Genomic DNA, 121,896 nt, shown 5'->3' with positions numbered 1-121,896 from the left:
AAGGAAACCAGGGCACAGCTGAGAGAGGATGCAGGACTATCTCTTTGGAGCAGCAAGGGCTCTACTTCTTTGAGGCTCTGTGAGAGGATTATGTGGTAAGGAAGAAGGCATTTCCATTCTTACTTTGCCTCCACACTTCAAAAAATCACCACCTGTGCTTTGTGTCTGAGTCCTTGGATCCTGAATTTGCCCAGTGTTTCCAATTTTTCCCTGTTGAAAGGATTACTGGGATTGACAACCATGAAGTACAACTTCCTGCATTTGTACTATTTCCTCAGCACACATTGCTCGAAGCATAATTTCAGTTCAGAAGTATGTACATTTAAATTACTCCTGATACACGTTGCCAGACAAGTTTCTTGGTCATGAGGCCTGTCTAAGGATAAATCAAATATCTTACTCTCTAGTCAATGTCCTTCTGATCTACTTGGACTGTAATATGATCCTCTGGGGAATATGGGTGTCAACTGGGGCAGGAGGAGGTAGAGTGTTAGAGACTACGTCAGAGAAACGAATCTGCTGGCACCTGGTCAGGGCAGTGAAAACAGACTTTACTATGATGATGAACCTGCTCTCTCCCGCTTCACTTGCCAAACTGTTCTCGGAGGACTCCTGAGCATCCGGATGCTAAGTGGCTGTTTGTCGAAGATCTCTAAAGGAGGGGGGTGAAGCACATGGGGATTGGGAGTACGCTTCATTCCTGAAAAGGCATTTGCCCAGTGAAAACCGCAAGAACCATTGGTAACAAAGCAAGGCAATATGAAACCACGCATTATAGTATAAATCTGCTTTATTTAGCAATCCAAGTGAGCAAAGAGCAGAGGAAGCATCACAGGGATAGAGACCCCCGTACATCATAGAACTAGTCACTGGTGCTTTCATGATCACTGCAAGGGAGGAACACAACACCTGTGAGATGGGACATACTGGGCCAGTGGAAAGCTAGGGGCATTGCCCTGTTCTGGAGTAGGACCCAGACAGTGACCTTCCGATGGTGAGCAATGGAAGCTCAGATGCGGCAGGTGTTGGCGGACAGGACATGAGGGCACTCAGCAACTTCAGTTCGAACTCAAGGAGTAAGAGAAGAAAGAAGCAGGAGAGAGGAAGCAACTGGAGGAAAGGGCAGTGAAGCTGGAGAGGGAGCCTGAGACACTGTGGGACCCCGAGCCCATGGCAGGTGTTCAATGCCTGTAGCCCTTCCTGCTGGAGGAGGAGGTGGTGGTGTATTTGATGGCGGAACTGCTGCCCCCGGAGGAGCTGAGGCCACCCCCTGTGGCTCTGCCACTGCCGGAACTGAAGCCACCTCCAATGCCGTGACCACTGCTGTAGGAGTAGCCACTGCCTCCGCCCAGCCCTACGCCGCCGCTGACACCGCCGGCACCGCCATAGCCACTGGAGACGGTGGACTGTACCACGGCTGGAGAGGCAAGGGGACAAGGCCATGACAAGACATGGTGAGCTCACTCTGCCACACAGAGTCCAGTCAGAAGGGCACAAGGGCAAGGGAGGGAGGCAAGTGAAGGTACTTACAGATGTTGACTTGTCCAACGCCTTCCCCATTCAGCCTAGGAGAGAGGAGACACAACCATCATGAGACCTCAGAGCCAGAGCTGGACCAGCGTGGGAAGCTTGGGCGTGAGGAGAGCCCATGGGGAACGTGCCTTCTAAGTGCTTTTCTGGGAGTGGCATTATGGCCACGACTAGAGCGCCTTCCACTGGTGCTCACTGGCTGGACACCTTGGACATGGACCCAGATGTTTGAGGAGGTTGTGTGAGTTACTCACCTGCACTCCTCGCCTTCCAGCAGCTTCCTGTAGGTGGCGATCTCCACGTCCAGAGACAGCTTGACATTCATGAGCTCCTGGTAGTCCTTCACTAGCTGCGCCATATCCTGCTTGGCCTTCTGCAGGGCGTTCTCCAGCTCGGCCAGCTTGTTCTTGGCGTCCCTGAGGGCCAGCTCCCCACGCTGCTCAGCATCGGCGATGGCGGATTGCAGGTTGGCGCACTAGAGGGGAAGATGGGCAGATGAACCTGCAATCTGGACTCCTGAGGAGACGAAGCATGGTTCTTCTTTCCCAGTGAGGAAGAGCTCTAGAGCCCAGATTCCATGGAAGAGGACGTTTGATTCTTTTTGTCCAGTCTTTTTCCATTCTGCAAACCTGAACTAGTCTAGGAGCTCCCTATGCACTTCTGTGTTAACCACCCTAAAGAGGATGGAGGTGGTGACTGCTGGAAGATACTACAGCAGACCCAAGACCAGGGGACATTGGAAGAAATGGACCCACTGGCTTCTTCTGAATGTGGACAGTTTGGGTAAGTTCATGTGGATGCACACGAACTCACACAGAACCACAGACACCCACAGTGAGGAGATGATTTCACTTTAAACTGTTGCGACCTTGCCTTCCTTCCACTTCACATGTTTGGAAAGCCCTCATTTGTCCTGTGTCTTTTCTCAGCTTCTTTTTCACATCGAATCTGAGCATATTTGCAGCAATCTTCCTCACACTTTCTGGCCTGACCTTCTCTTTGCCAACTTGTGTCTTGCATTCCCAAACCAATCATTCCTCTTATGGAATCTCATTTCAGTGCCTCAAGACTGTATCTTTGTACCGCTGACCAGTTGGGATTGGTCCTGTCATGCAATTGTTTCCTGCTCTTGGGTTGGGATCCATCTCTCTAACCTGTGGGAACTCACTAAGGGAGGAATTACATGTCCTCCTCTCCCTGCTGTTCCCTCAGTGCCCAGGAATTCCCTACATGGTGGTAGATGATCCCTGGTGGCCTAGGAAGGAAAGGATGCTTTTCTCCTCCATGGTCCCCACCATACCTGCTTCTTGACGTGGTCGATCTCAGATCGCAGCCTCTGGATCATGCGGTTGATCTCAGTGATCTCCTGCTTGGTGTTGCGCAGGTCGTCCCCGTGTCTGCCCGCCGTCAACTGCAGCTCCTCGTACTGTAAACCAGAGGGAGAGAGGGTGGTGTCCATGGGCTTCACAGGACACTAAACAAGGTTTTCACAAATCGAAACGAATGGTTTGTCCACAAGGCGTTTTAAGAAAATTGGTGTTACAAGGTCATGGACACTGTACACCCATCACACACCATCCTTGGTAGGACCACTGACTGCCTGGTTCTCTTCAGGACCAGAACATCCTCTGTAGTGTTTCTGAGAACCAGCATTGGGGTGAAGCTAAAGCAAAGATCCCTTGGTCTTTATCTACGGTAGCTTTTGTCCTACATTTAGGTTCTTTGACTTACTAGACGTGGACATAAATACTGTAAAGATCTACTCTGTTGGTTCAGGGTACACGTCCATTGAGAGGACCCCCGCTTCCTAGATGGAGATTTCCTGAGTGGAGTCTCGGGAAGCCTTGCTGGTCTCCAGCGGGGAGGCACAGGGATTCTTCTCCAGCTTCCCCCTCACTGCTCACCTTGCACTTGTACCAGCACTCAGCCTCTTCCCGGCTCCTGCAAGCGATCACCTCATATTGCGCTTTGACTTCAGCGATGATGCTGTCCAGGTCCAGGGTGCGGTTGTTGTCCATGGAGAGGACCACAGACGTGTCTGAGATGTGGGTTTGCATCTGAGCCAGTTCCTGCACAACAAGAGATCGTCAGATCCCCTTTTCCCATGACGTTTACAGAGGCACCCAAGCCTAAGATTTTCCATTTTTGCAAATCTCTTTAGAGTCAATAAAACAGAGTGTGGAAAGATGCTTACTGCTTCATAGAGGGCTCTGAGGAAGTTGATCTCATCTATGAGAGCGTCTGCCTTGGTTTCTAGTTCAACCTTATTCATGTAAGCAGTGTCCACATCCTGGGGAAGAAGCCAACAACTTGGGATCAGATGAGCCGAGCCCTCCTTCCCAGTCTGCTCCTCCTTTAATCTCCCCGATTATTCTTTTCCCAGAGTCCTCTCCTTCGGCAAAGAAACATGAACCCCTGATCTTACTCATCTCACCTTCTTCAGATTCACAAATTCATGCTCTGCTGACATGCGCCTGTTGATTTCATCTTCATATCTGGAATTAGAAAGGGTAAAACCTAATTGAGTCAGTGGTGAAGGTTATACAGAAAAGGCAGCCTGGGATCCCAACTTCCCACAATGGATATATCCAAATGGAGCTTTCCTGCCAGTAAGCCTAAAAGACGAATTCTGTGGTCCCTCAATTGTTTACATCTTTACTCTCCCCATCCACCTGTATGGCCCTTTTGTTCTTCGGGGTTTGTGTTTAGGCAAGAATTGTGGTTTCATTTCCATGGACATGTTTTACTAAGAACCATGCCCTCATTTGGACCTGGTCATCTAATAGACTTGAAGCGTGGGCTTCAGGAAACTGAGCCCTTTTCTCTCCTGTAACTCACTTCTTCTTGAAGTCCTCTACCGTGTCCTGCATCCCCCTGAACTCGGAGTCCAGGCGGCTTCTCTCCGTGACAAGGCTGTCCAGCTGTCTCCTGAGATTGTAGATGTACTGCTCGAACAAAGGCTCCAGGTTGTGACTCACGGTGTTGGTGCCCTGCTCCTGCAGCAGGGCCCACTTGGTTTCCAGGACCTTGTTTTGCTGCTCCAGGAATCGGACCTGGAGGAAGACAAGATGGTTATCTGTGCAACAAAGGAAAGAAGGAAGGAAGGAAGGAAGGAAGGTAGGAAGGCAGGAAGGCAGAAAGAGAGGTGGGTTGACTGTGCCCAAGCAGGTCTGGTGGTCCCCGTGGTGCTGGGCTACTCCAGAGCGTGCACAGCGGCTCAGGCTGACGGTGCTGCGCCCCTGACTGTTTGCCTTCACACCACACAGATCTCACTGGCCACGTTGCCCCAGGGAGCTAGCAGACAGTCCCTCTTCTCCATTACGGAGCCTGTCAGTCAGTGACTTTCAACATTTCTTTTCTTCCTCTTGATAAGCACAATCACAAATGTACTTTAAAATAGTATTTCTCTCGTATATTGCACAGAGTTATTTTATAGAGTGTATCTCAGCTAAAGGGATGTCAAATGTTTAGAATCTAATGGTTAAATTCCAACCCTATTGATGATTGGATTTAACCTTCTTTCCCATCTAGTGCATGAGTCCCTCTAAAACAAGCTCCCTTAATGCTCATGATCTGGTTCTACAAGTTAAGTATTTTTATGCACATATACGTGTTTCTGAGTCTTTTTTTCCTGACATTTCCTTTGGGTTTTTGTCTTCTTTCCTTCCCCGCCACCACCCCAACTAAGGCTCAAGTGCAGTTTCCACTGTAATTCCCTTTTTAATTTCTTAGACCCTTCAGAAGATCAAGCTAACTCATTCCATTCTCTCAGTTCCTTTCCTTTGCTTGAGGGTTATCAAGAGTGGAGAATGCTTCCCAGGCAGGAATGAAGACATTCAAGGGATCAGTAGCTGTAAATGATTTCCATCACCTTCTGCCTGTGGTCCACATGGAGCCTATCCTGCATCCCAGTGGACAGCTGGCCCGAGTCCCCTCCTCCCTCTCTGCCGAGGCTCCCCCTGGTAGGACGTTGGTTGCGTCACTCCACTGGGGACTCTGAAATCCCAGTGGAGGGCAGGTGCTCCCGGCTCACCTTGTCGATGAAGGAGGCGAACCTGTTGTTGAGGGTCTTGATCTGTTCCCGCTCCTCAGTCTTGATTCGCTGGATGGTGGGGTCAATTTGCAGGTTGAGGGGAGTCAGGAGACTCTGGTTGATGGTGACCTCTTGGATGCCTCCAGGGGGACAGATGGGGAAGCCAGGGCCCAAATAGCCAATACCAAAGCCAGCTCCACCACCGAGCCCATAACCACCACTAGCTCCACTGCCAAAACCAAATCCACTCCCAGCTCCACCTCCAACGCCATAGCCGCCTCCAGCGCTGCCGCCATATCCACCACGGTAGCCACAGCCGACCTCTCCGAGGGAGATCCTCTTGGAGCCCCCCACGCCATAGAGGCTGCGGCTGCCAAAGCCAGCTCCTCCACCCACTCCAGTGAGCCCACCACTGCCCCTGGTGTGGGACACGGGCACGCTGCTGAAGCCAGAGCGGCTGACCCCAGGGACTCTGGCTGAGCCGGCACTGAAGACACGGCGGCTGCTGCTTTGGCTCTTCACGGTGGATTTGGAAGTCATGGTTCCTGAAGTCGAAGAGGCTGAGGAGGGCGTGAGAGGTGGAGGGTAGAGCTGAGAGGAGCAGACTGGTGAGACGAGGTTGCCAGCAGTGGCTTATATATGGAGAAAATGGGCTGGGCTCAGTGCCGGAAGGTGAGCCTGCAGGTTGGGAAGGCTGGGCTTTACCAACAGTGAGATCACATGGGCTTTATTAGAAAAGTTATGAAATCTGAAGATCGCATTTGAGGTTTCCTTTAGTCAGGGAAAAGTTCTCCTGCCTTCCAGCTTTGAGTGCTCTCAGTACAATAAGACTAGTGTGAATTCACTTAGCTGGGAGTTAGTCACTGACTCACACAAAGGTTCTCCATGTTACGCTCGTGTATGAAATGCACTGAGGCTCCTCTCGCCTGGTGTTTCACCCACAAGGCAGAAATACTGGAGGTCAAAATAACCTATTGCTTATCCCTTACCTATAATTAGTAGCGTTTTCACTGATTGCAGAAGTTAAACATGACTTATTTTTGCTTTCATTACAAATTTCCCACAGCTAGATACGTAGATTTACAATATAATGGGCCTCTGTATATCTGCCACTGGATTTTATACAAATTATTAACTCATGGTCAGCCTTATTTCTTCTATACTCCCACCCAATTCCCTATCAATCTTAAAATATTCAAAAGCAAATCCCACAGATCATATCATTTCTTTAGTATATAATTCAACATTTATTTTGTAAATGAGGTACTCTTTAAATACATAACCAAATACCATTTATATATCCTTAATATTTATGCATTCATTAACATTAAGGAGTGTCTCTTCAATCTTGAACTAAATCCGTTTGTGTTATTTATATTTTAAGTTTTGGTTGTCCAAATCAGGATCCTAATAAGTTCCATACATTTTGTATTTCGGTGATATGTCTTTAAAGTAGTATGTCTGTAAAATCATTTAATTCATTAAATCCCCCTCCGCTTTACCACTTGCAGTCTATTTGTGAAAAAAAATTAAAAACAGGTTATTTGTCCTGTGCATTTGCATAGTCATGTTATCTTACTTAGCATGATCTCGTGTCCTTTGTGTATCCTGTAAACTGACAGTTCAAACTAGAAGCTTAATAAGCTAGCTATTTAAACATTACAGATACAGATGTCATAGAATGCCTATTTATATACTGAATATTGATATTTACACACCTACTTATTAACTGAAAAATTAAACAAGTAATACATGGTTAAGGAAACAATTACATGCTCAAGATCATTCCCCACTCCTGTCTAGGAAGACAAAGCAGTGTTGCCACTTCCCTGTGTATCCTTGTAGTCACGTCACTTCGATATGTTTCTGTGTTTTTCCTGGGGCATGTGTGATGCATGCGAGCATATACATTGAATATATACATACAGATATATATGAAACACACATATATATTCCCTTTTGCAGTTGCACTCACGCTTTACTTTGTACTTTGTCTCCCATATCTATGTTTTCACTCGATTCTCATGCTATTTCCTACAGGCTGTTTTCTCCACCTTTACCTGTGGTCCATTGCTGTGCATCAGCAACGTCTTATGCTGCTTTCAGCTTGGCCTTCCTTTCTATTGTGGCTTTATCTTTCTTCTCTGCTCCTTTTCTGAGCTCTATCAACTAATATTATCATCTTTTATTTCTCACTCTATTGCCCCTTTGTTCTCTTATTTCACCGTGCTGTTTATTTCATTGCCTTTCGGTAATAATGTTTGTCACTTTTTTCTGTTGAGTGTTTTCTAAGTGCCTCTTGTTTTTCTCTTTCAATGTAAAGTGTCCTTCGTGGGGCCTGGAATGGTTCCTTTCTAACGAGGGCTCATCTTTGAAAGAGGCGAGCTCCTTCTGGACCTGTCTTTTGCAGACAGTATTCTGGGAGGAGGGGCCAGGCTGCAACCAGGCTAACAGGAATTCTCATTATGGCACAGGCTGTGTGAATAATTCTTTTAATTTTAATTAGACGAAGCCAAGGAAGATGGCTGCGGCGTGGCTCGCAGTTCAGTCTCCGTCTTCTTTGCTTCCCCGACAACCTGTTGCCAATAGGCCTTGCCTCTGATCCCTTACTCAACCCTGCCTTCACTGGGTCTTGAAACTTCATGGCAAATGGGTCCTCCCTGGAACACACACACCCACTTCCGACTGTTGCAAACCAGCGATTCTTGGATTTGCACCTGAGGATGTGTTCTTCACATTCACACAGTAGGAGTTACATGAGTCAGCAGTGCCTGGCAGTAGGAAAACCTCAGGGTTAACTTTGTGTGCTGTGCCTCTGTGGTCACCACATTGTTTAGTTTTGATTTGTTTGTTCTCAAGAGTGTTCTTCACTGGATTTTCTGAGATCTGCCCTGAGGGCATCTTCTCTCTCAGTTTCCCAACAACTGTGTTTGATTTCTTTCTTTCTGTGAGAAGAGTTTTCTGTTTTTTTTTTTTTGACTGAAGGACTTTACGATGTTTTCCTTTTGGGGGTTGAGGGTGGAGATTACTTTTACGTTTCTTGTTCTCCTTGTTTCTTTTAAGATAATATCTGAGAAGGGGAAATGCCTCCCTTTCCTCCATTAGGCTACATTCAGAAGTCTCCCATTCATATATTTATATTTAAAATACATATAGCATTTAAACTATTAAGCAATAATTGAAATTCAAAATATTAATTTTCCTTTCTCGCGCTGCATGGAAACGATTGGCTTCAATGAAGACATCATTGTGCTCAGGGCCTCTCCCTTCCCTGAGCCATGATAAGAGTCACCTGAAAGTTTTCTACAAGCCATCATATTTACCATCATCAGAAATTTAATCCCAAAATGTATTTGTGCTCTCCTCAGTGGAAGAACCTCCTTTATTGCTTAATCACAGTTTGCAGCATTGAAAGCCCAACAGATACAATGAAAGAGAATAGTATGTAAACCACCATGTACCAATCCCCCAGATTAAACACTTATCCATATTTCTCAGCTTGTCTCATCGAATTCCACTACTTCTCATATTGAAATCTTCTACTTTAGTGGATGTATCTTCAAGGAGATTAAGACATGAAGTCATTTCACTTGTCAATATTTGCATGCATGTCTAAGTTCTTGAGAAGGACTTTTAAATCTAACTGTACAACAGTTTTATATCGATCATGAGCAACAGTCACTTCTTAATGAAACCTAATACTCATTTATGTTCATACTTCTCTGATTATCTCAAAGATGTCTTTTTATGCTGGTTTGCTTGAAGCAACATCCTAACTAGATTCACATATTGCATTGGACTGGTGGTCCTCTTAAGCTTCTTTCATTCTGTAAGAGATTCCATTGTTTTCTTTTATATACCACTGATTTGTGGAGAAATTGTTCTTTTCTCTAGAACGGCTACATTCTGGATTTGGCTCGTTGTTTCTTTTGGTGCCACGTAACTTCTAACGCCGGTTTTTCCTCGTTACTAGTTATATTAGAGTTGATTAGATTTAGTTCCATTGTTTCAGGCAAGATTATGTCCCAGCTGGTGCTGTGTGCCCCGTATTGCATCAGATCATGAGGCATATAATACAAGTTGTTCAATTTAGTGATGTTAAGACTGATCCAGGTATATCCATAGTTCCAGCCTTAACCCTCCATTAAAAAGTGTCCAATAAATTTGTCATCTAATATTTTAATATTCATTGATCAATTCTCAGATTGACTATTTCATGAGGGGTTGCAAACTGGTAACTTATTAATTTAACATCCTGCCTCTGCATTTATCACCTGGCAGTCATCTGTAAGGAAGGCATTGTCATGGTTTCCTTTGTAGGTAACCTAATATGTATTTAATTGATACAGGAAAGGCAGAAGAAGTGCTTCTTTCTCTTTATTTTGCAATTTTAGAAGAGTGGGTTGGGAGACCAGCAATTTCCAAATGTAATAAAGAAAGTTATTTTTTGACTTTTCAATGGATAGAGCTAAGAAAAATGTAAAAATATAATTGACAAGTACTCAAATCAGAAGTTGATACTGATATTTCCAATTCAAATAGAATACAGGATGATTTTCTACCTGTATTTCTTTTACTCACTCTGAAAAGCTGAGCTCTGAATGATATATTACTTATTTGCTTTATCCTAAAACAAACCTATGATAGTGTCAATCTAACAGTACCAATATTATTACGAAAAAGAGGGCTATTAAATCCAGTTTCTGATTTCTTTGTGGCTACACCCTGCAAGTGCTATGAAGAAACTCAGATTAGGCAAGAGGAATGGAGAGATAGAAACGCGGGATGAAGGAAAACCTTCATAAGAATCCAGATAAATTCTAGCCTTGCAGTTTCAAACAGAAGCAGGAAGGAAAGGTCTTCCATTACTACATTTGATGGAGAGGAGTTTCTTAAGGGAGGGAGGACAGATACAGATGGCAGTGGGGTTAAAGAAGGGGGTTCTATAGGTGCATGAGGAGGTTGGGGACAGTAAGAGTGTTGGGGAAAATGGCACATCTGAGTGGACCGGCCTCCGAGACCTCAAGAGGATGGTTTTCCTCTGCCACTCACTTTCTAGTGCTAAAGGGACACCCCTGGAGTCCAGGAAGTAAGAGCATTGAGGAGAAGGCACTGCCCAGCAAAACTCATGGTTAAAGGAATCCAGCTGCTGTTCGAGAAGAACTCCTCAAGCCCTTTCTCCTCCCATCCTGGGATCTACTGTCAGCTTTTCTCAAGGCCAAGTACAATGAAGAGTTAGCTAGCAAGGGATTCTGTAGGGATGACTCTGGGAGCACGGAGCAGCGCAGAGAAGAGCAGCCTGCTCTCAGCACCTGTAGAAACGCTCCCTCCTCTGGCTCTTCTGCACCCCATGCCCCCACCGTGAGCTGGGATCCCATGCACTGGGCTGTACTGGCCATTCTAGCCCATGCAGCTAGAATCCACGTGGTATGGCTCACAAGTGATCATTCTGAATCACAGAGGATTCAGGTAAGGTGAACTTTGGATACAGCCTCTAACTGGAAAATGTTTTTCTATTGGAGGTTGTTATTTTTAAAATGTATGTCCTATACTTTCCAGGTACATGGACTCCATACAGGAGGAGGCAATTGGCTAGCCTCCTTAGGAGTCAAATCCAGTATCTAAGGACCGTCAGTACTGCCGAGTCCTTCCTTGACTCAAAAACACGTCTTTGCTCTTGCGAAAGAAATACGTTTCCTCTTATTCAGTCCTCAGTGGGCAAAGGAAATCAATCGGAATGGTTTAATCTCAGGGAGCTTAACCTAGAGACTGAATCTTTCCTTCCTTAGTACCAAAAAGGGTAACCGCCTTTAATCTCAGATGTCATACAATGAGGACATCGTGGGGAACACACTTTCTCTTTTGAAATGACACATGTTCAACACCAAAAAATGAAGAAAGTACACAACGTAAAAGAAAGACAGTTTACTAGAGTTAACGCCAGCTTGAGATGATGAACCTTATTGTTGTAGCATTAGTTCTTCAGTGATTTCTCTGTATCTCTGGCCCTGCAACCGTCTTTGTGTTCCTTTGTGATTCTGTCTCTTTCTCTCCCTTACTTGTTTCATAATTTTGTGTACAAAATTCGTTTAGTGAAAAATACAGATGTTACTTTGAGCCCCACACTTTAAGTGTTTTTCGTAATAAACTTTTAATTTCAGAATAGTTGTAGATTTACAAAAAATTGTGAAGATAGTCCAAAGAGGTCTGTACACAATACACATTCATTCCCCCTATTATTAATACCTCACTTTAGTTATATTTCTCACAATGAAGGAAACAATATAAATATATTACTATTAACTAGTCTATACTTCATTTGGATTTCCTTACCTTTTGCCCAATATTCTTTTTTCTGTTCTAGGGTATCATCCATGGTACCACTTTCCATTTAGTCATTGTGTCTCCTTCTTGGCTAACACGGTTTGTCAGGTTTTCCTTGTCTTAATGACCTTGAAAGTTTTGGGGAACTCTGCCCAGGTGTTCTGTAGATGTCCACAATTGGGCTTTGTCTGATGTTGCCTCATGAATCGACTGGAGTTATGGTGTTTGGGAGGAAGACCACAGAGATGACGTGTGCCCTTCTCATCACATCATATCCAGGATACTTGCTATGAACCAGACTTACTACTGTCGGTGTTACCCTTGATCACCTGGCTGCGGAAGTGTTTGATTGATTTCTTGACGGTAAAGTTACTCTTTTCCCCCATTTTTAGTCTGTGCTCTTTGCAAGGAAGTCATTGTGCACAGCCCACCCTTAGGGGGGAGCAGTTCTTCACTCCTTCCTTGATTGGGGAGCAGCTATGTAACTAAATGAAATTCTTCTGCCTAAGAGTTGTCAGTCATCCCTTATTGATCAATTTAGTCAATCCCTTATTCACGTCAGTGGGGACCATGAATAATTATTTCATAATTTGGGTTATAATCCAGTACATTATTTATTTGTCTATCTATTTATTTATGGCTCAAGTTGTTCCAATTTGTCTATCAGGAGCTCTTACAGGGTCTTTCTGATTATTTCTTTACTTCTTGGCACTGAAAGATGCTGCAGGATCATCTTATGTATATATTCCACCCCATTCCTAGACTCAGTCATTTCTCCTGGATTCCTAACAAGGGAACTTTCATTCCTAATGGTATAAGGCAGAATTCTCCAGAGAAAAAACCTGGGATTAGGAACATGGACAGAACAGAGACTGGCAAAAGTGACTGGCCCTCAGGAAGATGTTGACAGACCAAACTTGCACTGTATCCTGAGTTTTCCATTACCCATTTGTAGAAGTCAAAGGAAGCCAGGGCACAGCTGAGAGAGGATGCAGGGCTATCTCTTTGGAGCAGCAAGGGCTCTACTTCTTTGAGGCTCTGTGAGAGGATTATGTGGTAAGGAAGAAGGCATTTCCATTCTTACTTTGCCTCCACACTTCAAAACATCACCACCTGTGCTTTGTGTCTGAGTCCTTGGATCCTGAATTTGCCCAGTGTTTCCAATTTTTCCCTGTTGAAAGGATTACTGGGATTGACAACCATGAAGTACAACTTCCTGCATTTGTACTATTTCCTCAGCACACATTGCTCGAAGCATAATTTCAGTTCAGAAGTATGTACATTTAAATTACTCCTGATACACGTTGCCAGACAAGTTTCTTGGTCATGAGGCCTGTCTAAGGATAAATCAAATATCTTACTCTCTAGTCAATGTCCTTCTGATCTACTTGGACTGCAATATGATCCTCTGGGGAATATGGGTGTCAACTGGGGCAGGAGGAGGTAGAGTGTTAGAGACCAAGTCAGAGAAACGAATCTGTTGGCACCTGGTCAGGGCAGTGAAAACAGACTTTACTATGATGATGAACCTGCTCCCTCCCGCTTCACTTGCCAAACTGTTCTCGGAGGACTCCTGAGCATCCGGATGCTAAGTGGCTGTTTGTCGAAGATCTCTAAAGGAGGGGGGTGAAGCACATGGGGATTGGGAGTACGCTTCATTCCTGAAAAGGCATTTGCCCAGTGAAAACCGCAAGAACCATTGGTAACAAAGCAAGGCAATATGAAACCACGCATTATAGTATAAATCTGCTTTATTTAGCAATCCAAGTGAGCAAAGAGCAGAGGAAGCATCACAGGGATAGAGACCCCCGTACATCATAGAACTAGTCACTGGTGCTTTCATGATCACTGCAAGGAAGGAACACAACACCTGTGAGATGGGACATACTGGGTCAGTGGAAAGCTAGCGGCATTGCCCTGTTCTGGAGTAGGACCCAGACAGTGACCTTCCGATGGTGAGCAATGGAAGCTCAGATGCGGCAGGTGTTGGCGGACAGGACATGAGGGCACTCAGCAACTTCAGTTCGAACTCAAGGAGTAAGAGAAGAAAGAAGCAGGAGAGAGGAAGCAACTGGAGGAAAGGGCAGTGAAGCTGGAGAGGGAGCCTGAGACACTGTGGGACCCCGAGCCCATGGCAGGTGTTCAATGCCTGTAGCCCTTCCTGCTGGAGGAGGAGGTGGTGGTGTATTTGATGGCGGAACTGCTGCCCCCGGAGGAGCTGAGGCCACCCCCTGTGGCTCTGCCACTGCCGGAACTGAAGCCACCTCCAATGCCGTGACCACTGCTGTAGGAGTAGCCACTGCCTCCGCCCAGGCCTAAGCCGCCGCTGACACCGCCGGCACCGCCATAGCCACTGGAGACGGTGGACTGTACCACGGCTGGAGAGGCAAGGGGACAAGGCCATGACAAGACATGGTGAGCTCACTCTGCCACACAGAGTCCAGTCAGAAGGGCACAAGGGCAAGGGAGGGAGGCAAGTGAAGGTACTTACAGATGTTGACTTGTCCAACGCCTTCCCCATTCAGCCTAGGAGAGAGGAGACACAACCATCATGAGACCTCAGAGCCAGAGCTGGACCAGCGTGGGAAGCTTGGGCGTGAGGAGAGCCCATGGGGAACGTGCCTTCTAAGTGCTTTTCTGGGAGTGGCATTATGGCCACGACTAGAGCGCCTTCCACTGGTGCTCACTGGCTGGACACCTTGGACATGGACCCAGATGTTTGAGGAGGTTGTGTGAGTTACTCACCTGCACTCTTCGCCTTCCAGCAGCTTCCTGTAGGTGGCGATCTCCACGTCCAGAGACAGCTTGACATTCATGAGCTCCTGGTAGTCCTTCACTAGCTGCGCCATATCCTGCTTGGCCTTCTGCAGGGCGTTCTCCAGCTCGGCCAGCTTGTTCTTGGCGTCCCTGAGGGCCAGCTCCCCACGCTGCTCAGCATCGGCGATGGCGGATTGCAGGTTGGCGCACTAGAGGGGAAGATGGGCAGATGAACCTGCAATCTGGACTCCTGAGGAGACGAAGCATGGTTCTTCTTTCCCAGTGAGGAAGAGCTCTAGAGCCCAGATTCCATGGAAAAGGACGTTTGATTCTTTTTGTCCAGTCTTTTTCCATTCTGCAAACCTGAACTAGTCTAGGAGCTCCCTATGCACTTCTGTGTTAACCACCCTAAAGAGGATGGAGGTGGTGACTGCTGGAAGATACTACAGCAGACCCAAGACCAGGGGACATTGGAAGTAATGGACCCACTGGCTTCTTCTGAATGTGGACAGTTTGGGTAAGTTCATGTGGATGCACACGAACTCACACAGAACCACAGACACCCACAGTGAGGAGATGATTTCACTTTAAACTGTTGCGACCTTGCCTTCCTTCCACTTCACATGTTTGGAAAGCCCTCATTTGTCCTGTGTCTTTTCTCAGCTTCTTTTTCACATCGAATCTGAGCATATTTGCAGCAATCTTCCTCACACTTTCTGGCCTGACCTTCTCTTTGCCAACTTGTGTCTTGCATTCCCAAACCAATCATTCCTCTTATGGAATCTCATTTCAGTGCCTCAAGACTGTATCTTTGTACCGCTGACCAGTTGGGATTGGTCCTGTCATGCAATTGTTTCCTGCTCTTGGGTTGGGATCCATCTCTCTAACCTGTGGGAACTCACTAAGGGAGGAAGTACATGTCCTCCTCTCCCTGCTGTTCCCTCAGTGCCCAGGAATTCCCTACATGGTGGTAGATGATCCCTGGTGGCCTAGGAAGGAAAGGATGCTTTTCTCCTCCATGGTCCCCACCATACCTGCTTCTTGACGTGGTCGATCTCAGATCGCAGCCTCTGGATCATGCGGTTGATCTCAGTGATCTCCTGCTTGGTGTTGCGCAGGTCGTCCCCGTGTCTGCCCGCCGTCAACTGCAGCTCCTCGTACTGTAAACCAGAGGGAGAGAGGGTGGTGTCCATGGGCTTCACAGGACACTAATCAAGGTTTTCACAAATCGAAACGAATGGTTTGTCCACAAGGCGTTTTAAGAAAATTGGTGTTACAAGGTCATGGACACTGTACACCCATCACACACCATCCTTGGTAGGACCACTGACTGCCTGGTTCTCTTCAGGACCAGAACATCCTCTGTAGTGTTTCTGAGAACCAGCATTGGGGTGAAGCTAAAGCAAAGATCCCTTGGTCTTTATCTACGGTAGCTTTTGTCCTACATTTAGGTTCTTTGACTTACTAGACGTGGACATAAATACTATAAAGATCTACTCTGTTGGTTCAGGGTACACGTCCATTGAGAGGACCCCCGCTTCCTAGATGGAGATTTCCTGAGTGAAGTCTCGGGAAGCCTTGCTGGTCTCCAGCGGGGAGGCACAGGGATTCTTCTCCAGCTTCCCCCTCACTGCTCACCTTGCACTTGTACCAGCACTCAGCCTCTTCCCGGCTCCTGCAAGCGATCACCTCATATTGCGCTTTGACTTCAGCGATGATGCTGTCCAGGTCCAGGGTGCGGTTGTTGTCCATGGAGAGGACCACAGACGTGTCTGAGATGTGGGTTTGCATCTGAGCCAGTTCCTGCACAACAAGAGATCGTCAGATCCCCTTTTCCCATGACATTTACAGAGGCACCCAAGCCTAAGATTTTCCATTTTTGCAAATCTCTTTAGAGTCAATAAAACAGAGTGTGGAAAGATGCTTACTGCTTCATAGAGGGCTCTGAGGAAGTTGATCTCATCTATGAGAGCGTCTGCCTTGGTTTCTAGTTCAACCTTATTCATGTAAGCAGTGTCCACATCCTGGGGAAGAAGCCAACAACTTGGGATCAGATGAGCCGAGCCCTCCTTCCCAGTCTGCTCCTCCTTTAATCTCCCCGATTATTCTTTTCCCAGAGTCCTCTCCTTCGGCAAAGAAACATGAACCCCTGATCTTACTCATCTCACCTTCTTCAGATTCACAAATTCATGCTCTGCTGACATGCGCCTGTTGATTTCATCTTCATATCTGGAATTAGAAAGGGTAAAACCTAATTGAGTCAGTGGTGAAGGTTATACAGAAAAGGCAGCCTGGGATCCCAACTTCCCACAATGGATATATCCAAATGGAGCTTTCCTGCCAGTAAGCCTAAAAGACGAATTCTGTGGTCCCTCAATTGTTTACATCTTTACTCTCCCCATCCACCTGTATGGCCCTTTTGTTCTTCGGGGTTTGTGTTTAGGCAAGAATTGTGGTTTCATTTCCATGGACATGTTTTACTAAGAACCATGCCCTCATTTGGACCTGGTCATCTAATAGACTTGAAGCGTGGGCTTCAGGAAACTGAGCCCTTTTCTCTCCTGTAACTCACTTCTTCTTGAAGTCCTCTACCGTGTCCTGCATCCCCCTGAACTCGGAGTCCAGGCGGCTTCTCTCCGTGACAAGGCTGTCCAGCTGTCTCCTGAGATTGTAGATGTACTGCTCGAACAAAGGCTCCAGGTTGTGACTCACGGTGTTGGTGCCCTGCTCCTGCAGCAGGGCCCACTTGGTTTCCAGGACCTTGTTTTGCTGCTCCAGGAATCGGACCTGGAGGAAGACAAGATGGTTATCTGTGCAACAAAGGAAAGAAGGAAGGAAGGAAGGAAGGAAGGTAGGAAGGCAGGAAGGCAGAAAGAGAGGTGGGTTGACTGTGCCCAAGCAGGTCTGGTGGTCCCCGTGGTGCTGGGCTACTCCAGAGCGTGCACAGCGGCTCAGGCTGACGGTGCTGCGCCCCTGACTGTTTGCCTTCACACCACACAGATCTCACTGGCCACGTTGCCCCAGGGAGCTAGCAGACAGTCCCTCTTCTCCATTACGGAGCCTGTCAGTCAGTGACTTTCAACATTTCTTTTCTTCCTCTTGATAAGCACAATCACAAATGTACTTTAAAATAGTATTTCTCTCGTATATTGCACAGAGTTATTTTATAGAGTGTATCTCAGCTAAAGGGATGTCAAATGTTTAGAATCTAATGGTTAAATTCCAACCCTATTGATGATTGGATTTAACCTTCTTTCCCATCTAGTGCATGAGTCCCTCTAAAACAAGCTCCCTTAATGCTCATGATCTGGTTCTACAAGTTAAGTATTTTTATGCACATATACGTGTTTCTGAGTCTTTTTTTCCTGACATTTCCTTTGGGTTTTTGTCTTCTTTCCTTCCCCGCCACCACCCCAACTAAGGCTCAAGTGCAGTTTCCACTGTAATTCCCTTTTTAATTTCTTAGACCCTTCAGAAGATCAAGCTAACTCATTCCATTCTCTCAGTTCCTTTCCTTTGCTTGAGGGTTATCAAGAGTGGAGAATGCTTCCCAGGCAGGAATGAAGACATTCAAGGGATCAGTAGCTGTAAATGATTTCCATCACCTTCTGCCTGTGGTCCACATGGAGCCTATCCTGCATCCCAGTGGACAGCTGGCCCGAGTCCCCTCCTCCCTCTCTGCCGAGGCTCCCCCTGGTAGGACGTTGGTTGCGTCCCTCCACTGGGGACTCTGAAATCCCAGTGGAGGGCAGGTGCTCCCGGCTCACCTTGTCGATGAAGGAGGCGAACCTGTTGTTGAGGGTCTTGATCTGTTCCCGCTCCTCAGTCTTGATTCGCTGGATGGTGGGGTCAATTTGCAGGTTGAGGGGAGTCAGGAGACTCTGGTTGATGGTGACCTCTTGGATGCCTCCAGGGGGACAGATGGGGAAGCCAGGGCCCAAATAGCCAATACCAAAGCCAGCTCCACCACCGAGCCCATAACCACCACTAGCTCCACTGCCAAAACCAAATCCACTCCCAGCTCCACCTCCAACGCCATAGCCGCCTCCAGCGCTGCCGCCATATCCACCACGGTAGCCACAGCCGACCTCTCCGAGGGAGATCCTCTTGGAGCCCCCCACGCCATAGAGGCTGCGGCTGCCAAAGCCAGCTCCTCCACCCACTCCAGTGAGCCCACCACTGCCCCTGGTGTGGGACACGGGCACGCTGCTGAAGCCAGAGCGGCTGACCCCAGGGACTCTGGCTGAGCCGGCACTGAAGACACGGCGGCTGCTGCTTTGGCTCTTCACGGTGGATTTGGAAGTCATGGTTCCTGAAGTCGAAGAGGCTGAGGAGGGCGTGAGAGGTGGAGGGTAGAGCTGAGAGGAGCAGACTGGTGAGACGAGGTTGCCAGCAGTGGCTTATATATGGAGAAAATGGGCTGGGCTCAGTGCCGGAAGGTGAGCCTGCAGGTTGGGAAGGCTGGGCTTTACCAACAGTGAGATCACATGGGCTTTATTAGAAAAGTTATGAAATCTGAAGATCGCATTTGAGGTTTCCTTTAGTCAGGGAAAAGTTCTCCTGCCTTCCAGCTTTGAGTGCTCTCAGTACAATAAGACTAGTGTGAATTCACTTAGCTGGGAGTTAGTCACTGACTCACACAAAGGTTCTCCATGTTACGCTCGTGTATGAAATGCACTGAGGCTCCTCTCGCCTGGTGTTTCACCCACAAGGCAGAAATACTGGAGGTCAAAATAACCTATTGCTTATCCCTTACCTATAATTAGTAGCGTTTTCACTGATTGCAGAAGTTAAACATGACTTATTTTTGCTTTCATTACAAATTTCCCACAGCTAGATACGTAGATTTACAATATAATGGGCCTCTGTATATCTGCCACTGGATTTTATACAAATTATTAACTCATGGTCAGCCTTATTTCTTCTATACTCCCACCCAATTCCCTATCAATCTTAAAATATTCAAAAGCAAATCCCACAGATCATATCATTTCTTTAGTATATAATTCAACATTTATTTTGTAAATGAGGTACTCTTTAAATACATAACCAAATACCATTTATATATCCTTAATATTTATGCATTCATTAACATTAAGGAGTGTCTCTTCAATCTTGAACTAAATCCGTTTGTGTTATTTATATTTTAAGTTTTGGTTGTCCAAATCAGGATCCTAATAAGTTCCATACATTTTGTATTTTGGTGATATGTCTTTAAAGTAGTATGTCTGTAAAATCATTTAATTCATTAAATCCCCCTCCGCTTTACCACTTGCAGTCTATTTGTGAAAAAAAATTAAAAACAGGTTATTTGTCCTGTGCATTTGCATAGTCATGTTATCTTACTTAGCATGATCTCGTGTCCTTTGTGTATCCTGTAAACTGACAGTTCAAACTAGAAGCTTAATAAGCTAGCTATTTAAACATTACAGATACAGATGTCATAGAATGCCTATTTATATACTGAATATTGATATTTACACACCTACTTATTAACTGAAAAATTAAACAAGTAATACATGGTTAAGGAAACAATTACATGCTCAAGATCATTCCCCACTCCTGTCTAGGAAGACAAAGCAGTGTTGCCACTTCCCTGTGTATCCTTGTAGTCACGTCACTTCGATATGTTTCTGTGTTTTTCCTGGGGCATGTGTGATGCATGCGAGCATATACATTGAATATATACATACAGATATATATGAAACACACATATATATTCCCTTTTGCAGTTGCACTCACGCTTTACTTTGTACTTTGTCTCCCATATCTATGTTTTCACTCGATTCTCATGCTATTTCCTACAGGCTGTTTTCTCCACCTTTACCTGTGGTCCATTGCTGTGCATCAGCAACGTCTTATGCTGCTTTCAGCTTGGCCTTCCTTTCTATTGTGGCTTTATCTTTCTTCTCTGCTCCTTTTCTGAGCTCTATCAACTAATATTATCATCTTTTATTTCTCACTCTATTGCCCCTTTGTTCTCTTATTTCACCGTGCTGTTTATTTCATTGCCTTTCGGTAATAATGTTTGTCACTTTTTTCTGTTGAGTGTTTTCTAAGTGCCTCTTGTTTTTCTCTTTCAATGTAAAGTGTCCTTCGTGGGGCCTGGAATGGTTCCTTTCTAACGAGGGCTCATCTTTGAAAGAGGCGAGCTCCTTCTGGACCTGTCTTTTGCAGACAGTATTCTGGGAGGAGGGGCCAGGCTGCAACCAGGCTAACAGGAATTCTCATTATGGCACAGGCTGTGTGAATAATTCTTTTAATTTTAATTAGACGAAGCCAAGGAAGATGGCTGCGGCGTGGCTCGCAGTTCAGTCTCCGTCTTCTTTGCTTCCCCGACAACCTGTTGCCAATAGGCCTTGCCTCTGATCCCTTACTCAACCCTGCCTTCACTGGGTCTTGAAACTTCATGGCAAATGGGTCCTCCCTGGAACACACACACCCACTTCCGACTGTTGCAAACCAGCGATTCTTGGATTTGCACCTGAGGATGTGTTCTTCACATTCACACAGTAGGAGTTACATGAGTCAGCAGTGCCTGGCAGTAGGAAAACCTCAGGGTTAACTTTGTGCGCTGTGCCTCTGTGGTCACCACATTGTTTAGTTTTGATTTGTTTGTTCTCAAGAGTGTTCTTCACTGGATTTTCTGAGATCTGCCCTGAGGGCATCTTCTCTCTCAGTTTCCCAACAACTGTGTTTGATTTCTTTCTTTCTGTGAGAAGAGTTTTCTGTTTTTTTTTTTTTTGACTGAAGGACTTTACGATGTTTTCCTTTTGGGGGTTGAGGGTGGAGATTACTTTTACGTTTCTTGTTCTCCTTGTTTCTTTTAAGATAATATCTGAGAAGGGGAAATGCCTCCCTTTCCTCCATTAGGCTACATTCAGAAGTCTCCCATTCATATATTTATATTTAAAATACATATAGCATTTAAACTATTAAGCAATAATTGAAATTCAAAATATTAATTTTCCTTTCTCGCGCTGCATGGAAACGATTGGCTTCAATGAAGACATCATTGTGCTCAGGGCCTCTCCCTTCCCTGAGCCATGATAAGAGTCACCTGAAAGTTTTCTACAAGCCATCATATTTACCATCATCAGAAATTTAATCCCAAAATGTATTTGTGCTCTCCTCAGTGGAAGAACCTCCTTTATTGCTTAATCACAGTTTGCAGCATTGAAAGCCCAACAGATACAATGAAAGAGAATAGTATGTAAACCACCATGTACCAATCCCCCAGATTAAACACTTATCCATATTTCTCAGCTTGTCTCATCGAATTCCACTAGTTCTCATATTGAAATCTTCTACTTTAGTGGATGTATCTTCAAGGAGATTAAGACATGAAGTCATTTCACTTGTCAATATTTGCATGCATGTCTAAGTTCTTGAGAAGGACTTTTAAATCTAACTGTACAACAGTTTTATATCGATCATGAGCAACAGTCACTTCTTAATGAAACCTAATACTCATTTATGTTCATACTTCTCTGATTATCTCAAAGATGTCTTTTTATGCTGGTTTGCTTGAAGCAACATCCTAACTAGATTCACATATTGCATTGGACTGGTGGTCCTCTTAAGCTTCTTTCATTCTGTAAGAGATTCCATTGTTTTCTTTTATATACCACTGATTTGTGGAGAAATTGTTCTTTTCTCTAGAACGGCTACATTCTGGATTTGGCTCATTGTTTCTGTTGGTGCCACGTAACTTCTAACGCCGGTTTTTCCTCGTTACTAGTTATATTAGAGTTGATTAGATTTAGTTCCATTGTTTCAGGCAAGATTATGTCCCAGCTGGTGCTGTGTGCCCCGTATTGCATCAGATCATGAGGCATATAATACAAGTTGTTCAATTTAGTGATGTTAAGACTGATCCAGGTATATCCATAGTTCCAGCCTTAACCCTCCATTAAAAAGTGTCCAATAAATTTGTCATCTAATATTTTAATATTCATTGATCAATTCTCAGATTGACTATTTCATGAGGGGTTGCAAACTGGTAACTTATTAATTTAACATCCTGCCTCTGCATTTATCACCTGGCAGTCATCTGTAAGGAAGGCATTGTCATGGTTTCCTTTGTAGGTAACCTAATATGTATTTAATTGATACAGGAAAGGCAGAAGAAGTGCTTCTTTCTCTTTATTTTGCAATTTTAGAAGAGTGGGTTGGGAGACCAGCAATTTCCAAATGTAATAAAGAAAGTTATTTTTTGACTTTTCAATGGATAGAGCTAAGAAAAATGTAAAAATATAATTGAAAAGTACTCAAATCAGAAGTTGATACTGATATTTCCAATTCAAATAGAATACAGGATGATTTTCTACCTGTATTTCTTTTACTCACTCTGAAAAGCTGAGCTCTGAATGACATATTACTTATTTGCTTTATCCTAAAACAAACCTATGATAGTGTCAATCTAACAGTACCAATATTATTACGAAAAAGAGGGCTATTAAATGCAGTTTCTGATTTCTTTGTGGCTACACCCTGCAAGTGCTATGAAGAAACTCAGATTAGGCAAGAGGAATGGAGAGATAGAAACGCGGGATGAAGGAAAACCTTCATAAGAATCCAGATAAATTCTAGCCTTGCAGTTTCAAACAGAAGCAGGAAGGAAAGGTCTTCCATTACTACATTTGATGGAGAGGAGTTTCTTAAGGGAGGGAGGACAGATACAGATGGCAGTGGGGTTAAAGAAGGGGGTTCTATAGGTGCATGAGGAGGTTGGGGACAGTAAGAGTGTTGGGGAAAATGGCACATCTGAGTGGACCGGCCTCCGAGACCTCAAGAGGATGGTTTTCCTCTGCCACTCACTTTCTAGTGCTAAAGGGACACCCCTGGAGTCCAGGAAGTAAGAGCATTGAGGAGAAGGCACTGCCCAGCAAAACTCATGGTTAAAGGAATCCAGCTGCTGTTCGAGAAGAACTCCTCAAGCCCTTTCTCCTCCCATCCTGGGATCTACTGTCAGCTTTTCTCAAGGCCAAGTACAATGAAGAGTTAGCTAGCAAGGGATTCTGTAGGGATGACTCTGGGAGCACGGAGCAGCGCAGAGAAGAGCAGCCTGCTCTCAGCACCTGTAGAAACGCTCCCTCCTCTGGCTCTTCTGCACCCCATGCCCCCACCGTGAGCTGGGATCCCATGCACTGGGCTGTACTGGCCATTCTAGCCCATGCAGCTAGAATCCACGTGGTATGGCTCACAAGTGATCATTCTGAATCACAGAGGATTCAGGTAAGGTGAACTTTGGATACAGCCTCTAACTGGAAAATGTTTTTCTATTGGAGGTTGTTATTTTTAAAATGTATGTCCTATACTTTCCAGGTATATGGACTCCATACAGGAGGAGGCAATTGGCTAGCCTCCTTAGGAGTCAAATCCAGTATCTAAGGACCGTCAGTACTGCCGAGTCCTTCCTTGACTCAAAAACACGTCTTTGCTCTTGCGAAAGAAATACGTTTCCTCTTATTCAGTCCTCAGTGGGCAAAGGAAATCAATCGGAATGGTTTAATCTCAGGGAGCTTAACCTAGAGACTGAATCTTTCCTTCCTTAGTACCAAAAAGGGTAACCGCCTTTAATCTCAGATGTCATACAATGAGGACATCGTGGGGAACACACTTTCTCTTTTGAAATGACACATGTTCAACACCAAAAAATGAAGAAAGTACACAACGTAAAAGAAAGACAGTTTACTAGAGTTAACGCCAGCTTCAGATGATGAACCTTATTGTTGTAGCATTAGTTCTTCAGTGATTTCTCTGTATCTCTGGCCCTGCAACCGTCTTTGTGTTCCTTTGTGATTCTGTCTCTTTCTCTCCCTTACTTGTTTCATAATTTTGTGTACAAAATTCGTTTAGTGAAAAATACAGATGTTACTTTGAGCCCCACACTTTAAGTGTTTTTCGTAATAAACTTTTAATTTCAGAATAGTTGTAGATTTACAAAAAATTGTGAAGATAGTCCAAACAGGTCTGTATACAATACACATTCATTCCCCCTATTATTAATACCTCACTTTAGTTATATTTCTCACAATGAAGGAAACAGTATAAATATATTACTATTAACTAGTCTATACTTCATTTGGATTTCCTTACCTTTTGCCCAATATTCTTTTTTCTCTTCTAGGGTATCATCCCTGGTACCACTTTCCATTTAGTCATTGTGTCTCCTTCTTGGCTAACACGGTTTGTCAGGTTTTCCTTGTCTTAATGACCTTGAAAGTTTTGGGGAACTCTGCCCAGGTGTTCTGTAGATGTCCACAATTGGGCTTTGGCTGATGTTGCCTCATGAATAGACTGGAGTTATGGTGTTTGGGAGGAAGACCACAGAGATGACGTGTGCCCTTCTCATCACATCATATCCAGGGTACTTGCTATGAACCAGACTTAACTACTGTCGGTGTTACCCTTGATCACCTGGCTGAGGAAGTGTTTGATTGACTTCTTGAAGGCAAAGTTACTCTTTTCCCCCATTTTTAGTCTGTGCTCTTTGCAAGGAAGTCATTGTGCACAGCCCACACTTAGGGGGGAGCAGTTCTTCACTCCTTCCTTGATTGGGGAGCAGCTATGTAACTAAATGAAATTCTTCTGCCTAAGAGTTGTCAGTCATCCCTTATTGATCAATTTAGTCAATCCCTTATTCACGTCAGTGGGGACCATGAATAATTATTTCATAATTTGGGTTATAATCCAGTACATTATTTATTTGTCTATCTATTTATTTATGGCTCAAGTTGTTCCAATTTGTCTATCAGGAGCTCTTACAGGGTCTTTCTGATTATTTCTTTACTTCTTGGCACTGAAAGATGCTGCAGGATCATCTTATGTATATATTCCACCCCATTCCTAGACTCAGTCATTTCTCCTGGATTCCTAACAAGGGAACTTTCATTCCTAATGGTATAAGGCAGAATTCTCCAGAGAAAAAACCTGGGATTAGGAACATGGACAGAACAGAGACTGGCAAAAGTGACTGGCCCTCAGGAAGATGTTGACAGACCAAACTTGCACTGTATCCTGAGTTTTCCATTACCCATTTGTAGAAGTCAAAGGAAGCCAGGGCACAGCTGAGAGAGGATGCAGGACTATCTCTTTGGAGCAGCAAGGGCTCTACTTCTTTGAGGCTCTGTGAGAGGATTATGTGCTAAGGAAGAAGGCATTTCCATTCTTACTTTGCCTCCACACTTCAAAACATCACCACCTGTGCTTTGTGTCTGAGTCCTTGGATCCTGAATTTGCCCAGTGTTTCCAATTTTTCCCTGTTGAAAGGATTACTGGGATTGACAACCATGAAGTACAACTTCCTGCATTTGTACTATTTCCTCAGCACACATTGCTCGAAGCATAATTTCAGTTCAGAAGTATGTACATTTAAATTACTCCTGATACACGTTGCCAGACAAGTTTCTTGGTCATGAGGCCTGTCTAAGGATAAATCAAATATCTTACTCTCTAGTCAATGTCCTTCTGATCTACTTGGACTGCAATATGATCCTCTGGGGAATATGGGTGTCAACTGGGGCAGGAGGAGGTAGAGTGTTAGAGACCAAGTCAGAGAAACGAATCTGCTGGCACCTGGTCAGGGCAGTGAAAACAGACTTTACTATGATGATGAACCTGCTCCCTCCCGCTTCACTTGCCAAACTGTTCTCGGAGGACTCCTGAGCATCCGGATGCTAAGTGGCTGTTTGTCGAAGATCTCTAAAGGAGGGGGGTGAAGCACATGGGGATTGGGAGTACGCTTCATTCCTGAAAAGGCATTTGCCCAGTGAAAACCGCAAGAACCATTGGTAACAAAGCAAGGCAATATGAAACCACGCATTATAGTATAAATCTGCTTTATTTAGCAATCCAAGTGAGCAAAGAGCAGAGGAAGCATCACAGGGATAGAGACCCCTGTACATCATAGAACTAGTCACTGGTGCTTTCATGATCACTGCAAGGAAGGAACACAACACCTGTGAGATGGGACATACTGGGTCAGTGGAAAGCTAGCGGCATTGCCCTGTTCTGGAGTAGGACCCAGACAGTGACCTTCCGATGGTGAGCAATGGAAGCTCAGATGCGGCAGGTGTTGGCGGACAGGACATGAGGGCACTCAGCAACTTCAGTTCGAACTCAAGGAGTAAGAGAAGAAAGAAGCAGGAGAGAGGAAGCAACTGGAGGAAAGGGCAGTGAAGCTGGAGAGGGAGCCTGAGACACTGTGGGACCCCGAGCCCATGGCAGGTGTTCAATGCCTGTAGCCCTTCCTGCTGGAGGAGGAGGTGGTGGTGTATTTGATGGCGGAACTGCTGCCCCCGGAGGAGCTGAGGCCACCCCCTGTGGCTCTGCCACTGCCGGAACTGAAGCCACCTCCAATGCCGTGACCACTGCTGTAGGAGTAGCCACTGCCTCCGCCCAGGCCTAAGCCGCCGCTGACACCGCCGGCACCGCCATAGCCACTGGAGACGGTGGACTGTACCACGGCTGGAGAGGCAAGGGGACAAGGCCATGACAAGACATGGTGAGCTCACTCTGCCACACAGAGTCCAGTCAGAAGGGCACAAGGGCAAGGGAGGGAGGCAAGTGAAGGTACTTACAGATGTTGACTTGTCCAACGCCTTCCCCATTCAGCCTAGGAGAGAGGAGACACAACCATCATGAGACCTCAGAGCCAGAGCTGGACCAGCGTGGGAAGCTTGGGCGTGAGGAGAGCCCATGGGGAACGTGCCTTCTAAGTGCTTTTCTGGGAGTGGCATTATGGCCACGACTAGAGCGCCTTCCACTGGTGCTCACTGGCTGGACACCTTGGACATGGACCCAGATGTTTGAGGAGGTTGTGTGAGTTACTCACCTGCACTCTTCGCCTTCCAGCAGCTTCCTGTAGGTGGCGATCTCCACGTCCAGAGACAGCTTGACATTCATGAGCTCCTGGTAGTCCTTCACTAGCTGCGCCATATCCTGCTTGGCCTTCTGCAGGGCGTTCTCCAGCTCGGCCAGCTTGTTCTTGGCGTCCCTGAGGGCCAGCTCCCCACGCTGCTCAGCATCGGCGATGGCGGATTGCAGGTTGGCGCACTAGAGGGGAAGATGGGCAGATGAACCTGCAATCTGGACTCCTGAGGAGACGAAGCATGGTTCTTCTTTCCCAGTGAGGAAGAGCTCTAGAGCCCAGATTCCATGGAAAAGGACGTTTGATTCTTTTTGTCCAGTCTTTTTCCATTCTGCAAACCTGAACTAGTCTAGGAGCTCCCTATGCACTTCTGTGTTAACCACCCTAAAGAGGATGGAGGTGGTGACTGCTGGAAGATACTACAGCAGACCCAAGACCAGGGGACATTGGAAGAAATGGACCCACTGGCTTCTTCTGAATGTGGACAGTTTGGGTAAGTTCATGTGGATGCACACGAACTCACACAGAACCACAGACACCCACAGTGAGGAGATGATTTCACTTTAAACTGTTGCGACCTTGCCTTCCTTCCACTTCACATGTTTGGAAAGCCCTCATTTGTCCTGTGTCTTTTCTCAGCTTCTTTTTCACATGGAATCTGAGCATATTTGCAGCAATCTTCCTCACACTTTCTGGCCTGACCTTTTCGTTGCCAACTTGTGTCTTGCATTCCCAAATCAATCATTCCTCTTATGGAATCTCATTTCAGTGCCTCAAGACTGTATCTTTGTACCGCTGACCAGTTGGGATTGGTCCTGTCATGCAATTGTTTCCTGCTCTTGGGTTGGGATCCATCTCTCTAACCTGTGGGAACTCACTAAGGGAGGAAGTACATGTCCTCCTCTCCCTGCTGTTCCCTCAGTGCCCAGGAATTCCCTACATGGTGGTAGATGATCCCTGGTGGCCTAGGAAGGAAAGGATGCTTTTCTCCTCCATGGTCCCCACCATACCTGCTTCTTGACGTGGTCGATCTCAGATCGCAGCCTCTGGATCATGCGGTTGATCTCAGTGATCTCCTGCTTGGTGTTGCGCAGGTCGTCCCCGTGTCTGCCCGCCGTCAACTGCAGCTCCTCGTACTGTAAACCAGAGGGAGAGAGGGTGGTGTCCATGGGCTTCACAGGACACTAATCAAGGTTTTCACAAATCGAAACGAATGGTTTGTCCACAAGGCGTTTTAAGAAAATTGGTGTTACAAGGTCATGGACACTGTACACCCATCACACACCATCCTTGGTAGGACCACTGACTGCCTGGTTCTCTTCAGGACCAGAACATCCTCTGTAGTGTTTCTGAGAACCAGCACTGGGGTGAAGCTAAAGCAAAGATCCCTTGGTCTTTATCTACGGTAGCTTTTGTCCTACATTTAGGTTCTTTGACTTACTAGACGTGGACATAAATACTGTAAAGATCTACTCTGTTGGTTCAGGGTACACGTCCATTGAGAGGACCCCCGCTTCCTAGATGGAGATTTCCTGAGTGAAGTCTCGGGAAGCCTTGCTGGTCTCCAGCGGGGAGGCACAGGGATTCTTCTCCAGCTTCCCCCTCACTGCTCACCTTGCACTTGTACCAGCACTCAGCCTCTTCCCGGCTCCTGCAAGCGATCACCTCATATTGCGCTTTGACTTCAGCGATGATGCTGTCCAGGTCCAGGGTGCGGTTGTTGTCCATGGAGAGGACCACAGACGTGTCTGAGATGTGGGTTTGCATCTGAGCCAGTTCCTGCACAACAAGAGATCGTCAGATCCCCTTTTCCCATGACATTTACAGAGGCACCCAAGCCTAAGATTTTCCATTTTTGCAAATCTCTTTAGAGTCAATAAAACAGAGTGTGGAAAGATGCTTACTGCTTCATAGAGGGCTCTGAGGAAGTTGATCTCATCTATGAGAGCGTCTACCTTGGTTTCTAGTTCAACCTTATTCATGTAAGCAGTGTCCACATCCTGGGGAAGAAGCCAACAACTTGGGATCAGATGAGCCGAGCCCTCCTTCCCAGTCTGCTCCTCCTTTAATCTCCCCGATTATTCTTTTCTCAGAGTCCTCTCCTTCGGCAAAGAAACATGAACCCCTGATCTTACTCATCTCACCTTCTTCAGATTCACAAATTCATGCTCTGCTGACATGCGCCTGTTGATTTCATCTTCATATCTGGAATTAGAAAGGGTAAAACCTAATTGAGTCAGTGGTGAAGGTTATACAGAAAAGGCAGCCTGGGATCCCAACTTCCCACAATGGATATATCCAAATGGAGCTTTCCTGCCAGTAAGCCTAAAAGACGAATTCTGTGGTCCCTCAATTGTTTACATCTTTACTCTCCCCATCCACCTGTATGGCCCTTTTGTTCTTCGGGGTTTGTGTTTAGGCAAGAATTGTGGTTTCATTTCCATGGACATGTTTTACTAAGAACCATGCCCTCATTTGGACCTGGTCATCTAATAGACTTGAAGCGTGGGCTTCAGGAAACTGAGCCCTTTTCTCTCCTGTAACTCACTTCTTCTTGAAGTCCTCTACCGTGTCCTGCATCCCCCTGAACTCGGAGTCCAGGCGGCTTCTCTCCGTGACAAGGCTGTCCAGCTGTCTCCTGAGATTGTAGATGTACTGCTCGAACAAAGGCTCCAGGTTGTGACTCACGGTGTTGGTGCCCTGCTCCTGCAGCAGGGCCCACTTGGTTTCCAGGACCTTGTTTTGCTGCTCCAGGAATCGGACCTGGAGGAAGACAAGATGGTTATCTGTGCAACAAAGGAAAGAAGGAAGGAAGGAAGGAAGGAAGGTAGGAAGGCAGGAAGGCAGAAAGAGAGGTGGGTTGACTGTGCCCAAGCAGGTCTGGTGGTCCCCGTGGTGCTGGGCTACTCCAGAGCGTGCACAGCGGCTCAGGCTGACGGTGCTGCGCCCCTGACTGTTTGCCTTCACACCACACAGATCTCACTGGCCACGTTGCCCCAGGGAGCTAGCAGACAGTCCCTCTTCTCCATTACGGAGCCTGTCAGTCAGTGACTTTCAACATTTCTTTTCTTCCTCTTGATAAGCACAATCACAAATGTACTTTAAAATAGTATTTCTCTCGTATATTGCACAGAGTTATTTTATAGAGTGTATCTCAGCTAAAGGGATGTCAAATGTTTAGAATCTAATGGTTAAATTCCAACCCTATTGATGATTGGATTTAACCTTCTTTCCCATCTAGTGCATGAGTCCCTCTAAAACAAGCTCCCTTAATGCTCATGATCTGGTTCTACAAGTTAAGTATTTTTATGCACATATACCTGTTTCTGAGTCTTTTTTTCCTGACATTTCCTTTGGGTTTTTGTCTTCTTTCCTTCCCCGCCACCACCCCAACTAAGGCTCAAGTGCAGTTTCCACTGTAATTCCCTTTTTAATTTCTTAGACCCTTCAGAAGATCAAGCTAACTCATTCCATTCAATCAGTTCCTTTCCTTTGCTTGAGGGTTATCAAGAGTGGAGAATGCTTCCCAGGCAGGAATGAAGACATTCAAGGGATCAGTAGCTGTAAATGATTTCCATCACCTTCTGCCTGTGGTCCACATGGAGCCTATCCTGCATCCCAGTGGACAGCTGGCCCGAGTCCCCTCCTCCCTCTCTGCCGAGGCTCCCCCTGGTAGGACGTTGGTTGCGTCCCTCCACTGGGGACTCTGAAATCCCAGTGGAGGGCAGGTGCTCCCGGCTCACCTTGTCGATGAAGGAGGCGAACCTGTTGTTGAGGGTCTTGATCTGTTCCCGCTCCTCAGTCTTGATTCGCTGGATGGTGGGGTCAATTTGCAGGTTGAGGGGAGTCAGGAGACTCTGGTTGATGGTGACCTCTTGGATGCCTCCAGGGGGACAGATGGGGAAGCCAGGGCCCAAATAGCCAATACCAAAGCCAGCTCCACCACCGAGCCCATAACCACCACTAGCTCCACTGCCAAAACCAAATCCACTCCCAGCTCCACCTCCAACGCCATAGCCGCCTCCAGCGCTGCCGCCATATCCACCACGGTAGCCACAGCCGACCTCTCCGAGGGAGATCCTCTTGGAGCCCCCCACGCCATAGAGGCTGCGGCTGCCAAAGCCAGCTCCTCCACCCACTCCAGTGAGCCCACCACTGCCCCTGGTGTGGGACACGGGCACGCTGCTGAAGCCAGAGCGGCTGACCCCAGGGACTCTGGCTGAGCCGGCACTGAAGACACGGCGGCTGCTGCTTTGGCTCTTCACGGTGGATTTGGAAGTCATGGTTCCTGAAGTCGAAGAGGCTGAGGAGGGCGTGAGAGGTGGAGGGTAGAGCTGAGAGGAGCAGACTGGTGAGACGAGGTTGCCAGCAGTGGCTTATATATGGAGAAAATGGGCTGGGCTCAGTGCCGGAAGGTGAGCCTGCAGGTTGGGAAGGCTGGGCTTTACCAACAGTGAGATCACATGGGCTTTATTAGAAAAGTTATGAAATCTGAAGATCGCATTTGAGGTTTCCTTTAGTCAGGGAAAAGTTCTCCTGCCTTCCAGCTTTGAGTGCTCTCAGTACAATAAGACTAGTGTGAATTCACTTAGCTGGGAGTTAGTCACTGACTCACACAAAGGTTCTCCATGTTACGCTCGTGTATGAAATGCACTGAGGCTCCTCTCGCCTGGTGTTTCACCCACAAGGCAGAAATACTGGAGGTCAAAATAACCTATTGCTTATCCCTTACCTATAATTAGTAGCGTTTTCACTGATTGCAGAAGTTAAACATGACTTATTTTTGCTTTCATTACAAATTTCCCACAGCTAGATACGTAGATTTACAATATAATGGGCCTCTGTATATCTGTCACTGGATTTTATACAAATTATTAACTCATGGTCAGCCTTATTTCTTCTATACTCCCACCCAATTCCCTATCAATCTTAAAATATTCAAAAGCAAATCCCACAGATCATATCATTTCTTTAGTATATAATTCAACATTTATTTTGTAAATGAGGTACTCTTTTAAATACATAACCAAATACCATTTATATATCCTTAATATTTATGCATTCATTAACATTAAGGAGTGTCTCTTCAATCTTGAACTAAATCCGTTTGTGTTATTTATATTTTAAGTTTTGGTTGTCCAAATCAGGATCCTAATAAGTTCCATACATTTTGTATTTCGGTGATATGTCTTTAAAGTAGTATGTCTGTAAAATCATTTAATTCATTAAATCCCCCTCCGCTTTACCACTTGCAGTCTATTTGTGAAAAAAAAATAAAAAACAGGTTATTTGTCCTGTGCATTTGCATAGTCATGTTATCTTACTGAGCATGATCTCGTGTCCTTTGTGTATCCTGTAAACTGACAGTTCAAACTAGAAGCTTAATAAGCTAGCTATTTAAACATTACAGATACAGATGTCATAGAATGCCTATTTATATACTGAATATTGATATTTACACACCTACTTATTAACTGAAAAATTAAACAAGTAATACATGGTTAAGGAAACAATTACATGCTCAAGATCATTCCCCACTCCTGTCTAGGAAGACAAAGCAGTGTTGCCACTTCCCTGTGTATCCTTGTAGTCACGTCACTTCGATATGTTTCTGTGTTTTTCCTGGGGCATGTGTGATGCATGCGAGCATATACATTGAATATATACATACAGATATATATGAAACACACATATATATTCCCTTTTGCAGTTGCACTCACGCTGTATGTACTTTGTCTCCCATATCTATGTTTTCACTCGATTCTCATGCTATTTCCTACAGGCTGTTTTCTCCACCTTTACCTGTGGTCCATTGCTGTGCATCAGCAACGTCTTATGCTGCTTTCAGCTTGGCCTTCCTTTCTATTGTGGCTTTATCTTTCTTCTCTGCTCCTTTTCTGAGCTCTATCAACTAATATTATCATCTTTTATTTCTCACTCTATTGCCCCTTTGTTCTCTTATTTCACCGTGCTGTTTATTTCATTGCCTTTCGGTAATAATGTTTGTCACTTTTTTCTGTTGAGTGTTTTCTAAGTGCCTCTTGTTTTTCTCTTTCAATGTAAAGTGTCCTTCGTGGGGCCTGGAATGGTTCCTTTCTAACGAGGGCTCATCTTTGAAAGAGGCGAGCTCCTTCTGGACCTGTCTTTTGCAGACAGTATTCTGGGAGGAGGGGCCAGGCTGCAACCAGGCTAACAGGAATTCTCATTATGGCACAGGCTGTGTGAATAATTCTTTTAATTTTAATTAGACGAAGCCAAGGAAGATGGCTGCGGCGTGGCTCGCAGTTCAGTCTCCGTCTTCTTTGCTTCCCCGACAACCTGTTGCCAATAGGCCTTGCCTCTGATCCCTTACTCAACCCTGCCTTCACTGGGTCTTGAAACTTCATGGCAAATGGGTCCTCCCTGGAACACACACACCCACTTCCGACTGTTGCAAACCAGCGATTCTTGGATTTGCACCTGAGGATGTGTTCTTCACATTCACACAGTAGGAGTTACATGAGTCAGCAGTGCCTGGCAGTAGGAAAACCTCAGGGTTAACTTTGTGTGCTGTGCCTCTGTGGTCACCACATTGTTTAGTTTTGATTTGTTTGTTCTCAAGAGTGTTCTTCACTGGATTTTCTGAGATCTGCCCTGAGGGCATCTTCTCTCTCAGTTTCCCAACTACTGTGTTTGATTTCTTTCTTTCTGTGAGAAGAGTTTTCTTTTTTTTTTTTTTTGACTGAAGGACTTTACGATGTTTTCCTTTTGGGGGTTGAGGGTGGAGATTACTTTTACGTTTCTTGTTCTCCTTGTTTCTTTTAAGATAATATCTGAGAAGGGGAAATGCCTCCCTTTCCTCCATTAGGCTACATTCAGAAGTCTCCCATTCATATATTTATATTTAAAATACATATAGCATTTAAACTATTAAGCAATAATTGAAATTCAAAATATTAATTTTCCTTTCTCGCGCTGCATGGAAACGATTGGCTTCAATGAAGACATCATTGTGCTCAGGGCCTCTCCCTTCCCTGAGCCATGATAAGAGTCACCTGAAAGTTTTCTACAAGCCATCATATTTACCATCATCAGAAATTTAATCCCAAAATGTATTTGTGCTCTCCTCAGTGGAAGAACCTCCTTTATTGCTTAATCACAGTTTGCAGCATTGAAAGCCCAACAGATACAATGAAAGAGAATAGTATGTAAACCACCATGTACCAATCCCCCAGATTAAACACTTATCCATATTTCTCAGCTTGTCTCATCGAATTCCACTACTTCTCATATTGAAATCTTCTACTTTAGTGGATGTATCTTCAAGGAGATTAAGACATGAAGTCATTTCACTTGTCAATATTTGCATGCATGTCTAAGTTCTTGAGAAGGACTTTTAAATCTAACTGTACAACAGTTTTATATCGATCATGAGCAACAGTCACTTCTTAATGAAACCTAATACTCATTTATGTTCATACTTCTCTGATTATCTCAAAGATGTCTTTTTATGCTGGTTTGCTTGAAGCAACATCCTAACTAGATTCACATATTGCATTGGACTGGTGGTCCTCTTAAGCTTCTTTCATTCTGTAAGAGATTCCATTGTTTTCTTTTATATACCACTGATTTGTGGAGAAATTGTTCTTTTCTCTAGAACGGCTACATTCTGGATTTGGCTCGTTGTTTCTTTTGGTGCCACGTAACTTCTAATGCCGGTTTTTCCTCGTTACTAGTTATATTAGAGTTGATTAGATTTAGTTCCATTGTTTCAGGCAAGATTATGTCCCAGCTGGTGCTGTGTGCCCCGTATTGCATCAGATCATGAGGCATATAATACAAGTTGTTCAATTTAGTGATGTTAAGACTGATCCAGGTATATCCATAGTTCCAGCCTTAACCCTCCATTAAAAAGTGTCCAATAAATTTGTCATCTAATATTTTAATATTCATTGATCAATTCTCAGATTGACTATTTCATGAGGGGTTGCAAACTGGTAACTTATTAATTTAACATCCTGCCTCTGCATTTATCACCTGGCAGTCATCTGTAAGGAAGGCATTGTCATGGTTTCCTTTGTAGGTAACCTAATATGTATTTAATTGATACAGGAAAGGCAGAAGAAGTGCTTCTTTCTCTTTATTTTGCAATTTTAGAATAGTGGGTTGGGAGACCAGCAATTTCCAAATGTAATAAAGAAAGTTATTTTTTGACTTTTCAATGGATAGAGCTAAGAAAAATGTAAAAATATAATTGACAAGTACTCAAATCAGAAGTTGATACTGATATTTCCAATTCAAATAGAATACAGGATGATTTTCTACCTGTATTTCTTTTACTCACTCTGAAAAGCTGAGCTCTGAATGACATATTACTTATTTGCTTTATCCTAAAACAAACCTATGATAGTGTCAATCTAACAGTACCAATATTATTACGAAAAAGAGGGCTATTAAATCCAGTTTCTGATTTCTTTGTGGCTACACCCTGCAAGTGCTATGAAGAAACTCAGATTAGGCAAGAGGAATGGAGAGATAGAAACGCGGGATGAAGGAAAACCTTCATAAGAATCCAGATAAATTCTAGCCTTGCAGTTTCAAACAGAAGCAGGAAGGAAAGGTCTTCCATTACTACATTTGATGGAGAGGAGTTTCTTAAGGGAGCGAGGACAGATACAGATGGCAGTGGGGTTAAAGAAGGGGGTTCTATAGGTGCATGAGGAGGTTGGGGACAGTAAGAGTGTTGGGGAAAATGGCACATCTGAGTGGACCGGCCTCCGAGACCTCAAGAGGATGGTTTTCCTCTGCCACTCACTTTCTAGTGCTAAAGGGACACCCCTGGAGTCCAGGAAGTAAGAGCATTGAGGAGAAGGCACTGCCCAGCAAAACTCATGGTTAAAGGAATCCAGCTGCTGTTCGAGAAGAACTCCTCAAGCCCTTTCTCCTCCCATCCTGGGATCTACTGTCAGCTTTTCTCAAGGCCAAGTACAATGAAGAATTAGCTAGCAAGGGATTCTGTAGGGATGACTCTGGGAGCACGGAGCAGCGCAGAGAAGAGCAGCCTGCTCTCAGCACCTGTAGAAACGCTCCCTCCTCTGGCTCTTCTGCACCCCATGCCCCCACCGTGAGCTGGGATCCCATGCACTGGGCTGTACTGGCCATTCTAGCCCATGCAGCTAGAATCCACGTGGTATGGCTCACAAGTGATCATTCTGAATCACAGAGGATTCAGGTAAGGTGAACTTTGGATACAGCCTCTAACTGGAAAATGTTTTTCTATTGGAGGTTGTTATTTTTAAAATGTATGTCCTATATTTTCCAGGTACATGGACTCCATACGGGAGGAGGCAATTGGCTAGCCTCCTTAGGAGTCAAATCCAGTATCTAAGGACCGTCAGTACTGCCGAGTCCTTCCTTGACTCAAAAACACGTCTTTGCTCTTGCGAAAGAAATACGTTTCCTCTTATTCAGTCCTCAGTGGGCAAAGGAAATCAATCGGAATGGTTTAATCTCAGGGAGCTTAACCTAGAGACTGAATCTTTCCTTCCTTAGTACCAAAAAGGGTAACCGCCTTTAATCTCAGATGTCATACAATGAGGACATCGTGGGGAACACACTTTCTCTTTTGAAATGACACATGTTCAACACCAAAAAATGAAGAAAGTACACAACGTAAAAGAAAGACAGTTTACTAGAGTTAACGCCAGCTTGAGATGATGAACCTTATTGTTGTAGCATTAGTTCTTCAGTGATTTCTCTGTATCTCTGGCCCTGCAACCGTCTTTGTGTTCCTTTGTGATTCTGTCTCTTTCTCTCCCTTACTTGTTTCATAATTTTGTGTACAAAATTCGTTTAGTGAAAAATACAGATGTTACTTTGAGCCCCACACTTTAAGTGTTTTTCGTAATAAACTTTTAATTTCAGAATAGTTGTAGATTTACAAAAAATTGTGAAGATAGTCCAAACAGGTCTGTATACAATACACATTCATTCCCCCTATTATTAATACCTCACTTTAGTTATATTTCTCACAATGAAGGAAACAATATAAATATATTACTATTAACTAGTCTATACTTCATTTGGATTTCCTTACCTTTTGCCCAATATTCTTTTTTCTGTTCTAGGGTATCATCCATGGTACCACTTTCCATTTAGTCATTGTGTCTCCTTCTTGGCTAACACGGTTTGTCAGGTTTTCCTTGTCTTAATGACCTTGAAAGTTTTGGGGAACTCTGCCCAGGTGTTCTGCAGATGTCCATAATTGGGCTTTGTCTGATGTTGCCTCATGAATCGACTGGAGTTATGGTGTTTGGGAGGAAGACCACAGAGATGACGTGTGCCCTTCTCATCACGTCATATCCAGGATACTTGCTATGAACCAGACTTACTACTGTCGGTGTTACCCTTGATCACCTGGCTGAGGAAGTGTTTGATTGATTTCTTGACGGTAAAGTTACTCTTTTCCCCCATTTTTAGTCTGTGCTCTTTGCAAGGAAGTCATTGTGCACAGGCCACCCTTAGGGGGGAGCAGTTCTTCACTCCTTCCTTGATTGGGGAGCAGCTATGTAACTAAATGAAATTCTTCTGCCTAAGAGTTGTCAGTCATCCCTTATTGATCAATTTAGTCAATCCCTTATTCACGTCAGTGGGGACCATGAATAATTATTTCATAATTTGGGTTATAATCCAGTACATTATTTATTTGTCTATCTATTTATTTATGGCTCAAGTTGTTCCAATTTGTCTATCAGGAGCTCTTACAGGGTCTTTCTGATTATTTCTTTACTTCTTGGCACTGAAAGATGCTGCAGGATCATCTTATGTATATATTCCACCCCATTCCTAGACTCAGTCATTTCTCCTGGATTCCTAACAAGGGAACTTTCATTCCTAATGGTATAAGGCAGAATTCTCCAGAGAAAAAACCTGGGATTAGGAACATGGACAGAACAGAGACTGGCAAAAGTGACTGGCCCTCAGGAAGATGTTGACAGACCAAACTTGCACTGTATCCTGAGTTTTCCATTACCCATTTGTAGAAGTCAAAGGAAGCCAGGGCACAGCTGAGAGAGGATGCAGGGCTATCTCTTTGGAGCAGCAAGGGCTCTACTTCTTTGAGGCTCTGTGAGAGGATTATGTGCTAAGGAAGAAGGCATTTCCATTCTTACTTTGCCTCCACACTTCAAAAAATCACCACCTGTGTTTTCTGTCTGAGGCCTTGGATCCTGAATTTGCCCAGTGTTTCCAATTTTTCCCTGTCGAAAGGATTACTGGGATTGACAACCATGAAGTACAACTTCCTGCATTTGTACTATTTCCTCAGCACACATTGCTCGAAGCATAATTTCAGTTCAGAAGTATGTACATTTAAATTACTCCTGATACACGTTGCCAGGCAAGTTTCTTGGTCATGAGGCCTGTCTAAGGATAAATCAAATATCTTACTCTCTAGTCAATGTCCTTCTGATCTACTTGGACTGTAATATGATCCTCTGGGGAGTATGGGTGTCAACTGGGGCAGGAGGAGGTAGAGTGTTAGAGACCACATCAGAGAAACGAATCTGCTGGCACCTGGTCAGGGCAGTGAAAACAGACTTTACTATGATGATGAACCTGCTCCCTCCCGCTTCACTTGCCAAACTGTTCTCGGAGGACTCCTGAGCATCCGGATGCTAAGTGGCTGTTTGTCGAAGTTCTCTAAAGGAGGGGGGTGAAGCACATGGGGATTGGGAGTACGCTTCATTCCTGAAAAGGCATTTGCCCAGTGAATACCGCAAGAACCATTGGTAACAAAGCAAGGCAATATGAAACCACGCATTATAGTATAAATCTGCTTTATTTAGCAATCCAAGTGAGCAAAGAGCAGAGGAAGCCTCACAGGGATAGAGACCCCCGTACATCATAGAACTAGTCACTTGTGCTTTCATGATCACTGCAAGGGAGGAACACAACACCTGTGAGATGGGACATACTGGGTCAGTGGAAAGCTAGCGGCATTGCCCTGTTCTGGAGTAGGACCCAGACAGTGACCTTCCGATGGTGAGCAATGGAAGCTCAGATGCGGCAGGTGTTGGCGGACAGGACATGAGGGCACTCAGCAACTTCAGTTCGAACTCAAGGAGTAAGAGAAGAAAGAAGCAGGAGAGAGGAAGCAACTGGAGGAAAGGGCAGTGAAGCTGGAGAGGGAGCCTGAGACACTGTGGGACCCCGAGCCCATGGCAGGTGTTCAATGCCTGTAGCCCTTCCTGCTGGAGGAGGAGGTGGTGGTGTATTTGATGGCGGAACTGCTGCCCCCGGAGGAGCTGAGGCCACCCCCTGTGGCTCTGCCACTGCCGGAACTGAAGCCACCTCCAATGCCGTGACCACTGCTGTAGGAGTAGCCACTGCCTCCGCCCAGGCCTAAGCCGCCGCTGACACCGCCGGCACCGCCATAGCCACTGGAGACGGTGGACTGTACCACGGCTGGAGAGGCAAGGGGACAAGGCCATGACAAGACATGGTGAGCTCACTCTGCCACACAGAGTCCAGTCAGAAGGGCACAAGGGCAAGGGAGGGAGGCAAGTGAAGGTACTTACAGATGTTGACTTGTCCAACGCCTTCCCCATTCAGCCTAGGAGAGAGGAGACACAACCATCATGAGACCTCAGAGCCAGAGCTGGACCAGCGTGGGAAGCTTGGGCGTGAGGAGAGCCCATGGGGAACGTGCCTTCTAAGTGCTTTTCTGGGAGTGGCATTATGGCCACGACTAGAGCGCCTTCCACTGGTGCTCACTGGCTGGACACCTTGGACATGGACCCAGATGTTTGAGGAGGTTGTGTGAGTTACTCACCTGCACTCCTCGCCTTCCAGCAGCTTCCTGTAGGTGGCGATCTCCACGTCCAGAGACAGCTTGACATTCATGAGCTCCTGGTAGTCCTTCACTAGCTGCGCCATATCCTGCTTGGCCTTCTGCAGGGCGTTCTCCAGCTCGGCCAGCTTGTTCTTGGCGTCCCTGAGGGCCAGCTCCCCACGCTGCTCAGCATCGGTGATGGCGGATTGCAGGTTGGCGCACTAGAGGGGAAGATGGGCAGATGAACCTGCAATCTGGACTCCTGAGGAGACGAAGCATGGTTCTTCTTTCCCAGTGAGGAAGAGCTCTAGAGCCCAGATTCCATGGAAGAGGACGTTTGATTCTTTTTGTCCAGTCTTTTTCCATTCTGCAAACCTGAACTAGTCTAGGAGCTCCCTATGCACTTCTGTGTTAACCACCCTAAAGAGGATGGAGGTGGTGACTGCTGGAAGATACTACAGCAGACCCAAGACCAGGGGACATTGGAAGAAATGGACCCACTGGCTTCTTCTGAATGTGGACAGTTTGGGTAAGTTCATGTGGATGCACACGAACTCACACAGAACCACAGACACCCACAGTGAGGAGATGATTTCACTTTAAACTGTTGCGACCTTGCCTTCCTTCCACTTCACATGTTTGGAAAGCCCTCATTTGTCCTGTGTCTTTTCTCAGCTTCTTTTTCACATCGAATCTGAGCATATTTGCAGCAATCTTCCTCACACTTTCTGGCCTGACCTTCTCTTTGCCAACTTGTGTCTTGCATTCCCAAACCAATCATTCCTCTTATGGAATCTCATTTCAGTGCCTCAAGACTGTATCTTTGTACCGCTGACCAGTTGGGATTGGTCCTGTCATGCAATTGTTTCCTGCTCTTGGGTTGGGATCCATCTCTCTAACCTGTGGGAACTCACTAAGGGAGGAAGTACATGTCCTCCTCTCCCTGCTGTTCCCTCAGTGCCCAGGAATTCCCTACATGGTGGTAGATGATCCCTGGTGGCCTAGGAAGGAAAGGATGCTTTTCTCCTCCATGGTCCCCACCATACCTGCTTCTTGACGTGGTCGATCTCAGATCGCAGCCTCTGGATCATGCGGTTGATCTCAGTGATCTCCTGCTTGGTGTTGCGCAGGTCGTCCCCGTGTCTGCCCGCCGTCAACTGCAGCTCCTCGTACTGTAAACCAGAGGGAGAGAGGGTGGTGTCCATGGGCTTCACAGGACACTAATCAAGGTTTTCACAAATCGAAACGAATGGTTTGTCCACAAGGCGTTTTAAGAAAATTGGTGTTACAAGGTCATGGACACTGTACACCCATCACACACCATCCTTGGTAGGACCACTGACTGCCTGGTTCTCTTCAGGACCAGAACATCCTCTGTAGTGTTTCTGAGAACCAGCATTGGGGTGAAGCTAAAGCAAAGATCCCTTGGTCTTTATCTACGGTAGCTTTTGTCCTACATTTAGGTTCTTTGACTTACTAGACGTGGACATAAATACTGTAAAGATCTACTCTGTTGGTTCAGGGTACACGTCCATTGAGAGGACCCCCGCTTCCTAGATGGAGATTTCCTGAGTGGAGTCTCGGGAAGCCTTGCTGGTCTCCAGCGGGGAGGCACAGGGATTCTTCTCCAGCTTCCCCCTCACTGCTCACCTTGCACTTGTACCAGCACTCAGCCTCTTCCCGGCTCCTGCAAGCGATCACCTCATATTGCGCTTTGACTTCAGCGATGATGCTGTCCAGGTCCAGGGTGCGGTTGTTGTCCATGGAGAGGACCACAGACGTGTCTGAGATGTGGGTTTGCATCTGAGCCAGTTCCTGCACAACAAGAGATCGTCAGATCCCCTTTTCCCATGACATTTACAGAGGCACCCAAGCCTAAGATTTTCCATTTTTGCAAATCTCTTTAGAGTCAATAAAACAGAGTGTGGAAAGATGCTTACTGCTTCATAGAGGGCTCTGAGGAAGTTGATCTCATCTATGAGAGCGTCTGCCTTGGTTTCTAGTTCAACCTTATTCATGTAAGCAGTGTCCACATCCTGGGGAAGAAGCCAACAACTTGGGATCAGATGAGCCGAGCCCTCCTTCCCAGTCTGCTCCTCCTTTAATCTCCCCGATTATTCTTTTCCCAGAGTCCTCTCCTTCGGCAAAGAAACATGAACCCCTGATCTTACTCATCTCACCTTCTTCAGATTCACAAATTCATGCTCTGCTGACATGCGCCTGTTGATTTCATCTTCATATCTGGAATTAGAAAGGGTAAAACCTAATTGAGTCAGTGGTGAAGGTTATACAGAAAAGGCAGCCTGGGATCCCAACTTCCCACAATGGATATATCCAAATGGAGCTTTCCTGCCAGTAAGCCTAAAAGACGAATTCTGTGGTCCCTCAATTGTTTACATCTTTACTCTCCCCATCCACCTGTATGGCCCTTTTGTTCTTCGGGGTTTGTGTTTAGGCAAGAATTGTGGTTTCATTTCCATGGACATGTTTTACTAAGAACCATGCCCTCATTTGGACCTGGTCATCTAATAGACTTGAAGCGTGGGCTTCAGGAAACTGAGCCCTTTTCTCTCCTGTAACTCACTTCTTCTTGAAGTCCTCTACCGTGTCCTGCATCCCCCTGAACTCGGAGTCCAGGCGGCTTCTCTCCGTGACAAGGCTGTCCAGCTGTCTCCTGAGATTGTAGATGTACTGCTCGAACAAAGGCTCCAGGTTGTGACTCACGGTGTTGGTGCCCTGCTCCTGCAGCAGGGCCCACTTGGTTTCCAGGACCTTGTTTTGCTGCTCCAGGAATCGGACCTGGAGGAAGACAAGATGGTTATCTGTGCAACAAAGGAAAGAAGGAAGGAAGGAAGGAAGGAAGGTAGGAAGGCAGGAAGGCAGAAAGAGAGGTGGGTTGACTGTGCCCAAGCAGGTCTGGTGGTCCCCGTGGTGCTGGGCTACTCCAGAGCGTGCACAGCGGCTCAGGCTGACGGTGCTGCGCCCCTGACTGTTTGCCTTCACACCACACAGATCTCACTGGCCACGTTGCCCCAGGGAGCTAGCAGACAGTCCCTCTTCTCCATTACGGAGCCTGTCAGTCAGTGACTTTCAACATTTCTTTTCTTCCTCTTGATAAGCACAATCACAAATGTACTTTAAAATAGTATTTCTCTCGTATATTGCACAGAGTTATTTTATAGAGTGTATCTCAGCTAAAGGGATGTCAAATGTTTAGAATCTAATGGTTAAATTCCAACCCTATTGATGATTGGATTTAACCTTCTTTCCCATCTAGTGCATGAGTCCCTCTAAAACAAGCTCCCTTAATGCTCATGATCTGGTTCTACAAGTTAAGTATTTTTATGCACATATACCTGTTTCTGAGTCTTTTTTTCCTGACATTTCCTTTGGGTTTTTGTCTTCTTTCCTTCCCCGCCACCACCCCAACTAAGGCTCAAGTGCAGTTTCCACTGTAATTCCCTTTTTAATTTCTTAGACCCTTCAGAAGATCAAGCTAACTCATTCCATTCTCTCAGTTCCTTTCCTTTGCTTGAGGGTTATCAAGAGTGGAGAATGCTTCCCAGGCAGGAATGAAGACATTCAAGGGATCAGTAGCTGTAAATGATTTCCATCACCTTCTGCCTGTGGTCCACATGGAGCCTATCCTGCATCCCAGTGGACAGCTGGCCCGAGTCCCCTCCTCCCTCTCTGCCGAGGCTCCCCCTGGTAGGACGTTGGTTGCGTCCCTCCACTGGGGACTCTGAAATCCCAGTGGAGGGCAGGTGCTCCCGGCTCACCTTGTCGATGAAGGAGGCGAACCTGTTGTTGAGGGTCTTGATCTGTTCCCGCTCCTCAGTCTTGATTCGCTGGATGGTGGGGTCAATTTGCAGGTTGAGGGGAGTCAGGAGACTCTGGTTGATGGTGACCTCTTGGATGCCTCCAGGGGGACAGATGGGGAAGCCAGGGCCCAAATAGCCAATACCAAAGCCAGCTCCACCACCGAGCCCATAACCACCACTAGCTCCACTGCCAAAACCAAATCCACTCCCAGCTCCACCTCCAACGCCATAGCCGCCTCCAGCGCTGCCGCCATATCCACCACGGTAGCCACAGCCGACCTCTCCGAGGGAGATCCTCTTGGAGCCCCCCACGCCATAGAGGCTGCGGCTGCCAAAGCCAGCTCCTCCACCCACTCCAGCGAGCCCACCACTGCCCCTGGTGTGGGACACGGGCACGCTGCTGAAGCCAGAGCGGCTGACCCCAGGGACTCTGGCTGAGCCGGCACTGAAGACACGGCGGCTGCTGCTTTGGCTCTTCACGGTGGATTTGGAAGTCATGGCTCCTGAAGTCGAAGAGGCTGAGGAGGGCGTGAGAGGTGGAGGGTAGAGCTGAGAGGAGCAGACTGGTGAGACGAGGTTGCCAGCAGTGGCTTATATATGGAGAAAATGGGCTGGGCTCAGTGCCGGAAGGTGAGCCTGCAGGTTGGGAAGGCTGGGCTTTACCAACAGTGAGATCACATGGGCTTTATTAGAAAAGTTATGAAATCTGAAGATCGCATTTGAGGTTTCCTTTAGTCAGGGAAAAGTTCTCCTGCCTTCCAGCTTTGAGTGCTCTCAGTACAATAAGACTAGTGTGAATTCACTTAGCTGGGAGTTAGTCACTGACTCACACAAAGGTTCTCCATGTTACGCTCGTGTATGAAATGCACTGAGGCTCCTCTCGCCTGGTGTTTCACCCACAAGGCAGAAATACTGGAGGTCAAAATAACCTATTGCTTATCCCTTACCTATAATTAGTAGCGTTTTCACTGATTGCAGAAGTTAAACATGACTTATTTTTGCTTTCATTACAAATTTCCCACAGCTAGATACGTAGATTTACAATATAATGGGCCTCTGTATATCTGTCACTGGATTTTATACAAATTATTAACTCATGGTCAGCCTTATTTCTTCTATACTCCCACCCAATTCCCTATCAATCTTAAAATATTCAAAAGCAAATCCCACAGATCATATCATTTCTTTAGTATATAATTCAACATTTATTTTGTAAATGAGGTACTCTTTTAAATACATAACCAAATACCATTTATATATCCTTAATATTTATGCATTCATTAACATTAAGGAGTGTCTCTTCAATCTTGAACTAAATCCGTTTGTGTTATTTATATTTTAAGTTTTGGTTGTCCAAATCAGGATCCTAATAAGTTCCATACATTTTGTATTTCGGTGATATGTCTTTAAAGTAGTATGTCTGTAAAATCATTTAATTCATTAAATCCCCCTCCGCTTTACCACTTGCAGTCTATTTGTGAAAAAAAAATAAAAAACAGGTTATTTGTCCTGTGCATTTGCATAGTCATGTTATCTTACTGAGCATGATCTCGTGTCCTTTGTGTATCCTGTAAACTGACAGTTCAAACTAGAAGCTTAATAAGCTAGCTATTTAAACATTACAGATACAGATGTCATAGAATGCCTATTTATATACTGAATATTGATATTTACACACCTACTTATTAACTGAAAAATTAAACAAGTAATACATGGTTAAGGAAACAATTACATGCTCAAGATCATTCCCCACTCCTGTCTAGGAAGACAAAGCAGTGTTGCCACTTCCCTGTGTATCCTTGTAGTCACGTCACTTCGATATGTTTCTGTGTTTTTCCTGGGGCATGTGTGATGCATGCGAGCATATACATTGAATATATACATACAGATATATATGAAACACACATATATATTCCCTTTTGCAGTTGCACTCACGCTGTATGTACTTTGTCTCCCATATCTATGTTTTCACTCGATTCTCATGCTATTTCCTACAGGCTGTTTTCTCCACCTTTACCTGTGGTCCATTGCTGTGCATCAGCAACGTCTTATGCTGCTTTCAGCTTGGCCTTCCTTTCTATTGTGGCTTTATCTTTCTTCTCTGCTCCTTTTCTGAGCTCTATCAACTAATATTATCATCTTTTATTTCTCACTCTATTGCCCCTTTGTTCTCTTATTTCACCGTGCTGTTTATTTCATTGCCTTTCGGTAATAATGTTTGTCACTTTTTTCTGTTGAGTGTTTTCTAAGTGCCTCTTGTTTTTCTCTTTCAATGTAAAGTGTCCTTCGTGGGGCCTGGAATGGTTCCTTTCTAACGAGGGCTCATCTTTGAAAGAGGCGAGCTCCTTCTGGACCTGTCTTTTGCAGACAGTATTCTGGGAGGAGGGGCCAGGCTGCAACCAGGCTAACAGGAATTCTCATTATGGCACAGGCTGTGTGAATAATTCTTTTAATTTTAATTAGACGAAGCCAAGGAAGATGGCTGCGGCGTGGCTCGCAGTTCAGTCTCCGTCTTCTTTGCTTCCCCGACAACCTGTTGCCAATAGGCCTTGCCTCTGATCCCTTACTCAACCCTGCCTTCACTGGGTCTTGAAACTTCATGGCAAATGGGTCCTCCCTGGAACACACACACCCACTTCCGACTGTTGCAAACCAGCGATTCTTGGATTTGCACCTGAGGATGTGTTCTTCACATTCACACAGTAGGAGTTACATGAGTCAGCAGTGCCTGGCAGTAGGAAAACCTCAGGGTTAACTTTGTGCGCTGTGCCTCTGTGGTCACCACATTGTTTAGTTTTGATTTGTTTGTTCTCAAGAGTGTTCTTCACTGGATTTTCTGAGATCTGCCCTGAGGGCATCTTCTCTCTCAGTTTCCCAACTACTGTGTTTGATTTCTTTCTTTCTGTGAGAAGAGTTTTCTGTTTTTTTTTTTTGACTGAAGGACTTTACGATGTTTTCCTTTTGGGGGTTGAGGGTGGAGATTACTTTTACGTTTCTTGTTCTCCTTGTTTCTTTTAAGATAATATCTGAGAAGGGGAAATGCCTCCCTTTCCTCCATTAGGCTACATTCAGAAGTCTCCCATTCATATATTTATATTTAAAATACATATAGCATTTAAACTATTAAGCAATAATTGAAATTCAAAATATTAATTTTCCTTTCTCGCGCTGCATGGAAACGATTGGCTTCAATGAAGACATCATTGTGCTCAGGGCCTCTCCCTTCCCTGAGCCATGATAAGAGTCACCTGAAAGTTTTCTACAAGCCATCATATTTACCATCATCAGAAATTTAATCCCAAAATGTATTTGTGCTCTCCTCAGTGGAAGAACCTCCTTTATTGCTTAATCACAGTTTGCAGCATTGAAAGCCCAACAGATACAATGAAAGAGAATAGTATGTAAACCACCATGTACCAATCCCCCAGATTAAACACTTATCCATATTTCTCAGCTTGTCTCATCGAATTCCACTAGTTCTCATATTGAAATCTTCTACTTTAGTGGATGTATCTTCAAGGAGATTAAGACATGAAGTCATTTCACTTGTCAATATTTGCATGCATGTCTAAGTTCTTGAGAAGGACTTTTAAATCTAACTGTACAACAGTTTTATATCGATCATGAGCAACAGTCACTTCTTAATGAAACCTAATACTCATTTATGTTCATACTTCTCTGATTATCTCAAAGATGTCTTTTTATGCTGGTTTGCTTGAAGCAACATCCTAACTAGATTCACATATTGCATTGGACTGGTGGTCCTCTTAAGCTTCTTTCATTCTGTAAGAGATTCCATTGTTTTCTTTTATATACCACTGATTTGTGGAGAAATTGTTCTTTTCTCTAGAACGGCTACATTCTGGATTTGGCTCATTGTTTCTGTTGGTGCCACGTAACTTCTAACGCCGGTTTTTCCTCGTTACTAGTTATATTAGAGTTGATTAGATTTAGTTCCATTGTTTCAGGCAAGATTATGTCCCAGCTGGTGCTGTGTGCCCCGTATTGCATCAGATCATGAGGCATATAATACAAGTTGTTCAATTTAGTGATGTTAAGACTGATCCAGGTATATCCATAGTTCCAGCCTTAACCCTCCATTAAAGAGTGTCCAATAAATTTGTCATCTAATATTTTAATATTCATTGATCAATTCTCAGATTGACTATTTCATGAGGGGTTGCAAACTGGTAACTTATTAATTTAACATCCTGCCTCTGCATTTATCACCTGGCAGTCATCTGTAAGGAAGGCATTGCCATGGTTTCCTTTGTAGGTAACCTAATATGTATTTAATTGATACAGGAAAGGCAGAAGAAGTGCTTCTTTCTCTTTATTTTGCAATTTTAGAAGAGTGGGTTGGGAGACCAGCAATTTCCAAATGTAATAAAGAAAGTTATTTTTTGACTTTTCAATGGATAGAGCTAAGAAAAATGTAAAAATGTAATTGACAAGTACTCAAATCAGAAGTTGATACTGATATTTCCAATTCAAATAGAATACAGGATGATTTTCTACCTGTATTTCTTTTACTCACTCTGAAAAGCTGAGCTCTGAATGATATATTACTTATTTGCTTTATCCTAAAACAAACCTATGATAGTGTCAATCTAACAGTACCAATATTATTACGAAAAAGAGGGCTATTAAATGCAGTTTCTGATTTCTTTGTGGCTACACCCTGCAAGTGCTATGAAGAAACTCAGATTAGGCAAGAGGAATGGAGAGATAGAAACGCGGGATGAAGGAAAACCTTCATAAGAATCCAGATAAATTCTAGCCTTGCAGTTTCAAACAGAAGCAGGAAGGAAAGGTCTTCCATTACTACATTTGATGGAGAGGAGTTTCTTAAGGGAGGGAGGACAGATACAGATGGCAGTGGGGTTAAAGAAGGGGGTTCTATAGGTGCATGAGGAGGTTGGGGACAGTAAGAGTGTTGGGGAAAATGGCACATCTGAGTGGACCGGCCTCCGAGACCTCAAGAGGATGGTTTTCCTCTGCCACTCACTTTCTAGTGCTAAAGGGACACCCCTGGAGTCCAGGAAGTAAGAGCATTGAGGAGAAGGCACTGCCCAGCAAAACTCATGGTTAAAGGAATCCAGCTGCTGTTCGAGAAGAACTCCTCAAGCCCTTTCTCCTCCCATCCTGGGATCTACTGTCAGCTTTTCTCAAGGCCAAGTACAATGAAGAGTTAGCTAGCAAGGGATTCTGTAGGGATGACTCTGGGAGCACGGAGCAGCGCAGAGAAGAGCAGCCTGCTCTCAGCACCTGTAGAAACGCTCCCTCCTCTGGCTCTTCTGCACCCCATGCCCCCACCGTGAGCTGGGATCCCATGCACTGGGCTGTACTGGCCATTCTAGCCCATGCAGCTAGAATCCACGTGGTATGGCTCACAAGTGATCGTTCTGAATCACAGAGGATTCAGGTAAGGTGAACTTTGGATACAGCCTCTAACTGGAAAATGTTTTTCTATTGGAGGTTGTTATTTTTAAAATGTATGTCCTATACTTTCCAGGTACATGGACTCCATACAGGAGGAGGCAATTGGCTAGCCTCCTTAGGAGTCAAATCCAGTATCTAAGGACCGTCAGTACTGCCGAGTCCTTCCTTGACTCAAAAACACGTCTTTGCTCTTGCGAAAGAAATACGTTTCCTCTTATTCAGTCCTCAGTGGGCAAAGGAAATCAATCGGAATGGTTTAATCTCAGGGAGCTTAATCTAGAGACTGAATCTTTCCTTCCTTAGTACCAAAAAGGGTAACCGCCTTTAATCTCAGATGTCATACAATGAGGACATCGTGGGGAACACACTTTCTCTTTTGAAATGACACATGTTCAACACCAAAAAATTTAGAAAGTACACAACGTAAAAGAAAGACAGTTTACTAGAGTTAACGCCAGCTTCAGATGATGAAATTTATTGTTGTAGCATTAGTTCTTCAATGATTTCTCTGTATCTCTGGCCCTGCCACTGTTTTTGTGTTCCTTTGTGATTCTGTCTCTTTCTCTCCCTTACTTGTTTCATAATTTTGTGTACAAAATTCGTTTAGTGACAAATACAGATGTTACTTTGAGCCCCACACTTTAAGTGTTTTTCGTAATAAACTTTTAATTTCAGAATAGTTGTAGATTTACAAAAAATTGTGAAGATAGTCCAAACAGGTCTGTATACAATACACATTCATTCCCCCTATTATTAATACCTCACTTTAGTTATATTTCTCACAATGAAGGAAACAATATAAATATATTACTATTAACTAGTCTATACTTCATTTGGATTTCCTTACCTTTTGCCCAATATTCTTTTTTCTGTTCTAGGGTATCATCCATGGTACCACTTTCCATTTAGTCATTGTGTCTCCTTCTTGGCTAACACGGTTTGTCAGGTTTTCCTTGTCTTAATGACCTTGAAAGTTTTGGGGAACTCTGCCCAGGTGTTCTGTAGATGTCCACAATTGGGCTTTGTCTGATGTTGCCTCATGAATCGACTGGAGTTATGGTGTTTGGGAGGAAGACCACAGAGATGACGTGTGCCCTTCTCATCACGTCATATCCAGGGTACTTGCTATGAACCAGACTTACTACTGTCGGTGTTACCCTTGATCACCTGGCTGCGGAAGTGTTTGATTGATTTCTTGACGGTAAAGTTACTCTTTTCCCCCATTTTTAGTCTGTGCTCTTTGCAAGGAAGTCATTGTGCACAGGCCACCCTTAGGGGGGAGCAGTTCTTCACTCCTTCCTTGATTGGGGAGCACCTATGTAACTAAATGAAATTCTTCTGCCTAAGAGTTGTCAGTCATCCCTTATTGATCAATTTAGTCAATCCCTTATTCACGTCAGTGGGGACCATGAATAATTATTTCATAATTTGGGTTATAATCCAGTACATTATTTATTTGTCTATCTATTTATTTATGGCTCAAGTTGTTCCAATTTGTCTATCAGGAGCTCTTACAGGGTCTTTCTGATTATTTCTTTACTTCTTGGCACTGAAAGATGCTGCAGGATCATCTTATGTATATATTCCACCCCATTCCTAGACTCAGTCATTTCTCCTGGATTCCTAACAAGGGAACTTTCATTCCTAATGGTATAAGGCAGAATTCTCCAGAGAAAAAACCTGGGATTAGGAACATGGACAGAACAGAGACTGGCAAAAGTGACTGGCCCTCAGGAAGATGTTGACAGACCAACCTTGCACTGTATCCTGAGTTTTCCATTACCCATTTGTAGAAGTCAAAGGAAGCCAGGGCACAGCTGAGAGAGGATGCAGGGCTATCTCTTTGGAGCAGCAAGGGCTCTACTTCTTTGAGGCTCTGTGAGAGGATTATGTGCTAAGGAAGAAGGCATTTCCATTCTTACTTTGCCTCCACACTTCAAAAAATCACCACCTGTGCTTTCTGTCTGAGTCCTTGGATCCTGAATTTGCCCAGTGTTTCCAATTTTTCCCTGTCGAAAGGATTACTGGGATTGACAACCATGAAGTACAACTTCCTGCATTTGTACTATTTCCTCAGCACACATTGCTCGAAGCATAATTTCAGTTCAGAAGTATGTACATTTAAATTACTCCTGATACACGTTGCCAGGCAAGTTTCTTGGTCATGAGGCCTGTCTAAGGATAAATCAAATATCTTACTCTCTAGTCAATGTCCTTCTGATCTACTTGGACTGTAATATGATCCTCTGGGGAGTATGGGTGTCAACTGGGGCAGGAGGAGGTAGAGTGTTAGAGACCACATCAGAGAAACGAATCTGCTGGCACCTGGTCAGGGCAGTGAAAACAGACTTTACTATGATGATGAACCTGCTCCCTCCCGCTTCACTTGCCAAACTGTTCTCGGAGGACTCCTGAGCATCCGGATGCTAAGTGGCTGTTTGTCGAAGTTCTCTAAAGGAGGGGGGTGAAGCACATGGGGATTGGGAGTACGCTTCATTCCTGAAAAGGCATTTGCCCAGTGAATACCGCAAGAACCATTGGTAACAAAGCAAGGCAATATGAAACCACGCATTATAGTATAAATCTGCTTTATTTAGCAATCCAAGTGAGCAAAGAGCAGAGGAAGCATCACAGGGATAGAGACCCCCGTACATCATAGAACTAGTCACTTGTGCTTTCATGATCACTGCAAGGGAGGAACACAACACCTGTGAGATGGGACATACTGGGCCAGTGGAAAGCTAGGGGCATTGCCCTATTCTGGAGTAGGACCCAGACAGTGACCTTCCGATGGTGAGCAATGGAAGCTCAGATGCGGCAGGTGTTGGCGGACAGGACATGAGGGCACTCAGCAACTTCAGTTCGAACTCAAGGAGTAAGAGAAGAAAGAAGCAGGAGAGAGGAAGCAACTGGAGGAAAGGGCAGTGAAGCTGGAGAGGGAGCCTGAGACACTGTGGGACCCCGAGCCCATGGCAGGTGTTCAATGCCTGTAGCCCTTCCTGCTGGAGGAGGAGGTGGTGGTGTATTTGATGGCGGAACTGCTGCCCCCGGAGGAGCTGAGGCCACCCCCTGTGGCTCTGCCACTGCCGGAACTGAAGCCACCTCCAATGCCGTGACCACTGCTGTAGGAGTAGCCACTGCCTCCGCCCAGGCCTAAGCCGCCGCTGACACCGCCGGCACCGCCATAGCCACTGGAGACAGTGGACTGTACCACGGCTGGAGAGGCAAGGGGACAAGACCATGACAAGACATGGTGAGCTCACTCTGCCACACAGAGTCCAGTCAGAAGGGCACAAGGGCAAGGGAGGGAGGCAAGTGAAGGTACTTACAGATGTTGACTTGTCCAACGCCTTCCCCATTCAGCCTAGGAGAGAGGAGACACAGCCATCATGAGACCTCAGAGCCAGAGCTGGACCAGCGTGGGAAGCTTGGGCGTGAGGAGAGCCCATGGGGAACGTGCCTTCTAAGTGCTTTTCTGGGAGTGGCATTATGGCCACGACTAGAGCGCCTTCCACTGGTGCTCACTGGCTGGACACCTTGGACATGGACCCAGATGTTTGAGGAGGTTGTGTGAGTTACTCACCTGCACTCTTCGCCTTCCAGCAGCTTCCTGTAGGTGGCGATCTCCACGTCCAGAGACAGCTTGACATTCATGAGCTCCTGGTAGTCCTTCACTAGCTGCGCCATATCCTGCTTGGCCTTCTGCAGGGCGTTCTCCAGCTCGGCCAGCTTGTTCTTGGCGTCCCTGAGGGCCAGCTCCCCACGCTGCTCAGCATCGGTGATGGCGGATTGCAGGTTGGCGCACTAGAGGGGAAGATGGGCAGATGAACCTGCAATCTGGACTCCTGAGGAGACGAAGCATGGTTCTTCTTTCCCAGTGAGGAAGAGCTCTAGAGCCCCGATTCCATGGAAAAGGACGTTTGATTCTTTTTGTCCAGTCTTTTTCCATTCTGCAAACCTGAACTAGTCTAGGAGCTCCCTATGCACTTCTGTGTTAACCACCCTAAAGAGGATGGAGGTGGTGACTGCTGGAAGATACTACAGCAGACCCAAGACCAGGGGACATTGGAAGAAATGGACCCACTGGCTTCTTCTGAATGTGGACAGTTTGGGTAAGTTCATGTGGATGCACACGAACTCACACAGAACCACAGACACCCACAGTGAGGAGATGATTTCACTTTAAACTGTTGCGACCTTGCCTTCCTTCCACTTCACATGTTTGGAAAGCCCTCATTTGTCCTGTGTCTTTTCTCAGCTTCTTTTTCACATCGAATCTGAGCATATTTGCAGCAATCTTCCTCACACTTTCTGGCCTGACCTTCTCTTTGCCAACTTGTGTCTTGCATTCCCAAACCAATCATTCCTCTTATGGAATCTCATTTCAGTGCCTCAAGACTGTATCTTTGTACCGCTGACCAGTTGGGATTGGTCCTGTCATGCAATTGTTTCCTGCTCTTGGGTTGGGATCCATCTCTCTAACCTGTGGGAACTCACTAAGGGAGGAAGTACATGTCCTCCTCTCCCTGCTGTTCCCTCAGTGCCCAGGAATTCCCTACATGGTGGTAGATGATCCCTGGTGGCCTAGGAAGGAAAGGATGCTTTTCTCCTCCATGGTCCCCACCATACCTGCTTCTTGACGTGGTCGATCTCAGATCGCAGCCTCTGGATCATGCGGTTGATCTCAGTGATCTCCTGCTTGGTGTTGCGCAGGTCGTCCCCGTGTCTGCCCGCCGTCAACTGCAGCTCCTCGTACTGTAAACCAGAGGGAGAGAGGGTGGTGTCCATGGGCTTCACAGGACACTAATCAAGGTTTTCACAAATCGAAACGAATGGTTTGTCCACAAGGCGTTTTAAGAAAATTGGTGTTACAAGGTCATGGACACTGTACACCCATCACACACCATCCTTGGTAGGACCACTGACTGCCTGGTTCTCTTCAGGACCAGAACATCCTCTGTAGTGTTTCTGAGAACCAGCATTGGGGTGAAGCTAAAGCAAAGATCCCTTGGTCTTTATCTACGGTAGCTTTTGTCCTACATTTAGGTTCTTTGACTTACTAGACGTGGACATAAATACTATAAAGATCTACTCTGTTGGTTCAGGGTACACGTCCATTGAGAGGACCCCCGCTTCCTAGATGGAGATTTCCTGAGTGAAGTCTCGGGAAGCCTTGCTGGTCTCCAGCGGGGAGGCACAGGGATTCTTCTCCAGCTTCCCCCTCACTGCTCACCTTGCACTTGTACCAGCACTCAGCCTCTTCCCGGCTCCTGCAAGCGATCACCTCATATTGCGCTTTGACTTCAGCGATGATGCTGTCCAGGTCCAGGGTGCGGTTGTTGTCCATGGAGAGGACCACAGACGTGTCTGAGATGTGGGTTTGCATCTGAGCCAGTTCCTGCACAACAAGAGATCGTCAGATCCCCTTTTCCCATGACATTTACAGAGGCACCCAAGCCTAAGATTTTCCATTTTTGCAAATCTCTTTAGAGTCAATAAAACAGAGTGTGGAAAGATGCTTACTGCTTCATAGAGGGCTCTGAGGAAGTTGATCTCATCTATGAGAGCGTCTGCCTTGGTTTCTAGTTCAACCTTATTCATGTAAGCAGTGTCCACATCCTGGGGAAGAAGCCAACAACTTGGGATCAGATGAGCCGAGCCCTCCTTCCCAGTCTGCTCCTCCTTTAATCTCCCCGATTATTCTTTTCCCAGAGTCCTCTCCTTCGGCAAAGAAACATGAACCCCTGATCTTACTCATCTCACCTTCTTCAGATTCACAAATTCATGCTCTGCTGACATGCGCCTGTTGATTTCATCTTCATATCTGGAATTAGAAAGGGTAAAACCTAATTGAGTCAGTGGTGAAGGTTATACAGAAAAGGCAGCCTGGGATCCCAACTTCCCACAATGGATATATCCAAATGGAGCTTTCCTGCCAGTAAGCCTAAAAGACGAATTCTGTGGTCCCTCAATTGTTTACATCTTTACTCTCCCCATCCACCTGTATGGCCCTTTTGTTCTTCGGGGTTTGTGTTTAGGCAAGAATTGTGGTTTCATTTCCATGGACATGTTTTACTAAGAACCATGCCCTCATTTGGACCTGGTCATCTAATAGACTTGAAGCGTGGGCTTCAGGAAACTGAGCCCTTTTCTCTCCTGTAACTCACTTCTTCTTGAAGTCCTCTACCGTGTCCTGCATCCCCCTGAACTCGGAGTCCAGGCGGCTTCTCTCCGTGACAAGGCTGTCCAGCTGTCTCCTGAGATTGTAGATGTACTGCTCGAACAAAGGCTCCAGGTTGTGACTCACGGTGTTGGTGCCCTGCTCCTGCAGCAGGGCCCACTTGGTTTCCAGGACCTTGTTTTGCTGCTCCAGGAATCGGACCTGGAGGAAGACAAGATGGTTATCTGTGCAACAAAGGAAAGAAGGAAGGAAGGAAGGAAGGAAGGTAGGAAGGCAGGAAGGCAGAAAGAGAGGTGGGTTGACTGTGCCCAAGCAGGTCTGGTGGTCCCCGTGGTGCTGGGCTACTCCAGAGCGTGCACAGCGGCTCAGGCTGACGGTGCTGCGCCCCTGACTGTTTGCCTTCACACCACACAGATCTCACTGGCCACGTTGCCCCAGGGAGCTAGCAGACAGTCCCTCTTCTCCATTACGGAGCCTGTCAGTCAGTGACTTTCAACATTTCTTTTCTTCCTCTTGATAAGCACAATCACAAATGTACTTTAAAATAGTATTTCTCTCGTATATTGCACAGAGTTATTTTATAGAGTGTATCTCAGCTAAAGGGATGTCAAATGTTTAGAATCTAATGGTTAAATTCCAACCCTATTGATGATTGGATTTAACCTTCTTTCCCATCTAGTGCATGAGTCCCTCTAAAACAAGCTCCCTTAATGCTCATGATCTGGTTCTACAAGTTAAGTATTTTTATGCACATATACCTGTTTCTGAGTCTTTTTTTCCTGACATTTCCTTTGGGTTTTTGTCTTCTTTCCTTCCCCGCCACCACCCCAACTAAGGCTCAAGTGCAGTTTCCACTGTAATTCCCTTTTTAATTTCTTAGACCCTTCAGAAGATCAAGCTAACTCATTCCATTCTCTCAGTTCCTTTCCTTTGCTTGAGGGTTATCAAGAGTGGAGAATGCTTCCCAGGCAGGAATGAAGACATTCAAGGGATCAGTAGCTGTAAATGATTTCCATCACCTTCTGCCTGTGGTCCACATGGAGCCTATCCTGCATCCCAGTGGACAGCTGGCCCGAGTCCCCTCCTCCCTCTCTGCCGAGGCTCCCCCTGGTAGGACGTTGGTTGCGTCCCTCCACTGGGGACTCTGAAATCCCAGTGGAGGGCAGGTGCTCCCGGCTCACCTTGTCGATGAAGGAGGCGAACCTGTTGTTGAGGGTCTTGATCTGTTCCCGCTCCTCAGTCTTGATTCGCTGGATGGTGGGGTCAATTTGCAGGTTGAGGGGAGTCAGGAGACTCTGGTTGATGGTGACCTCTTGGATGCCTCCAGGGGGACAGATGGGGAAGCCAGGGCCCAAATAGCCAATACCAAAGCCAGCTCCACCACCGAGCCCATAACCACCACTAGCTCCACTGCCAAAACCAAATCCACTCCCAGCTCCACCTCCAACGCCATAGCCGCCTCCAGCGCTGCCGCCATATCCACCACGGTAGCCACAGCCGACCTCTCCGAGGGAGATCCTCTTGGAGCCCCCCACGCCATAGAGGCTGCGGCTGCCAAAGCCAGCTCCTCCACCCACTCCAGTGAGCCCACCACTGCCCCTGGTGTGGGACACGGGCACGCTGCTGAAGCCAGAGCGGCTGACCCCAGGGACTCTGGCTGAGCCGGCACTGAAGACACGGCGGCTGCTGCTTTGGCTCTTCACGGTGGATTTGGAAGTCATGGTTCCTGAAGTCGAAGAGGCTGAGGAGGGCGTGAGAGGTGGAGGGTAGAGCTGAGAGGAGCAGACTGGTGAGACGAGGTTGCCAGCAGTGGCTTATATATGGAGAAAATGGGCTGGGCTCAGTGCCGGAAGGTGAGCCTGCAGGTTGGGAAGGCTGGGCTTTACCAACAGTGAGATCACATGGGCTTTATTAGAAAAGTTATGAAATCTGAAGATCGCATTTGAGGTTTCCTTTAGTCAGGGAAAAGTTCTCCTGCCTTCCAGCTTTGAGTGCTCTCAGTACAATAAGACTAGTGTGAATTCACTTAGCTGGGAGTTAGTCACTGACTCACACAAAGGTTCTCCATGTTACGCTCGTGTATGAAATGCACTGAGGCTCCTCTCGCCTGGTGTTTCACCCACAAGGCAGAAATACTGGAGGTCAAAATAACCTATTGCTTATCCCTTACCTATAATTAGTAGCGTTTTCACTGATTGCAGAAGTTAAACATGACTTATTTTTGCTTTCATTACAAATTTCCCACAGCTAGATACGTAGATTTACAATATAATGGGCCTCTGTATATCTGTCACTGGATTTTATACAAATTATTAACTCATGGTCAGCCTTATTTCTTCTATACTCCCACCCAATTCCCTATCAATCTTAAAATATTCAAAAGCAAATCCCACAGATCATATCATTTCTTTAGGATATAATTCAACATTTATTTTGTAAATGAGGTACTCTTTTAAATACATAACCAAATACCATTTATATATCCTTAATATTTATGCATTCATTAACATTAAGGAGTGTCTCTTCAATCTTGAACTAAATCCGTTTGTGTTATTTATATTTTAAGTTTTGGTTGTCCAAATCAGGATCCTAATAAGTTCCATACATTTTGTATTTCGGTGATATGTCTTTAAAGTAGTATGTCTGTAAAATCATTTAATTCATTAAATCCCCCTCCGCTTTACCACTTGCAGTCTATTTGTGAAAAAAAAATAAAAAACAGGTTATTTGTCCTGTGCATTTGCATAGTCATGTTATCTTACTGAGCATGATCTCGTGTCCTTTGTGTATCCTGTAAACTGACAGTTCAAACTAGAAGCTTAATAAGCTAGCTATTTAAACATTACAGATACAGATGTCATAGAATGCCTATTTATATACTGAATATTGATATTTACACACCTACTTATTAACTGAAAAATTAAACAAGTAATACATGGTTAAGGAAACAATTACATGCTCAAGATCATTCCCCACTCCTGTCTAGGAAGACAAAGCAGTGTTGCCACTTCCCTGTGTATCCTTGTAGTCACGTCACTTCGATATGTTTCTGTGTTTTTCCTGGGGCATGTGTGATGCATGCGAGCATATACATTGAATATATACATACAGATATATATGAAACACACATATATATTCCCTTTTGCAGTTGCACTCACGCTGTATGTACTTTGTCTCCCATATCTATGTTTTCACTCGATTCTCATGCTATTTCCTACAGGCTGTTTTCTCCACCTTTACCTGTGGTCCATTGCTGTGCATCAGCAACGTCTTATGCTGCTTTCAGCTTGGCCTTCCTTTCTATTGTGGCTTTATCTTTCTTCTCTGCTCCTTTTCTGAGCTCTATCAACTAATATTATCATCTTTTATTTCTCACTCTATTGCCCCTTTGTTCTCTTATTTCACCGTGCTGTTTATTTCATTGCCTTTCGGTAATAATGTTTGTCACTTTTTTCTGTTGAGTGTTTTCTAAGTGCCTCTTGTTTTTGTCTTTCAATGTAAAGTGTCCTTCGTGGGGCCTGGAATGGTTCCTTTCTAACGAGGGCTCATCTTTGAAAGAGGCGAGCTCCTTCTGGACCTGTCTTTTGCAGACAGTATTCTGGGAGGAGGGGCCAGGCTGCAACCAGGCTAACAGGAATTCTCATTATGGCACAGGCTGTGTGAATAATTCTTTTAATTTTAATTAGACGAAGCCAAGGAAGATGGCTGCGGCGTGGCTCGCAGTTCAGTCTCCGTCTTCTTTGCTTCCCCGACAACCTGTTGCCAATAGGCCTTGCCTCTGATCCCTTACTCAACCCTGCCTTCACTGGGTCTTGAAACTTCATGGCAAATGGGTCCTCCCTGGAACACACACACCCACTTCCGACTGTTGCAAACCAGCGATTCTTGGATTTGCACCTGAGGATGTGTTCTTCACATTCACACAGTAGGAGTTACATGAGTCAGCAGTGCCTGGCAGTAGGAAAACCTCAGGGTTAACTTTGTGTGCTGTGCCTCTGTGGTCACCACATTGTTTAGTTTTGATTTGTTTGTTCTCAAGAGTGTTCTTCACTGGATTTTCTGAGATCTGCCCTGAGGGCATCTTCTCTCTCAGTTTCCCAACAACTGTGTTTGATTTCTTTCTTTCTGTGAGAAGAGTTTTCTGTTTTTTTTGTTTTGACTGAAGGACTTTACGATGTTTTCCTTTTGGGGGTTGAGGGTGGAGATTACTTTTACGTTTCTTGTTCTCCTTGTTTCTTTTAAGATAATATCTGAGAAGGGGAAATGCCTCCCTTTCCTCCATTAGGCTACATTCAGAAGTCTCCCATTCATATATTTATATTTAAAATACATATAGCATTTAAACTATTAAGCAATAATTGAAATTCAAAATATTAATTTTCCTTTCTCGCGCTGCATGGAAACGATTGGCTTCAATGAAGACATCATTGTGCTCAGGGCCTCTCCCTTCCCTGAGCCATGATAAGAGTCACCTGAAAGTTTTCTACAAGCCATCATATTTACCATCATCAGAAATTTAATCCCAAAATGTATTTGTGCTCTCCTCAGTGGAAGAACCTCCTTTATTGCTTAATCACAGTTTGCAGCATTGAAAGCCCAACAGATACAATGAAAGAGAATAGTATGTAAACCACCATGTACCAATCCCCCAGATTAAACACTTATCCATATTTCTCAGCTTGTCTCATCGAATTCCACTACTTCTCATATTGAAATCTTCTACTTTAGTGGATGTATCTTCAAGGAGATTAAGACATGAAGTCATTTCACTTGTCAATATTTGCATGCATGTCTAAGTTCTTGAGAAGGACTTTTAAATCTAACTGTACAACAGTTTTATATCGATCATGAGCAACAGTCACTTCTTAATGAAACCTAATACTCATTTATGTTCATACTTCTCTGATTATCTCAAAGATGTCTTTTTATGCTGGTTTGCTTGAAGCAACATCCTAACTAGATTCACATATTGCATTGGACTGGTGGTCCTCTTAAGCTTCTTTCATTCTGTAAGAGATTCCATTGTTTTCTTTTATATACCACTGATTTGTGGAGAAATTGTTCTTTTCTCTAGAACGGCTACATTCTGGATTTGGCTCGTTGTTTCTTTTGGTGCCACGTAACTTCTAACGCCGGTTTTTCCTCGTTACTAGTTATATTAGAGTTGATTAGATTTAGTTCCATTGTTTCAGGCAAGATTATGTCCCAGCTGGTGCTGTGTGCCCCGTATTGCATCAGATCATGAGGCATATAATACAAGTTGTTCAATTTAGTGATGTTAAGACTGATCCAGGTATATCCATAGTTCCAGCCTTAACCCTCCATTAAAAAGTGTCCAATAAATTTGTCATCTAATATTTTAATATTCATTGATCAATTCTCAGATTGACTATTTCATGAGGGGTTGCAAACTGGTAACTTATTAATTTAACATCCTGCCTCTGCATTTATCACCTGGCAGTCATCTGTAAGGAAGGCATTGTCATGGTTTCCTTTGTAGGTAACCTAATATGTATTTAATTGATACAGGAAAGGCAGAAGAAGTGCTTCTTTCTCTTTATTTTGCAATTTTAGAAGAGTGGGTTGGGAGACCAGCAATTTCCAAATGTAATAAAGAAAGTTATTTTTTGACTTTTCAATGGATAGAGCTAAGAAAAATGTAAAAATATAATTGACAAGTACTCAAATCAGAAGTTGATACTGATATTTCCAATTCAAATAGAATACAGGATGATTTTCTACCTGTATTTCTTTTACTCACTCTGAAAAGCTGAGCTCTGAATGATATATTACTTATTTGCTTTATCCTAAAACAAACCTATGATAGTGTCAATCTAACAGTACCAATATTATTACGAAAAAGAGGGCTATTAAATCCAGTTTCTGATTTCTTTGTGGCTACACCCTGCAAGTGCTATGAAGAAACTCAGATTAGGCAAGAGGAATGGAGAGATAGAAACGCGGGATGAAGGAAAACCTTCATAAGAATCCAGATAAATTCTAGCCTTGCAGTTTCAAACAGAAGCAGGAAGGAAAGGTCTTCCATTACTACATTTGATGGAGAGGAGTTTCTTAAGGGAGGGAGGACAGATACAGATGGCAGTGGGGTTAAAGAAGGGGGTTCTATAGGTGCATGAGGAGGTTGGGGACAGTAAGAGTGTTGGGGAAAATGGCACATCTGAGTGGACCGGCCTCCGAGACCTCAAGAGGATGGTTTTCCTCTGCCACTCACTTTCTAGTGCTAAAGGGACACCCCTGGAGTCCAGGAAGTAAGAGCATTGAGGAGAAGGCACTGCCCAGCAAAACTCATGGTTAAAGGAATCCAGCTGCTGTTCGAGAAGAACTCCTCAAGCCCTTTCTCCTCCCATCCTGGGATCTACTGTCAGCTTTTCTCAAGGCCAAGTACAATGAAGAGTTAGCTAGCAAGGGATTCTGTAGGGATGACTCTGGGAGCACGGAGCAGCGCAGAGAAGAGCAGCCTGCTCTCAGCACCTGTAGAAACGCTCCCTCCTCTGGCTCTTCTGCACCCCATGCCCCCACCGTGAGCTGGGATCCCATGCACTGGGCTGTACTGGCCATTCTAGCCCATGCAGCTAGAATCCACGTGGTATGGCTCACAAGTGATCATTCTGAATCACAGAGGATTCAGGTAAGGTGAACTTTGGATACAGCCTCTAACTGGAAAATGTTTTTCTATTGGAGGTTGTTATTTTTAAAATGTATGTCCTATACTTTCCAGGTACATGGACTCCATACAGGAGGAGGCAATTGGCTAGCCTCCTTAGGAGTCAAATCCAGTATCTAAGGACCGTCAGTACTGCCGAGTCCTTCCTTGACTCAAAAACACGTCTTTGCTCTTGCGAAAGAAATACGTTTCCTCTTATTCAGTCCTCAGTGGGCAAAGGAAATCAATCGGAATGGTTTAATCTCAGGGAGCTTAACCTAGAGACTGAATCTTTCCTTCCTTAGTACCAAAAAGGGTAACCGCCTTTAATCTCAGATGTCATACAATGAGGACATCGTGGGGAACACACTTTCTCTTTTGAAATGACACATGTTCAACACCAAAAAATGAAGAAAGTACACAACGTAAAAGAAAGACAGTTTACTAGAGTTAACGCCAGCTTGAGATGATGAACCTTATTGTTGTAGCATTAGTTCTTCAGTGATTTCTCTGTATCTCTGGCCCTGCAACCGTCTTTGTGTTCCTTTGTGATTCTGTCTCTTTCTCTCCCTTACTTGTTTCATAATTTTGTGTACAAAATTCGTTTAGTGAAAAATACAGATGTTACTTTGAGCCCCACACTTTAAGTGTTTTTCGTAATAAACTTTTAATTTCAGAATAGTTGTAGATTTACAAAAAATTGTGAAGATAGTCCAAAGAGGTCTGTACACAATACACATTCATTCCCCCTATTATTAATACCTCACTTTAGTTATATTTCTCACAATGAAGGAAACAATATAAATATATTACTATTAACTAGTCTATACTTCATTTGGATTTCCTTACCTTTTGCCCAATATTCTTTTTTCTGTTCTAGGGTATCATCCATGGTACCACTTTCCATTTAGTCATTGTGTCTCCTTCTTGGCTAACACGGTTTGTCAGGTTTTCCTTGTCTTAATGACCTTGAAAGTTTTGGGGAACTCTGCCCAGGTGTTCTGTAGATGTCCACAATTGGGCTTTGGCTGATGTTGCCTCATGAATCGACTGGAGTTATGGTGTTTGGGAGGAAGACCACAGAGATGACGTGTGCCCTTCTCATCACATCATATCCAGGATACTTGCTATGAACCAGACTTACTACTGTCGGTGTTACCCTTGATCACCTGGCTGCGGAAGTGTTTGATTGATTTCTTGACGGTAAAGTTACTCTTTTCCCCCATTTTTAGTCTGTGCTCTTTGCAAGGAAGTCATTGTGCACAGCCCACCCTTAGGGGGGAGCAGTTCTTCACTCCTTCCTTGATTGGGGAGCAGCTATGTAACTAAATGAAATTCTTCTGCCTAAGAGTTGTCAGTCATCCCTTATTGATCAATTTAGTCAATCCCTTATTCACGTCAGTGGGGACCATGAATAATTATTTCATAATTTGGGTTATAATCCAGTACATTATTTATTTGTCTATCTATTTATTTATGGCTCAAGTTGTTCCAATTTGTCTATCAGGAGCTCTTACAGGGTCTTTCTGATTATTTCTTTACTTCTTGGCACTGAAAGATGCTGCAGGATCATCTTATGTATATATTCCACCCCATTCCTAGACTCAGTCATTTCTCCTGGATTCCTAACAAGGGAACTTTCATTCCTAATGGTATAAGGCAGAATTCTCCAGAGAAAAAACCTGGGATTAGGAACATGGACAGAACAGAGACTGGCAAAAGTGACTGGCCCTCAGGAAGATGTTGACAGACCAAACTTGCACTGTATCCTGAGTTTTCCATTACCCATTTGTAGAAGTCAAAGGAAGCCAGGGCACAGCTGAGAGAGGATGCAGGGCTATCTCTTTGGAGCAGCAAGGGCTCTACTTCTTTGAGGCTCTGTGAGAGGATTATGTGGTAAGGAAGAAGGCATTTCCATTCTTACTTTGCCTCCACACTTCAAAACATCACCACCTGTGCTTTGTGTCTGAGTCCTTGGATCCTGAATTTGCCCAGTGTTTCCAATTTTTCCCTGTTGAAAGGATTACTGGGATTGACAACCATGAAGTACAACTTCCTGCATTTGTACTATTTCCTCAGCACACATTGCTCGAAGCATAATTTCAGTTCAGAAGTATGTACATTTAAATTACTCCTGATACACGTTGCCAGACAAGTTTCTTGGTCATGAGGCCTGTCTAAGGATAAATCAAATATCTTACTCTCTAGTCAATGTCCTTCTGATCTACTTGGACTGCAATATGATCCTCTGGGGAATATGGGTGTCAACTGGGGCAGGAGGAGGTAGAGTGTTAGAGACCAAGTCAGAGAAACGAATCTGTTGGCACCTGGTCAGGGCAGTGAAAACAGACTTTACTATGATGATGAACCTGCTCCCTCCTGCTTCACTTGCCAAACTGTTCTCGGAGGACTCCTGAGCATCCGGATGCTAAGTGGCTGTTTGTCGAAGATCTCTAAAGGAGGGGGGTGAAGCACATGGGGATTGGGAGTACGCTTCATTCCTGAAAAGGCATTTGCCCAGTGAAAACCGCAAGAACCATTGGTAACAAAGCAAGGCAATATGAAACCACGCATTATAGTATAAATCTGCTTTATTTAGCAATCCAAGTGAGCAAAGAGCAGAGGAAGCATCACAGGGATAGAGACCCCCGTACATCATAGAACTAGTCACTGGTGCTTTCATGATCACTGCAAGGAAGGAACACAACACCTGTGAGATGGGACATACTGGGTCAGTGGAAAGCTAGCGGCATTGCCCTGTTCTGGAGTAGGACCCAGACAGTGACCTTCCGATGGTGAGCAATGGAAGCTCAGATGCGGCAGGTGTTGGCGGACAGGACATGAGGGCACTCAGCAACTTCAGTTCGAACTCAAGGAGTAAGAGAAGAAAGAAGCAGGAGAGAGGAAGCAACTGGAGGAAAGGGCAGTGAAGCTGGAGAGGGAGCCTGAGACACTGTGGGACCCCGAGCCCATGGCAGGTGTTCAATGCCTGTAGCCCTTCCTGCTGGAGGAGGAGGTGGTGGTGTATTTGATGGCGGAACTGCTGCCCCCGGAGGAGCTGAGGCCACCCCCTGTGGCTCTGCCACTGCCGGAACTGAAGCCACCTCCAATGCCGTGACCACTGCTGTAGGAGTAGCCACTGCCTCCGCCCAGGCCTAAGCCGCCGCTGACACCGCCGGCACCGCCATAGCCACTGGAGACGGTGGACTGTACCACGGCTGGAGAGGCAAGGGGACAAGGCCATGACAAGACATGGTGAGCTCACTCTGCCACACAGAGTCCAGTCAGAAGGGCACAAGGGCAAGGGAGGGAGGCAAGTGAAGGTACTTACAGATGTTGACTTGTCCAACGCCTTCCCCATTCAGCCTAGGAGAGAGGAGACACAACCATCATGAGACCTCAGAGCCAGAGCTGGACCAGCGTGGGAAGCTTGGGCGTGAGGAGAGCCCATGGGGAACGTGCCTTCTAAGTGCTTTTCTGGGAGTGGCATTATGGCCACGACTAGAGCGCCTTCCACTGGTGCTCACTGGCTGGACACCTTGGACATGGACCCAGATGTTTGAGGAGGTTGTGTGAGTTACTCACCTGCACTCTTCGCCTTCCAGCAGCTTCCTGTAGGTGGCGATCTCCACGTCCAGAGACAGCTTGACATTCATGAGCTCCTGGTAGTCCTTCACTAGCTGCGCCATATCCTGCTTGGCCTTCTGCAGGGCGTTCTCCAGCTCGGCCAGCTTGTTCTTGGCGTCCCTGAGGGCCAGCTCCCCACGCTGCTCAGCATCGGCGATGGCGGATTGCAGGTTGGCGCACTAGAGGGGAAGATGGGCAGATGAACCTGCAATCTGGACTCCTGAGGAGACGAAGCATGGTTCTTCTTTCCCAGTGAGGAAGAGCTCTAGAGCCCAGATTCCATGGAAAAGGACGTTTGATTCTTTTTGTCCAGTCTTTTTCCATTCTGCAAACCTGAACTAGTCTAGGAGCTCCCTATGCACTTCTGTGTTAACCACCCTAAAGAGGATGGAGGTGGTGACTGCTGGAAGATACTACAGCAGACCCAAGACCAGGGGACATTGGAAGTAATGGACCCACTGGCTTCTTCTGAATGTGGACAGTTTGGGTAAGTTCATGTGGATGCACACGAACTCACACAGAACCACAGACACCCACAGTGAGGAGATGATTTCACTTTAAACTGTTGCGACCTTGCCTTCCTTCCACTTCACATGTTTGGAAAGCCCTCATTTGTCCTGTGTCTTTTCTCAGCTTCTTTTTCACATCGAATCTGAGCATATTTGCAGCAATCTTCCTCACACTTTCTGGCCTGACCTTCTCTTTGCCAACTTGTGTCTTGCATTCCCAAACCAATCATTCCTCTTATGGAATCTCATTTCAGTGCCTCAAGACTGTATCTTTGTACCGCTGACCAGTTGGGATTGGTCCTGTCATGCAATTGTTTCCTGCTCTTGGGTTGGGATCCATCTCTCTAACCTGTGGGAACTCACTAAGGGAGGAAGTACATGTCCTCCTCTCCCTGCTGTTCCCTCAGTGCCCAGGAATTCCCTACATGGTGGTAGATGATCCCTGGTGGCCTAGGAAGGAAAGGATGCTTTTCTCCTCCATGGTCCCCACCATACCTGCTTCTTGACGTGGTCGATCTCAGATCGCAGCCTCTGGATCATGCGGTTGATCTCAGTGATCTCCTGCTTGGTGTTGCGCAGGTCGTCCCCGTGTCTGCCCGCCGTCAACTGCAGCTCCTCGTACTGTAAACCAGAGGGAGAGAGGGTGGTGTCCATGGGCTTCACAGGACACTAATCAAGGTTTTCACAAATCGAAACGAATGGTTTGTCCACAAGGCGTTTTAAGAAAATTGGTGTTACAAGGTCATGGACACTGTACACCCATCACACACCATCCTTGGTAGGACCACTGACTGCCTGGTTCTCTTCAGGACCAGAACATCCTCTGTAGTGTTTCTGAGAACCAGCATTGGGGTGAAGCTAAAGCAAAGATCCCTTGGTCTTTATCTACGGTAGCTTTTGTCCTACATTTAGGTTCTTTGACTTACTAGACGTGGACATAAATACTATAAAGATCTACTCTGTTGGTTCAGGGTACACGTCCATTGAGAGGACCCCCGCTTCCTAGATGGAGATTTCCTGAGTGAAGTCTCGGGAAGCCTTGCTGGTCTCCAGCGGGGAGGCACAGGGATTCTTCTCCAGCTTCCCCCTCACTGCTCACCTTGCACTTGTACCAGCACTCAGCCTCTTCCCGGCTCCTGCAAGCGATCACCTCATATTGCGCTTTGACTTCAGCGATGATGCTGTCCAGGTCCAGGGTGCGGTTGTTGTCCATGGAGAGGACCACAGACGTGTCTGAGATGTGGGTTTGCATCTGAGCCAGTTCCTGCACAACAAGAGATCGTCAGATCCCCTTTTCCCATGACATTTACAGAGGCACCCAAGCCTAAGATTTTCCATTTTTGCAAATCTCTTTAGAGTCAATAAAACAGAGTGTGGAAAGATGCTTACTGCTTCATAGAGGGCTCTGAGGAAGTTGATCTCATCTATGAGAGCGTCTGCCTTGGTTTCTAGTTCAACCTTATTCATGTAAGCAGTGTCCACATCCTGGGGAAGAAGCCAACAACTTGGGATCAGATGAGCCGAGCCCTCCTTCCCAGTCTGCTCCTCCTTTAATCTCCCCGATTATTCTTTTCCCAGAGTCCTCTCCTTCGGCAAAGAAACATGAACCCCTGATCTTACTCATCTCACCTTCTTCAGATTCACAAATTCATGCTCTGCTGACATGCGCCTGTTGATTTCATCTTCATATCTGGAATTAGAAAGGGTAAAACCTAATTGAGTCAGTGGTGAAGGTTATACAGAAAAGGCAGCCTGGGATCCCAACTTCCCACAATGGATATATCCAAATGGAGCTTTCCTGCCAGTAAGCCTAAAAGACGAATTCTGTGGTCCCTCAATTGTTTACATCTTTACTCTCCCCATCCACCTGTATGGCCCTTTTGTTCTTCGGGGTTTGTGTTTAGGCAAGAATTGTGGTTTCATTTCCATGGACATGTTTTACTAAGAACCATGCCCTCATTTGGACCTGGTCATCTAATAGACTTGAAGCGTGGGCTTCAGGAAACTGAGCCCTTTTCTCTCCTGTAACTCACTTCTTCTTGAAGTCCTCTACCGTGTCCTGCATCCCCCTGAACTCGGAGTCCAGGCGGCTTCTCTCCGTGACAAGGCTGTCCAGCTGTCTCCTGAGATTGTAGATGTACTGCTCGAACAAAGGCTCCAGGTTGTGACTCACGGTGTTGGTGCCCTGCTCCTGCAGCAGGGCCCACTTGGTTTCCAGGACCTTGTTTTGCTGCTCCAGGAATCGGACCTGGAGGAAGACAAGATGGTTATCTGTGCAACAAAGGAAAGAAGGAAGGAAGGAAGGAAGGAAGGTAGGAAGGCAGGAAGGCAGAAAGAGAGGTGGGTTGACTGTGCCCAAGCAGGTCTGGTGGTCCCCGTGGTGCTGGGCTACTCCAGAGCGTGCACAGCGGCTCAGGCTGACGGTGCTGCGCCCCTGACTGTTTGCCTTCACACCACACAGATCTCACTGGCCACGTTGCCCCAGGGAGCTAGCAGACAGTCCCTCTTCTCCATTACGGAGCCTGTCAGTCAGTGACTTTCAACATTTCTTTTCTTCCTCTTGATAAGCACAATCACAAATGTACTTTAAAATAGTATTTCTCTCGTATATTGCACAGAGTTATTTTATAGAGTGTATCTCAGCTAAAGGGATGTCAAATGTTTAGAATCTAATGGTTAAATTCCAACCCTATTGATGATTGGATTTAACCTTCTTTCCCATCTAGTGCATGAGTCCCTCTAAAACAAGCTCCCTTAATGCTCATGATCTGGTTCTACAAGTTAAGTATTTTTATGCACATATACGTGTTTCTGAGTCTTTTTTTCCTGACATTTCCTTTGGGTTTTTGTCTTCTTTCCTTCCCCGCCACCACCCCAACTAAGGCTCAAGTGCAGTTTCCACTGTAATTCCCTTTTTAATTTCTTAGACCCTTCAGAAGATCAAGCTAACTCATTCCATTCTCTCAGTTCCTTTCCTTTGCTTGAGGGTTATCAAGAGTGGAGAATGCTTCCCAGGCAGGAATGAAGACATTCAAGGGATCAGTAGCTGTAAATGATTTCCATCACCTTCTGCCTGTGGTCCACATGGAGCCTATCCTGCATCCCAGTGGACAGCTGGCCCGAGTCCCCTCCTCCCTCTCTGCCGAGGCTCCCCCTGGTAGGACGTTGGTTGCGTCACTCCACTGGGGACTCTGAAATCCCAGTGGAGGGCAGGTGCTCCCGGCTCACCTTGTCGATGAAGGAGGCGAACCTGTTGTTGAGGGTCTTGATCTGTTCCCGCTCCTCAGTCTTGATTCGCTGGATGGTGGGGTCAATTTGCAGGTTGAGGGGAGTCAGGAGACTCTGGTTGATGGTGACCTCTTGGATGCCTCCAGGGGGACAGATGGGGAAGCCAGGGCCCAAATAGCCAATACCAAAGCCAGCTCCACCACCGAGCCCATAACCACCACTAGCTCCACTGCCAAAACCAAATCCACTCCCAGCTCCACCTCCAACGCCATAGCCGCCTCCAGCGCTGCCGCCATATCCACCACGGTAGCCACAGCCGACCTCTCCGAGGGAGATCCTCTTGGAGCCCCCCACGCCATAGAGGCTGCGGCTGCCAAAGCCAGCTCCTCCACCCACTCCAGTGAGCCCACCACTGCCCCTGGTGTGGGACACGGGCACGCTGCTGAAGCCAGAGCGGCTGACCCCAGGGACTCTGGCTGAGCCGGCACTGAAGACACGGCGGCTGCTGCTTTGGCTCTTCACGGTGGATTTGGAAGTCATGGTTCCTGAAGTCGAAGAGGCTGAGGAGGGCGTGAGAGGTGGAGGGTAGAGCTGAGAGGAGCAGACTGGTGAGACGAGGTTGCCAGCAGTGGCTTATATATGGAGAAAATGGGCTGGGCTCAGTGCCGGAAGGTGAGCCTGCAGGTTGGGAAGGCTGGGCTTTACCAACAGTGAGATCACATGGGCTTTATTAGAAAAGTTATGAAATCTGAAGATCGCATTTGAGGTTTCCTTTAGTCAGGGAAAAGTTCTCCTGCCTTCCAGCTTTGAGTGCTCTCAGTACAATAAGACTAGTGTGAATTCACTTAGCTGGGAGTTAGTCACTGACTCACACAAAGGTTCTCCATGTTACGCTCGTGTATGAAATGCACTGAGGCTCCTCTCGCCTGGTGTTTCACCCACAAGGCAGAAATACTGGAGGTCAAAATAACCTATTGCTTATCCCTTACCTATAATTAGTAGCGTTTTCACTGATTGCAGAAGTTAAACATGACTTATTTTTGCTTTCATTACAAATTTCCCACAGCTAGATACGTAGATTTACAATATAATGGGCCTCTGTATATCTGTCACTGGATTTTATACAAATTATTAACTCATGGTCAGCCTTATTTCTTCTATACTCCCACCCAATTCCCTATCAATCTTAAAATATTCAAAAGCAAATCCCACAGATCATATCATTTCTTTAGTATATAATTCAACATTTATTTTGTAAATGAGGTACTCTTTAAATACATAACCAAATACCATTTATATATCCTTAATATTTATGCATTCATTAACATTAAGGAGTGTCTCTTCAATCTTGAACTAAATCCGTTTGTGTTATTTATATTTTAAGTTTTGGTTGTCCAAATCAGGATCCTAATAAGTTCCATACATTTTGTATTTCGGTGATATGTCTTTAAAGTAGTATGTCTGTAAAATCATTTAATTCATTAAATCCCCCTCCGCTTTACCACTTGCAGTCTATTTGTGAAAAAAAATTAAAAACAGGTTATTTGTCCTGTGCCTTTGCATAGTCATGTTATCTTACTTAGCATGATCTCGTGTCCTTTGTGTATCCTGTAAACTGACAGTTCAAACTAGAAGCTTAATAAGCTAGCTATTTAAACATTACAGATACAGATGTCATAGAATGCCTATTTATATACTGAATATTGATATTTACACACCTACTTATTAACTGAAAAATTAAACAAGTAATACATGGTTAAGGAAACAATTACATGCTCAAGATCATTCCCCACTCCTGTCTAGGAAGACAAAGCAGTGTTGCCACTTCCCTGTGTATCCTTGTAGTCACGTCACTTCGATATGTTTCTGTGTTTTTCCTGGGGCATGTGTGATGCATGCGAGCATATACATTGAATATATACATACAGATATATATGAAACACACATATATATTCCCTTTTGCAGTTGCACTCACGCTGTATGTACTTTGTCTCCCATATCTATGTTTTCACTCGATTCTCATGCTATTTCCTACAGGCTGTTTTCTCCACCTTTACCTGTGGTCCATTGCTGTGCATCAGCAACGTCTTATGCTGCTTTCAGCTTGGCCTTCCTTTCTATTGTGGCTTTATCTTTCTTCTCTGCTCCTTTTCTGAGCTCTATCAACTAATATTATCATCTTTTATTTCTCACTCTATTGCCCCTTTGTTCTCTTATTTCACCGTGCTGTTTATTTCATTGCCTTTCGGTAATAATGTTTGTCACTTTTTTCTGTTGAGTGTTTTCTAAGTGCCTCTTGTTTTTCTCTTTCAATGTAAAGTGTCCTTCGTGGGGCCTGGAATGGTTCCTTTCTAACGAGGGCTCATCTTTGAAAGAGGCGAGCTCCTTCTGGACCTGTCTTTTGCAGACAGTATTCTGGGAGGAGGGGCCAGGCTGCAACCAGGCTAACAGGAATTCTCATTATGGCACAGGCTGTGTGAATAATTCTTTTAATTTTAATTAGACGAAGCCAAGGAAGATGGCTGCGGCGTGGCTCGCAGTTCAGTCTCCGTCTTCTTTGCTTCCCCGACAACCTGTTGCCAATAGGCCTTGCCTCTGATCCCTTACTCAACCCTGCCTTCACTGGGTCTTGAAACTTCATGGCAAATGGGTCCTCCCTGGAACACACACACCCACTTCCGACTGTTGCAAAGCAGCGATTCTTGGATTTGCACCTGAGGATGTGTTCTTCACATTCACACAGTAGGAGTTACATGAGTCAGCAGTGCCTGGCAGTAGGAAAACCTCAGGGTTAACTTTGTGTGCTGTGCCTCTGTGGTCACCACATTGTTTAGTTTTGATTTGTTTGTTCTCAAGAGTGTTCTTCACTGGATTTTCTGAGATCTGACCTGAGGGCATCTTCTCTCTCAGTTTCCCAACAACTGTGTTTGATTTCTTTCTTTCTGTGAGAAGAGTTTTCTGTTTTTTTTTTTTTGACTGAAGGACTTTACGATGTTTTCCTTTTGGGGGTTGAGGGTGGAGATTACTTTTACGTTTCTTGTTCTCCTTGTTTCTTTTAAGATAATATCTGAGAAGGGGAAATGCCTCCCTTTCCTCCATTAAGCTACATTCAGAAGTCTCCCATTCATATATTTATATTTAAAATACATATAGCATTTAAACTATTAAGCAATAATTGAAATTCAAAATATTAATTTTCCTTTCTCGCGCTGCATGGAAACGATTGGCTTCAATGAAGACATCATTGTGCTCAGGGCCTCTCCCTTCCCTGAGCCATGATAAGAGTCACCTGAAAGTTTTCTACAAGCCATCATATTTACCATCATCAGAAATTTAATCCCAAAATGTATTTGTGCTCTCCTCAGTGGAAGAACCTCCTTTATTGCTTAATCACAGTTTGCAGCATTGAAAGCCCAACAGATACAATGAAAGAGAATAGTATGTAAACCACCATGTACCAATCCCCCAGATTAAACACTTATCCATATTTCTCAGCTTGTCTCATCGAATTCCACTAGTTCTCATATTGAAATCTTCTACTTTAGTGGATGTATCTTCAAGGAGATTAAGACATGAAGTCATTTCACTTGTCAATATTTGCATGCATGTCTAAGTTCTTGAGAAGGACTTTTAAATCTAACTGTACAACAGTTTTATATCGATCATGAGCAACAGTCACTTCTTAATGAAACCTAATACTCATTTATGTTCATACTTCTCTGATTATCTCAAAGATGTCTTTTTATGCTGGTTTGCTTGAAGCAACATCCTAACTAGATTCACATATTGCATTGGACTGGTGGTTCTCTTAAGCTTCTTTCATTCTGTAAGAGATTCCATTGTTTTCTTTTATATACCACTGATTTGTGGAGAAATTGTTCTTTTCTCTAGAACGGCTACATTCTGGATTTGGCTCATTGTTTCTGTTGGTGCCACGTAACTTCTAACGCCGGTTTTTCCTCGTTACTAGTTATATTAGAGTTGATTAGATTTAGTTCCATTGTTTCAGGCAAGATTATGTCCCAGCTGGTGCTGTGTGCCCCGTATTGCATCAGATCATGAGGCATATAATACAAGTTGTTCAATTTAGTGATGTTAAGACTGATCCAGGTATATCCATAGTTCCAGCCTTAACCCTCCATTAAAGAGTGTCCAATAAATTTGTCATCTAATATTTTAATATTCATTGATCAATTCTCAGATTGACTATTTCATGAGGGGTTGCAAACTGGTAACTTATTAATTTAACATCCTGCCTCTGCATTTATCACCTGGCAGTCATCTGTAAGGAAGGCATTGTCATGGTTTCCTTTGTAGGTAACCTAATATGTATTTAATTGATACAGGAAAGGCAGAAGAAGTGCTTCTTTCTCTTTATTTTGCAATTTTAGAAGAGTGGGTTGGGAGACCAGCAATTTCCAAATGTAATAAAGAAAGTTATTTTTTGACTTTTCAATGGATAGAGCTAAGAAAAATGTAAAAATATAATTGACAAGTACTCAAATCAGAAGTTGATACTGATATTTCCAATTCAAATAGAATACAGGCTGATTTTCTACCTGTATTTCTTTTACTCACTCTGAAAAGCTGAGCTCTGAATGATATATTACTTACTTGCTTTATCCTAAAACAAACCTATGATAGTGTCAATCTAACAGTACCAATATTATTACGAAAAAGAGGGCTATTAAATCCAGTTTCTGATTTCTTTGTGGCTACACCCTGCAAGTGCTATGAAGAAACTCAGATTAGGCAAGAGGAATGGAGAGATAGAAACGCGGGATGAAGGAAAACCTTCATAAGAATCCAGATAAATTCTAGCCTTGCAGTTTCAAACAGAAGCAGGAAGGAAAGGTCTTCCATTACTACATTTGATGGAGAGGAGTTTCTTAAGGGAGGGAGGACAGATACAGATGGCAGTGGGGTTAAAGAAGGGGGTTCTATAGGTGCATGAGGAGGTTGGGGACAGTAAGAGTGTTGGGGAAAATGGCACATCTGAGTGGACCGGCCTCCGAGACCTCAAGAGGATGGTTTTCCTCTGCCACTCACTTTCTAGTGCTAAAGGGACACCCCTGGAGTCCAGGAAGTAAGAGCATTGAGGAGAAGGCACTGCCCAGCAAAACTCATGGTTAAAGGAATCCAGCTGCTGTTCGAGAAGAACTCCTCAAGCCCTTTCTCCTCCCATCCTGGGATCTACTGTCAGCTTTTCTCAAGGCCAAGTACAATGAAGAGTTAGCTAGCAAGGGATTCTGTAGGGATGACTCTGGGAGCACGGAGCAGCGCAGAGAAGAGCAGCCTGCTCTCAGCACCTGTAGAAACGCTCCCTCCTCTGGCTCTTCTGCACCCCATGCCCCCACCGTGAGCTGGGATTCCATGCACTGGGCTGTACTGGCCATTCTAGCCCATGCAGCTAGAATCCACGTGGTATGGCTCACAAGTGATCATTCTGAATCACAGAGGATTCAGGTAAGGTGAACTTTGGATACAGCCTCTAACTGGAAAATGTTTTTCTATTGGAGGTTGTTATTTTTAAAATGTATGTCCTATATTTTCCAGGTACATGGACTCCATACAGGAGGAGGCAATTGGCTAGCCTCCTTAGGAGTCAAATCCAGTATCTAAGGACCGTCAGTACTGCCGAGTCCTTCCTTGACTCAAAAACACGTCTTTGCTCTTGCGAAAGAAATACGTTTCCTCTTATTCAGTCCTCAGTGGGCAAAGGAAATCAATCGGAATGGTTTAATCTCAGGGAGTTTAACCTAGAGACTGAATCTTTCCTTCCTTAGTACCAAAAAGGGTAACCGCCTTTAATCTCAGATGTCATACAATGAGGACATCGTGGGGAACACACTTTCTCTATTGAAATGACACATGTTCAACACCAAAAAATTTAGAAAGTACACAACGTAAAAGAAAGACAGTTTACTAGAGTTAACGCCAGCTTGAGATGATGAACTTTATTGTTGTAGCATTAGTTCTTCAATGATTTCTCTGTATCTCTGGCCCTGCCACTGTTTTTGTGTTCCTTTGTGATTCTGTCTCTTTCTCTCCCTTACTTGTTTCATAATTTTGTGTACAAAATTCGTTTAGTGAAAAATACAGATGTTACTTTGAGCCCCACACTTTAAGTGTTTTTCGTAATAAACTTTTAATTTCAGAATAGTTGTAGATTTACAAAAAATTGTGAAGATAGTCCAAAGAGGTCTGTACACAATACACATTCATTCCCCCTATTATTAATACCTCACTTTAGTTATATTTCTCACAATGAAGGAAACAATATAAATATATTACTATTAACTAGTCTATACTTCATTTGGATTTCCTTACCTTTTGCCCAATATTCTTTTTTCTGTTCTAGGGTATCATCCATGGTACCACTTTCCATTTAGTCATTGTGTCTCCTTCTTGGCTAACACGGTTTGTCAGGTTTTCCTTGTCTTAATGACCTTGAAAGTTTTGGGGAACTCTGCCCAGGTGTTCTGTAGATGTCCACAATTGGGCTTTGTCTGATGTTGCCTCATGAATCGACTGGAGTTATGGTGTTTGGGAGGAAGACCACAGAGATGACGTGTGCCCTTCTCATCACATCATATCCAGGATACTTGCTATGAACCAGACTTACTACTGTCGGTGTTACCCTTGATCACCTGGCTGCGGAAGTGTTTGATTGATTTCTTGACGGTAAAGTTACTCTTTTCCCCCATTTTTAGTCTGTGCTCTTTGCAAGGAAGTCATTGTGCACAGCCCACCCTTAGGGGGGAGCAGTTCTTCACTCCTTCCTTGATTGGGGAGCAGCTATGTAACTAAATGAAATTCTTCTGCCTAAGAGTTGTCAGTCATCCCTTATTGATCAATTTAGTCAATCCCTTATTCACGTCAGTGGGGACCATGAATAATTATTTCATAATTTGGGTTATAATCCAGTACATTATTTATTTGTCTATCTATTTATTTATGGCTCAAGTTGTTCCAATTTGTCTATCAGGAGCTCTTACAGGGTCTTTTTGATTATTTCTTTACTTCTTGGCACTGAAAGATGCTGCAGGATCATCTTATGTATATATCCACCCCATTCCTAGACTCAGTCATTTCTTCTGTATTCCTAACAAAGGAACTTTCATTCCTAATGGTATAAGGCAGAATTCTCCAGAGAAAAAACCTGGGATTAGGAACATGGACAGAACAGAGACTGGCAAAAGTGACTGGCCCTCAGGAAGATGTTGACAGACCAAACTTGCACTGTATCCTGAGTTTTCCATTACCCATTTGTAGAAGTCAAAGGAAGCCAGGGCACAGCTGAGAGAGGATGCAGGACTATCTCTTTGGAGCAGCAAGGGCTCTACTTCTTTGAGGCTCTGTGAGAGGATTATGTGGTAAGGAAGAAGGCATTTCCATTCTTACTTTGCCTCCACACTTCAAAACATCACCACCTGTGCTTTGTGTCTGAGTCCTTGGATCCTGAATTTGCCCAGTGTTTCCAATTTTTCCCTGTTGAAAGGATTACTGGGATTGACAACCATGAAGTACAACTTCCTGCATTTGTACTATTTCCTCAGCACACATTGCTCGAAGCATAATTTCAGTTCAGAAGTATGTACATTTAAATTACTCCTGATACACGTTGCCAGACAAGTTTCTTGGTCATGAGGCCTGTCTAAGGATAAATCAAATATCTTACTCTCTAGTCAATGTCCTTCTGATCTACTTGGACTGCAATATGATCCTCTGGGGAATATGGGTGTCAACTGGGGCAGGAGGAGGTAGAGTGTTAGAGACCAAGTCAGAGAAACGAATCTGTTGGCACCTGGTCAGGGCAGTGAAAACAGACTTTACTATGATGATGAACCTGCTCCCTCCCGCTTCACTTGCCAAACTGTTCTCGGAGGACTCCTGAGCATCCGGATGCTAAGTGGCTGTTTGTCGAAGATCTCTAAAGGAGGGGGGTGAAGCACATGGGGATTGGGAGTACGCTTCATTCCTGAAAAGGCATTTGCCCAGTGAAAACCGCAAGAACCATTGGTAACAAAGCAAGGCAATATGAAACCACGCATTATAGTATAAATCTGCTTTATTTAGCAATCCAAGTGAGCAAAGAGCAGAGGAAGCATCACAGGGATAGAGACCCCCGTACATCATAGAACTAGTCACTGGTGCTTTCATGATCACTGCAAGGAAGGAACACAACACCTGTGAGATGGGACATACTGGGTCAGTGGAAAGCTAGCGGCATTGCCCTGTTCTGGAGTAGGACCCAGACAGTGACCTTCCGATGGTGAGCAATGGAAGCTCAGATGCGGCAGGTGTTGGCGGACAGGACATGAGGGCACTCAGCAACTTCAGTTCGAACTCAAGGAGTAAGAGAAGAAAGAAGCAGGAGAGAGGAAGCAACTGGAGGAAAGGGCAGTGAAGCTGGAGAGGGAGCCTGAGACACTGTGGGACCCCGAGCCCATGGCAGGTGTTCAATGCCTGTAGCCCTTCCTGCTGGAGGAGGAGGTGGTGGTGTATTTGATGGCGGAACTGCTGCCCCCGGAGGAGCTGAGGCCACCCCCTGTGGCTCTGCCACTGCCGGAACTGAAGCCACCTCCAATGCCGTGACCACTGCTGTAGGAGTAGCCACTGCCTCCGCCCAGGCCTAAGCCGCCGCTGACACCGCCGGCACCGCCATAGCCACTGGAGACGGTGGACTGTACCACGGCTGGAGAGGCAAGGGGACAAGGCCATGACAAGACATGGTGAGCTCACTCTGCCACACAGAGTCCAGTCAGAAGGGCACAAGGGCAAGGGAGGGAGGCAAGTGAAGGTACTTACAGATGTTGACTTGTCCAACGCCTTCCCCATTCAGCCTAGGAGAGAGGAGACACAACCATCATGAGACCTCAGAGCCAGAGCTGGACCAGCGTGGGAAGCTTGGGCGTGAGGAGAGCCCATGGGGAACGTGCCTTCTAAGTGCTTTTCTGGGAGTGGCATTATGGCCACGACTAGAGCGCCTTCCACTGGTGCTCACTGGCTGGACACCTTGGACATGGACCCAGATGTTTGAGGAGGTTGTGTGAGTTACTCACCTGCACTCTTCGCCTTCCAGCAGCTTCCTGTAGGTGGCGATCTCCACGTCCAGAGACAGCTTGACATTCATGAGCTCCTGGTAGTCCTTCACTAGCTGCGCCATATCCTGCTTGGCCTTCTGCAGGGCGTTCTCCAGCTCGGCCAGCTTGTTCTTGGCGTCCCTGAGGGCCAGCTCCCCACGCTGCTCAGCATCGGCGATGGCGGATTGCAGGTTGGCGCACTAGAGGGGAAGATGGGCAGATGAACCTGCAATCTGGACTCCTGAGGAGACGAAGCATGGTTCTTCTTTCCCAGTGAGGAAGAGCTCTAGAGCCCAGATTCCATGGAAAAGGACGTTTGATTCTTTTTGTCCAGTCTTTTTCCATTCTGCAAACCTGAACTAGTCTAGGAGCTCCCTATGCACTTCTGTGTTAACCACCCTAAAGAGGATGGAGGTGGTGACTGCTGGAAGATACTACAGCAGACCCAAGACCAGGGGACATTGGAAGAAATGGACCCACTGGCTTCTTCTGAATGTGGACAGTTTGGGTAAGTTCATGTGGATGCACACGAACTCACACAGAACCACAGACACCCACAGTGAGGAGATGATTTCACTTTAAACTGTTGCGACCTTGCCTTCCTTCCACTTCACATGTTTGGAAAGCCCTCATTTGTCCTGTGTCTTTTCTCAGCTTCTTTTTCACATCGAATCTGAGCATATTTGCAGCAATCTTCCTCACACTTTCTGGCCTGACCTTCTCTTTGCCAACTTGTGTCTTGCATTCCCAAACCAATCATTCCTCTTATGGAATCTCATTTCAGTGCCTCAAGACTGTATCTTTGTACCGCTGACCAGTTGGGATTGGTCCTGTCATGCAATTGTTTCCTGCTCTTGGGTTGGGATCCATCTCTCTAACCTGTGGGAACTCACTAAGGGAGGAATTACATGTCCTCCTCTCCCTGCTGTTCCCTCAGTGCCCAGGAATTCCCTACATGGTGGTAGATGATCCCTGGTGGCCTAGGAAGGAAAGGATGCTTTTCTCCTCCATGGTCCCCACCATACCTGCTTCTTGACGTGGTCGATCTCAGATCGCAGCCTCTGGATCATGCGGTTGATCTCAGTGATCTCCTGCTTGGTGTTGCGCAGGTCGTCCCCGTGTCTGCCCGCCGTCAACTGCAGCTCCTCGTACTGTAAACCAGAGGGAGAGAGGGTGGTGTCCATGGGCTTCACAGGACACTAATCAAGGTTTTCACAAATCGAAACGAATGGTTTGTCCACAAGGCGTTTTAAGAAAATTGGTGTTACAAGGTCATGGACACTGTACACCCATCACACACCATCCTTGGTAGGACCACTGACTGCCTGGTTCTCTTCAGGACCAGAACATCCTCTGTAGTGTTTCTGAGAACCAGCATTGGGGTGAAGCTAAAGCAAAGATCCCTTGGTCTTTATCTACGGTAGCTTTTGTCCTACATTTAGGTTCTTTGACTTACTAGACGTGGACATAAATACTGTAAAGATCTACTCTGTTGGTTCAGGGTACACGTCCATTGAGAGGACCCCCGCTTCCTAGATGGAGATTTCCTGAGTGAAGTCTCGGGAAGCCTTGCTGGTCTCCAGCGGGGAGGCACAGGGATTCTTCTCCAGCTTCCCCCTCACTGCTCACCTTGCACTTGTACCAGCACTCAGCCTCTTCCCGGCTCCTGCAAGCGATCACCTCATATTGCGCTTTGACTTCAGCGATGATGCTGTCCAGGTCCAGGGTGCGGTTGTTGTCCATGGAGAGGACCACAGACGTGTCTGAGAAGTGGGTTTGCATCTGAGCCAGTTCCTGCACAACAAGAGATCGTCAGATCCCCTTTTCCCATGACATTTACAGAGGCACCCAAGCCTAAGATTTTCCATTTTTGCAAATCTCTTTAGAGTCAATAAAACAGAGTGTGGAAAGATGCTTACTGCTTCATAGAGGGCTCTGAGGAAGTTGATCTCATCTATGAGAGCGTCTGCCTTGGTTTCTAGTTCAACCTTATTCATGTAAGCAGTGTCCACATCCTGGGGAAGAAGCCAACAACTTGGGATCAGATGAGCCGAGCCCTCCTTCCCAGTCTGCTCCTCCTTTAATCTCCCCGATTATTCTTTTCCCAGAGTCCTCTCCTTCGGCAAAGAAACATGAACCCCTGATCTTACTCATCTCACCTTCTTCAGATTCACAAATTCATGCTCTGCTGACATGCGCCTGTTGATTTCATCTTCATATCTGGAATTAGAAAGGGTAAAACCTAATTGAGTCAGTGGTGAAGGTTATACAGAAAAGGCAGCCTGGGATCCCAACTTCCCACAATGGATATATCCAAATGGAGCTTTCCTGCCAGTAAGCCTAAAAGACGAATTCTGTGGTCCCTCAATTGTTTACATCTTTACTCTCCCCATCCACCTGTATGGCCCTTTTGTTCTTCGGGGTTTGTGTTTAGGCAAGAATTGTGGTTTCATTTCCATGGACATGTTTTACTAAGAACCATGCCCTCATTTGGACCTGGTCATCTAATAGACTTGAAGCGTGGGCTTCAGGAAACTGAGCCCTTTTCTCTCCTGTAACTCACTTCTTCTTGAAGTCCTCTACCGTGTCCTGCATCCCCCTGAACTCGGAGTCCAGGCGGCTTCTCTCCGTGACAAGGCTGTCCAGCTGTCTCCTGAGATTGTAGATGTACTGCTCGAACAAAGGCTCCAGGTTGTGACTCACGGTGTTGGTGCCCTGCTCCTGCAGCAGGGCCCACTTGGTTTCCAGGACCTTGTTTTGCTGCTCCAGGAATCGGACCTGGAGGAAGACAAGATGGTTATCTGTGCAACAAAGGAAAGAAGGAAGGAAGGAAGGAAGGAAGGTAGGAAGGCAGGAAGGCAGAAAGAGAGGTGGGTTGACTGTGCCCAAGCAGGTCTGGTGGTCCCCGTGGTGCTGGGCTACTCCAGAGCGTGCACAGCGGCTCAGGCTGACGGTGCTGCGCCCCTGACTGTTTGCCTTCACACCACACAGATCTCACTGGCCACGTTGCCCCAGGGAGCTAGCAGACAGTCCCTCTTCTCCATTACGGAGCCTGTCAGTCAGTGACTTTCAACATTTCTTTTCTTCCTCTTGATAAGCACAATCACAAATGTACTTTAAAATAGTATTTCTCTCGTATATTGCACAGAGTTATTTTATAGAGTGTATCTCAGCTAAAGGGATGTCAAATGTTTAGAATCTAATGGTTAAATTCCAACCCTATTGATGATTGGATTTAACCTTCTTTCCCATCTAGTGCATGAGTCCCTCTAAAACAAGCTCCCTTAATGCTCATGATCTGGTTCTACAAGTTAAGTATTTTTATGCACATATACGTGTTTCTGAGTCTTTTTTTCCTGACATTTCCTTTGGGTTTTTGTCTTCTTTCCTTCCCCGCCACCACCCCAACTAAGGCTCAAGTGCAGTTTCCACTGTAATTCCCTTTTTAATTTCTTAGACCCTTCAGAAGATCAAGCTAACTCATTCCATTCTCTCAGTTCCTTTCCTTTGCTTGAGGGTTATCAAGAGTGGAGAATGCTTCCCAGGCAGGAATGAAGACATTCAAGGGATCAGTAGCTGTAAATGATTTCCATCACCTTCTGCCTGTGGTCCACATGGAGCCTATCCTGCATCCCAGTGGACAGCTGGCCCGAGTCCCCTCCTCCCTCTCTGCCGAGGCTCCCCCTGGTAGGACGTTGGTTGCGTCACTCCACTGGGGACTCTGAAATCCCAGTGGAGGGCAGGTGCTCCCGGCTCACCTTGTCGATGAAGGAGGCGAACCTGTTGTTGAGGGTCTTGATCTGTTCCCGCTCCTCAGTCTTGATTCGCTGGATGGTGGGGTCAATTTGCAGGTTGAGGGGAGTCAGGAGACTCTGGTTGATGGTGACCTCTTGGATGCCTCCAGGGGGACAGATGGGGAAGCCAGGGCCCAAATAGCCAATACCAAAGCCAGCTCCACCACCGAGCCCATAACCACCACTAGCTCCACTGCCAAAACCAAATCCACTCCCAGCTCCACCTCCAACGCCATAGCCGCCTCCAGCGCTGCCGCCATATCCACCACGGTAGCCACAGCCGACCTCTCCGAGGGAGATCCTCTTGGAGCCCCCCACGCCATAGAGGCTGCGGCTGCCAAAGCCAGCTCCTCCACCCACTCCAGTGAGCCCACCACTGCCCCTGGTGTGGGACACGGGCACGCTGCTGAAGCCAGAGCGGCTGACCCCAGGGACTCTGGCTGAGCCGGCACTGAAGACACGGCGGCTGCTGCTTTGGCTCTTCACGGTGGATTTGGAAGTCATGGTTCCTGAAGTCGAAGAGGCTGAGGAGGGCGTGAGAGGTGGAGGGTAGAGCTGAGAGGAGCAGACTGGTGAGACGAGGTTGCCAGCAGTGGCTTATATATGGAGAAAATGGGCTGGGCTCAGTGCCGGAAGGTGAGCCTGCAGGTTGGGAAGGCTGGGCTTTACCAACAGTGAGATCACATGGGCTTTATTAGAAAAGTTATGAAATCTGAAGATCGCATTTGAGGTTTCCTTTAGTCAGGGAAAAGTTCTCCTGCCTTCCAGCTTTGAGTGCTCTCAGTACAATAAGACTAGTGTGAATTCACTTAGCTGGGAGTTAGTCACTGACTCACACAAAGGTTCTCCATGTTACGCTCGTGTATGAAATGCACTGAGGCTCCTCTCGCCTGGTGTTTCACCCACAAGGCAGAAATACTGGAGGTCAAAATAACCTATTGCTTATCCCTTACCTATAATTAGTAGCGTTTTCACTGATTGCAGAAGTTAAACATGACTTATTTTTGCTTTCATTACAAATTTCCCACAGCTAGATACGTAGATTTACAATATAATGGGCCTCTGTATATCTGTCACTGGATTTTATACAAATTATTAACTCATGGTCAGCCTTATTTCTTCTATACTCCCACCCAATTCCCTATCAATCTTAAAATATTCAAAAGCAAATCCCACAGATCATATCATTTCTTTAGTATATAATTCAACATTTATTTTGTAAATGAGGTACTCTTTAAATACATAACCAAATACCATTTATATATCCTTAATATTTATGCATTCATTAACATTAAGGAGTGTCTCTTCAATCTTGAACTAAATCCGTTTGTGTTATTTATATTTTAAGTTTTGGTTGTCCAAATCAGGATCCTAATAAGTTCCATACATTTTGTATTTCGGTGATATGTCTTTAAAGTAGTATGTCTGTAAAATCATTTAATTCATTAAATCCCCCTCCGCTTTACCACTTGCAGTCTATTTGTGAAAAAAAATTAAAAACAGGTTATTTGTCCTGTGCCTTTGCATAGTCATGTTATCTTACTTAGCATGATCTCGTGTCCTTTGTGTATCCTGTAAACTGACAGTTCAAACTAGAAGCTTAATAAGCTAGCTATTTAAACATTACAGATACAGATGTCATAGAATGCCTATTTATATACTGAATATTGATATTTACACACCTACTTATTAACTGAAAAATTAAACAAGTAATACATGGTTAAGGAAACAATTACATGCTCAAGATCATTCCCCACTCCTGTCTAGGAAGACAAAGCAGTGTTGCCACTTCCCTGTGTATCCTTGTAGTCACGTCACTTCGATATGTTTCTGTGTTTTTCCTGGGGCATGTGTGATGCATGCGAGCATATACATTGAATATATACATACAGATATATATGAAACACACATATATATTCCCTTTTGCAGTTGCACTCACGCTGTATGTACTTTGTCTCCCATATCTATGTTTTCACTCGATTCTCATGCTATTTCCTACAGGCTGTTTTCTCCACCTTTACCTGTGGTCCATTGCTGTGCATCAGCAACGTCTTATGCTGCTTTCAGCTTGGCCTTCCTTTCTATTGTGGCTTTATCTTTCTTCTCTGCTCCTTTTCTGAGCTCTATCAACTAATATTATCATCTTTTATTTCTCACTCTATTGCCCCTTTGTTCTCTTATTTCACCGTGCTGTTTATTTCATTGCCTTTCGGTAATAATGTTTGTCACTTTTTTCTGTTGAGTGTTTTCTAAGTGCCTCTTGTTTTTCTCTTTCAATGTAAAGTGTCCTTCGTGGGGCCTGGAATGGTTCCTTTCTAACGAGGGCTCATCTTTGAAAGAGGCGAGCTCCTTCTGGACCTGTCTTTTGCAGACAGTATTCTGGGAGGAGGGGCCAGGCTGCAACCAGGCTAACAGGAATTCTCATTATGGCACAGGCTGTGTGAATAATTCTTTTAATTTTAATTAGACGAAGCCAAGGAAGATGGCTGCGGCGTGGCTCGCAGTTCAGTCTCCGTCTTCTTTGCTTCCCCGACAACCTGTTGCCAATAGGCCTTGCCTCTGATCCCTTACTCAACCCTGCCTTCACTGGGTCTTGAAACTTCATGGCAAATGGGTCCTCCCTGGAACACACACACCCACTTCCGACTGTTGCAAACCAGCGATTCTTGGATTTGCACCTGAGGATGTGTTCTTCACATTCACACAGTAGGAGTTACATGAGTCAGCAGTGCCTGGCAGTAGGAAAACCTCAGGGTTAACTTTGTGTGCTGTGCCTCTGTGGTCACCACATTGTTTAGTTTTGATTTGTTTGTTCTCAAGAGTGTTCTTCACTGGATTTTCTGAGATCTGCCCTGAGGGCATCTTCTCTCTCAGTTTCCCAACTACTGTGTTTGATTTCTTTCTTTCTGTGAGAAGAGTTTTCTGTTTTTTTTTTTTTGACTGAAGGACTTTACGATGTTTTCCTTTTGGGGGTTGAGGGTGGAGATTACTTTTACGTTTCTTGTTCTCCTTGTTTCTTTTAAGATAATATCTGAGAAGGGGAAATGCCTCCCTTTCCTCCATTAGGCTACATTCAGAAGTCTCCCATTCATATATTTATATTTAAAATACATATAGCATTTAAACTATTAAGCAATAATTGAAATTCAAAATATTAATTTTCCTTTCTCGCGCTGCATGGAAACGATTGGCTTCAATGAAGACATCATTGTGCTCAGGGCCTCTCCCTTCCCTGAGCCATGATAAGAGTCACCTGAAAGTTTTCTACAAGCCATCATATTTACCATCATCAGAAATTTAATCCCAAAATGTATTTGTGCTCTCCTCAGTGGAAGAACCTCCTTTATTGCTTAATCACAGTTTGCAGCATTGAAAGCCCAACAGATACAATGAAAGAGAATAGTATGTAAACCACCATGTACCAATCCCCCAGATTAAACACTTATCCATATTTCTCAGCTTGTCTCATCGAATTCCACTACTTCTCATATTGAAATCTTCTACTTTAGTGGATGTATCTTCAAGGAGATTAAGACATGAAGTCATTTCACTTGTCAATATTTGCATGCATGTCTAAGTTCTTGAGAAGGACTTTTAAATCTAACTGTACAACAGTTTTATATCGATCATGAGCAACAGTCACTTCTTAATGAAACCTAATACTCATTTATGTTCATACTTCTCTGATTATCTCAAAGATGTCTTTTTATGCTGGTTTGCTTGAAGCAACATCCTAACTAGATTCACATATTGCATTGGACTGGTGGTCCTCTTAAGCTTCTTTCATTCTGTAAGAGATTCCATTGTTTTCTTTTATATACCACTGATTTGTGGAGAAATTGTTCTTTTCTCTAGAACGGCTACATTCTGGATTTGGCTCGTTGTTTCTTTTGGTGCCACGTAACTTCTAACGCCGGTTTTTCCTCGTTACTAGTTATATTAGAGTTGATTAGATTTAGTTCCATTGTTTCAGGCAAGATTATGTCCCAGCTGGTGCTGTGTGCCCCGTATTGCATCAGATCATGAGGCATATAATACAAGTTGTTCAATTTAGTGATGTTAAGACTGATCCAGGTATATCCATAGTTCCAGCCTTAACCCTCCATTAAAAAGTGTCCAATAAATTTGTCATCTAATATTTTAATATTCATTGATCAATTCTCAGATTGACTATTTCATGAGGGGTTGCAAACTGGTAACTTATTAATTTAACATCCTGCCTCTGCATTTATCACCTGGCAGTCATCTGTAAGGAAGGCATTGTCATGGTTTCCTTTGTAGGTAACCTAATATGTATTTAATTGATACAGGAAAGGCAGAAGAAGTGCTTCTTTCTCTTTATTTTGCAATTTTAGAAGAGTGGGTTGGGAGACCAGCAATTTCCAAATGTAATAAAGAAAGTTATTTTTTGACTTTTCAATGGATAGAGCTAAGAAAAATGTAAAAATATAATTGACAAGTACTCAAATCAGAAGTTGATACTGATATTTCCAATTCAAATAGAATACAGGATGATTTTCTACCTGTATTTCTTTTACTCACTCTGAAAAGCTGAGCTCTGAATGATATATTACTTATTTGCTTTATCCTAAAACAAACCTATGATAGTGTCAATCTAACAGTACCAATATTATTACGAAAAAGAGGGCTATTAAATCCAGTTTCTGATTTCTTTGTGGCTACACCCTGCAAGTGCTATGAAGAAACTCAGATTAGGCAAGAGGAATGGAGAGATAGAAACGCGGGATGAAGGAAAACCTTCATAAGAATCCAGATAAATTCTAGCCTTGCAGTTTCAAACAGAAGCAGGAAGGAAAGGTCTTCCATTACTACATTTGATGGAGAGGAGTTTCTTAAGGGAGGGAGGACAGATACAGATGGCAGTGGGGTTAAAGAAGGGGGTTCTATAGGTGCATGAGGAGGTTGGGGACAGTAAGAGTGTTGGGGAAAATGGCACATCTGAGTGGACCGGCCTCCGAGACCTCAAGAGGATGGTTTTCCTCTGCCACTCACTTTCTAGTGCTAAAGGGACACCCCTGGAGTCCAGGAAGTAAGAGCATTGAGGAGAAGGCACTGCCCAGCAAAACTCATGGTTAAAGGAATCCAGCTGCTGTTCGAGAAGAACTCCTCAAGCCCTTTCTCCTCCCATCCTGGGATCTACTGTCAGCTTTTCTCAAGGCCAAGTACAATGAAGAGTTAGCTAGCAAGGGATTCTGTAGGGATGACTCTGGGAGCACGGAGCAGCGCAGAGAAGAGCAGCCTGCTCTCAGCACCTGTAGAAACGCTCCCTCCTCTGGCTCTTCTGCACCCCATGCCCCCACCGTGAGCTGGGATCCCATGCACTGGGCTGTACTGGCCATTCTAGCCCATGCAGCTAGAATCCACGTGGTATGGCTCACAAGTGATCATTCTGAATCACAGAGGATTCAGGTAAGGTGAACTTTGGATACAGCCTCTAACTGGAAAATGTTTTTCTATTGGAGGTTGTTATTTTTAAAATGTATGTCCTATACTTTCCAGGTACATGGACTCCATACAGGAGGAGGCAATTGGCTAGCCTCCTTAGGAGTCAAATCCAGTATCTAAGGACCGTCAGTACTGCCGAGTCCTTCCTTGACTCAAAAACACGTCTTTGCTCTTGCGAAAGAAATACGTTTCCTCTTATTCAGTCCTCAGTGGGCAAAGGAAATCAATCGGAATGGTTTAATCTCAGGGAGCTTAACCTAGAGACTGAATCTTTCCTTCCTTAGTACCAAAAAGGGTAACCGCCTTTAATCTCAGATGTCATACAATGAGGACATCGTGGGGAACACACTTTCTCTTTTGAAATGACACATGTTCAACACCAAAAAATGAAGAAAGTACACAACGTAAAAGAAAGACAGTTTACTAGAGTTAACGCCAGCTTGAGATGATGAACCTTATTGTTGTAGCATTAGTTCTTCAGTGATTTCTCTGTATCTCTGGCCCTGCAACCGTCTTTGTGTTCCTTTGTGATTCTGTCTCTTTCTCTCCCTTACTTGTTTCATAATTTTGTGTACAAAATTCGTTTAGTGAAAAATACAGATGTTACTTTGAGCCCCACACTTTAAGTGTTTTTCGTAATAAACTTTTAATTTCAGAATAGTTGTAGATTTACAAAAAATTGTGAAGATAGTCCAAAGAGGTCTGTACACAATACACATTCATTCCCCCTATTATTAATACCTCACTTTAGTTATATTTCTCACAATGAAGGAAACAATATAAATATATTACTATTAACTAGTCTATACTTCATTTGGATTTCCTTACCTTTTGCCCAATATTCTTTTTTCTGTTCTAGGGTATCATCCATGGTACCACTTTCCATTTAGTCATTGTGTCTCCTTCTTGGCTAACACGGTTTGTCAGGTTTTCCTTGTCTTAATGACCTTGAAAGTTTTGGGGAACTCTGCCCAGGTGTTCTGTAGATGTCCACAATTGGGCTTTGGCTGATGTTGCCTCATGAATCGACTGGAGTTATGGTGTTTGGGAGGAAGACCACAGAGATGACGTGTGCCCTTCTCATCACATCATATCCAGGATACTTGCTATGAACCAGACTTACTACTGTCGGTGTTACCCTTGATCACCTGGCTGCGGAAGTGTTTGATTGATTTCTTGACGGTAAAGTTACTCTTTTCCCCCATTTTTAGTCTGTGCTCTTTGCAAGGAAGTCATTGTGCACAGCCCACCCTTAGGGGGGAGCAGTTCTTCACTCCTTCCTTGATTGGGGAGCAGCTATGTAACTAAATGAAATTCTTCTGCCTAAGAGTTGTCAGTCATCCCTTATTGATCAATTTAGTCAATCCCTTATTCACGTCAGTGGGGACCATGAATAATTATTTCATAATTTGGGTTATAATCCAGTACATTATTTATTTGTCTATCTATTTATTTATGGCTCAAGTTGTTCCAATTTGTCTATCAGGAGCTCTTACAGGGTCTTTCTGATTATTTCTTTACTTCTTGGCACTGAAAGATGCTGCAGGATCATCTTATGTATATATTCCACCCCATTCCTAGACTCAGTCATTTCTCCTGGATTCCTAACAAGGGAACTTTCATTCCTAATGGTATAAGGCAGAATTCTCCAGAGAAAAAACCTGGGATTAGGAACATGGACAGAACAGAGACTGGCAAAAGTGACTGGCCCTCAGGAAGATGTTGACAGACCAAACTTGCACTGTATCCTGAGTTTTCCATTACCCATTTGTAGAAGTCAAAGGAAGCCAGGGCACAGCTGAGAGAGGATGCAGGGCTATCTCTTTGGAGCAGCAAGGGCTCTACTTCTTTGAGGCTCTGTGAGAGGATTATGTGGTAAGGAAGAAGGCATTTCCATTCTTACTTTGCCTCCACACTTCAAAACATCACCACCTGTGCTTTGTGTCTGAGTCCTTGGATCCTGAATTTGCCCAGTGTTTCCAATTTTTCCCTGTTGAAAGGATTACTGGGATTGACAACCATGAAGTACAACTTCCTGCATTTGTACTATTTCCTCAGCACACATTGCTCGAAGCATAATTTCAGTTCAGAAGTATGTACATTTAAATTACTCCTGATACACGTTGCCAGACAAGTTTCTTGGTCATGAGGCCTGTCTAAGGATAAATCAAATATCTTACTCTCTAGTCAATGTCCTTCTGATCTACTTGGACTGCAATATGATCCTCTGGGGAATATGGGTGTCAACTGGGGCAGGAGGAGGTAGAGTGTTAGAGACCAAGTCAGAGAAACGAATCTGTTGGCACCTGGTCAGGGCAGTGAAAACAGACTTTACTATGATGATGAACCTGCTCCCTCCTGCTTCACTTGCCAAACTGTTCTCGGAGGACTCCTGAGCATCCGGATGCTAAGTGGCTGTTTGTCGAAGATCTCTAAAGGAGGGGGGTGAAGCACATGGGGATTGGGAGTACGCTTCATTCCTGAAAAGGCATTTGCCCAGTGAAAACCGCAAGAACCATTGGTAACAAAGCAAGGCAATATGAAACCACGCATTATAGTATAAATCTGCTTTATTTAGCAATCCAAGTGAGCAAAGAGCAGAGGAAGCATCACAGGGATAGAGACCCCCGTACATCATAGAACTAGTCACTGGTGCTTTCATGATCACTGCAAGGAAGGAACACAACACCTGTGAGATGGGACATACTGGGTCAGTGGAAAGCTAGCGGCATTGCCCTGTTCTGGAGTAGGACCCAGACAGTGACCTTCCGATGGTGAGCAATGGAAGCTCAGATGCGGCAGGTGTTGGCGGACAGGACATGAGGGCACTCAGCAACTTCAGTTCGAACTCAAGGAGTAAGAGAAGAAAGAAGCAGGAGAGAGGAAGCAACTGGAGGAAAGGGCAGTGAAGCTGGAGAGGGAGCCTGAGACACTGTGGGACCCCGAGCCCATGGCAGGTGTTCAATGCCTGTAGCCCTTCCTGCTGGAGGAGGAGGTGGTGGTGTATTTGATGGCGGAACTGCTGCCCCCGGAGGAGCTGAGGCCACCCCCTGTGGCTCTGCCACTGCCGGAACTGAAGCCACCTCCAATGCCGTGACCACTGCTGTAGGAGTAGCCACTGCCTCCGCCCAGGCCTAAGCCGCCGCTGACACCGCCGGCACCGCCATAGCCACTGGAGACGGTGGACTGTACCACGGCTGGAGAGGCAAGGGGACAAGGCCATGACAAGACATGGTGAGCTCACTCTGCCACACAGAGTCCAGTCAGAAGGGCACAAGGGCAAGGGAGGGAGGCAAGTGAAGGTACTTACAGATGTTGACTTGTCCAACGCCTTCCCCATTCAGCCTAGGAGAGAGGAGACACAACCATCATGAGACCTCAGAGCCAGAGCTGGACCAGCGTGGGAAGCTTGGGCGTGAGGAGAGCCCATGGGGAACGTGCCTTCTAAGTGCTTTTCTGGGAGTGGCATTATGGCCACGACTAGAGCGCCTTCCACTGGTGCTCACTGGCTGGACACCTTGGACATGGACCCAGATGTTTGAGGAGGTTGTGTGAGTTACTCACCTGCACTCTTCGCCTTCCAGCAGCTTCCTGTAGGTGGCGATCTCCACGTCCAGAGACAGCTTGACATTCATGAGCTCCTGGTAGTCCTTCACTAGCTGCGCCATATCCTGCTTGGCCTTCTGCAGGGCGTTCTCCAGCTCGGCCAGCTTGTTCTTGGCGTCCCTGAGGGCCAGCTCCCCACGCTGCTCAGCATCGGCGATGGCGGATTGCAGGTTGGCGCACTAGAGGGGAAGATGGGCAGATGAACCTGCAATCTGGACTCCTGAGGAGACGAAGCATGGTTCTTCTTTCCCAGTGAGGAAGAGCTCTAGAGCCCAGATTCCATGGAAAAGGACGTTTGATTCTTTTTGTCCAGTCTTTTTCCATTCTGCAAACCTGAACTAGTCTAGGAGCTCCCTATGCACTTCTGTGTTAACCACCCTAAAGAGGATGGAGGTGGTGACTGCTGGAAGATACTACAGCAGACCCAAGACCAGGGGACATTGGAAGTAATGGACCCACTGGCTTCTTCTGAATGTGGACAGTTTGGGTAAGTTCATGTGGATGCACACGAACTCACACAGAACCACAGACACCCACAGTGAGGAGATGATTTCACTTTAAACTGTTGCGACCTTGCCTTCCTTCCACTTCACATGTTTGGAAAGCCCTCATTTGTCCTGTGTCTTTTCTCAGCTTCTTTTTCACATCGAATCTGAGCATATTTGCAGCAATCTTCCTCACACTTTCTGGCCTGACCTTCTCTTTGCCAACTTGTGTCTTGCATTCCCAAACCAATCATTCCTCTTATGGAATCTCATTTCAGTGCCTCAAGACTGTATCTTTGTACCGCTGACCAGTTGGGATTGGTCCTGTCATGCAATTGTTTCCTGCTCTTGGGTTGGGATCCATCTCTCTAACCTGTGGGAACTCACTAAGGGAGGAAGTACATGTCCTCCTCTCCCTGCTGTTCCCTCAGTGCCCAGGAATTCCCTACATGGTGGTAGATGATCCCTGGTGGCCTAGGAAGGAAAGGATGCTTTTCTCCTCCATGGTCCCCACCATACCTGCTTCTTGACGTGGTCGATCTCAGATCGCAGCCTCTGGATCATGCGGTTGATCTCAGTGATCTCCTGCTTGGTGTTGCGCAGGTCGTCCCCGTGTCTGCCCGCCGTCAACTGCAGCTCCTCGTACTGTAAGCCAGAGGGAGAGAGGGTGGTGTCCATGGGCTTCACAGGACACTAATCAAGGTTTTCACAAATCGAAACGAATGGTTTGTCCACAAGGCGTTTTAAGAAAATTGGTGTTACAAGGTCATGGACACTGTACACCCATCACACACCATCCTTGGTAGGACCACTGACTGCCTGGTTCTCTTCAGGACCAGAACATCCTCTGTAGTGTTTCTGAGAACCAGCATTGGGGTGAAGCTAAAGCAAAGATCCCTTGGTCTTTATCTACGGTAGCTTTTGTCCTACATTTAGGTTCTTTGACTTACTAGACGTGGACATAAATACTATAAAGATCTACTCTGTTGGTTCAGGGTACACGTCCATTGAGAGGACCCCCGCTTCCTAGATGGAGATTTCCTGAGTGAAGTCTCGGGAAGCCTTGCTGGTCTCCAGCGGGGAGGCACAGGGATTCTTCTCCAGCTTCCCCCTCACTGCTCACCTTGCACTTGTACCAGCACTCAGCCTCTTCCCGGCTCCTGCAAGCGATCACCTCATATTGCGCTTTGACTTCAGCGATGATGCTGTCCAGGTCCAGGGTGCGGTTGTTGTCCATGGAGAGGACCACAGACGTGTCTGAGATGTGGGTTTGCATCTGAGCCAGTTCCTGCACAACAAGAGATCGTCAGATCCCCTTTTCCCATGACATTTACAGAGGCACCCAAGCCTAAGATTTTCCATTTTTGCAAATCTCTTTAGAGTCAATAAAACAGAGTGTGGAAAGATGCTTACTGCTTCATAGAGGGCTCTGAGGAAGTTGATCTCATCTATGAGAGCGTCTGCCTTGGTTTCTAGTTCAACCTTATTCATGTAAGCAGTGTCCACATCCTGGGGAAGAAGCCAACAACTTGGGATCAGATGAGCCGAGCCCTCCTTCCCAGTCTGCTCCTCCTTTAATCTCCCCGATTATTCTTTTCCCAGAGTCCTCTCCTTCGGCAAAGAAACATGAACCCCTGATCTTACTCATCTCACCTTCTTCAGATTCACAAATTCATGCTCTGCTGACATGCGCCTGTTGATTTCATCTTCATATCTGGAATTAGAAAGGGTAAAACCTAATTGAGTCAGTGGTGAAGGTTATACAGAAAAGGCAGCCTGGGATCCCAACTTCCCACAATGGATATATCCAAATGGAGCTTTCCTGCCAGTAAGCCTAAAAGACGAATTCTGTGGTCCCTCAATTGTTTACATCTTTACTCTCCCCATCCACCTGTATGGCCCTTTTGTTCTTCGGGGTTTGTGTTTAGGCAAGAATTGTGGTTTCATTTCCATGGACATGTTTTACTAAGAACCATGCCCTCATTTGGACCTGGTCATCTAATAGACTTGAAGCGTGGGCTTCAGGAAACTGAGCCCTTTTCTCTCCTGTAACTCACTTCTTCTTGAAGTCCTCTACCGTGTCCTGCATCCCCCTGAACTCGGAGTCCAGGCGGCTTCTCTCCGTGACAAGGCTGTCCAGCTGTCTCCTGAGATTGTAGATGTACTGCTCGAACAAAGGCTCCAGGTTGTGACTCACGGTGTTGGTGCCCTGCTCCTGCAGCAGGGCCCACTTGGTTTCCAGGACCTTGTTTTGCTGCTCCAGGAATCGGACCTGGAGGAAGACAAGATGGTTATCTGTGCAACAAAGGAAAGAAGGAAGGAAGGAAGGAAGGAAGGTAGGAAGGCAGGAAGGCAGAAAGAGAGGTGGGTTGACTGTGCCCAAGCAGGTCTGGTGGTCCCCGTGGTGCTGGGCTACTCCAGAGCGTGCACAGCGGCTCAGGCTGACGGTGCTGCGCCCCTGACTGTTTGCCTTCACACCACACAGATCTCACTGGCCACGTTGCCCCAGGGAGCTAGCAGACAGTCCCTCTTCTCCATTACGGAGCCTGTCAGTCAGTGACTTTCAACATTTCTTTTCTTCCTCTTGATAAGCACAATCACAAATGTACTTTAAAATAGTATTTCTCTCGTATATTGCACAGAGTTATTTTATAGAGTGTATCTCAGCTAAAGGGATGTCAAATGTTTAGAATCTAATGGTTAAATTCCAACCCTATTGATGATTGGATTTAACCTTCTTTCCCATCTAGTGCATGAGTCCCTCTAAAACAAGCTCCCTTAATGCTCATGATCTGGTTCTACAAGTTAAGTATTTTTATGCACATATACGTGTTTCTGAGTCTTTTTTTCCTGACATTTCCTTTGGGTTTTTGTCTTCTTTCCTTCCCCGCCACCACCCCAACTAAGGCTCAAGTGCAGTTTCCACTGTAATTCCCTTTTTAATTTCTTAGACCCTTCAGAAGATCAAGCTAACTCATTCCATTCTCTCAGTTCCTTTCCTTTGCTTGAGGGTTATCAAGAGTGGAGAATGCTTCCCAGGCAGGAATGAAGACATTCAAGGGATCAGTAGCTGTAAATGATTTCCATCACCTTCTGCCTGTGGTCCACATGGAGCCTATCCTGCATCCCAGTGGACAGCTGGCCCGAGTCCCCTCCTCCCTCTCTGCCGAGGCTCCCCCTGGTAGGACGTTGGTTGCGTCACTCCACTGGGGACTCTGAAATCCCAGTGGAGGGCAGGTGCTCCCGGCTCACCTTGTCGATGAAGGAGGCGAACCTGTTGTTGAGGGTCTTGATCTGTTCCCGCTCCTCAGTCTTGATTCGCTGGATGGTGGGGTCAATTTGCAGGTTGAGGGGAGTCAGGAGACTCTGGTTGATGGTGACCTCTTGGATGCCTCCAGGGGGACAGATGGGGAAGCCAGGGCCCAAATAGCCAATACCAAAGCCAGCTCCACCACCGAGCCCATAACCACCACTAGCTCCACTGCCAAAACCAAATCCACTCCCAGCTCCACCTCCAACGCCATAGCCGCCTCCAGCGCTGCCGCCATATCCACCACGGTAGCCACAGCCGACCTCTCCGAGGGAGATCCTCTTGGAGCCCCCCACGCCATAGAGGCTGCGGCTGCCAAAGCCAGCTCCTCCACCCACTCCAGTGAGCCCACCACTGCCCCTGGTGTGGGACACGGGCACGCTGCTGAAGCCAGAGCGGCTGACCCCAGGGACTCTGGCTGAGCCGGCACTGAAGACACGGCGGCTGCTGCTTTGGCTCTTCACGGTGGATTTGGAAGTCATGGTTCCTGAAGTCGAAGAGGCTGAGGAGGGCGTGAGAGGTGGAGGGTAGAGCTGAGAGGAGCAGACTGGTGAGACGAGGTTGCCAGCAGTGGCTTATATATGGAGAAAATGGGCTGGGCTCAGTGCCGGAAGGTGAGCCTGCAGGTTGGGAAGGCTGGGCTTTACCAACAGTGAGATCACATGGGCTTTATTAGAAAAGTTATGAAATCTGAAGATCGCATTTGAGGTTTCCTTTAGTCAGGGAAAAGTTCTCCTGCCTTCCAGCTTTGAGTGCTCTCAGTACAATAAGACTAGTGTGAATTCACTTAGCTGGGAGTTAGTCACTGACTCACACAAAGGTTCTCCATGTTACGCTCGTGTATGAAATGCACTGAGGCTCCTCTCGCCTGGTGTTTCACCCACAAGGCAGAAATACTGGAGGTCAAAATAACCTATTGCTTATCCCTTACCTATAATTAGTAGCGTTTTCACTGATTGCAGAAGTTAAACATGACTTATTTTTGCTTTCATTACAAATTTCCCACAGCTAGATACGTAGATTTACAATATAATGGGCCTCTGTATATCTGTCACTGGATTTTATACAAATTATTAACTCATGGTCAGCCTTATTTCTTCTATACTCCCACCCAATTCCCTATCAATCTTAAAATATTCAAAAGCAAATCCCACAGATCATATCATTTCTTTAGTATATAATTCAACATTTATTTTGTAAATGAGGTACTCTTTAAATACATAACCAAATACCATTTATATATCCTTAATATTTATGCATTCATTAACATTAAGGAGTGTCTCTTCAATCTTGAACTAAATCCGTTTGTGTTATTTATATTTTAAGTTTTGGTTGTCCAAATCAGGATCCTAATAAGTTCCATACATTTTGTATTTCGGTGATATGTCTTTAAAGTAGTATGTCTGTAAAATCATTTAATTCATTAAATCCCCCTCCGCTTTACCACTTGCAGTCTATTTGTGAAAAAAAATTAAAAACAGGTTATTTGTCCTGTGCCTTTGCATAGTCATGTTATCTTACTTAGCATGATCTCGTGTCCTTTGTGTATCCTGTAAACTGACAGTTCAAACTAGAAGCTTAATAAGCTAGCTATTTAAACATTACAGATACAGATGTCATAGAATGCCTATTTATATACTGAATATTGATATTTACACACCTACTTATTAACTGAAAAATTAAACAAGTAATACATGGTTAAGGAAACAATTACATGCTCAAGATCATTCCCCACTCCTGTCTAGGAAGACAAAGCAGTGTTGCCACTTCCCTGTGTATCCTTGTAGTCACGTCACTTCGATATGTTTCTGTGTTTTTCCTGGGGCATGTGTGATGCATGCGAGCATATACATTGAATATATACATACAGATATATATGAAACACACATATATATTCCCTTTTGCAGTTGCACTCACGCTGTATGTACTTTGTCTCCCATATCTATGTTTTCACTCGATTCTCATGCTATTTCCTACAGGCTGTTTTCTCCACCTTTACCTGTGGTCCATTGCTGTGCATCAGCAACGTCTTATGCTGCTTTCAGCTTGGCCTTCCTTTCTATTGTGGCTTTATCTTTCTTCTCTGCTCCTTTTCTGAGCTCTATCAACTAATATTATCATCTTTTATTTCTCACTCTATTGCCCCTTTGTTCTCTTATTTCACCGTGCTGTTTATTTCATTGCCTTTCGGTAATAATGTTTGTCACTTTTTTCTGTTGAGTGTTTTCTAAGTGCCTCTTGTTTTTCTCTTTCAATGTAAAGTGTCCTTCGTGGGGCCTGGAATGGTTCCTTTCTAACGAGGGCTCATCTTTGAAAGAGGCGAGCTCCTTCTGGACCTGTCTTTTGCAGACAGTATTCTGGGAGGAGGGGCCAGGCTGCAACCAGGCTAACAGGAATTCTCATTATGGCACAGGCTGTGTGAATAATTCTTTTAATTTTAATTAGACGAAGCCAAGGAAGATGGCTGCGGCGTGGCTCGCAGTTCAGTCTCCGTCTTCTTTGCTTCCCCGACAACCTGTTGCCAATAGGCCTTGCCTCTGATCCCTTACTCAACCCTGCCTTCACTGGGTCTTGAAACTTCATGGCAAATGGGTCCTCCCTGGAACACACACACCCACTTCCGACTGTTGCAAACCAGCGATTCTTGGATTTGCACCTGAGGATGTGTTCTTCACATTCACACAGTAGGAGTTACATGAGTCAGCAGTGCCTGGCAGTAGGAAAACCTCAGGGTTAGCTTTGTGTGCTGTGCCTCTGTGGTCACCACATTGTTTAGTTTTGATTTGTTTGTTCTCAAGAGTGTTCTTCACTGGATTTTCTGAGATCTGCCCTGAGGGCATCTTCTCTCTCAGTTTCCCAACTACTGTGTTTGATTTCTTTCTTTCTGTGAGAAGAGTTTTCTGTTTTTTTTTTTTTGACTGAAGGACTTTACGATGTTTTCCTTTTGGGGGTTGAGGGTGGAGATTACTTTTACGTTTCTTGTTCTCCTTGTTTCTTTTAAGATAATATCTGAGAAGGGGAAATGCCTCCCTTTCCTCCATTAGGCTACATTCAGAAGTCTCCCATTCATATATTTATATTTAAAATACATATAGCATTTAAACTATTAAGCAATAATTGAAATTCAAAATATTAATTTTCCTTTCTCGCGCTGCATGGAAACGATTGGCTTCAATGAAGACATCATTGTGCTCAGGGCCTCTCCCTTCCCTGAGCCATGATAAGAGTCACCTGAAAGTTTTCTACAAGCCATCATATTTACCATCATCAGAAATTTAATCCCAAAATGTATTTGTGCTCTCCTCAGTGGAAGAACCTCCTTTATTGCTTAATCACAGTTTGCAGCATTGAAAGCCCAACAGATACAATGAAAGAGAATAGTATGTAAACCACCATGTACCAATCCCCCAGATTAAACACTTATCCATATTTCTCAGCTTGTCTCATCGAATTCCACTACTTCTCATATTGAAATCTTCTACTTTAGTGGATGTATCTTCAAGGAGATTAAGACATGAAGTCATTTCACTTGTCAATATTTGCATGCATGTCTAAGTTCTTGAGAAGGACTTTTAAATCTAACTGTACAACAGTTTTATATCGATCATGAGCAACAGTCACTTCTTAATGAAACCTAATACTCATTTATGTTCATACTTCTCTGATTATCTCAAAGATGTCTTTTTATGCTGGTTTGCTTGAAGCAACATCCTAACTAGATTCACATATTGCATTGGACTGGTGGTCCTCTTAAGCTTCTTTCATTCTGTAAGAGATTCCATTGTTTTCTTTTATATACCACTGATTTGTGGAGAAATTGTTCTTTTCTCTAGAACGGCTACATTCTGGATTTGGCTCGTTGTTTCTTTTGGTGCCACGTAACTTCTAATGCCGGTTTTTCCTCGTTACTAGTTATATTAGAGTTGATTAGATTTAGTTCCATTGTTTCAGGCAAGATTATGTCCCAGCTGGTGCTGTGTGCCCCGTATTGCATCAGATCATGAGGCATATAATACAAGTTGTTCAATTTAGTGATGTTAAGACTGATCCAGGTATATCCATAGTTCCAGCCTTAACCCTCCATTAAAAAGTGTCCAATAAATTTGTCATCTAATATTTTAATATTCATTGATCAATTCTCAGATTGACTATTTCATGAGGGGTTGCAAACTGGTAACTTATTAATTTAACATCCTGCCTCTGCATTTATCACCTGGCAGTCATCTGTAAGGAAGGCATTGTCATGGTTTCCTTTGTAGGTAACCTAATATGTATTTAATTGATACAGGAAAGGCAGAAGAAGTGCTTCTTTCTCTTTATTTTGCAATTTTAGAATAGTGGGTTGGGAGACCAGCAATTTCCAAATGTAATAAAGAAAGTTATTTTTTGACTTTTCAATGGATAGAGCTAAGAAAAATGTAAAAATATAATTGACAAGTACTCAAATCAGAAGTTGATACTGATATTTCCAATTCAAATAGAATACAGGATGATTTTCTACCTGTATTTCTTTTACTCACTCTGAAAAGCTGAGCTCTGAATGACATATTACTTATTTGCTTTATCCTAAAACAAACCTATGATAGTGTCAATCTAACAGTACCAATATTATTACGAAAAAGAGGGCTATTAAATCCAGTTTCTGATTTCTTTGTGGCTACACCCTGCAAGTGCTATGAAGAAACTCAGATTAGGCAAGAGGAATGGAGAGATAGAAACGCGGGATGAAGGAAAACCTTCATAAGAATCCAGATAAATTCTAGCCTTGCAGTTTCAAACAGAAGCAGGAAGGAAAGGTCTTCCATTACTACATTTGATGGAGAGGAGTTTCTTAAGGGAGCGAGGACAGATACAGATGGCAGTGGGGTTAAAGAAGGGGGTTCTATAGGTGCATGAGGAGGTTGGGGACAGTAAGAGTGTTGGGGAAAATGGCACATCTGAGTGGACCGGCCTCCGAGACCTCAAGAGGATGGTTTTCCTCTGCCACTCACTTTCTAGTGCTAAAGGGACACCCCTGGAGTCCAGGAAGTAAGAGCATTGAGGAGAAGGCACTGCCCAGCAAAACTCATGGTTAAAGGAATCCAGCTGCTGTTCGAGAAGAACTCCTCAAGCCCTTTCTCCTCCCATCCTGGGATCTACTGTCAGCTTTTCTCAAGGCCAAGTACAATGAAGAATTAGCTAGCAAGGGATTCTGTAGGGATGACTCTGGGAGCACGGAGCAGCGCAGAGAAGAGCAGCCTGCTCTCAGCACCTGTAGAAACGCTCCCTCCTCTGGCTCTTCTGCACCCCATGCCCCCACCGTGAGCTGGGATCCCATGCACTGGGCTGTACTGGCCATTCTAGCCCATGCAGCTAGAATCCACGTGGTATGGCTCACAAGTGATCATTCTGAATCACAGAGGATTCAGGTAAGGTGAACTTTGGATACAGCCTCTAACTGGAAAATGTTTTTCTATTGGAGGTTGTTATTTTTAAAATGTATGTCCTATATTTTCCAGGTACATGGACTCCATACGGGAGGAGGCAATTGGCTAGCCTCCTTAGGAGTCAAATCCAGTATCTAAGGACCGTCAGTACTGCCGAGTCCTTCCTTGACTCAAAAACACGTCTTTGCTCTTGCGAAAGAAATACGTTTCCTCTTATTCAGTCCTCAGTGGGCAAAGGAAATCAATCGGAATGGTTTAATCTCAGGGAGCTTAACCTAGAGACTGAATCTTTCCTTCCTTAGTACCAAAAAGGGTAACCGCCTTTAATCTCAGATGTCATACAATGAGGACATCGTGGGGAACACACTTTCTCTTTTGAAATGACACATGTTCAACACCAAAAAATGAAGAAAGTACACAACGTAAAAGAAAGACAGTTTACTAGAGTTAACGCCAGCTTGAGATGATGAACCTTATTGTTGTAGCATTAGTTCTTCAGTGATTTCTCTGTATCTCTGGCCCTGCAACCGTCTTTGTGTTCCTTTGTGATTCTGTCTCTTTCTCTCCCTTACTTGTTTCATAATTTTGTGTACAAAATTCGTTTAGTGAAAAATACAGATGTTACTTTGAGCCCCACACTTTAAGTGTTTTTCGTAATAAACTTTTAATTTCAGAATAGTTGTAGATTTACAAAAAATTGTGAAGATAGTCCAAACAGGTCTGTATACAATACACATTCATTCCCCCTATTATTAATACCTCACTTTAGTTATATTTCTCACAATGAAGGAAACAATATAAATATATTACTATTAACTAGTCTATACTTCATTTGGATTTCCTTACCTTTTGCCCAATATTCTTTTTTCTGTTCTAGGGTATCATCCATGGTACCACTTTCCATTTAGTCATTGTGTCTCCTTCTTGGCTAACACGGTTTGTCAGGTTTTCCTTGTCTTAATGACCTTGAAAGTTTTGGGGAACTCTGCCCAGGTGTTCTGCAGATGTCCATAATTGGGCTTTGTCTGATGTTGCCTCATGAATCGACTGGAGTTATGGTGTTTGGGAGGAAGACCACAGAGATGACGTGTGCCCTTCTCATCACATCATATCCAGGATACTTGCTATGAACCAGACTTACTACTGTCGGTGTTACCCTTGATCACCTGGCTGAGGAAGTGTTTGATTGATTTCTTGACGGTAAAGTTACTCTTTTCCCCCATTTTTAGTCTGTGCTCTTTGCAAGGAAGTCATTGTGCACAGGCCACCCTTAGGGGGGAGCAGTTCTTCATTCCTTCCTTGATTGGGGAGCAGCTATGTAACTAAATGAAATTCTTCTGCCTAAGAGTTGTCAGTCATCCCTTATTGATCAATTTAGTCAATCCCTTATTCACGTCAGTGGGGACCATGAATAATTATTTCATAATTTGGGTTATAATCCAGTACATTATTTATTTGTCTATCTATTTATTTATGGCTCAAGTTGTTCCAATTTGTCTATCAGGAGCTCTTACAGGGTCTTTCTGATTATTTCGTTACTTCTTGGCACTGAAAGATGCTGCAGGATCATCTTATGTATATATTCCACCCCATTCCTAGACTCAGTCATTTCTCCTGGATTCCTAACAAGGGAACTTTCATTCCTAATGGTATAAGGCAGAATTCTCCAGAGAAAAAACCTGGGATTAGGAACATGGACAGAACAGAGACTGGCAAAAGTGACTGGCCCTCAGGAAGATGTTGACAGACCAAACTTGCACTGTATCCTGAGTTTTCCATTACCCATTTGTAGAAGTCAAAGGAAGCCAGGGCACAGCTGAGAGAGGATGCAGGACTATCTCTTTGGAGCAGCAAGGGCTCTACTTCTTTGAGGCTCTGTGAGAGGATTATGTGCTAAGGAAGAAGGCATTTCCATTCTTACTTTGCCTCCACACTTCAAAACATCACCACCTGTGCTTTGTGTCTGAGTCCTTGGATCCTGAATTTGCCCAGTGTTTCCAATTTTTCCCTGTTGAAAGGATTACTGGGATTGACAACCATGAAGTACAACTTCCTGCATTTGTACTATTTCCTCAGCACACATTGCTCGAAGCATAATTTCAGTTCAGAAGTATGTACATTTAAATTACTCCTGATACACGTTGCCAGGCAAGTTTCTTGGTCATGAGGCCTGTCTAAGGATAAATCAAATATCTTACTCTCTAGTCAATGTCCTTCTGATCTACTTGGACTGTAATATGATCCTCTGGGGAATATGGGTGTCAACTGGGGCAGGAGGAGGTAGAGTGTTAGAGACTACGTCAGAGAAACGAATCTGCTGGCACCTGGTCAGGGCAGTGAAAACAGACTTTACTATGATGATGAACCTGCTCCCTCCCGCTTCACTTGCCAAACTGTTCTCGGAGGACTCCTGAGCATCCGGATGCTAAGTGGCTGTTTGTCGAAGATCTCTAAAGGAGGGGGGTGAAGCACATGGGGATTGGGAGTACGCTTCATTCCTGAAAAGGCATTTGCCCAGTGAAAACCGCAAGAACCATTGGTAACAAAGCAAGGCAATATGAAACCACGCATTATAGTATAAATCTGCTTTATTTAGCAATCCAAGTGAGCAAAGAGCAGAGGAAGCATCACAGAGATAGAGACCCCCGTACATCATAGAACTAGTCACTTGTGCTTTCATGATCACTGCAAGGGAGGAACACAACACCTGTGAGATGGGACATACTGGGCCAGTGGAAAGCTAGGGGCATTGCCCTGTTCTGGAGTAGGACCCAGACAGTGACCTTCCGATGGTGAGCAATGGAAGCTCAGATGCGGCAGGTGTTGGCGGACAGGACATGAGGGCACTCAGCAACTTCAGTTCGAACTCAAGGAGTAAGAGAAGAAAGAAGCAGGAGAGAGGAAGCAACTGGAGGAAAGGGCAGTGAAGCTGGAGAGGGAGCCTGAGACACTGTGGGACCCCGAGCCCATGGCAGGTGTTCAATGCCTGTAGCCCTTCCTGCTGGAGGAGGAGGTGGTGGTGTATTTGATGGCGGAACTGCTGCCCCCGGAGGAGCTGAGGCCACCCCCTGTGGCTCTGCCACTGCCGGAACTGAAGCCACCTCCAATGCCGTGACCACTGCTGTAGGAGTAGCCACTGCCTCCGCCCAGGCCTAAGCCGCCGCTGACACCGCCGGCACCGCCATAGCCACTGGAGACGGTGGACTGTACCACGGCTGGAGAGGCAAGGGGACAAGGCCATGACAAGACATGGTGAGCTCACTCTGCCACACAGAGTCCAGTCAGAAGGGCACAAGGGCAAGGGAGGGAGGCAAGTGAAGGTACTTACAGATGTTGACTTGTCCAACGCCTTCCCCATTCAGCCTAGGAGAGAGGAGACACAACCATCATGAGACCTCAGAGCCAGAGCTGGACCAGCGTGGGAAGCTTGGGCGTGAGGAGAGCCCATGGGGAACGTGCCTTCTAAGTGCTTTTCTGGGAGTGGCATTATGGCCACGACTAGAGCGCCTTCCACTGGTGCTCACTGGCTGGACACCTTGGACATGGACCCAGATGTTTGAGGAGGTTGTGTGAGTTACTCACCTGCACTCCTCGCCTTCCAGCAGCTTCCTGTAGGTGGCGATCTCCACGTCCAGAGACAGCTTGACATTCATGAGCTCCTGGTAGTCCTTCACTAGCTGCGCCATATCCTGCTTGGCCTTCTGCAGGGCGTTCTCCAGCTCGGCCAGCTTGTTCTTGGCGTCCCTGAGGGCCAGCTCCCCACGCTGCTCAGCATCGGCGATGGCGGATTGCAGGTTGGCGCACTAGAGGGGAAGATGGGCAGATGAACCTGCAATCTGGACTCCTGAGGAGACGAAGCATGGTTCTTCTTTCCCAGTGAGGAAGAGCTCTAGAGCCCAGATTCCATGGAAGAGGACGTTTGATTCTTTTTGTCCAGTCTTTTTCCATTCTGCAAACCTGAACTAGTCTAGGAGCTCCCTATGCACTTCTGTGTTAACCACCCTAAAGAGGATGGAGGTGGTGACTGCTGGAAGATACTACAGCAGACCCAAGACCAGGGGACATTGGAAGAAATGGACCCACTGGCTTCTTCTGAATGTGGACAGTTTGGGTAAGTTCATGTGGATGCACACGAACTCACACAGAACCACAGACACCCACAGTGAGGAGATGATTTCACTTTAAACTGTTGCGACCTTGCCTTCCTTCCACTTCACATGTTTGGAAAGCCCTCATTTGTCCTGTGTCTTTTCTCAGCTTCTTTTTCACATCGAATCTGAGCATATTTGCAGCAATCTTCCTCACACTTTCTGGCCTGACCTTCTCTTTGCCAACTTGTGTCTTGCATTCCCAAACCAATCATTCCTCTTATGGAATCTCATTTCAGTGCCTCAAGACTGTATCTTTGTACCGCTGACCAGTTGGGATTGGTCCTGTCATGCAATTGTTTCCTGCTCTTGGGTTGGGATCCATCTCTCTAACCTGTGGGAACTCACTAAGGGAGGAAGTACATGTCCTCCTCTCCCTGCTGTTCCCTCAGTGCCCAGGAATTCCCTACATGGTGGTAGATGATCCCTGGTGGCCTAGGAAGGAAAGGATGCTTTTCTCCTCCATGGTCCCCACCATACCTGCTTCTTGACGTGGTCGATCTCAGATCGCAGCCTCTGGATCATGCGGTTGATCTCAGTGATCTCCTGCTTGGTGTTGCGCAGGTCGTCCCCGTGTCTGCCCGCCGTCAACTGCAGCTCCTCGTACTGTAAACCAGAGGGAGAGAGGGTGGTGTCCATGGGCTTCACAGGACACTAATCAAGGTTTTCACAAATCGAAACGAATGGTTTGTCCACAAGGCGTTTTAAGAAAATTGGTGTTACAAGGTCATGGACACTGTACACCCATCACACACCATCCTTGGTAGGACCACTGACTGCCTGGTTCTCTTCAGGACCAGAACATCCTCTGTAGTGTTTCTGAGAACCAGCATTGGGGTGAAGCTAAAGCAAAGATCCCTTGGTCTTTATCTACGGTAGCTTTTGTCCTACATTTAGGTTCTTTGACTTACTAGACGTGGACATAAATACTGTAAAGATCTACTCTGTTGGTTCAGGGTACACGTCCATTGAGAGGACCCCCGCTTCCTAGATGGAGATTTCCTGAGTGGAGTCTCGGGAAGCCTTGCTGGTCTCCAGCGGGGAGGCACAGGGATTCTTCTCCAGCTTCCCCCTCACTGCTCACCTTGCACTTGTACCAGCACTCAGCCTCTTCCCGGCTCCTGCAAGCGATCACCTCATATTGCGCTTTGACTTCAGCGATGATGCTGTCCAGGTCCAGGGTGCGGTTGTTGTCCATGGAGAGGACCACAGACGTGTCTGAGATGTGGGTTTGCATCTGAGCCAGTTCCTGCACAACAAGAGATCGTCAGATCCCCTTTTCCCATGACATTTACAGAGGCACCCAAGCCTAAGATTTTCCATTTTTGCAAATCTCTTTAGAGTCAATAAAACAGAGTGTGGAAAGATGCTTACTGCTTCATAGAGGGCTCTGAGGAAGTTGATCTCATCTATGAGAGCGTCTGCCTTGGTTTCTAGTTCAACCTTATTCATGTAAGCAGTGTCCACATCCTGGGGAAGAAGCCAACAACTTGGGATCAGATGAGCCGAGCCCTCCTTCCCAGTCTGCTCCTCCTTTAATCTCCCTGATTATTCTTTTCCCAGAGTCCTCTCCTTCGGCAAAGAAACATGAACCCCTGATCTTACTCATCTCACCTTCTTCAGATTCACAAATTCATTCTCTGCTGACATGCGCCTGTTGATTTCATCTTCATATCTGGAATTAGAAAGGGTAAAACCTAATTGAGTCAGTGGTGAAGGTTATACAGAAAAGGCAGCCTGGGATCCCAACTTCCCACAATGGATATATCCAAATGGAGCTTTCCTGCCAGTAAGCCTAAAAGACGAATTCTGTGGTCCCTCAATTGTTTACATCTTTACTCTCCCCATCCACCTGTATGGCCCTTTTGTTCTTCGGGGTTTGTGTTTAGGCAAGAATTGTGGTTTCATTTCCATGGACATGTTTTACTAAGAACCATGCCCTCATTTGGACCTGGTCATCTAATAGACTTGAAGCGTGGGCTTCAGGAAACTGAGCCCTTTTCTCTCCTGTAACTCACTTCTTCTTGAAGTCCTCTACCGTGTCCTGCATCCCCCTGAACTCGGAGTCCAGGCGGCTTCTCTCCGTGACAAGGCTGTCCAGCTGTCTCCTGAGATTGTAGATGTACTGCTCGAACAAAGGCTCCAGGTTGTGACTCACGGTGTTGGTGCCCTGCTCCTGCAGCAGGGCCCACTTGGTTTCCAGGACCTTGTTTTGCTGCTCCAGGAATCGGACCTGGAGGAAGACAAGATGGTTATCTGTGCAACAAAGGAAAGAAGGAAGGAAGGAAGGAAGGAAGGTAGGAAGGCAGGAAGGCAGAAAGAGAGGTGGGTTGACTGTGCCCAAGCAGGTCTGGTGGTCCCCGTGGTGCTGGGCTACTCCAGAGCGTGCACAGCGGCTCAGGCTGACGGTGCTGCGCCCCTGACTGTTTGCCTTCACACCACACAGATCTCACTGGCCACGTTGCCCCAGGGAGCTAGCAGACAGTTCCTCTTCTCCATTACGGAGCCTGTCAGTCAGTGACTTTCAACATTTCTTTTCTTCCTCTTGATAAGCACAATCACAAATGTACTTTAAAATAGTATTTCTCTCGTATATTGCACAGAGTTATTTTATAGAGTGTATCTCAGCTAAAGGGATGTCAAATGTTTAGAATCTAATGGTTAAATTCCAACCCTATTGATGATTGGATTTAACCTTCTTTCCCATCTAGTGCATGAGTCCCTCTAAAACAAGCTCCCTTAATGCTCATGATCTGGTTCTACAAGTTAAGTATTTTTATGCACATATACGTGTTTCTGAGTCTTTTTTTCCTGACATTTCCTTTGGGTTTTTGTCTTCTTTCCTTCCCCGCCACCACCCCAACTAAGGCTCAAGTGCAGTTTCCACTGTAATTCCCTTTTTAATTTCTTAGACCCTTCAGAAGATCAAGCTAACTCATTCCATTCTCTCAGTTCCTTTCCTTTGCTTGAGGGTTATCAAGAGTGGAGAATGCTTCCCAGGCAGGAATGAAGACATTCAAGGGATCAGTAGCTGTAAATGATTTCCATCACCTTCTGCCTGTGGTCCACATGGAGCCTATCCTGCATCCCAGTGGACAGCTGGCCCGAGTCCCCTCCTCCCTCTCTGCCGAGGCTCCCCCTGGTAGGACGTTGGTTGCGTCACTCCACTGGGGACTCTGAAATCCCAGTGGAGGGCAGGTGCTCCCGGCTCACCTTGTCGATGAAGGAGGCGAACCTGTTGTTGAGGGTCTTGATCTGTTCCCGCTCCTCAGTCTTGATTCGCTGGATGGTGGGGTCAATTTGCAGGTTGAGGGGAGTCAGGAGACTCTGGTTGATGGTGACCTCTTGGATGCCTCCAGGGGGACAGATGGGGAAGCCAGGGCCCAAATAGCCAATACCAAAGCCAGCTCCACCACCGAGCCCATAACCACCACTAGCTCCACTGCCAAAACCAAATCCACTCCCAGCTCCACCTCCAACGCCATAGCCGCCTCCAGCGCTGCCGCCATATCCACCACGGTAGCCACAGCCGACCTCTCCGAGGGAGATCCTCTTGGAGCCCCCCACGCCATAGAGGCTGCGGCTGCCAAAGCCAGCTCCTCCACCCACTCCAGTGAGCCCACCACTGCACCTGGAGCGGGACACGGGCACGCTGCTGAAGCCAGAGCGGCTGACCCCAGGGACTCTGGCTGAGCCGGCACTGAAGACACGGCGGCTGCTGCTTTGGCTCTTCACGGTGGATTTGGAAGTCATGGTTCCTGAAGTCGAAGAGGCTGAGGAGGGCGTGAGAGGTGGAGGGTAGAGCTGAGAGGAGCAGACTGGTGAGACGAGGTTGCCAGCAGTGGCTTATATATGGAGAAAATGGGCTGGGCTCAGTGCCGGAAGGTGAGCCTGCAGGTTGGGAAGGCTGGGCTTTACAAATAGTGACATCACCCCCAGGCACTAGAAAGGTATGAAGTGTGAATGTTGCTTCTTGGCATCCTTTAGTCGTGGAGAAATTCTCCTGGCTTCTAGCCTTTACTTGATCACAACACAATAAGTCTGGATGTAAATTCACTGAAGTCATGAGTTAGTCATGTTCTCAAACAAAGGAGACAAGGAGTTGATCTGTGATAATTGTCCCCTCCTTCTGCTTACTCAGACACTGTTCTGTGTGCCCCTTTCCCACACAGTTTTTCTCTTCCACGAGCACCACCCTTCCCATCAAGTTGGACTGCCTCTGAGAGCTAATAGGCATTTGCCCTGTGGCCTGAGCAAGAAGTGGCTTGTGGTGTTTTCCCACCATGTTTGAACCTGTCCTTCTGGAGCTCCTGGCTGCTTTTCTGGTGGCCTGGCCTGGGAATGGGGGCTACTTTGGGGACATGACCCTCCTTTGAAAGGCAAGAGAGACAAAGGAGCTGAGTTTTTACAGCATAAGGGCAACTCTATCCTATGTGGAATTGGCAGTTTCATGATAGGATAAGAGATCACCCAAGCCCACCCTGCCCAGAGATCTGGCTTCTTGTGATTTCAACCCATGCCTGCACCTCCCTCCCTAGTGTTTGTTTTCCCAATGAGCTGATGACCCTGTACATTTTTTTTTAACCAAATGAAATTCATAGACACCTTTTTCTCTGGTTTTTTGGAATGTTAACTTAGAGCTTAATTTACAGAAGCTAAAATGAGAAGGACAAAAATCATTAAGGGAATTCATTGCATTTTGATGCCCATAGATTCTGACATTTCTTAAGAATCAAGAATTATATATCTTAATGTGGCGTGCACAGAAAGTTGAGGGGCATATAGAAGCAGTGAATCATAAAAATGTGCCTTTATAAGTGTGATGATGTCACAAGTAAATTCCAAATTTGTATTTCTAATCTCAGTGCTTGAAATCTCAAATCCCCACACACATTCTTAGAGGGTGGGAAGGCTGTCAAGTGAGCATGGTGTTTGGTTTAGGGGGAAAGAGATTCATTTCTTAGTCCATACATTAAGTACTAAGAGGAATGTTGAGAGCAATTGTAGGCATGGTGATTTATGAGAATATCTGGTTAATTGACAACCAAGGGAGGAAAGACAAACTCCCATATTGAGATGAGCCTGAGAAAAGCTCTTGTGTTGATTTTATAAGCAATTCAATCTCTCCAGTATTATGGAGGCACAGCATCCAGGAGAGCAGGACATTCCCTACCCAAAGGAGTGCTAACTCAGCATCTGGCAGGAAAGAGATACCTTCTCAAGGCAATGGAAGCAGCTCCCCTTCCTCCACCCTGGTTGCACAATGCTCTACCAAGAAATGTGATTCCACCCAATTCTGAGAAAGAAGCTTTCCTTTCCATGGCATGGTGTTCTGAGCTACTCTCTTGGGATAGATTCTTTAGACTTGGCATGGATGAGGCCAGGAGGGGAGGAAGGGTTGGCAAGTCAGTTTGGAGCAACATGCATTTGTTCAATGTCCTGTGTCTATGTCAGTGTTCCATGTCTGTGTCTGCTTTCACATTGCAATGGCAGAGTTGAGTAATGGTTGCAACAGAAGAGTGTATGACTGGCAAAGCTTAAAAGATTTATTAGATGGCCCTTTAAAGAAAAATGTGCCAACCCCTGGTTAAGAGTAAGGGCTCTGGAGACAGAGAGCTCAGGCTCACAGGCTCCCGTGGTCTTTATGCAAATTACTCATTTTTAGAGCTGTAAACTGGGGGATGAAAATAGTACCTATCTCACAGTGTTGTGAGGATAACGTGAAATAATTCACGTAAAAGTCTTAGCACAGTGTCTGTGCATAAGTTCTCAGTGAAGATGAGCTAATATCATCATTATAATGGAAGTATGAAGAAGCTTGGTGTGTTCAGGGACCCACAAGAAGCTTCAAGAACAGAACACAGGGACAGCCTGTACGTGTCTGGGAGGGGTGGGGAGAAAATGCAACCAGTGTTGCAGGTTTGTGCCACATTAGTAAGGCCAGAAGCCACAGGTAGAAGTTTGTCCTTGCTCCTGGAGGCCATGCAGAGGCACGAGATCAGAAGTGTGATTTGCAAGCTTGCTGGCACTCAGAGCAGCAGGCAGGGAAGAGTTCTTCTCCAGCATCAGCTCCTTGCTCAAGGGGCTGGAAGGAAGCGGTGGTCAGAGGAAGGCAGCATCCAAGTCCTAGGAGGGAGCCTGGCAGGCTGCCCTCTCCCTCCTGTGGAGTCAGGTTCTCTGATGTAACCCTCTTCCAGGTCCTTATCTGTCCTCTGGGCTGTGCACATGGGGACAGGCTTCTGTCAAACAGCACAGGTGATCAGATCAGGTCCTCTTTTAGTACTAATTGTATATCTTTTCCAGAGTGGGAGAAGACTCATCCTCCAATGAAATATATAATTCAATTGCAGCAGGAACCTCACATTCAACCATTTAGCCTATCAGAGGATGATTTAACTTCAACATATTATCCAGTGTGAAATTTGGCATGTGCACCAGATGGCATGAGTAATGTAAAGTATCATGTTTGTTTCATTTCCTGACACAAGTATTTCTCCTATTGGTAGATGTATAAGTCATTCATATATATATATATATATATATATACTTTTTTCCCCCCCAAAAGTTCCCATCACCACCTGCCAGGGAATGATGTTCTAGGAACCAATTCCAGGGACCCTGACCCTGAGTCATGTCCACTGAGAGGGCTCATGAGAGATGATGAGGGCTCCTGAGAGAGTGGAGGGGGAGTCAGGGAGAAGGGACCCTGTAGCTGATCCATTTCTGCCCACTCTTTCCAAGTCCCACTACCCTTAAAAGGTCAAGGGCAAGTGGTTCATTTGCCCTTGATTTTCTCTATCTTTCTTTGTCTGGGTGTGGGAAGTGTGCCGTGTTCCCTAACCCATTTTTAGACTGCCTCCCTGGACTAAGCTGTACTTCTTCTCTCCTCTGGAATGCAGTACTCTGCCCTCTTCCCCTGTTTTAGCGCCCAGGAGAGGGTTGTGTTCATAGGCAGTGGGGACCCACTGGATGGTTAGAGAATTGACTTCTCAGATGAAATCTTCCCAGTGATCCTGAATCATGTCCCATGGTGGAGCACAGGGGAGTTATATTTTCCCAGAGGAGAAAGGTGGGGAAGCCAGACCTTCATAATAAGATTAAAACAAAGAGTGATAATCCAGGCAACTATGTGAGAGAAACTGAAGCAAAGCTGCATGAGTAACTCCGGCAACAGCCAGCCTCCTCCTCAGCAGGCTGCTGAACCCAGCCTCTACTCTCTGCTGGGAGAGCCTCCATCCAGGCTGGTGTTGTCTCTCATGGCCATGGAATGAGGAAGGCCTTTGTTCTAGGGCCCAGGGATTAAACCATACTCCTTGCATTTTTCCCAGCATGGAGGAAGGCAGGAGGGATCCCCTGAAGCCTGAGCCCATGGAAAGTCTGCCTCAAGAGGATTTGCCTTGTCTTTCTGCCTCCCTGGATGGAGCTGGCAGATGAGAATGAGGAATAGACCATTGTCACATTCCGTGAAAAGCTTAAGACTAAGTGCCTAACCCTGCAAGCCCCAGAGCAGGCTGATGCTGTTCAGAGGGAATCCCACAGACCCAGTCTTGTCCCTGGGGAGCAGCCATTGAAAGAGAAACACATGCAACCACACATGTAAAGGATGGAGACAGTAGCACTGTCACCGACCAGGGTTCTTAACCTCCTTAATCAATAGAAATTGATCAGAGGTCAGACAAGAAATTCAGGCAAGGCTTTATTGGGACCCCTACTGCAGCAGCGGGGACAAGTAACATGTTTCCTTGCTAGCTCAGGAGCGAGCTGGTTCCTTATATGGAGTGAGGGTAGGGGAATGTCCAGGGGTCGGGCTGGAGGGGTGGCTTAGGTGATTTGGCCACCCCTTTGGTGGTGTTGTATGCAGGGGGCATGCGCAGTACCCTGTTTTTGCTCCCAGCTCTTCAGAAGTGGCAGTTGGGTTTGTTTGGTCTTTTTGTATCTTGTTGTCCATAATTTGCCCCAACGGCACATATACAGTTATTTTTAGTCCCTTATAAGTTTCTTTGTATTTTGTTGTTCAAGGAGATGTTTGTCCAGGTGCAAGCACTGCAGCAAAGAGTCCCAGGTCCCAGGTCCCAGCCTGTCTCAGCACCAAAAGTTGGAGTGGAAAGTGCAGCCTTCTATGATATACAGAGTGGTTCAGAAAGTATTGAAACTTTCAAAATTGTATTACTTAGTAACCATGCTGTTTATAAACATGTAGTATGCACTAAACAGTAGAGCTTCCCTTGTATTTCTCAATTTTCACACACAGAGTCCACCCATTTCTGGCAGAGAGCACAGTGATGGGGTCGCATATCTGGATATGATACCTGTGTGGCTTTATTCACAGCTGCAGGTAGTTTCTGACAACTCCGTCTTCCAGCAGGATGGGGCTCTACCTTAAGTTGATCGTGGGGTCCAGAGGTCATGGAAAGAACACCTTCCACGGTGCTCAGTGAGATGCTTGGTTCAAAGTATTGACCTCTGGAACTACAGCCCCTAGTTCCCAGATGTCACTCCATGTGACTTCTAGGGGGTATAAGTCAAGAACCTCGTGTTTTTCCCACCTCTTCCTCATAGCCTGGAGGAGATGAAGGGAAACATTGTGGCTGCCATTTCAACTATCAAAAGTAATATTCAACAAAGGGTCTGGGATTAATTGATGCAATTATTAGCCTACAGAATTGAGGCGTGTCATGTGCCTTGAGGGACAGAAATTGAGTGTTTGTACAGTTATAGAAAAAAAAAAACAACTCTGATTTTTCCCTTCAGCTGATTTTGGTACCTCTTCTTATAAAACCTAGTTACTGAGTAATACATTTTTGGAAATGTTCATTTCTTTTTGACTCGCCCTGTGCGTACTGGTATTGGGTAGGTAGGTGCACTTGAAAGTATAAGTCACTGATAAGTGCATCATTGGGCTGGGACTGAAGGCATAGTTGGATGAAGGGGACAACCTTTGGCTTTCCTAATTGATGTGGGGAAACTAGTTGGAGGAGGAGGAGCAATTGGTATCTTGTGAGTGAGGCATTTTAATGCTCTGAAGCAAGAGTGATGCAGGAGGTGAGAAGTGTTTTAGAGAAGATGTGAGGATGGGGAGAGAACAAGCTGAACCCCAGGGCTAGTGTGGAGCATGCCTGGGATGAGCAGCCAAAAAGAGCATGGGGAAGAGGACAAGGGGCCAGAGCCTCCCTCGTCATATGTCCTCAGTCCTCAGTAGGAACAGAGGTTGAAGAGAGCCAAGCCAGGGCTCCAGGGGAGACCAAGAAAGTGCCCAAGAAGAGTTACCAGTGGACTGGTTTCTTTCTCTCTCCACTGCCTCCCTCACATCCTTGCCTCCCTTCTTATGTCTGCCTCCTCTTTGAGCTTCTTGTTTTCACCTCCTCACCTCTGCAGGGTTCACCTCTCTATACTGTGTCATTAAAAAAAAAAGTATAGTTGGGTGAAAATTCTCCAACATTTTAATAAGATACACGAAGTATCTGACTTAAATAACATGAGTGATTAGAAAAGATGCACCTTATGGGATGATGTCTTACTACATCTGCCTTCTGGTTAAACTCCCTTTATTTCAGTAAAGGGGAAATATTGGTTAATTATGAATGTACTGGGTAATTCTCCCCACCAATTCAGGATGATTTGGAGTAATTCCTACCCCCAAAAAATTCATCTCAAAACCATCTGAATGTCCTAGAGAGCAAACATGCCTCCAACTGTCTCCTCTGAGATTTCTTGGCATTCAACGGCTACTTCCATTTGTTAATCCTTTATAATCTTACTTTAAACCTAGGGCTGGAATTAGTAACAGATCATTGATACTCTGGCACAAGTCTGTGGAACTAACATTGCAAAGGAGACCTCAGGGTGGATCTGATACATTTAGCTTCCTTCCGATTTTCCTCTGCCCTTCCCTCAGCCACTTCCAGAAAATAGCTTGAATTTTTCTGATAGGCCCAGAAGAACATTCAAGATGGCTGGAAAAGTTTGGACCCTGTGGCAGAAACTTTTGATTTGGCTAATCTAGATTCCATTCCTGATTTACTTTTTTCTTTCCCATTTCTACTTTAGAAACTTGAAACATGAAATATTCTTTCTCTTAAAAATTTTTGTGTTTATTGAGGTATAGTTTATATACAGTGAAATGCACAGATCTTAAGTGTGGTGTTCAATTAATTTTGACAAATTTGCTCACTTCTGTATCCACACAATATCAAGACATAGAACACTTCCATTCCTCCAGAAAATTCCTCTGTGCCCTTTCCCTTTAAGCCCACTGCCTAAAGCAATCACTGTTTTGATTTTTCCACCTTGAATTAATTTATTTTAGAATTTTATATGAATGGAATCACACAGCATTTACTTACATATTTATAAATATATATGTATATATTTGTGTGTGTGTAGTTTTTTCAGTCAGCAAAACGTTTTTGAGATTCATCCAGATGGTTGTGAATATTGGTAGTTCATTCTTTTTTATGGCTGAGTACTGTACCATTGTATGAATAAACCACAGTTTCTTTACCCATTCTGACTCGTGGGTTCCTAAAATATTTCCGCATCAAGAGGAAATATACAGCCAGCCCAGCCAGGCACATCTTATGTGTATATAACCAGAGCCATAGAAAATTCCATTCCTCTCTCTCTCTCTCTCTCTCACACACACACACACACACACAGATGAGTAAACGTATATCACTTTTCTAAACTGGTTGAATCATTTTTTAACATTAGACTTTAATTTTTAGAGCAGTTTTAGGTTCACAACAAAATTGAGCATGATGTACAGAGTTCCCATACACTCCCTGCCCCCTCACACACATAGCCTTCCCCACTATCAACATTCCACATCAGAGTGGTACAGTTTCTACAGTCAGTGAATCTATACTGCTATAAACATCATGTACAGGTTTTTGGGTTTTTTTGTTTGTTTGGTTTTTATTTTATTTATTTTTTTATACAACAGGTTCTTATTAGTTATCCATTTTATACATATTAGTGTATATATGTCAATCTCAATCTCCCAATTCATCACACCGCCATATCCCCCCCCCCACCCGCCACTTTCCCCACTTGGTGTCCATAAGTTTGTTCCCTACATCTGTGTCTCAATTTCTGCCCTGAAAACCGGTTCATCTGTACCATTTTTCTAGGTTCCACATATATGCGTTAATATACGATATTTGTTCTTCTCTTTCTGACTTACTTCACTCTGTATGACAGTCTCTAGATTCATCCACGTCTCTACAAATGACCCAATTTCGTTTCTTTCTATGGCTGAGTAATATTCCATTGTATATATGTACCACATCTTCTTTATCCATTCATCTGTCAATGGGCATTTAGGTTGCTTCCATGACCTAGCTATTGTAAATAGTGCTGCAATGAACATTGGGGTGCAAGTGTCTTTTTGAATTATGGTTTTCTCTGGGTATATGCCCAGTAGTGGGATTGCTGGGTCATATGGTAATTCTATTTTCAGTTTTTTAAGGAACTTCCATACTGTTCTCCATAGTGGCTTTGGCAATTTATGTTCCCACTAACAGTGCAAGAGGATTCCCTTTTCTCCACACCCCCTCCAGCATTTGTTTTTTGTAGATTTTCTGATGATGCCCATTCTAACTGGTGTGAGGTGATACCTCATTGTAGTTTTGATTTGCATTTCTCTAATAATTAGTGATATTGAGCAGCTTTTCATGTGCTTCTTGGCCATCTGTATGTCTTCTTTGGAGAAATGTCTATTTAGGTCTTCTGCTCATTTTTGGATTGGGTTGTTTGTTTTTTTTAATATTGAGCTGCATGAACCGTTTATATATTTGGGAGATTAATCCTTTGCCCACTGATTGATTTGCAAATATTTTCTCCCATTCTGAGGGTTGTCTTTTCATCTTGTTTGTAGTTTCCTTTGCTTTGCAAAAGCTTTTAAGTTTCACTAGGTCCCATTTGTTTATTTTTGTCTCAATGCTATGAGATTAGAAATCAATTACAGGGAAAAAAACATTAAAAACCACAAACACATGGAGGCTAAACAATACGTTACTAAATAACCAAGAGATCACTGAAGAAATCAAAGAGGAAATCAAAAAATACCTAGAGACAAATGAAAATGAAAACACGATGATCCAAAACCTATGGGATGCAGCAAAAGCCATTCTAAGAGGGAAGTTTATAGCAAAACAAGCCTACCTCAAGAAACAAGAAAATTCTCAAATAAACAATCTAACCTGACATCTAAAGGAACTAGAGAAGGAAGAACAAACAAAACCCAAAGTTAGCAGAAGGAAAGAAATCATAAAGATCAGAGCAGAAATAAATGAAATAGAAACAAAGAAAACAATAGCAAAGATCAATAAAACTGAAAGCTGGTTCTTTGAGAAGATAAACTAAATTGATAAACCATTAGCCAAACTCATCCAGAAAAAGAGGGAGAGGACTCAAATCAATAAAATTAGAAATGAAAAAGGAGAGATTACAACTGACACCACAGAAATACAAAGCATCCTAAGAGACTACTACAAGCAACTCTATGCCAATAAAATGGACAACCTGGAAGAAATGGACAAATTCTTAGAAAGGTATAGCCTTCCAAGACTGAACCAGGAAGAAACAGAAAATATGAGCAGACCAATCACAAGTAATGAAATTGAAACTGTGATTAAAAATCTTCCAACAGGCCTTCCCTGGTGGCGCAGTGGTTGAGAATCTGCCTGCCAATGCAGGGGACACGGGTTCGAGCCCTGGTCTGGGAAGATCCCACATGCCGCGGAGCAACTAGGCCCGTGAGCCACAACTGCTGAGCCTGCGCGTCTGGAGCCTGTGCTCCGCAACAAGAGAGGCCGCGATAGTGAGAGGCCCGCGCACCGCGATGAAGAGTGGCCCCCACTTGCCGCAACTAGAGAAAGCCCTCGCACAGAAATGAAGACCCAACACAGCCATAAATAAATAAAATAAATAATAAAAATGAAGAATTTCTTTAAAAAAAAAAAAAGGGGAAGGTTTTTAAAAAAAAAAAAAAATCTTCCAACAAACAAAAGTCCAGGATCAGATGGCTTCACAGGTGAATTCTATCAAACATTTAGAGAAGAGCTAACACCCATCCTTCTCAAACTCTTCCAAAAAATTGCAGAGGAAGGAACACTCCCAAACTCGTTCTATGAGGCCACCATCACCCTGATACCAAAACCAGACAAAGATACTACAAAAAAAGAAAATTACAGACCGATATCACTGATGAATATATATGCAAAAATCCTCAACAAAATACTAGCAAACAGAATCCAATAACACATTAAAAGGATCATACACCATGATCAAGTGGGGTTTATCTCAGGGATGCAAGGATTCTTCATTATATGCGAAGCAATCAATGTGATACACCATATTAACAAATTGAAGAATAAAAACCATGTGATCATCTCAATAGATGCAGAAAAAGCTTTTGACAAAATTCAACACCCATTTATGATAAAAAGCTCTCCAGAAAGTGGGCAAAGAGGGAACCTACCTCAACGTAATAAAGGCCACATATGACAAACCCACAGCAAACATCATTCTCAGTGGTGAAAAACTGAAAGCATTTCCTCTAAGATCAGGAACAAGACAAGGATGTCCACTCTCACCACTATTATTCAACATAGTTTTGGAAATCCTAGCCACAGCAATCAGAGAAGAAAAAGAAATAAAAGGAATACAAATTGGAAAAGAAGAAGTAAAACTGTCACTGTTTGCAGATGACATGATGCTATATATAGAGAATCCTAAAGATGCCACCAGAAAACTACTAGAGCTAATCAATGAATTTGGTAAAGTTACAGGATACAAAGTTAATGCACAGAAATCTCTTGCATTCCTATACACTAATGATGAAAAATCTGAAAGAGAAATTAAGGAAACACTCCCATTACTATTGCAACAAAAAGAATAATATACCTAAGAATAAACCTACCTAGGGAGACAAAAGACCTGTATGCAGAAAACTATAAGACACTGATGAAAGAAATTAAAGATGACACAAATAGATGGAGAGATATACCATGTTCTTGGATTGGAAGAATCAATATTGTGAAAATGACTATACTACCCAAAGCAATCTACAGATTCAATGCAATCCCTATCAAATTACCAATGACATTTTTTACAGAACTAGAACAAAAAATCTTAAAATTTGTATGGAGACACAAAAGACCCCGAATAGCCAAAGCAGTCTTGAGGGAAAAAAATGGAGCTGGAGGGATCAGACTCCCTGACTTCAGACTATACTATAAAGCTACAGTAATCAAGACAACATGGTACTGGCACAAAAACAGAAATATAGATCAATGGAACAGGATAGAAAGCCCAGAGATAGACCCACACACCTATGGTCAACTAATCTATGACAAAGGAGGCAAGGATATACAATGGAGAAAAGACAGTCTCTTCAATAAGTGGTGCTGGGAAAACGGGACCGCTACATGTAAAAGAATGAAATTAGAATGCTCCCTAACACCATACACAAAAATAAACTCAAAATGGATTAGAGACCTAAATGTAAGACTGGACACTATAAACCTCTTAGAGGAAAACATAGGAAGAACACTCTTTGACATAAATCACAGCAAGATCTTTTTTGATCCACCTCCTAGAGTAATGGAAATAAAAACAAAAATAAACAAATGGGACCTAATGAAACTCGTGTACAGGTTTTTGTGTGGACATGAATTTCAACTCATTTGAACAAATACTAATGAGTACAATTGCTGGGGTGTATGGTAAGAGTATGCTTAGTTTTATAAGAAACGTCCAAACTGTCTCCTACATTGCTGTATCATTTTGCACTCCCACCAGCAATGAATGAGAGTTATTGTTGTTCTACATCCTTGTCAGCATTTGTTGTTCTCAGAGTTTTGGATTTTCACCATTCTAGTAAGTGTGTAGTGGTGTCTCATTGTTTTAACTTGCATTGCCCTAATGAAATATGATGTGGGCATTTTTTTCATACACTTATTTGCATTCTGTATATCTTCTTTGGTGAAGTATCTGTTAAGATCTTTAGCCTATTTTCTAATCAGGTTGTTAGTTTTCTTATTGTTGAGTTTTAAGAGCTCTTTATATTTCAGATAACAGTCTTTTTATTGGATATGTCTTTTGCGAATATTTTCTCCCAATTTGTGGCTTGACTTACCATTTTTTGAGTGTCTTTTGCAGAGCAGAAGTTTTTAATTTTAATGAAGTCCAATTTATTAATTATGTCTTTCATGACTCATGCCCTTGGTGTTGTATCCAAGTCATTACCAGACCTAAGGTCATCTAGATTTTCTCCTATGTTATCTTCTAGGAGTTTTACAGTTTTGCATTTTACATGTAGGACTATGATGCATTTTGAGTTAATTTTTGGGAAGGGTGTAATGTCTGTGTTTATATTAATTTATTGTATGTGGATGTCCTGTTGTGCTAGCACCATTTATTTAAAAAGATTATCTTTTCTCCATTGTATTGCCTTTGTTCCTTTGTCAAAGACCAGTTGGCTATTGTTGTGTGGGTCTACTTCTAGGCTTTCTATTCTGTTCCATTGACCTATTTGTCTATTCTTTCAACAGTACCATACTGTCTTGATTACCTTAACATAGTAAGTCTTGAGACTGTGTAGTGTCAATCCTCCAACTTTGTTGTCCTTCAATATTGTGTTGGTTATTCTGGTTCTTTTGCCTCCATATAAACTTTAGAAAGAGTTTGTTGATATCCACCAAATAACTTGCTATAATTTTGATTGGGATTGCATTGAATCTAAAGATTAAGTTGGAAAGAACTGACATCTTGACAATATTGAGTCCTTCTATCCATGGACATGGAATAGCCCTTTATTTATTTAGTTCTTTGATTTTGTTCATGAGAGTTTTAGTGTTTTCCTCATATAGATCTTCTACATATTTAGTTAGATTTATACCTACGTATTATATTTCATTTTGGGGGATACTAATGTAAATAGTGTTGGGTTTTTAATTTCAAATTCCACTTGTTCATTGCTGGTATAAGCAAAGCAATCAACTTTTATATATTAACTGTGTATCCTAAAACCTTGCTGTAATTGCTTATTAGTTCTAGGAGTATTTTTTATAAATTCTTTTGGATTTTCTACATAAACAATCAAGTCATCTGTGAACAGATAGTCTCATTCTTTCTTCCCAATCTGTACACCTTTATTTCCTTTTCCTGTCTTAATGCATTAACTGGGAATTCCAGTACAATGCTGAAATGGAGTGGTGAGAGGGAACATCTTTGCCCTGTTCCTGATCTTAGTGGGAAAACTTCTATTTTCTCACCATTGAATATGCTGTTAGCTGTAGGTTGTTTGTAGATTTTTTTGTCAGGTTGAGGAAGTTCCCCTCTATTCCTAGCTTGCTGAGAGTTTTTATCATGAATGGTGTTGGATTCTGTCAAATACTTTTTCTGAATCTATTGATATAATCTTGTGATTTTTCTTCTATAGTCTGTTGATGTGATGGATTATATTAATTGATTTCTGGATGCTGAACCAGCTTCATATACCTGGAATAAATCCTACTTGATCATGATATATAATTCTTTTTATACATTGTCAGATTTGATTTGCTGATATTTTATTGAGAATTTTTGCATCTAAGTTCATGAGAGGTATTGGTCTATAGTTTTCTTTTCCTGTAATGTCTTTGATTTTGGTATTAAGGCAATGCTGGCCTTGTAGAATGAGAAAATATTTTCTCTGATTCTATCTTCCAGAAAAAATTGTATAGAATTGGTACAATTTCTTCCTTAAGTTTTTCACCAGTGAAAAACTTTC

General features: G+C 44.8%; 9 protein-coding genes across 9 annotated transcripts; all 9 read right to left on the bottom strand.

Moving 5' to 3' along the window:
- Positions 1-772: 772 nt before the first annotated feature.
- On the bottom strand, positions 773-6,192 carry LOC309641150 (keratin, type II cytoskeletal 6A-like). The gene is made up of 9 exons (XM_082420893.1): positions 5,564-6,192; positions 4,369-4,583; positions 3,965-4,025; positions 3,725-3,820; positions 3,435-3,599; positions 2,831-2,956; positions 1,785-2,005; positions 1,531-1,565; positions 773-1,417 (listed from the first exon to the last, which is right to left on the bottom strand). Exons 1-9 carry the CDS (start codon positions 6,101-6,103, stop codon positions 1,182-1,184), a joined length of 1,695 nt encoding a protein of 564 aa, XP_082277019.1. The 5' UTR covers positions 6,104-6,192; the 3' UTR covers positions 773-1,181.
- Positions 6,193-13,620: 7,428 nt separating this feature from the next.
- Positions 13,621-19,041, bottom strand: LOC309641153 (keratin, type II cytoskeletal 6A-like). Its single transcript, XM_082420896.1, has 9 exons — positions 18,412-19,041; positions 17,217-17,431; positions 16,813-16,873; positions 16,573-16,668; positions 16,283-16,447; positions 15,679-15,804; positions 14,633-14,853; positions 14,379-14,413; positions 13,621-14,265 (listed from the first exon to the last, which is right to left on the bottom strand). Exons 1-9 carry the CDS (start codon positions 18,949-18,951, stop codon positions 14,030-14,032), a joined length of 1,695 nt encoding a protein of 564 aa, XP_082277022.1. The 5' UTR covers positions 18,952-19,041; the 3' UTR covers positions 13,621-14,029.
- Positions 19,042-26,470: 7,429 nt separating this feature from the next.
- LOC309641155 (keratin, type II cytoskeletal 6A-like) lies at positions 26,471-31,892 on the bottom strand. Its single transcript, XM_082420898.1, has 9 exons — positions 31,262-31,892; positions 30,067-30,281; positions 29,663-29,723; positions 29,423-29,518; positions 29,133-29,297; positions 28,529-28,654; positions 27,483-27,703; positions 27,229-27,263; positions 26,471-27,115 (listed from the first exon to the last, which is right to left on the bottom strand). Exons 1-9 carry the CDS (start codon positions 31,799-31,801, stop codon positions 26,880-26,882), a joined length of 1,695 nt encoding a protein of 564 aa, XP_082277024.1. The 5' UTR covers positions 31,802-31,892; the 3' UTR covers positions 26,471-26,879.
- A 7,425-nt stretch (positions 31,893-39,317) lies between these two features.
- On the bottom strand, positions 39,318-44,664 carry LOC309641151 (keratin, type II cytoskeletal 6A-like). The gene is made up of 9 exons (XM_082420894.1): positions 44,109-44,664; positions 42,914-43,128; positions 42,510-42,570; positions 42,270-42,365; positions 41,980-42,144; positions 41,376-41,501; positions 40,330-40,550; positions 40,076-40,110; positions 39,318-39,962 (listed from the first exon to the last, which is right to left on the bottom strand). The coding sequence occupies exons 1-9, from the start codon at positions 44,646-44,648 to the stop codon at positions 39,727-39,729; spliced, it is 1,695 nt and encodes a 564-aa protein (XP_082277020.1). The 5' UTR covers positions 44,649-44,664; the 3' UTR covers positions 39,318-39,726.
- Positions 44,665-52,163: 7,499 nt separating this feature from the next.
- LOC309641154 (keratin, type II cytoskeletal 6A-like) lies at positions 52,164-57,586 on the bottom strand. The gene is made up of 9 exons (XM_082420897.1): positions 56,955-57,586; positions 55,760-55,974; positions 55,356-55,416; positions 55,116-55,211; positions 54,826-54,990; positions 54,222-54,347; positions 53,176-53,396; positions 52,922-52,956; positions 52,164-52,808 (listed from the first exon to the last, which is right to left on the bottom strand). Exons 1-9 carry the CDS (start codon positions 57,492-57,494, stop codon positions 52,573-52,575), a joined length of 1,695 nt encoding a protein of 564 aa, XP_082277023.1. The 5' UTR covers positions 57,495-57,586; the 3' UTR covers positions 52,164-52,572.
- A 7,424-nt stretch (positions 57,587-65,010) lies between these two features.
- Positions 65,011-70,432, bottom strand: LOC309641168 (keratin, type II cytoskeletal 6A-like). The gene is made up of 9 exons (XM_082420909.1): positions 69,802-70,432; positions 68,607-68,821; positions 68,203-68,263; positions 67,963-68,058; positions 67,673-67,837; positions 67,069-67,194; positions 66,023-66,243; positions 65,769-65,803; positions 65,011-65,655 (listed from the first exon to the last, which is right to left on the bottom strand). The coding sequence occupies exons 1-9, from the start codon at positions 70,339-70,341 to the stop codon at positions 65,420-65,422; spliced, it is 1,695 nt and encodes a 564-aa protein (XP_082277035.1). The 5' UTR covers positions 70,342-70,432; the 3' UTR covers positions 65,011-65,419.
- A 7,422-nt stretch (positions 70,433-77,854) lies between these two features.
- On the bottom strand, positions 77,855-83,278 carry LOC309641169 (keratin, type II cytoskeletal 6A-like). The gene is made up of 9 exons (XM_082420910.1): positions 82,646-83,278; positions 81,451-81,665; positions 81,047-81,107; positions 80,807-80,902; positions 80,517-80,681; positions 79,913-80,038; positions 78,867-79,087; positions 78,613-78,647; positions 77,855-78,499 (listed from the first exon to the last, which is right to left on the bottom strand). The coding sequence occupies exons 1-9, from the start codon at positions 83,183-83,185 to the stop codon at positions 78,264-78,266; spliced, it is 1,695 nt and encodes a 564-aa protein (XP_082277036.1). The 5' UTR covers positions 83,186-83,278; the 3' UTR covers positions 77,855-78,263.
- Positions 83,279-90,699: 7,421 nt separating this feature from the next.
- Positions 90,700-96,120, bottom strand: LOC309641152 (keratin, type II cytoskeletal 6A-like). Its single transcript, XM_082420895.1, has 9 exons — positions 95,491-96,120; positions 94,296-94,510; positions 93,892-93,952; positions 93,652-93,747; positions 93,362-93,526; positions 92,758-92,883; positions 91,712-91,932; positions 91,458-91,492; positions 90,700-91,344 (listed from the first exon to the last, which is right to left on the bottom strand). The coding sequence occupies exons 1-9, from the start codon at positions 96,028-96,030 to the stop codon at positions 91,109-91,111; spliced, it is 1,695 nt and encodes a 564-aa protein (XP_082277021.1). The 5' UTR covers positions 96,031-96,120; the 3' UTR covers positions 90,700-91,108.
- Positions 96,121-103,544: 7,424 nt separating this feature from the next.
- On the bottom strand, positions 103,545-108,962 carry LOC309641149 (keratin, type II cytoskeletal 6A-like). The gene is made up of 9 exons (XM_082420892.1): positions 108,336-108,962; positions 107,141-107,355; positions 106,737-106,797; positions 106,497-106,592; positions 106,207-106,371; positions 105,603-105,728; positions 104,557-104,777; positions 104,303-104,337; positions 103,545-104,189 (listed from the first exon to the last, which is right to left on the bottom strand). The coding sequence occupies exons 1-9, from the start codon at positions 108,873-108,875 to the stop codon at positions 103,954-103,956; spliced, it is 1,695 nt and encodes a 564-aa protein (XP_082277018.1). The 5' UTR covers positions 108,876-108,962; the 3' UTR covers positions 103,545-103,953.
- Positions 108,963-121,896: the final 12,934 nt, after the last annotated feature.

This window comes from Balaenoptera physalus (genome assembly GCF_965194825.1).
Source record: "Balaenoptera physalus genome assembly, chromosome: 13".
NCBI classification, from domain to species: Eukaryota; Metazoa; Chordata; class Mammalia; order Artiodactyla; family Balaenopteridae; genus Balaenoptera; species Balaenoptera physalus.
Note: the sequence above shows the minus strand (reverse complement) of the source record. Positions and strands in the feature narration are given on the sequence as shown.

What these genes read in the sequence shown, in the direction of transcription:
- LOC309641154 (XM_082420897.1), bottom strand. Translation starts at nt 57,494, where the DNA reads ATGACTTCCAAATCCACCGTGAAGAGCCAAAGCAGCAGCCGCCGTGTC. An exon ending in AATTTGTGAATCTGAAGAAG is followed by an intron (nt 55,212 to 55,355) that starts GTGAGATGAGTA and finishes CTTCTTCCCCAG; the next exon opens with GATGTGGACACTGCTTACAT. An exon ending in TCGACCACGTCAAGAAGCAG is followed by an intron (nt 53,397 to 54,221) that starts GTATGGTGGGGA and finishes CTTCCCCTCTAG; the next exon opens with TGCGCCAACCTGCAATCCGC.
- LOC309641169 (XM_082420910.1), bottom strand. Translation starts at nt 83,185, where the DNA reads ATGACTTCCAAATCCACCGTGAAGAGCCAAAGCAGCAGCCGCCGTGTC. An exon ending in GTAGAGGACTTCAAGAAGAA is followed by an intron (nt 81,108 to 81,450) that starts GTGAGTTACAGG and finishes TTCTAATTCCAG; the next exon opens with ATATGAAGATGAAATCAACA. An exon ending in TCAGAGCCCTCTATGAAGCA is followed by an intron (nt 80,682 to 80,806) that starts GTAAGCATCTTT and finishes CTTGTTGTGCAG; the next exon opens with GAACTGGCTCAGATGCAAAC.
- LOC309641153 (XM_082420896.1), bottom strand. Translation starts at nt 18,951, where the DNA reads ATGACTTCCAAATCCACCGTGAAGAGCCAAAGCAGCAGCCGCCGTGTC. An exon ending in TCGCCTCCTTCATCGACAAG is followed by an intron (nt 17,432 to 18,411) that starts GTGAGCCGGGAG and finishes GTCTTCCTCCAG; the next exon opens with GTCCGATTCCTGGAGCAGCA. An exon ending in TCGACCACGTCAAGAAGCAG is followed by an intron (nt 14,854 to 15,678) that starts GTATGGTGGGGA and finishes CTTCCCCTCTAG; the next exon opens with TGCGCCAACCTGCAATCCGC.
- LOC309641152 (XM_082420895.1), bottom strand. Translation starts at nt 96,030, where the DNA reads ATGACTTCCAAATCCACCGTGAAGAGCCAAAGCAGCAGCCGCCGTGTC. An exon ending in AATTTGTGAATCTGAAGAAG is followed by an intron (nt 93,748 to 93,891) that starts GTGAGATGAGTA and finishes CTTCTTCCCCAG; the next exon opens with GATGTGGACACTGCTTACAT. An exon ending in TCGACCACGTCAAGAAGCAG is followed by an intron (nt 91,933 to 92,757) that starts GTATGGTGGGGA and finishes CTTCCCCTCTAG; the next exon opens with TGCGCCAACCTGCAATCCGC.
- LOC309641151 (XM_082420894.1), bottom strand. Translation starts at nt 44,648, where the DNA reads ATGACTTCCAAATCCACCGTGAAGAGCCAAAGCAGCAGCCGCCGTGTC. An exon ending in TCAGAGCCCTCTATGAAGCA is followed by an intron (nt 42,145 to 42,269) that starts GTAAGCATCTTT and finishes CTTGTTGTGCAG; the next exon opens with GAACTGGCTCAGATGCAAAC. An exon ending in TCGACCACGTCAAGAAGCAG is followed by an intron (nt 40,551 to 41,375) that starts GTATGGTGGGGA and finishes CTTCCCCTCTAG; the next exon opens with TGCGCCAACCTGCAATCCGC.
- LOC309641168 (XM_082420909.1), bottom strand. Translation starts at nt 70,341, where the DNA reads ATGACTTCCAAATCCACCGTGAAGAGCCAAAGCAGCAGCCGCCGTGTC. An exon ending in AATTTGTGAATCTGAAGAAG is followed by an intron (nt 68,059 to 68,202) that starts GTGAGATGAGTA and finishes CTTCTTCCCCAG; the next exon opens with GATGTGGACACTGCTTACAT. An exon ending in CTGGAAGGCGAAGAGTGCAG is followed by an intron (nt 65,804 to 66,022) that starts GTGAGTAACTCA and finishes CCTCTCTCCTAG; the next exon opens with GCTGAATGGGGAAGGCGTTG.
- LOC309641150 (XM_082420893.1), bottom strand. Translation starts at nt 6,103, where the DNA reads ATGACTTCCAAATCCACCGTGAAGAGCCAAAGCAGCAGCCGCCGTGTC. An exon ending in GTAGAGGACTTCAAGAAGAA is followed by an intron (nt 4,026 to 4,368) that starts GTGAGTTACAGG and finishes TTCTAATTCCAG; the next exon opens with ATATGAAGATGAAATCAACA. An exon ending in CGTTGGACAAGTCAACATCT is followed by an intron (nt 1,418 to 1,530) that starts GTAAGTACCTTC and finishes TTGCCTCTCCAG; the next exon opens with CCGTGGTACAGTCCACCGTC.
- LOC309641155 (XM_082420898.1), bottom strand. Translation starts at nt 31,801, where the DNA reads ATGACTTCCAAATCCACCGTGAAGAGCCAAAGCAGCAGCCGCCGTGTC. An exon ending in AGTGCTGGTACAAGTGCAAG is followed by an intron (nt 28,655 to 29,132) that starts GTGAGCAGTGAG and finishes TCTGGTTTACAG; the next exon opens with TACGAGGAGCTGCAGTTGAC. An exon ending in TCGACCACGTCAAGAAGCAG is followed by an intron (nt 27,704 to 28,528) that starts GTATGGTGGGGA and finishes CTTCCCCTCTAG; the next exon opens with TGCGCCAACCTGCAATCCGC.
- LOC309641149 (XM_082420892.1), bottom strand. Translation starts at nt 108,875, where the DNA reads ATGACTTCCAAATCCACCGTGAAGAGCCAAAGCAGCAGCCGCCGTGTC. An exon ending in AGTGCTGGTACAAGTGCAAG is followed by an intron (nt 105,729 to 106,206) that starts GTGAGCAGTGAG and finishes TCTGGTTTACAG; the next exon opens with TACGAGGAGCTGCAGTTGAC. An exon ending in TCGACCACGTCAAGAAGCAG is followed by an intron (nt 104,778 to 105,602) that starts GTATGGTGGGGA and finishes CTTCCCCTCTAG; the next exon opens with TGCGCCAACCTGCAATCCGC.